Here is a 144179-nt window from a genome sequence, read left to right on the forward strand (position 1 = left end):
ATAACAAGTCGGCAATAGCATTGGCGAAGAATCCAGTCTTCCATGATCGGAGTAAGCACATCGATACTCGTTATCACTACATTAGAGAATGTGTTACCAAGATGGATGTGCAGTTAGAGTATGTGAAGACAAATGATCAAGTAGCTGATATCTTCACCAAGCCACTCAAGCGAGAAGACTTTATCAAGATGAGGAGCTTACTCGGAGTAACCAAATCAAGTTTAAGAGGGGGTGTTGAAAATTAAACTTGATTTGGGTCATATTATTGGGCTAACAACTCACTAATCATGTTTAGCCCAACCCAAATTCTAGAAAGTGTCTAGAAAAACTCCACCTCCAGAAGATAAAAAAATCTAGATATTTTGGTAGAATTATCTAGATGATTAGGATAAGATTATCTAGATATTTTAGTAGAATTCTCTAGATTTAAGATAAAAATATGTACCTTGGAGGCTATAAATACCTCCGTTCTCTTCTCATTTTGTATCACCAAAAAATAATCAAGTTTGTAACAAACTTTCAAGTAATAAAAATTCATCTTCTAAGTTATAAAATCTTTCTTCTTCACAAACTTATTTCTCTTCAAACAATTAAACACTTTCTCCATCTTTATAAAGTTTTTCATTCCAACAATGACTTTCCGAAAACTTCTTTATTTGCATATTAAACGTTTAAACAAATCAAACGTTTAAAAAATTACTTACCCTTTTTCTAATCTCAGCTCTCGTGGCATCTCTAAACCAGAAAAAAATCAATTTCCTTGCAACTGTGAGGGTGTTTCATAATAAAATGGAGGAAATTATAGGGTGACAATTGCATTGACAGATCGAGCGATCCTTATTGTTTACAATTAGATATAACTTAGACAAACAACATTTAAAAAGAGAGAGCATTTTCGGTTTTGCCGGTTTGGTTTAGGCTTGGTTCCTGAATCATTTGCATTGCTTGCTGCCAAAAAAAAAAAATCAATGCTTATAAATATCAGTGTCACTTGTTTGAGAAAGTTATAAGTACAGAGAAATATGATGAATATTCTTACTTGTAAGCAAGACAATGTGTAATGTACATCACTTATTGTTATGGTGGTGGTGTACAACCATTCTGATCCTGAAACCACATTCCAAAGTCAATATTTATATATCTAAAACATATAACTGTTGTAAATTAAACTTGATTTGGGTCATATTATTAGGCTAACAACTCACTAACGATGTTTAGCCCAACCCAAATTCTAGAAAGTGTCTAGAAAAATCTCTATAAGATAAAAAAAATCTAGATATTTTGGTAGAAGATTATTTACATAATTAGGATAAGATTATCAAGATATTTTAGTAGAATTTTATAGATTTAAGATTAAAATATATAAGATATTTTGTACTTTTGAGGCTATAAATACCTCCACTCTCTTCTCATTTTGTATCACCAAGAAATAATCAAATTTGTAACAAACTTTCAAGTAATAATAAATCTTCTTCTAAGTTATAAAATATTTCTTCTTCACAAAACGTCTTTCTCTTCAAACACTTAAACACTTTCTCCATCTTTATAAAGTTTTTCATTCCAACAAAGTGGTATCAGAGCTATAAGTTCCTTTTGAAGATGGCAAACAATGGTGTTCCCTTCCAAGTTCCATTGCTCACTAAGAGCAACTATGACAATTGGAGTATTAGGATGATGGCTATTTTAGGAGCACATGATGTGTGGGAAATAGTCGAGAAAGGCTTCAATGAACCGGAGAATGATGGTGGTCTATCTCAAACACAAAAGGATGGTTTGAGAGATTCAAGGAAGGGAGACAAGAAGGCTCTCTTTCTAATCTATCAAGGATTAGATGAAGATACATTTGAGAAGGTTGCTGGTGCAAGGACGTCCAAAGAAGCATGGGAGAAGCTTCAGACATCTTACAAAGGAGCGGAATAAGTTAAGAAGGTACGTCTTCAAATTCTAAGTGGAAAATTTGAAGCGTTACAAATGAAGGAAGGAGAACTCATCTCAGATTACTTCTCAAGAGTCTTGACGGTTACTAATAACCTAAAGAGAAATGGTGAGAAGTTAGATTATGTGAGAATCATGGAGAAAGTTCTTAGATCATTGAATTCAAAATTCGAACACATTGTTACCGTGATTGAAGAGACAAAAAACTTGGAGACTATGACAATGGAGCAACTTCTTGGATCACTACAAGCTTATGAAGAAAAGAAGAAGAAGAAAGAAGATATTGTGGAGTAAGTTCTCAAGATGAGAATTGATCACAAGGAATAAAAGCATGTTCGTGGAGCTCGATGAATCGGTGAAAACCAATGTAGCTTTGGGAGATGAATCGAAGATGGAGGTGAAAGGTAAAGGAAATATTCTCATCCGCTTGAAGAATGGAGATCATCAATTCATTTCCAATGTTTACTACATTCCAAGTATGAAGACCAACATCTTGAGCCTATGACAACTTTTAGAGAAAGGTTATGACATTCGACTAAAAGATAATAGCCTTTCTTTAAGAGACAGTGCAAATAATCTCATCACAAAGGTGCCAATGTCAAGCAATAGAATGTTTGTCCTAAACATTCAAAATGACATTGAACGATGTCTCAAGATGTGCCACAAGGAGGAATCTTGGCTTTGGCATCTTCGATTTGGGCATATCAACTTTGGAAGCTTAGAGCTACTTTCCAAGAAAGAAATGGTGAAAGGATTACCTTGCATAAATCATTCAAATCAAGTGTGTGAAGGTTGCTTACTTGGAAATCAATTCAAGATGAGTTTTCCAAAGGAGTCGGAGACAAGAGCAAGAAAGCCACTAAAACTCATACATACAGATGTATGTGGTCCTATCAAACCAAGTTCACTTGGTAAGAGTAACTATTTCCTTCTCTTTATCGATGACTTTTCAAGAAAAACATGGGTTTACTTTTTGAAACAAAAATCAGAAGTGTTTGAAAATTTTAAAAAATTCAAAGCCCATGTTGAGAAGGAAAGTTATCTTAAGATCAAGTCCATGAGATCGGATCGAGGAGGAGAATTTATGTCCAAAGAGTTTCTGAAATATTGTGAAGATAATGGCATCCGGAGACAGTTAACAGTGCCAAGAACCCCTCAACAAAATGGAGTAGCTGAAAGAAAGAATAGGACAATACTTGAGATGACAAGAAGCATGCTCAAGAGTAAGAAGCTACCAAATGAGTTTTGGGCGGAAGCAGTTGCTTGTGCGGTTTATATATCAAACCGCTCCAACAAAAAGTATTTTAGGAAAGACACCACAAGAAGCTTGGAGCGAAAGGAAGCCCGGTGTGTCGCACTTAAAAGTCTTTGAAAGCATTGCTTACGCTCATGTTCCAGACGAAAAGCAGAGCAAACTAGATGATAAAAGTGAGAAGTACATCTTCATTGGGTATGACGCTAACTCCAAAGGCTACAAGCTCTACAATCCTGAAACAAAGAAAACAATCATTATTAGGAATGTCATCTTTGATGAAGAAGGAGAATGGGATTGGAAATCAAATAATGAAGACTACAACTTCTTTCCATCCTTTGAAGAAGACAATGTGGAGCAACCGAGAGAAGAGCCAGCTACACCACCAACTTCACCACCAACAAGTTCTCAAGGAGATGAAAGCTCAAGTGAAAGGACTCCACGTTTTAGAAGTCTACAAGACATCTACGAGGTAACCAAAATCAAGACAATATTACTCTATTTTGTCTATTTGCGGATTGCGAGCCTATGAACTTTGAAGAAGCCCAAGAAAAGAAGTCATAGAGAAGTGCAATGGATGAGGAAATCAAGTCGATTCAAAATAATGATACATGGGAGTTAGCTTCACTTCCAAATGGACACAAGGCAATTGGTGTGAAGTGAAGGGGTGTACAAGGCAAAGAAGAACTCTAAAGGAGAAGTTGAAAGGTACAAGGCAAGATTGGTGGCAAAAGACTATAGTCAAAGAGCCGAGATCGACTATGATGAGGTATTTGCTCCAGTTGCTCGCTTAGAAACGGTTAGACTAATCATTTCATTGGCAGCCCAAAAGAGTTGGAGGATACATCAAATGGATGTAAAATCAGCCTTCTTAAATGGAGACCTTAAGGAAGAAGTCTACATTGAGCAACCACAAGGCTATATAGTCAAAGGAGAAGAAGACAAAGTCTTAAGGCTAAAGAAGGCGCTTTATGGATTAAAACAAGCACCAAGAGCATGGAACACTCGGATTGATAAGTACTTCAAGGAGAAAGGATTCATCAAGTGTCCATATGAGCATGCACTTTATATCAAAACTCAAAATAATGATCTATTGATTGCATGTTTATATGTTGATGACTTGATTTTCACTGGCAACAATCCGATTATGTTTGAAGATTTCAAGATGGAGATGACAAAGAAGTTCGAGATGACCGACATTGGATTGGTGTTACTACCTTGGCATTGAAGTAAAGCAAGAAGAAAATGGAATCTTCATTACTCAAGAAGGTTATGCTAAAGAGGTTCTTAAGAAGTTCAAGATGGATGACTCAAATCCAGTTGCACGCCAATGGGAATGTGGAGTCAAGTTATCAAAAGAAGAAGAAGGAGAGACCAACTGGATATCCATGGAGCTTGTAACAGCGATCAATGACAATGACCAATGTTTCCCAGTGAGCACAAAATGGTCCAGGTTTCCTTTGAAAAGCATGCACCACCGCGCCTTGTTGAGAAGCGTTTGAATCACCACCAAGTGAAGCAGACGGAGCAGAGTGAGAAGACATAGGTTTAGCACAGTAGGATGAGATGGTCCCATGACTAACTTGAAAGGCAGCGGGAGCGATGATAGAATTGAACTGGCGTTGCTATCATCTTGGTCTAAGATTTACAAATCTCCGCAAGATCAGGAAGAGGCTTTCTCATGAGAATCTGACTACGAATGATAGAATATTTCTCATTAAGACCAGCCAAGAACTTGATGGTTCTGCCTCGTTCAATCTTAGCTTTGGCTGTACGACGCTGGCTGAGACAACTCGTTGTATTGCAACAGAGACAGGTTTCAGGAGGTTCTGTGCCGTCCAAGTTGTTCCAAAGGTCTTGAGAGTAGTGTAATACCCAGAGAGGATCCATGGAGCCTTGGCGGAGATCCTGAAATCGTTGATCAACTGAAAAGTCTGTGGTAGATTCGTCTTATGGAAACAATTATGAGGTCAGTCCATATCTCAGTCGCATCATCAAACGACAAAAACTACCATAGATTTGAGAGGAACCGAGTTGAGAAGCCAAGATTTTACCGCTGGTACAACGAGACCAGATCCGAAACAGAGGAGTAGCGGAATTAGGACGAGGGAGAGACCATCAACAAAAGTGATCTTGTTCTTCGCATCGAGAGCGATCTTCATCGCAGAGCACCCTGGGTGTAGTTTGATCCATCCAAGTAAGGGAAGTGATCAACAACCCGGGATGATCGGCGTGATGAAGAAAAACGGCGAGTGAACACTGTCCTGGATTCATCACGACGGAAAGAGCGTACGGATCCGGAACAAGCGGGGCTGCAACGGCTTCAGAGTGTGAAGGGGAGCCTCCAGGGTTTGGATTCGAGCTACCGGCGCGTGTAGAACGACCAGAACGGCGAGAACGACGGAGAGCAACCACCATCGTATCGACGAAGCAACACGACAAAAGAAACAGAGATCGACGAAAGGTCACAAAACGGAGCTCAAAAGAAAGAGCAGAAAACGATGTTGAGCTTGTGCTCAACGCTCTGATACCATATTAGTGTTTCAGAGGTGAACAGAAAGGAAGTTTCTTCCTACGTCATTCATGGAGTCGCACAAGATGACAAAGGAGAGAGAGAGAGTTTTAAGGAATATTTCTGTTATTTAATAAAGTGTGAGCTACACACACTAAATACATGTTTGATAGCTTATCCGGAACAAACCTGGTTAAATAAGTAAAGCCAAAATGTACAACTAAACCATATACATTGTACCAATAATAAACCAATAGTAGCACCAGTCGACTGGCTCCCTCACGGACAGATTGCTATAGAGTTATACTGTCAACAGGGTAGAAAAACGTCCATCTCGAATGATAAACTCTTGCTTGGGGCAGCAAGAGAAGTAGTGAAAGCCGACTGGGAGCTCAACTTGCTAAAGAAGAATACAATAGATAACTCGAGGTGGAAAGAGTTTAGTGGAAAGGAGGGGATCTTGGCCAAAACACTAAAGGCACGCATTGACATGGAACGTACAAGAAGAGAGTTTCTGTGCAGCTCTTCGCTTGCGTTGAAGATGCATAGTAATTTCGATGCTACCAACGAGAGAGAGTGTTGTATATGCTTCTTTGATTTGCACCTCTCCGCTGCTGGTTGCCGTTGTTCCCCGGAGAAGTACTCATGTTTGACTCATGTGAAGCAGCTGTGTTCGTGTCCGTGGGTTGCTAAATATTATCTGTTTCGCTATGATATGGATGAACTGAATGTTCTTCTTGAGGCTGTGGAACGAAAACTTAGTTCTGTGTATAGATGGGCGCGTCAAGATTTGGGATTGGCTTTAAGTGAACACCTCTCAGGAAGCAAGATGGAGACTGGTGAGGAAGAACCACAAGCAGCTGCACTTTTAGGGAAAGATTTACAGTTGAAAGTAACATCGAGAGAAGATCTAAGTAGAGGGTTAGAAAAGAGGTTACTTCTGAAAGTCAAGGAGGAGCAATTAACACCAAGCCACTGTATGAAGCCAGTCAAAGAAGAAGAAGGCATCTCTATGACAGCTGCTAAGTCCACAAGTGGAAAAAAGAATTCACAGAGTGTACCTGATGATGTGATACTCCTAAGTGATGATGAGCATGACATACCTAGGAAACAAGGTTCTGAGAAAAGAGATGCAGTTTCGTCTGGAAAGCATTTGAAAATACAGGAGAGACCAACCCACGTTTTAGCGTTGGAAGCGCCTAGCAAAACTCCTGTTCCCATGATAGAAAAGCAAGCAATTTATTTGCTTGATAGACAAATCACTATGTCATTGCCTACTAATGACCAAAGAGCAGTGCAAGGGGATGTTACAAGTTCTGTATCGCATGGGGAAGTTAATGCCGTAGTTGATGGTGTTACGAGCAACCAAGATGGTGTTAAACCTACCAGCTGTAAATCCAAAACCTCTGGAGCTTTGGCTATACAGGAAGTGGTTGATGGGATAAGAAGTAACTCAGGGACACCGTCTTGTTCGCAGAACAATAGTCCAGATAGGATCATCCGCCAAAAGGGTCCACGTATAGCAAAAGTCGTGAGGAGAATCAATTGCAATGTAGAGCCTCTAAACTATGGTTCTGTGCTTTCTGGAAAATCATGGTGCAACCGCCGAGCAATTTTTCCTAAAGGTAACATGTTGTTTATGTAAACATATATGCATTGATGATATTTTGCAAAGTGCTTAATGTCTATTCTTCTTTGGTGCAGGGTTTCGTAGTCGGGTCAAGTACATAAACGTTTTGGATCCGACGAGGATGAGCTTCTACGTTTCAGAGATTCTTGATGCTGGACGCAACAGTCCATTGTTCATGGTAAATTAATATCTTTCTTGTCTGAAAAAAAGGTTTCATTGCCTTAGATTATCTTGGTCATTAACAAACTGTGTGGTATGATCTTCTTGTTAGGTTTACTTGGAGGGTGTTCCCAGTGAGGTGTTTGCTCACTTGTCTCCTACAAGATGCTGGGAGATGGTACGAGATAGAGTAAACCAAGAGATAAGTAAGCAGCACAAAGCCGGTAAGCCAGATCTTCCTCCTCTGCAGCCCTCTGGGAGTCCTGACGGTTTTGAAATGTTTGGATATACATCACCTGCAATCCTACAGGTAATAATAGTAAAACCAACTTTGCCTAGAAAATATAAGCTTCATTTGTAAATCTAGTTGACAGATAGATAATCTAATTTGTTAAAACAGGCCATTGAAGCATTAGACGTGAATAGAGTTTGCACAGAGTATTGGGAGTCCAGGCCTTACTCGCGGCCACAGGTTCAGTTCCCTGCAAATGCTCTTCTTCTCAGAGAAGCCAACACAAGCATTCAATCATCAGATGTGAGAAATCTCCAGAAAGCTCCCAGACAACGTCTATTACCTGCTGGAGCGAAGTCTAATCTCAAAGTTCTGCTCAAGAAAGCTAACATGGAGGAACTAAGCTCACTTCAAGAGGTTTTAAGTGAGTCTAACATAGATTTGGTGACCGAACTTGTGAAGGAAGAGATCCAGAAGCGGTGCTGATTTAGTTGGAAGGAGATTGATTTTTAGTGTGTACATACAGAGTTGATGAGGCTCCCTGCACGTTCTTTTTGGACACCCTTGCAGAGGAAACAGGGAAACATATAACCAGAAGCCTGTTTCTTCTTACGTCTCTTGAAACAACAACACAGAGGAGAAAGAAAGGAAGAAGACTTTAAAGGCTCTTGAAACCATTAGTTTTAGACTTTAGTCACTAGTGGGAACTACAACAAGATTCATGTGTGGATTGGTTTCCAGTTCAACATCACACACTAGTTTTGACATCTATTTTGAAAGTCCAAAGTACATTGAATTGAAAGAGATTATCAAAAAATTACTTACCCTTTTTCTAATCTCAGCTCTCGTGGCATCTCTAAACCAGAAAAAAATCAATTTCCTTGCAACTGTGAGGGTGTTTCATAATAAAATGGAGGAAATTATAGGGTGACAATTGCATTGACAGATCGAGCGATCCTTATTGTTTACAATTAGATATAACTTAGACAAACAACATTTAAAAAGAGAGAGCATTTTCGGTTTTGCCGGTTTGGTTTAGGCTTGGTTCCTGAATCATTTGCATTGCTTGCTGCCAAAAAAAAAAAATCAATGCTTATAAATATCAGTGTCACTTGTTTGAGAAAGTTATAAGTACAGAGAAATATGATGAATATTCTTACTTGTAAGCAAGACAATGTGTAATGTACATCACTTATTGTTATCTGGTGGTGTACAACCATTCTTATCCTGAAACCACATTCCAAAGTCAATATTTATATATTAAACGTTTAAACAAATCAAATTCTGTCCATGTGAGACATACCGAGGTGAGTTTCCTGGGAGGACGAGAATGCCACACTCCGTTAGACTCTTGCGCAGTTTCTCAGCAGTAAGTCTTGATCCATCCTCCATATCCATGAATATCTGAATTTTGAGACAAATAATTAATATAATTATTGATAACACAACAAGAGTGTTGACAATGCGCACCGCACCATGTTAGTCTCCGCGGCTGCAACGTTTATTCTAATCCCTTTCATTTGATTCAACCCTTCTGCACATATTTACGTTATTATCTGTTATATATTTCTTGTTGTGGTGAATTCTAATAGTGAATACGGTCAATGAGTGGTACGTACGTACCAGCTAACAACTTTGCCTTCTTGTGGTCAAATTGTAGCTTTGGGAGGTTCTCTTGGAGTGCGACCAAAGCGGCTGCACACAGAACACCTATTTGTCTCATTCCTCCACCTAATGTTTTCCTCAACGTTTTCGCCTTTTCTATGAAAGTATGTGAGCCAACGATTACAGTTCCCACCGGAGCTCTGTAAGCTCAAGAAAAGCAGCTTGTCGGATTGAGAAACAGAGGATGTGTTATGCACAATATAGGAAGTGTGACTTGCTGTTACAAATCGGTTATGAGATGATGACGTGTCAATATCTCATTGGTTCCAAGATGTTACTTTGGCGTGAAGCAAAGAAGATTTGGAAGATTTGGGCTTATCACAATATTTAGGCAACTAGGGTATTGTGTTAAGGGTATATAACCTGATTACTTTGTGGATATCGTCGTTAGCCGTTTATTGATTGAAAAGCTAGAGCAAGAGGTTTGTTCTTGAGAGCTTAAGAAAGACGAGTACTTGAAGGTGTAGCTCGTGCTTTCTGTTTTGATAGATTAGGAATTGGTCCGTCTCTAGTCGTGTGTGACTGAGAGTAATTCGGATTAAACAGATCTAGGAAGATTGTTTAACAGATTTCTAATATACAAGAAAGCGTTCTTGGTATCTTGTGTTTTAGTTCTTATATCTGGTAGTCCCTGAACTTTCATTTGGTATCAGAGCGGGAAACCTCTGTGGTATCATACACTACTAAGAGGTTGAGATCCTGCGGATTTCATGGACACCATGAAGGAACTATTCGGAATTCATAAACCCATTATGCTGGACAGCTGCAACTTTGGTCATTGGAAGGCAAGGATGCGACAGTTGATCAGAGGAATTGACGAGGATGCGTGGACTGCAGTAGAAGAAGGGTGGTCTGTGCCTACGATGATGACTGATGACAAAACTCTTGCTCCAAAACCAAAGAATCAGTGGACTGATCCTGAAAAGGCAGCATCCAAATTCAACTCCAAAGCTCTTACTGCAATCTTCTCTTCAGTAGATCTGGATCAGTTCAAAATAATCCAGGGATGTGAGTCTGCTAAGGAAGCTTGGGATATTTTGACCAACCACTTTGAAGGAAATACTAGCGTGCGAAGAACAAGGATCGATCACTTAGCTTCAAAGTTTGAAAATCTCCGCATGACTGATGATGAACCAATTGATGGATTCATATCCAAGATCAGTGAACTTGCCAGTGAAGCGTCGGTTCTTGGAAAGAAATATGATGAGAAGGTTTTGGTGAAAAAACTGTTAAGATGTCTGCCTCCACGGTTTGAAGCTTACAAGGCAGTACTGGATATAGCTGTCAATACAGATGAAATGAAATTTGATCAATTATCTGGTATCTTGAAGGTTCATGACCTGGAGAAATCCAATCGAATTTCAAATTCTCAAAAGAGCATCGCCTTTGTATCTGACTCAAACGAACAGGACCGAGTCACAAAGATAGAAGAAAACTTGGGACTTATGGCTCGAAACTTCAACAAATTCATTAAGCGAATGGATAAAGGAGGGAACAGATCAAACTCACGATTTCAGAGGAACGACTCAGATCGAAGCAACCCTCAAAACACCAGGCAAGACTCGAAGAACTCTAAGAAGAAGGAGTTACAATGTCATGAGTGTGAAGGGTATGGACACTTTCGCAATGAGTGTCCACTAGCTAAACGCAAAGAGCTCAAGTGTATTGACTGCAAGGGATTTGGACACACTCGAAGTGAATGTCCCAATAATCTGAAAAAGGACAAGTCACTTATGTGTTTCAGTGATATAGAGTCGGAGAGTGACAGCGACAGAGATGAGCTTCATCTAAACTTTATGGCACTTGTCAGCAAAGAAGAAGAACCAAAACTAGATTCAGGCGTGGAAGAGGATGAAGATGATCTCAACAACGATCTTGAATCAGAATACAAGTCTCTGTTCGACAAGTTTGCTGAACTCAGTCATGAGAATCTACAACTACTCAAAGATAAGGCAATGCTGAAAGCTCAGGTGAATATTCTGGAATTGGAGAAACCTTCTGAACAAGCTACTGAGTTGTCTATCCTCAAGAACTCAGACCAAGAACTGCTATCGTTGAAACGAGCGATGACTGAACAAGAGAGGGTTCAAAAGCAGATTGAGCTGAAGATGAATTGTCTGAATGAGCTACTAACCAAGGAGATGGACAAGAGCAAATTACTTGAGAATCAACTCGCTGACAATCTCAAGAAAGTAAGAATGCTCACGACTGGTACAACAACTCTAGATCAACTTCTCACCATTGGTCAGTGTCCTAGCAGTAACTGGGGATTAGGTTTTCAAGGAGGCACTTCCAAATCTGCGGAAGAAACAGTGTTCGTGAAAGGGAGTTCGAATGAAAAAGAAATTCATACCACGACGAAGGTGCAGATTAATAATCAGAAAGGAGAGAACCTAAAGAAGACTGCTACTACACGACGAGGAAACGGATGCCACTTCTGTGGAAAGCGTGGTCATAATGTCAGATTTTGTTTCTTTCGAAAAAGTCAGTATCAACGTGCATGGAGGATGAATCTTTGTTTTATGGAACCATCACTGTATGGTCATGTGTGGATAGCTAAGAAGGATCTGTACCCAAACTACAAGCAGAGAGCCTTGACTGTTGCACACAGTGAGAAGTCAGAAACACGCACCGATGCAAAGCAACCCATCATCTGCAACTTCGCAACACTATCCACTGAAACTAAGCTGGTAAGCAACGTTGCTTACACAAGTTCTGACTCTAACTCACAGTTTGATACCCCCTGGTACTTCGACAGTGGCTGCTCAAAACATATGACTGGAAATCAGGATTTCTTTGAGAAACTTGAGTTTATCAAAGGAGGCAAAGTGACCTTTGGTGATGGAGGACAAGGAAAGATACGAGGAGTTGGGGAACTGGACAGGTCTGTCTTACCTAAGCTTGTTAATGTCTTCTATGTGGATGGTCTTAAAGCAAATCTCATCAGCGTCAGTCAATTGTGTGATGAGGGGTTAGAAGTAATCTTCAACAGCAAAGAATGTCGAGCTGTTGATGCTAAAGGGAACGTTGTTCTATGTGGAGTAAGGTCAGGAAACAACTGTTACATGTGGAAGCCGTCACATTTATGCTACTCAGCTAAGGAGTCTAAATTGGATCTGTGGCACAGGCAGCTCGGACATATGAATACTAATGGACTGACCCGACTAATTAACGCTGAAGTTGTTAGGGGAATTCCAGAACTTGAAAAACAAACCGATACAGTGTGTGGAGGGTGCTGTCAAGGTAAACAAGTGAAGGTCCAGCACAAACAGATTTCAGAGATTAGATCCAAGGGAATACTCAAGCTAGTACACATGGATCTTATGGGACCTATTACTCCATACAGCATTGCAGGAAAAAATACATCTTTGTCCTAGTAGATGATTTTTCCAGATATACATGGGTGGACTTCCTGAGAAATAAGTCTGACGCGTTGGAGAGCTTCCGTATCTTGGCCTTGCAACTTAAACAAGAAAAGGGTGGCATCGTGCAGATCAAGAGTGATCACGGAGGTGAATTTCAGAATGAGGAGTTTGATAAATTCTGTCACAGTCAAGGAATCAAGCATCTATATGCAGCTCCTAGAACCCCACAGCAAAATGGAGTAGTTGAAAGGAAGAACAGAACTCTACAGGAGATGGCAAGAGCTATGCTATGTGGAAACAGTGTGCCATCCGGGTTTTGGGCAGAAGCTATAGCCACTGCATGCTATGTCATAAACCGAGTGTATGTCAAACCTAACACAAAGACTACTCCGTATGAAGTTTTCAGAGGGAAGACTCCGAACCTTAGTCATATGCATGTTTTCGGTTGCCTGGTCTACATACTCAATGATAAAGACCATCTTGGTAAGTTTGATGCAAAAAGTGATGTAGGTATGTTCCTCGGATATTCAACTAACAGCTCAGCATATAGAGTGTTCAATCAGCGTACCAAATTCATTGGAGACAAAGTAAATGTCGTGTTCGACGACAGTATTGGTTTCTATCAAGCTCGAGTCACTCATAAGATTGAGAGAGTTACACCACCAGCTGAAGCTTCCTCTGACGTAAGGGTCAAAGAAGAATCAGAAGAAGAGGATGAACAGTCTGAGGATCAGAAAGTGGATCTGAATCAAACTAAAGTGCATAAGAATCATTCTTCAGCTGATGTGATTGGTGAAGTGTTTGGTGAAAGAGTCACACGCAAGAAACATATTGATTTTCAGCAAATGGTCAAGCTTGCGTGTTTCACAGCTGAGATGAACGAACTGGAGTGTTTTGTCTCATTGATTGAACCAAAGACGCTTCAAGAAGCTCTGAACGATGAGTTTTGGACAGAATCTATGCACTTGGAGCTTGAACAGTTTGATCGATTACAAGTCTGGGAACTGGTACCACGACCTGATGGTGTGAATATCATTGGCACTAAGTGGATTCACAAGAATAAGACCGATGAGAAAGGAAACGTGATCAGAAACAAATCCAGACTTGTGGGACAAGGTTACACACAAATCGAAGGTGTGGATTTTGACGAGACTTTCGCGCCAGTTGCTCGACTTGAGTCAATCAGACTGCTGTTTGGAATGGCTTGCAATCTGAAGATCAAACTTTATCAGATGGATGTGAAAAGTGCATTTCTGAATGGTGTACTACAAGAAGAAGTCTACGTCACACAACCTAAAGGTTTCGAGGATCCTCACTTTCCAGATCATGTTTACAAACTCAAGAAGGCATTGTATGGACTGAAACAGGCCCCTCGAGCATGGTATGATCGTCTGACAGTGTTCCTTACTCAGGCTGGATTTCAAAGAGGAGGAGTTGATAAAACCCTGTTCATTGGAGAGAATGGGAGAGATATCCTCATCATTCAAGTATATGTCGATGATATAATATTTGGAGGAACATCTCAGTCAATGGTTGATGAGTTCGTTAAGACGATGACTTCTGAATTCGAAATGAGCATGGTGGGAGAACTGAGTTACTTTCTTGGACTACAAGTCAAGCAGTTAGACGATGGAATCACAGTCTCACAAAGCACATATGCAAAGAATCTCATCAAAAGATTCGGTATGCAGACGAGCAAGACAACCAATACTCCGATGAGCACAACTACAAAGCTGTCGCGAGATGAGGATGGGAAACCTGTTGATGAGAAACTGTATAGAGCCATGATAGGGAGCTTGCTGTATCTTACCGCGAGTCGACCTGACTTGTGTCTAAGTGTCGGCATTTGTGCTCGATACCAGGCTAATCCAAAAGAGTCACATATGAATGCAGTAAAACGGGTTATCAAATATGTGAAAGGTACATTGGATTTTGGTCTTCATTACACCTTTGAAACTAACGTGAATCTTGCAGGATTTTGTGATGCTGACTGGGCAGGTTGTCTGGATGATCGTCATAGTACTTCTGGCGGATGTTTTTTTCTTGGGAACAACTTGGTGGCATGGCACAGCAAGAAACAAAATTGCGTCTCTCTCTCAACTGCTGAAGCTGAGTATATTGCTCTAGGAAGCTGTTGCACTCAATTACTTTGGATACGCCAAATGCTCGTTGATTATGGTATCATCTCTAACCCTATGCTTGTTCACTGTGATAATATGAGTGCCATAAACTTGTCTAAAAATCCGGTTCAACATTCACGCACCAAACATGTCGACATTCGACATCACTTTGTGAGAGAGTTAGTTGAGATGAAAATCGTGATTTTGGAGCATGTATCTACTGAAAGACAACTGGCTGATCTATTCACCAAACCTCTGGACTACAACATGTTCCTCGGCCTTCGAAAGGCTTTGGGAATTGTGAATCTCTGAATAAGTCATGTCAGAAGAGGAGAGCATGACAGTTGTGTATATGTGTTACTGCTTGTCGATATGCCACCACAATCACAAAACTCTGAGTCAACAAGTTCGATTGTGCAGCTTATTTCACCTGTCTCCTTTACAGTAAAGTCATTTGATTCACTGGTGAAAGACACTCATCTTGGATCAAGATGCTACAACATTTTCGATCTGAGCATTGATCACTGTCTGGATTGAATGAGGAAACACAGCAGAGACTGAGTGAAATTTGGGTAAGAAGAGTGCCCTGGATTACTAAACAGAAAAGAAAAACAAAAGGCCCTGAATGATGGACACTCGTAATGGAGCTGGAGGACACAACTTTCAGACTCTAATTTCGATCACTGTCTGGATGGGGCAGGGTTGATGTCAACTCTGATTGGTAAAATAAAAAAAAAATGTTTTCTGTGACAGCTACTCGGCTGAGAAATAGCTACAGATCAAGGTTACAATAACTGTCGAGTTGGAGAGACAGACACACAAGAGGTCTACACTGTGTTTCCAGACCATACAAATGGCTATGCTGCAGAAGTTCAGGTGTGAGTGAGCTGCATGATAGGATCATGTCTGTGACAGCTACTCGGCTGAGAAACAGCTACAGATGTGGGTTGGTCTCACTGATTCTTTATCAAAAACTTCTTGGTGGCTGAGTACGAGTGGGAAGCAATCTGTGTCTCTCTCCTCTGGACGCTAAAAGACATTCTGGAGTATGTCTTCTGGCAAGGTGCTTTAGTTGCTGTTTCTTTTGTGTGCTGCATTGCGTGCAAGGACATGATTACCAATCTCACAAATTCTCTTTCTCACAAACTGAGGTGCTGTTGATATTGGGTCTAATGTCTTGGGCCTAGTGCTATTGTTTCTAACGGGCTTGGTGAGTGTGATTAGGGTTATTTTTGAGGATTGTATGATGCAGCTGTCTTCAAGTGTCACATCTCTCTCTATCTATCTCTCTCGCCGGCGCACTCGATCTCTCTCACTAGCAACATGCAACCAACAAGGAGAAGCTCGCGGCTCATGAAACTGAAGAATGTCGAGACTACTCCGATGAACCCACTTGACCTCTCTTCTGGGTCATCCTCGCGCAAGCGGAGCCGCCGTCGTGTCTCAGCTGGTGACACTGCGCCTCTACCCAAGAACGTTGAGCTTGAAGTCGAGTCTCTCTCAGATGGGGAATCCTCAGACGACCACTCCGACGAAGCTCCGATGGCATCAGACACTCCTCCGAATCGCTCCAAAGAACAGAGATTTGAGGAGAGTCGGAATGTGTATCAAACTAAAGCTCAGTTCTATCCAGAGCTTATGCGACCTAAAAGGATGCCAATGACTGAACGGTTCTTCTCAATCAAGGCGACTGAGCGCTTCAGAGAGCTCCGAGGGCGGAATTTCATTCCTCAGCAGTCTATCTCCCTCACGGACGAGAATCTCTCTAATGTCAGAAGAATTGTGATCGGGGCAGGCCTGATTCATACCCTCACTGATCTCGACCCTTATCAGCCCAATGTAATCCGCGAATTCCTTGCCAATCTTCCGGAAGCTGAGGAACGAGACGATGGTGGTGTAGCGGTGTATGTTAGAGGATCGCTTGTTGATTTCTCTCCGAGTCTGATTAATTCGATGTATTGCATTTCGGGGTTTGAAGAAGATCCTAACTGGATGGATGAACGTCTTGATGAAGTTTGTGGTTTTCTCACCGATGGACGAATAAGACGAGGTGAGAACATGAGTTCGAAGTATCTCACAGCTACGAATCAGGTTCTGTACAAGCTCGTCTGCTCGAATTGGATTCCCACCAGGAACTACACCTCAATGAACCAAAGGCGACTCAGGTTCATCTACATGCTTCATCATCATGATGGATTTGACTTCGGGAAACTCGTCTATGATCAGATAATTGCAATGGCAGCGAACACTCAGACAGAGAAGACTCGGTGTATCATGTTCCCTAACTTGATTCAGCAGGTCATCCATTTTCAGCGAACTATAACTCCTGACTTGCTTCATGATGAGTTCACTGGAACACCGAAGCTTGTTGTCAAGGATGTTAAAGCTGGTCGTGGGTCTGGAGCAGACTCAAGTGCTGCCAGCCTTGAGGACGACATCAATCGCGCCATTACGGGACTCAAAGCCATTCGAGTTCGCCTGAGGAGTAAGGGAGATGCACAGTGTTTTGTCTTATTTTCTACTCTATGTCTAACGAATGATTTTTCTCTAAATGTGCACCTATGCAGGGGGAGACTATGAGCAACATGTTGCTCATCCAGGGGTTGAAGAAAACGATGAGCAGGATGAAGATGAGGAAGACGCGTACGCGTAGGATGATCATGTCTTATTGCTTAATGATACTTTAAGTTTTAATCCAGCTTGTACTATTTAAGACTCAGACTATGTGTTTCGACTATGCTTTTATCAATTCCGTGTGCAACTTATTTAAAAAATATGTTCTCAGTTGATGATCACTGGTTGAGTAGTTTCTTTGTCTTGGATATGTGTGCTGCGTGGATGTTTACATTGCAGGTTGCATAGGTTGTCACATTCAGATAAAAAAGGGGGAGAATGTAAGCTCAAGAAAAGCAGCTTGTCGGATTGAGAAACAGAGGATGTGTTATGCACAATATAGGAAGTGTGACTTGCTGTTACAAGTCGGTTATGAGATGATGACGTGTCAATATCTCATTGGTTCCAAGATGTTACTTTGGCGTGAAGCAAAGAAGATTTGGAAGATTTGGGCTTATCACAATATTTAGACAACTAGGGTATTGTGTTAAGGGTATATAACCTGATTACTTTGTGGATATCGTCGTTAGCCGTTTATTGATTGAAAAGCTAGAGCAAGAGGTTTGTTCTTGAGAGCTTAAGAAAGACGAGTACTTGAAGGTGTAGCTCGTGCTTTCTGTTTTGATAGATTAGGAATTGGTCCGTCTCTAGTCGTGTGTGACTGAGAGTAATTCGGATTAAACAGATCTAGGAAGATTGTTTAACAGATTTCTAATATACAAGAAAGCGTTCTTGGTATCTTGTGTTTTAGTTCTTATATCTGGTAGTCCCTGAACTTTCAAGCTCCAAAACCTTTAGAGAGACACACCTGAAACATAGTATGTACATGTGTGAGCTAATGTCTCAGTTATCTTTTATCTAAACTTTTTTTTCAGATGTTAGAAAGAGAGAAGACGGTACCGAAACAGAGTCAGCAGCCTCTACAAGCCTATGGACTGGAACTCCAAGTGCCTACAGAAAAAAAATTGTTTCATAACATTTTAGTCTATGGTTTATAAAAAGTAGCAAATCTCATAAATAACAATTTTTAAGTTTTATCACAAAATAGCATTCAAAAAGAAAATTTCCCAAAATTACTTTTATTAATCGATAAAATCACTAAAACCATACATCCTATTTAACCATAACTCCACCTACTAAATACTAAGCCTTAAACATAAATTATTAAACCCAAGCCTATAGAAAAAAAAACAAAAACTATATTTAAAAATTTTAATGATATTTTAGTGAATTTTTTATTTGTATTAATTTTTTGATCAAAAATTCAATTTAGTGCTATCTAAAGATATTTCTCTTACATATAATAATTGCGTTTATATGTCACAATCCTAGTTCAAACGTGTTATACTGTGGATTGTTATAAAAAAGAGATAAATTTAACCAAAAAAAAAAGAGATAAATTAAGTAGATGACTGATATTACAATGGAAGCATTAAAGAGGCGAGCTCCATCGATATGAAGCTTCAGTCCATGTCTCTTCGCAATCTTTCCAACACTATCTGTGTATTCAGCGCTCAAACATCTCCCACCAGAGCTGCATCAAAACCTCATAAGAGACTACTAGCTAATATAGCATGCAAGTATGATTTACGTGTGCATGCGACACTTACTTGGCGTGTGTGTTCTCCAAGCAAATCAACATTGTAGATGGATAAAACGTGCTTCCTTTAGGGTCTCTAATAGCTGCTTCTATAGCCCCCAACTCCATCGTCCCGTCTTCTTCATTCTTGACTGTCTTGGGATGCACGCCTCCTATTGTTGATATCCCTCCATTCTCGTAAACATGGATGTGGGAGTTGTCTCCAAGAATCACCTCGCTGCCTCTCACTTCGCAGTGAACCATAACGCATATTAGATTCCCCATTGTGCCGGATGGCACGAAGAGAGCTGCCTCTTTACCCATCATCTTAGCCATCTCCTCTTCAAGATGTCGAGCTGTTGGGTCGTAGCCAAGGATGTCATCGTCCACTTCTGCACTAGCCATTGCTTCGCGCATAGCATCAGTGGGTCTTGTCACGGTGTCTGATCGTAGATCCACACTTCTTGTCACCATCTTAAAAGCCCTAACGTGTTATATAAGGCAAAGATTTAGAAAAGGATGAACAAAAGCATTAATAACTAAAAAAACATTAATAACTTTTAGAAAAAAATCAGTCCTTATCAAATTTAAAACCCTAACCTGTTATATAAGGTAAAGACTTCCTAATTGTTTATGATTTTTCTTAATAATATGTTTCAACAGTTTTGACTGTCATGATCAGAAGGAAAAACCCTTGACTTTCCAGTAATTGAACGTTTGAACTGGTCTTTGGGGACAGACCAATAAATCTCCTATTAAAATGTAAAACGTCAGTACGAATCTCACTAAGGCGATCATTAACCCTTCCTCTTAAGTGGGCTCTTAAGAGGTGGACCCCACCTTTTTTTTAAAAACCAGACTCCTTCTCCTCTTCTGCAAGAGGTTACTTTAGTTGGGTTTTTGTACTGTTCGTGGACCCCACTGACACGTGGCGGTCCGTGATTGGTTCGTTTTTAATTTTTTTTTAAATTAGACAAAAAAAAACCTAAGAACCCTAACGTTAATCATGCTCTAATTGTTGCTTTTAAATATTAGAGATTAGGATGAGAAGAATATTAAAATGTTCCCTTCCTTCTTAACATCATTTGAAGGAAAAGTCTTAGAATATCTTAGTATAATAAAATATTAGTCAGAACATTAAGAAGGAATGTATAAAAAATATAGGGTGAATATAATGCCATTTAGGCAAAGCCTTGGTCGAGCTTCTTTTCCTTTCTTTCAAGGAATGTCCAGTTGAGTTCAAGAGTATTTTATAACTGAGCCTGGATGGCAGAACATGTCGTGCCATTTGTCAAAGGCTTCTTTGAACTCTTTGGAAAAGTGAGTTGGGGTATTAATCCTCAATCATATTTATCTTGGCACAATAAAGACATATAGATATAGTTTCTTATCAAACAACAGTTTGAATAAGATAATGATGAACTCAAAGTAATTCATTTTATTGATGAAGTCGTGTATAAAGCAAAGTATCAAAACAATTCATGAAACATAAACTCAGAAAACATGAAAATGAGAATGTCAAAAGACAATTATATAATATGGCCTTCACAATGCATGTGTTGCCATATGGCGCTCAACTTCAGCTTCATTAGCTATAGGAGGCCTCATCTCATTATTCTTTAGCTCAATGTATCTTTTCTGAAGCTTGTCAAATATGTTGATGGTATCTTTGATTTTCTGCTTTCTTTGTTCAGAAGCCAAAATATGTGACAAAAGGTCATTATAAGTGGTGAACTTCTTAGCCGTGTGTAGCAACAGCACATCCTTTGGATGGAATGTGGAGTAGGTCTTATATAATAAAGAATAATGTGTTATCTTTTCACCACATAGTTCAAGACTATAAGCAATATCCATCAGAGCAGAATTATATTTGTCCACGGATTCAAAATCCTGGAATCTGAGGATCTCCCATTCATGGTTGGCCTTTTGCCATGATACCGGTTTGAACCTTTTCCTTAACTGTAACCAAAGGTCACAAGGATCCTCAACATGGAGATACAGGTCTCTTAATTCCACAGTGAGATGATAACGAATAATCGTTATAGCTCTATGCCTTTCACTGTCAATGATATCATTGTACTCATTGATGCATTGTCCGAGTCCTCTGGATCTCAGGGCAACAAGAGTATTCTTTACCCATTCTAGGTAATTATCTCCAGAGAGATTTAGGGCAGAGTAATCTGAGGGTTCAAATCTCGACATCTGAATATTTAATGAGTAATTCAAGCACTTAGAATTCTATGTAAGCAATAGAATAAATCAATGTATATGATTTCAATAAGGCTTTTCCCCAAATCATATAATCTATTTGCTTAAGCAATCTTAGTATGAGAATGATCAATTGATCATTGCATCTAGTAATCCTTTTAATTATAATTCAAATTGGATTGATTATATGTATAGGGTATTAAGGCCTTTTAGAATCTGAATAAGGATCAATCATCATTTTATTAAATGAGATCAAGCAAGATGGATGAAATCAAGCAAATGCATGGATCAAGAAATAGCTGAATGCATGTTCAGAACTAAGCATTGGACTTAAACAATCTATATGTGATTCCTAATGCATGAGGATATTTGGTTTTCAAATATCATAAAGCAAAAACCGATTCTTTCCCCCTTTTACAGGGTAAACCAAGACAAGAAAATTTTCTAATTTTCAGGATATGTCTAGAACAAATTCAATTAGATTTTCAATCAATCGGTTTCAAAGCTGGTTTATATTTTCAAATTAAACAAACATGCTTAACTTTAAAAATAATCGATTTAATCTAATTAGATGCAAGCAATATGAACCAATTTAGATTTATTTTAAATGCCCCATGATTAGAATGATCTATTATATGTATGCATGCTCAGTTTTAATAAAACTATATGACAAGCGGATGCATGGAAATGATCAGTTCATGATATGTGTATGATCTAACAATTTACTAATCCATGTTTGATCTAATAGATGCTATCAGGTATGTATATATGATCAATATATAATTCAATCATCACAAAATCAGTTTTCAAGGTTGGTTTTTAGATCAAGATAAATTTATATCATTTGTTGAAACTATAATGAACCGATTTCAAGGCCGGTTTAGATTTAGATAAATTTTGACAAACAACTATGTGATCAAATGATTTCAACTTAGTATTTATTTTAGCCTATGTCATAACTATTTAAATCAAGACTATATGTTATAATATTTTGATAAATACTACCTAGTCAAAGATATGCATTTAAAACAATCATAAAAGTTTTAAATTTTGATCAGTTACAATATAAAACATCAATGGTCAAAGATATGCATTGATTTAGGATTTAAGTTTTGATATCTTTGGGTTTGACTGAAAGATTATGGCTGAAAAGATTGTGGCCGGAAAAGGTCATGGCCGGAAAAAAAAATCATGGCCGGATTTGGATTTAGGGGTTCAGCCGATTATTGCTTAGAGTTCAGGGGATTGATAAAAATCAAGCAAAAAGGATTTAGGGAATTGATATGTATAATGGCCATCAAGATACATATCCGGTTATAAAACAAACAAGGGGATTTGAGATTTTGATGTGGATAAAGGCCGATTTGGATCGGTAAGCACATCGAATGGGATTAAGATTTTGATGGCCAGCTTATTCATCCGGCTATACAGCCGGTAATACGGCCAAACAAAGATTATGGGTTTCAATCCTTTAGTCAATCCGGATTTAAGGCCGGATCAAAATAGGAGAAAGGAGAACTGATTTTAAGGCTTGCTAGCTAAAAGGGGTTTATGATTTTCTCTAATATCTTTTATAATTTCAAATAGTTCTTAGAATCAAGATTCATATAGATCTTAGATTATTAATAAGTTTTATAAGTTTTTAGAGATTCTTAGATCTTTAGAGATTCAAATAATTTTAGAATCAAGATTCATATAGATCTTAGATTCAAGATTAATATATGTGATAATTTTAGATATATAGATTTTTATAAGTTTTATGATTCAAATAGATCTAATAATCAGGATTCAGATATGTGGTGTTCTTAGATTTTATGGATAGATTAGTTTACCTTTTAGAAAACACCAAATTGATCTGAATGGACCACCGTGAGAGAGAGCTAATCCGCGGATGAGCTGGTTGAGAGAGAGGTGGAGGAGCTGGCCGGAAAACCGTGAGAGGGACAGACTTGGCCGGCGGAGCAAGGCTGAGGGCCGGAAGAGATGGCCGGCGGATGGGATTGCTCAGGTGGAGAGAGTCTCGTGCTGATAACATGTTAAGATTTGAGAGAAGATTTGTGAGAATGTGTTGTATATTTCTTATTGCTTACACCACTATATATAGTGGTTCATACAAGGTGGAGTCAAAGGGAGAATTGATTACAAAGATACTTTACATAATGACATGGTCAAACTCATAAAGACTAAGTTTGAATGGGTCTTCCATGTGGGTGAATGTAAACCCCCAATGAACTCTAGTCTTGAACTTGTATGGTCTAGGTTATGGACCATCCACTTCATGATTCATGACAGAAAACGAGTACTAGTAGTAGTAGTAGTAGTAGTAAAAAAAGTATTTAGAATAATTATTGTGTTGAGCATGATGATCATGCAGCTTGAGATTTGAATCATATAGAACCGGAGGAGTACCTGTGTAAATGAAGAAGGATGTTCTTGTTTCTGATTCCAACTTGAGCTTGATTAAATAAGCTTGTTGCGGCCTAACACCAAAATAACACATCACAATAATTAAAACATTTTCTTTAAAAAAGCATCTGGAAGCTAAGGAAAGTTCCAGGTTTGCATGTTAAGAAAAAGGATAATATACAAACACAGAATCTGTTAGGCCAAAGCTATCATTTGGCTGCCAGGAACCCTTTAGAATTTAGGAACGTTTGGCACTGGAACTTAAAAGAAAACGACGAAGTTGGGTACCATATGGGAAGCACAAGTACATGTGTTTCCAAGGCAAAATGCTATTCACGAGATAGTTGTTGTCTTCTTATTATCCTCGACCGTATCGATGAACCAAAGTTTTATATTGTTCACTTTCAATTGATCTAAATTGTAAGGTCTTTTATTATATTTGTCAAAACTTATACTAGTTTTTTCATAATGACTATATCAATGATCTGTCATACCATAAGTTGGATAACTATTTCTCACCACGTATTTACGAAAGAAGACAAGTATGATGCAGAAAAAGACAAAACATGATTTTGTAATGACAATACACACATATGTAAATTTTATTCTGTTTCCTGTATAAATTTCCTTTATATTGGTATAGTCTCAAATATTCATAATATGCTATATATATATTACGAATTTAAGGAGAAACAATGATCTATGATGGAACGGATATCAAATATACATGGAGACATGCTATAACTAAAGCACCAATTAATTAAGGTGTATCATCTACAAATCTTCCTACCATTAGTTCTAAAACACCTAGATTTGTTTATTCATTTTTAGAAGGAAGAAGAAGATGGAAAAATGGAACGTACCACTTGATTAGTAAGAAAGACTTAAGTAGAGAAGATGTCTCTCACCCACTAGTCGTCAATACTTTTTCAAAGTCTCTAAACTTAGTGTGGAGCAGCTGTGACTCCATACCTTCATGCATGTCTCTCCTATTTATAGAAATGTGACTGTGATATAAATTGAGTCAGGTCCCACGTTTCACTTCTACTCTCATGGATCATGGCGTCTCCGTCTCTATCGGATTTTTCCAGATTTTATTCTTTTTTATTTTTCATTTTTCTTCTCTACAATAAACTAAAATTATACAATCGTTATAAGCGTGACACCAAATTTTGAGACTTTGCTATATGTTTATTTCATTCATATGGGACTTTCTTCTTCTTTCTTTCTTTCTTTCTTTCTTTCTTTCTTTCTTTCTTTCTTTCTTCAATAATTGTGAAAGCATACGCTATACGTATATACAATTGTTTTGTAGTGGCCCTACACCAAATAGTTAAGAAAAAATCTGAGTGGAAATTGAACTTTCGATGACGATCGAACTCAGTTTACCCGCCAGACACTTTTACTGGTCGAACCAATAAGACATATTTCATAAATCATAACGAAAACTTTCCAGCAACGAGAGCGATCTGTAATGATAATAAGTTTGTATATTTCATTTTTGGAGTGGTGACGCTGCAGTAAACGTTCAACGAACTTTAGAATATGAAATATGAGATTATGCATGGATTGGTGAAACATTAACTCTTCAAATGTTGCATGAAAGTTTTCGATACGTACTTTTTCTTTTAAAATTGTTTTAGCTTGCAATAAAACATCTCACTCAGCCAGGTAACTTTTAATTATTAAAATATATATGGTTGATGAGGCCATGAGGGTTGACGAAGTTTCTTATTAGAATTTTTCTCCCACCAATTAATAGTTTGGAGTTTAAAACAAGAACGTTTATGTAACCCGTTTTAAAATGGCATTATACTAATGTGAACTCAATAACATGTTATCAGTTGACCCTCCAAAAAATAATTACAACATGCTATTATCGTATAACTTACACGGCATGTGTTTCCTTAACACGCTATTTTTTCTAATAGATTATAGATCAAATCATTCTCAACAAATGATTTGTAATTTTGAACAAATTATGTGTATACTATATGCTACATAATTTATTTAGGAAACGCACTACAAGAAAACATCAAGGATTCTGAGGGAAAAAATCGTCGGAATTTCGTCGGAATATCGTTATTCCGACGCAATTCCGACGAAATACGTCGTCAGAAATAATTCCTCGGAATTTCTTTTTTCCTCTGAAATCCCTCGGAATTTTCCGACGGAATTCCGAGGAAATAAATTTCCGAGGAAATTCCGAGGATCCCTTGTTTGTCGGAAAAGTCCTCGGAATATACCGAGGTAGAACTTCGTCGGGATAATTCCTCGGAAGTTCATCAATCGATGCGTGTTTGGACATATATACATCGATCGATAGGAGTATACCGACGGACTTTTTCCTCGGTTTATTCCGAGGAACTATTCCCTCGGTATATTCCGAGGGATCCGTTCCTCGGAATTTTCCGAGGGAGTTGTCCCTCGGAAAATTCCGAGGGAAATGTCCCTCGCTATATTTTTAAAAAAAAACGGATCGATCGATGCGTTTTTGAACAAAAACGCATCGATCGATGTAGTGAAAAATATAATTAATTTCCTCGAAATGTAAAAAATATTAATTTTTTTGAAAAAATAAAATTTCTGAAATTTAAATTCGAAAATATGAAATTAAAAGTAAAATTGAAATCATACTAATTAATATTCAAAGTTTCACAAATAAAAATAAAACATTCAGAGATTGGGGAAAAAAAACTACGGGTCTGGCACGTCCGGGAACACCTCGTTCGGGTACATCCTCTGCATCATCTCCATCATTTGCTGGTTCAGCCTCCTCTGTGCCTCATAGCCCGCCTGTTGAGCCGCCATCTGGGTCTCCAACAAAGATATTCGATCATCTTTGTCCTTCAACTGAGCCGTAAGTACTTCTGGATCAACAAAGGGCGGTGGTGCAGAAGAAGGAGGAACCGACCGGGTGCGACGACCCAAACCGAACAAACGTCCCTTCTTCTTTGGAACCGACTGAATAGAAAAAAGCCAAATTTAGAAATTTAAACCAAGAAATAAATGAATTGAACTTTAAAAAAAAAGAACATACGGATTCAACGATTTCGTTGATTCGACACCGGGACAAGTTGGTCGAAGCCGTCGAAGCGTCATCCTCGGTTTGAAGCTGAGACACTTCGTCTACCACCTGAGTTTGGACCAGGTCGACCACGTCCCTCACAAGACCGTCATCAATCTGGCCGGTCTTCTTGTTGGTATACGCCCTCCTCATTAGGGCGAGATCATCGACCGGCTCGCCATCATTTTCTTCCGCCTTGAAAAAAAACATAAAATTAAAGAAACATTAGAAATTAGAAGAAATGCACAATAAATTTAAATTCTGAAACTCAAATAATTGAAGAAAAAGCGGTTGAACTTACCATGCGATCTCCGAGAGTGGCAATAGATTGAGCACCCAAGTTATGCTTGTAGATGCCCTTCCCTTTACGGTCGCTCCTGCGGTTGGTGGAGTTGGTGGAAGAAGTTTCTTTCGTCTCCTCCTTATCCCAATGCGCACACAACTCCTTCCAGACCGTATCGTTCATCGACTTTGGGACCTTTTAATTAAAAAAAAAAGAAAAAGTTTAATAAATTAAAAAATAGTTTAATAAATTAAAAAATTGTTTAATAAATTAAATCGAACCTTATTGATTTCCCACTTCTTCTTCCACTCGTGGATCTGCTTCCCATAGTTGTCCATTACTTTATGGACGAAGTGGTGATAGATAAAGAGCGTCTCATCGGAATTCCAGTTGAACTCTTGCTGAAAAAAAAACACAATTAGTAGAAAATTTATATTAAAGATTAAAAATATAAGTAAAAAATTAGAATACTTACCGCAAACTGACGAAACCACAGAACCTGCTTGTCGGTTGGGAAGTGAGTGAAAGTCGGATGTCCACTGTCGAGGGCCGAGTACATCATACGGTTGATCCATGCGCTGATCCCGTTCCCGGATCGGTTGAACCTTATTAAAAGAACAAACGGTTAATAATGAATCCAAATTTAAAGAAAAAAAATGTTTAATTACCATGTTTGACCCCGTCCATGTGGATACGGAGTGAGATACGGAAGATGGTCACGACCGGGCTGTTGAACCAACTCCGCAACCCTCATCACTCCCGGAGGACCCGGAGGAACAGGAGCGGATGCAGCAGCGGGAGCGAGAGGAGCATGAGCGGGTGCAGCAGAGGGAGATGTATGGTTGGAGCTGTGGGGCGAAGGGGAATCCTGAAAATGGCTGGAATCCCGAGACTGGCTCCCCGTACCACCACGACCACGACGCTGTCGAGGCCGGGTCTGATCATCATGAGACCTGTAAATTAAAAAATATATATTTAATAAATACAGAAATATATAAATTAATTTTTTTTATTAAAAAAAATCCCAAATAATTTAATCACAGAAAAAGATTTATATATATTAAATTTTTTTAATAAATATATAAAAATAGTTCTAATAAACAAAAATAGTTTTAATAAATAAAAATTGTTTAATAATTAAAATGTTTTGTAAAATCCAAAAAATCGAATTTATATAGAAATTTTTTTTTGTAAAATCCAAAAAATCGAATTTATATAGAAAAATCGTTTTGTAAAATACAAAAATCGATTTTATATACAAAAATTGATTTTATAAATACAAAAAAAAAAAAATTATAAAAAATTCTAAATCAATTCAACAAAACAAATTATTCAACCAAATCACAATTCTAAACCTATTATACAACCAAATCACAATTCTAACCAATCACCCTAACAAAAATCTATCAAAACTACACAAAAACCTAACAAATAGAACCTAAGAGAGTGGGATAGGGTCCTTACATGATTTGTGTAAGAGAAGAGGGAGATCGCCGGAGATATCGTCGGATTTCAGGGGGAAATCGCCGGAGAGAAAGAGAGGAGTCGCGCAGAGGAAGAATAGAGAAATGGGGAAGAAGAAGGGGCTCGTGGTTATAAAACCTAGGGTCCGACGGACATTATCCGTCGGAATTCCGTCGGAATTATAATTTCAATTTTCGCGAAATATTTGCCCGGTAAAATGAAAATATTCCGAGGAAATTCCGACAGATAGTAAAATATCCGTCGGAATTTCCTCGGAATATTCCGAGGAAATACCGAGGAACTAGTGTTTGGGGTTTCAAAACATCAATTTTTTTTGCCGTATTTCATTTCTTATACAATTGTAATGCATACCATTGAGGATTCTTTGTATACATGAGCATAAACCATGAAATAACAAATTTCAAAACTAATGGAAAGTATTCCCTTTACCGTTCGTTAAAAGGTATAAGTGTTTCTCTTATGTTGCGAGATTTCGTTCATACAATCGGAAAAGTGTTAATTATACGGTAAGGAACAAATTTTTGACTTCATAATGAACGTAAGACACTTAATAAGGGTTATATAGGTGTTATTCAAACGGCAAAACGTTGTTTTCGGTTTAAAAACCCTATTTCCTCGGAATTTCCTCGGATTATTCCGAGGGAACTCCGACGAAACCCTCTTCTTCCTCGAAATTTCCTCGGAATATTCCGAGGAAATTCCGACGAACTAGTGTTTGGGGTTTCAAAACGTAATTTTTTTTTAAAAAATGCATCGATCGATGCGTTTTTGAACAAAAACAAATCGATCGATTACTAAGATGGCCCGGGCCGTAAGATTGTGATCGATCGATGAGAGTATTCCATCGATCTATCGACAATCTGAATTGTTCCTCGGAATTTCCTCGGAAAATCTTGTATGTTTTTTAAAAAATGCATCGATCGATGCGTTATAGAACAAAAACGCATCGATCGATTACTAGGATGGACCGGGCCGTAAGATTGTGATCGATCGATGAGATTAACCCATCGATCTATCGACAATCTGAATTGTTCCTCGGAATTTCATCGGAAAATCTTGTATGTTTTTTTAAAAATGCATCGATCGATGCGTTATAGAACAAAAACGCATCGATCGATTACTAGGATTTACGGGGCCGTAAGATTGTGATCGATCGATGAGAGTAACCCATCGATCTATCGACAATCTGAATTGTTCCTCGGAATTTCGTCGGAAAATCTTGTATGTTTTTTTAAAAATGCATCGATCGATGCGTTATAGAACACAAACGCATCGATCGATTACTAGTTTGGTCCAACGACCATCTCACGTATCCAATCGTCAAATGTTTCACCTCTGGCCAAACCAGCAGACACCTATTAATAGCACATATATATATATTATATCAATAAATGTGAATTAGTATAAATATGTGATAAAATATATTTTAATTTGTTTAAAGCACTCACATAAGTAAACATTCATCCAGTAAATTCTCTCTGCTTCATTTCTTCTAGTTCGTCCTCTGTGGCGTATCTATACTCGAACCGCTTTTCTGCCATGAAAATCCTGTATATGATGACAATAATGTAATTAATTAAGATTTAAATTTCAACTTGTTAAAATAAAAATTTGTAAGCTCATTTATTTACCTCTCATATTGAAGAACGTCTTCGCAGTTGGTGAGCAAATATGTTTGCAAATGACTGCGCTCCTGCTCAGTAAGTCGACGGTCCTTTGGTTTTCCGCTAAGTCGTCCAACGTCTGTGAAAATGTCTGGAACCGTAAAATGATATGTTGCCCGTTCGCCTCTATCATCATGCCGAGCAGGTCTTCTGTTTTTGGTCTGAACTTCTGCTGGAAAGTAGTACTCGGCAAAGTTTGAAGTTTCTTCATTGATCATCTGTGCGACTATAGAACCTTCCACCCTACTTAAATTTTTCACCATCTTCTTCAAATGGAACATATACCGCTCATACAGATACATCCATCTATACTGCACAGGACCACCAAGTTCCAATTCTCTTGCCAGGTGAATAACAAGATGCTCCATAACATCAAAAAATGAGGGAGGAAATATCTTCTCAAGGTTGCACTGAATCACGGCTATGTTAGTCTTCAAATTTTCAATACCTTCAAGAGTCACTGATCTCGTGCATAAATCGCGGAAGAAACCACTTATCCCTGCAATTGCTTCATGAACATTTCGTGGTAATATTTCCTTGAAGGCGAACGGAAGGAGGCGCTGCATCATTACATGGCAATCGTGGCTTTTCAAGCCAGTAAACTTTCCTTCCTTTCTGTCGATACAGTTACGCAAATTTGATGCGTAACCGTCTGGAAATTCCACATCGTTTGAAATCCAATCAAAGAACGCATCTTTTCCCGCTGCATCAAGTCGGTATATGGGAAAAGGAGCCCTACCATTCTCATCAACATGAAGTTCTGAACGAGCACATATATCGACTAAATCCAGTCTTGACTTCAAATTATCCTTTGTTTTACCTTGAACATTAAGGATCGTGTTCATGAGATTGTCAAAAAAGTTCTTCTCAATATGCATGACATCTAAATTATGCCTTAGCAGATGATCCTCCCAGTATGGCAGATCCCAGAAAATACTTTTTTTGTGCCAGTTATGTAGTTCTCCAACAGCATCTACCGGAAAACGCTCATGTCCACCGACTTCTGGCGTCCTTTCTGCACCAAAATCTCTTAGTTGTATCTTCAAATCTTTCCCACAAATTTCCGGAGGTGGACTGTCAAACACCCTCTTGTTCTTCGTAAACAAATTCCTACTCCTACGATATGGATGATCAGGTGGTAGGAATCTCCTGTGACAGTCAAACCAACACGTTTTCCTTCCGTGCTTTAGTTGGAAAGCATCAGTGTTATCTTGACAATATGGACATGATAGCCTTCCATGCGTTGTCCATCCAGACAACATACCATATGCTGGAAAATCACTTATTGTCCACATTAGTACTGCCCGCATTTGAAAGTTTTCTTTACACGAAACATCGTATGTTTCAGCACCTTGAGCCCATAGTTGTTGCAACTCATATATTAGTGGCTGAAGAAACACATCAAGTGATCTCTTAGGATGCTCTGGTCCGGGAACGAGAATCGAGAGAAACAAAAACTCTCGTCGCAAGCACAAGTTTGGGGGGAGGTTGTATGGTGTAAGAATGACGGGCCATAGAGAATACTGTCTTCCACTCTTGCCAAACGGACTGAAACCATCAGTACATAATCCAAGGTAGACATTTCTTCTCTCATACGCAAAGTCGGGATACTTTGATTGGAAATGCTTCCACGCTTTTGCATCTGAAGGATGTCTGATCTCACCATCTGTTGAGTGCTCCGCATGCCATCTCATTGGTTGCGCTGTGCGTTCAGACAGATACAACCTCTGCAACCTTTCCGTCAAAGGTAAATACCACATCCTTTTATATGGCACTGGAACTCTTCCAATTGTATCTTTATAACGAGGCTTTCCACAAAATTTGCATGTAACCCGCTGTTCATCCACCCTCCAATAAATCATGCAGTTGTCGCTGCATACATCTATTACCTGATACGATAAACCAAGACCAGCTACGAGTTTCTGAACCTCGTAGTATGAACCAGGAGCTACATTATCCTCGGGTAGAATACCTTTTACAAAATCAGCAATCGCATCCACACAGTCTTCAGCCAAATTATAATCTGTTTTAATGCCCATCAATCTTGTAGCAGATGATAAAGCTGAATGACCATCTCTGCAACCTTCGTACAATGGTTGCTTTCCAGCATCCAACATATCATAAAATCTCCTAGCTTCTGCATTGGGTAAATCTTCCCCTCTAAAATAATCATTTACCATCTGCTCAGTACCTACACCATAATCTACATCCGTTCTAATTGGTTCTTCTAATCTAACCGCTGGCTGAGGTTCACTAGTACTACCATGTTCATAATCAGTTTCCCCATGATGATACCAAATTTTGTAACTTCGTGTAAACCCACTCAAATATAGATGAGTCCAAACATCCCACTCTTTAATAACCTTTCTATTTTTACAATTAGAGCAAGGACATCTTAACATACCTGTTTTTGCTTCCGGTTGTCGGTGAACTAACCCCATGAATTCAGTTATACCTCGTTGGTATTCTTCCGTAAGCAATCTCGTGTTCGGATCCAAATGAGGTCGATCGATCCAAGAACGAAAATAATTTGAAGAAGACATATTTTTTATGAATCAAATTCGTGTGTAAATAGAGTAAGAGGGAGGATGAAGATATGAAGTGAATGAAGAGGAAGAGGAGTGCTTGTATTTATAGTTTAAATCCTGCCGACATACCGAGGAAATTCCGACGGAATTCCGACGGACAAAACTAGTTCGTCGGAATTTCCTCGGAATTTTGTAAAATCCCCCAACGGCTCTCCAACGGCTATAATATTTCCTCGGAATTCATCAGTTTTTTCCGAGGAACAGAGTTTTCCTCGGAATTTCCTCGGAATATTCCGACGGACTGTAGTTTCCTCGGAATTCCGTCGGTATATTCCGAGGAAATTCCGAGGAAACCCAATTTTGTGTTTCCTCGGAATTTCCTCGGAAATTCCTCGGTATATTTCGAGGATTTCATTTTCCGTCGGAATGTCCGTCAGAATATCGCTGTTTTCTTGTAGTGACGTTTAAATTATACTAAATATAATATAACTAAAATATAGCCAATCTATTACAAAGGCAAAAAGAAAACTAAATTAAGCAAACATAAAGCTTAATTTGGAGTACCAAGATTAATTGCGAATACATTATTTATTTTTGAAACACATCTCTCCCAAGAAAAGAACATCTCAATGGACAATGGTTGACATCTAACGGCCACATGGCATAGAGCATCAAAACTGATGAAGCCGTCGCTATAAGTTCCTGCAACAAGGTATCAACGTTAGCACTCTTGATTTATTTCTTATTACAATATCAAAAGCCTAGTTTACAGTTACTACTGTTGGAACTATTAGGGGGACCAGAGCCTTCTATCTATGTTAACTGTGTTGGTTTGAAGATTATTGCAAAATTCAATGTAGGAGTTCTCATTTTATGGCTAAACTTGTGCATCTGATTTTCATTCAAGTAAGAGTACATATATTGAAATACCTATTACAAGTCAGTCATCTACAACCTAACAAAACTAGTGCTGTTTGTTGACGTTTAAGCCAACACTTGCCTGATGATCTAAAAGACTAAAACCCAATTTTTACAGGGAAGGTTTTGAGTGAAGAGAGATGTGGGCGTAGGCAAGAACATTAACCTGGTTATTGTAAAGAGCAATGGCTATAGAGCTTCCCATGTACTCGATCACATTTAAGATCCCGGTATAGGCCTGAAAAGCATGATTCACAAAGAGTTTAACATAGAATATAATCAAGTAAAAGATCTACGAGTTATCTAATAACTAAATCTAACAAATATGATAATCCAAAAGTATAAAACTTTGACACTGTGAGCTGTATTGATATCACATAAGCAGCTTTCTTTGAATTAAAGTAAAACAAATACCAGCTAGTGCCAACACAAAACAAATTCTTTAAAACAGCAGAGTGTTTAAAAAAGCAGAGTGTTGATATATTGACATACCAAAGATGCAAAAAGAATAGAGCCAAAAACTAATGAAAGAGACAGAAGAAGCCTCTTTCCCATTCTCAATCCCCGTCCATTTTCTGCCCCTTCCTCCTGTAGCCAGTCTCAACATCAATGTTAGTCAACACTGCCACCAGGTGCATTGACACTAAACATAAGGCATCAAATTTTATCAAAACTCACGTTAATGTTGGAGATGAAAGTGCTTCAAAGGATTTTAATTTCTCAAAAATTATGTACATAAATACAAAAGACATGAACTGCAGTGGTTTGTATTCAACGCTACGTTGGATGGCAATCCATGCACTCTGCAAAAAAAAAAGAGAGAAACAGAAACAGAGAGAGATTCATATATGACTGAGATATTAACATTTCAAATGTCATATATGCATAGATATGGAGAAACAAGAAACTTTTACAGCATGAATACACAAAATCCACATTCCTAAAAAGTTTCAACATTATTCTTCTGAAGTACTTACAAACACAGTTGCTATTACTAGGTTAATCAACATATCATTTCTGGAAGACTTGGAATACCTGTAACAAGATGAGTCAACAAATCATGATTATAATATGCTTTTAAACGATGAACATAAAAAAATTTGAGTGGACAGTGGACTCATAAGGAATCTCTTACCTTGGACCCCATGGTATTATAGGCTGCTTATCAGCATATTTAATGTCCTTGGAAACCTGAATTATGAGAAATTCATCCAGGTTTAAGAAAGGAAGTCCATAAAGTCCAAAGATGAACAACTTGGACAATTTGAACAAATACAATTACAATTATGAAATAAATAAGTAAAAATTGAGCAAATATATAAATATTAAAAGCACAAAAATCATATAAAATTGGACAACTTGAGATGAAAACCAATAATTACATAACAAACTAAATCAAATACAAGAACATTCATAGAGTGAAACGATGAATAATTGAATATTCCTTTATATAAGCACAATCAACTATCTAAAATAGTCATGCAAATCATTTTTTTGGTTTACATAGACTGCACAACAAATTCACAATTTCAAAATTAAAATAATTACTTATTTATGATAAAGCACCAAACAAAAAGTATCAAAATTAAGATAAAAATGGCCAATAATAGTAATAATATAAATAATATTTGTTGCTGCAGAGTGATCCCTCCAACTTTGAGTTGGAGATTGTCCACGTGGCCATAGAATCTGTCGATGATAGCTTCAAAGAGTTTCGTTTGTTTCTATCTGTTGTAGAGGACAAACTTTGAGCTAGATAGCTTAATGAAATTCAACATGCGTAGTGCTGCATCTCCTTACTACATAACTTTGGTTGCACGCCTTCCATCTAGCGGTTTGCAGTAGATCTTTCAGGTTCTCGTAGAGGAAGAATGTCTTGGCATTTTAGATTTGACATGCCCCATCTCTAGACCTGAAGGTAAAGACTGCTTTGTTGATACATTAATCAATTTCACTACTTTTGATGACTATATTTGACATATCACATAGAGACCAATAGTTCGAAGAAGGAGTCAACTCCTTTTTACGTCCACATACCGAACCATTGTGTGCTACCTACCAAGACAGATTGCTTGGCTGGATCAAGTCAGTAATTCCATGGCCTTCCTCTGAGATTGGTTTCAGTGACACAAAGCGTTTTTACATGGTAATATACTCTTATTTTGGTCACTTGCATGCATCAGTTTTGCTTTTGACGTAGTACTAAATTACTAATATATGTTTTTTTTTTGGTAGTTGAATGAATCTGAGTTGCAATTTGATTGGATTTCTTTGTACGTGGAACTTGCAATTTGTGATTCCCATAGGTGGTTTACAACTGTAAGGTTTATGTTCTCCACTTTGCATATCAATAACATACTTGGTGATGTATCAATAACATACTTGGTGATGATACAAAGTCTTGTTGTTGCAGAAGGATCTCTCCAACTTTGAGTTGGAGATTGTCCAAGTGGCCATAGAATCTCTCGATGATAAGGAGCCCCCAAGTATCAAGTCTAAAGCTGCTGTCATTTACATAGCATACAAGGACTTAGCCAAGGCTAGGACTGGAGAGCCTTATCACTGCCAAGCTGTTGTGAGACGAGTAATCAACGAGGCTACAGGAACATTGAGCATCCAAGGTGATTGCTAGATTGAAGATGAAACGGCTTCAGCTTTGGCGGCTTCTAAGAAGAGATCCTGAATGCTTAGGAGTTCATAAGCTATGGAGTTGTCTAGTCCTAGGTGGTACGTACAAAAACTTTGGACTCTGCTCTTCCCCCACCTAGTTGATTAGCTATTTAGTAATTTAAGACATTTGAAGATGTGTATCAGATGGTAATATTTAACTATTAATTAGTGATGCTTATGTATTGTGTGCTTTTGGTCTCTATTTAAGACATTTGAAGATGTGTATCGGATGTAGTAGTACTTAACTGATATTACTTATTACTTTGTGCTTTTGGTCTCTCTATATATGCTTTTGGTCTCTCTATTTAAGATATTTGAAGATGTATATCAGATGATAGTATTTAACTATTAATTAGTGATGCTTATGTAATTTTGTGTTTTTTGGTCTCTTTCTTTTTTTTAAGCATGTCCCTAATGCAATTAAGTTAATTTACTATTTTTATTTGCATCATTTATAGATTAAGTTGACTTTGGTATGCATTAACCAATTTTGTGATAGTATGTAATGCCCAATCTAGTCCTAAATCTAAGATTGAGCACTACAGTACGAGAGACATTGATAAGAGCATTATTTCATTAGTTTTCTAACCGTACCTTCATTTCTTAACACCATTTGGCAAAACAACCCCTAATTAAAACAGCATTTATGTAGACTGATCCTTCCAACCATCGTGCCGTTTTTTGCTTTATAGACTCCACTACACACCGTTTCATATACGGGAGACTAGTAAAGCACACAAAACCCCGTGTCTTAGAGAGAGAATGTCCAATCAATCAATCCATCACTAACTATCGTCTTTCTCCAACAAACACCGCCTTAGACTCCGAGGAAGAGGACGACTTGTCATCCATTGAAAGCATAACTCCTCTCAATCAAAGATCGATTCCGTTCACCAGTCTCCTCTCTCATTGAAAAGGTTCTTTCCTTCTTTCTCTTTGTTTTGCTACATTTAGTAACTTGTTTTTTCCTCTGAATCATTTGCTTCCGCTTTGAGATAGTTCTCTCACTTGGATCCTTTCGAATCTTACTCATTGATCAAAAAGCTTATACAATTCAAATCGGTTCAAACTGTTCTTACTCGGTTAAAATCAATTTAAATTAATCTATTTAGTCTAAATATGTTAAATTAAGCAATAATGTTAGTATAAATCTATAAATTTGTTTAATTTATTTTATTTTGTATATCTAATTTTGATAATTCATCACAAAATTTTTTATAACTAAACTCAAAAACTAAAGTATGTCATATAAATGTAAAATATATATATAATAGATTAATTATTCGTTAACGCCTAGGCCTCGCCTAAGCCTCGCTTAGGCCCCGAATAACCCGGTTAGTCGCTAGTCCTCTAAAAAGCACCTAGTTACAGCCTATTGATTTTCTGAACATTAATCCAGATCATAAAAATACACAAGCAAGAGATATACAAGCAAAAAAATGATTATGAATTAAACTGAAGACAAAATAAACCAAAGAATAATTATTGAAAACGTAAAACAATATCTAACTATAGAATAACAAACACATAATTATTATTATTAAAAGAGAAATATATGAATACTAGGGTGGAAGATCACCACTTGTATTCGATGATAAAACGTCCATCTCGCATGATAAACTCTTGCTTGGGGCAGCAAGAGAAGTAGTGAAAGCCGACTGGGAGCTCAACTTGCTAAAGAAGAATACAATAGATAACTCGAGGTGGAAAGAGTTTAGTGGAAAGGAGGGGATCTTGGCCAAAACACTAAAGGCACGCATTGACATGGAACGTACAAGAAGAGAGTTTCTGTGCAGCTCTTCGCTTGCGTTGAAGATGCATAGTAATTTCGATGCTACCAACGAGAGAGAGTGTTGTATATGCTTCTTTGATTTGCACCTCTCCGCTGCTGGTTGCCGTTGTTCCCCGGAGAAGTACTCATGTTTGACTCATGTGAAGCAGCTGTGTTCGTGTCCGTGGGTTGCTAAATATTATCTGTTTCGCTATGATATGGATGAACTGAATGTTCTTCTTGAGGCTGTGGAAGGAAAACTTATTTCTGTGTATAGATGGGCGCGTCAAGATTTGGGATTGGCTTTAAGTGAACACCTCTCAGGAAGCAAGATGGAGACTGGTGAGGAAGAACCACAAGCAGCTGCACTTTTAGGGAAAGATTTACAGTTGAAAGTAACATCGAGAGAAGATCTAAGTAGAGGGTTAGAAAAGAGGTTACTTCTGAAAGTCAAGGAGGAGCAATTAACACCAAGCCACTGTATGAAGCCAGTCAAAGAAGAAGAAGGCATCTCTATGACAGCTGCTAAGTCCACAAGTGGAAAAAAGAATTCACAGAGTGTACCTGATGATGTGATACTCCTAAGTGATGATGAGCATGACATACCTAGGAAACAAGGTTCTGAGAAAAGAGATGCAGTTTCGTCTGGAAAGCATTTGAAAATACAGGAGAGACCAACCCACGTTTTAGCGTTGGAAGCGCCTAGCAAAACTCCTGTTCCCATGATAGAAAAGCAAGCAATTTATTTGCCTGATAGACAATTCACTATGTCATTGCCTACTAATGACCAAAGAGCAGTGCAAGGGGATGTTACAAGTTCTGTATCGCATGGGGAAGTTAATGCCGTAGTTGATGGTGTTACGAGCAACCAAGATGGTGTTAAACCTACCAGCTGTAAATCCAAAACCTCTGGAGCTTTGGCTATACAGGAAGTGGTTGATGGGATAAGAAGTAACTCAGGGACACCGTCTTGTTCGCAGAACAATAGTCCAGATAGGATCATCCGCCAAAAGGGTCCACGTATAGCAAAAGTCGTGAGGAGAATCAATTGCAATGTAGAGCCTCTAAACTATGGTTCTGTGCTTTCTGGAAAATCATGGTGCAACCGCCGAGCAATTTTTCCTAAAGGTAACATGTTGTTTATGTAAACATATATGCATTGATGATATTTTGCAAAGTGCTTAATGTCTATTCTTCTTTGGTGCAGGGTTTCGTAGTCGGGTCAAGTACATAAACGTTTTGGATCCGACGAGGATGAGCTTCTACGTTTCAGAGATTCTTGATGCTGGACGCAACAGTCCATTGTTCATGGTAAATTAATATCTTTCTTGTCTGAAAAAAAGGTTTCATTGCCTTAGATTATCTTGGTCATTAACAAACTGTGTGGTATGATCTTCTTGTTAGGTTTACTTGGAGGGTGTTCCCAGTGAGGTGTTTGCTCACTTGTCTCCTACAAGATGCTGGGAGATGGTACGAGATAGAGTAAACCAAGAGATAAGTAAGCAGCACAAAGCCGGTAAGCCAGATCTTCCTCCTCTGCAGCCCTCTGGGAGTCCTGACGGTTTTGAAATGTTTGGATATACATCACCTGCAATCCTACAGGTAATAATAGTAAAACCAACTTTGCCTAGAAAATATAAGCTTCATTTGTAAATCTAGTTGACAGATAGATAATCTAATTTGTTAAAACAGGCCATTGAAGCATTAGACGTGAATAGAGTTTGCACAGAGTATTGGGAGTCCAGGCCTTACTCGCGGCCACAGGTTCAGTTCCCTGCAAATGCTCTTCTTCTCAGAGAAGCCAACACAAGCATTCAATCATCAGATGTGAGAAATCTCCAGAAAGCTCCCAGACAACGTCTATTACCTGCTGGAGCGAAGTCTAATCTCAAAGTTCTGCTCAAGAAAGCTAACATGGAGGAACTAAGCTCACTTCAAGAGGTTTTAAGTGAGTCTAACATAGATTTGGTGACCGAACTTGTGAAGGAAGAGATCCAGAAGCGGTGCTGATTTAGTTGGAAGGAGATTGATTTTTAGTGTGTACATACAGAGTTGATGAGGCTCCCTGCACGTTCTTTTTGGACACCCTTGCAGAGGAAACAGGGAAACATATAACCAGAAGCCTGTTTCTTCTTACGTCTCTTGAAACAACAACACAGAGGAGAAAGAAAGGAAGAAGACTTTAAAGGCTCTTGAAACCATTAGTTTTAGACTTTAGTCACTAGTGGGAACTACAACAAGATTCATGTGTGGATTGGTTTCCAGTTCAACATCACACACTAGTTTTGACATCTATTTTGAAAGTCCAAAGTACATTGAATTGAAAGAGATTATCAAAAAATTACTTACCCTTTTTCTAATCTCAGCTCTCGTGGCATCTCTAAACCAGAAAAAAAATCAATTTCCTTGCAACTGTGAGGGTGTTTCATAATAAAATGGAGGAAATTATAGGGTGACAATTGCATTGACAGATCGAGCGATCCTTATTGTTTACAATTAGATATAACTTAGACAAACAACATTTAAAAAGAGAGAGCATTTTCGGTTTTGCCGGTTTGGTTTAGGCTTGGTTCCTGAATCATTTGCATTGCTTGCTGCCAAAAAAAAAAAAAAATCAATGCTTATAAATATCAGTGTCACTTGTTTGAGAAAGTTATAAGTACAGAGAAATATGATGAATATTCTTACTTGTAAGCAAGACAATGTGTAATGTACATCACTTATTGTTATCTGGTGGTGTACAACCATTCTTATCCTGAAACCACATTCCAAAGTCAATATTTATATATCTAAAACATATAACTGTTGTAAATTAAACTTGATTTGGGTCATATTATTAGGCTAACAACTCACTAATGATGTTTAGCCCAACCCAAATTCTAGAAAGTGTCTAGAAAAATTTCTATAAGATAAAAAAAATCTAGATATTTTGGTAGAATTATCTACATAATTAGGATAAGATTATCAAGATATTTTAGTAGAATTTTCTAGATTTAAGATTAAAATATGTAAGATATTTTGTACCTTTGAGGCTATAAATACATCCACTCTCTTCTCATTTTGTATCACCAAGAAATAATCAAGTTTGTAACAAACTTTCAAGTAATAATAAATCTTCTTCTAAGTTATAAAATATTTCTTCTTCACAAAACGTTTTTCTCTTCAAACACTTAAACACTTTCTCCATCTTTATAAAGTTTTTCATTCCAACAAAGTGGTATCAGAGCTATAAGTTCCTTTTGAAGATGGCAAACAATGGTGTTCCCTTCCAAGTTCCATTGCTCACTAAGAGCAACTATGACAATTGGAGTATTAGGATGATGGCTATTTTAGGAGCACATGATGTGTGGGAAATAGTCGAGAAAGGCTTCAATGAACCGGAGAATGATGGTGGTCTATCTCAAACACAAAAGGATGGTTTGAGAGATTCAAGGAAGGGAGACAAGAAGGCTCTCTTTCTAATCTATCAAGGATTAGATGAAGATACATTTGAGAAGGTTGCTGGTGCAAGGACGTCCAAAGAAGCATGGGAGAAGCTTCAGACATCTTACAAAGGAGCGGAATAAGTTAAGAAGGTACGTCTTCAAATTCTAAGTGGAAAATTTGAAGCGTTACAAATGAAGGAAGGAGAACTCATCTCAGATTACTTCTCAAGAGTCTTGACGGTTACTAATAACCTAAAGAGAAATGGTGAGAAGTTAGATTATGTGAGAATCATGGAGAAAGTTCTTAGATCATTGAATTCAAAATTCGAACACATTGTTACCGTGATTGAAGAGACAAAAGACTTGGAGACTATGACAATGGAGCAACTTCTTGGATCACTACAAGCTTATGAAGAAAAGAAGAAGAAGAAAGAAGATATTGTGGAGTAAGTTCTCAAAATGAGAATTGATCACAAGGAATAAAAGCATGTTCGTGGAGCTCGATGAATCGGTGAAAACCAATGTGGCTTTGGGAGATGAATCGAAGATGGAGGTGAAAGGTAAAGGAAATATTCTCATCCGCTTGAAGAATGGAGATCATCAATTCATTTCCAATGTTTACTACATTCCAAGCATGAAGACCAACATCTTGAGCCTATGACAACTTTTAGAGAAAGGTTATGACATTCGACTAAAAGATAATAGCCTTTCTTTAAGAGACAGTGCAAATAATCTCATCACAAAGGTGCCAATGTCAAGCAATAGAATGTTTGTCCTAAACATTCAAAATGACATTGAACGATGTCTCAAGATGTGCCACAAGGAGGAATCTTGGCTTTGGCATCTTCGATTTGGGCATATCAACTTTGGAAGCTTAGAGCTACTTTCCAAGAAAGAAATGGTGAAAGGATTACCTTGCATAAATCATTCAAATCAAGTGTGTGAAGGTTGCTTACTTGGAAATCAATTCAAGATGAGTTTTCCAAAGGAGTCGGAGACAAGAGCAAGAAAGCCACTAAAACTCATACATACAGATGTATGTGGTCCTATCAAACCAAGTTCACTTGGTAAGAGTAACTATTTCCTTCTCTTTATCGATGACTTTTCAAGAAAAACATGGGTTTACTTTTTGAAACAAAAATCAGAAGTGTTTGAAAATTTTAAAAAGTTCAAAGCCCATGTTGAGAAGGAAAGTTATCTTAAGATCAAGTCCATGAGATCGGATCGAGGAGGAGAATTTATGTCCAAAGAGTTTCTGAAATATTGTGAAGATAATGGCATCCGGAGACAGTTAACAGTGCCAAGAACCCCTCAACAAAATGGAGTAGCTGAAAGAAAGAATAGGACAATACTTGAGATGACAAGAAGCATGCTCAAGAGTAAGAAGCTACCAAATGAGTTTTGGGCGGAAGCAGTTGCTTGTGCGGTTTATATATCAAACCGCTCCAACAAAAAGTATTTTAGGAAAGACACCACAAGAAGCTTGGAGCGAAAGGAAGCCCGGTGTGTCGCACTTAAAAGTCTTTGAAAGCATTGCTTACGCTCATGTTCCAGACGAAAAGCAGAGCAAACTAGATGATAAAAGTGAGAAGTACATCTTCATTGGGTATGACGCTAACTCCAAAGGCTACAAGCTCTACAATCCTGAAACAAAGAAAACAATCATTATTAGGAATGTCATCTTTGATGAAGAAGGAGAATGGGATTGGAGATCAAATAATGAAGACTACAACTTCTTTCCATCCTTTGAAGAAGACAATGTGGAGCAACCGAGAGAAGAGCCAGCTACACCACCAACTTCACCACCAACACGTTCTCAAGGAGATGAAAGCTCAAGTGAAAGGACTCCACGTTTTAGAAGTCTACAAGACATCTACGAGGTAACCGAAAATCAAGACAATATTACTCTATTTTGTCTATTTGCAGATTGCGAGCCTATGAACTTTGAAGAAGCCCAAGAAAAGAAGTCATAGAGAAGTGCAATGGATGAGGAAATCAAGTCGATTCAAAATAATGATACATGGGAGTTAGCTTCACTTCCAAATGGACACAAGGCAATTGGTGTGAAGTGGGTGTACAAGGCAAAGAAGAACTCTAAAGGAGAAGTTGAAAGGTACAAGGCAAGATTGGTGGCAAAAGGCTATAGTCAAAGAGCCGAGATCGACTATGATGAGGTATTTGCTCCAGTTGCTCGCTTAGAAACGGTTAGACTAATCATTTCATTGGCAGCCCAAAAGAGTTGGAGGATACATCAAATGGATGTAAAATCAGCCTTCTTAAATGGAGACCTTAAGGAAGAAGTCTACATTGAGCAACCACAAGGCTATATAGTCAAAGGAGAAGAAGACAAAGTCTTAAGGCTAAAGAAGGCGCTTTATGGATTAAAACAAGCACCAAGAGCATGGAACACTCGGATTGATAAGTACTTCAAGGAGAAAGGATTCATCAAGTGTCCATATGAGCATGCACTTTATATCAAAACTCAAAATAATGATCTATTGATTGCATGTTTATATGTTGATGACTTGATTTTCACTGGCAACAATCCGATTATGTTTGAAGATTTCAAGATGGAGATGACAAAGAAGTTCGAGATGACCGACATTGGATTGGTGTCATACTACCTTGGCATTGAAGTAAAGCAAGAAGAAAATGGAATCTTCATTACTCAAGAAGGTTATGCTAAAGAGGTTCTTAAGAAGTTCAAAATGGATGACTCAAATCCAGTTTGCACGCCAATGGAATGTGGAGTCAAGTTATCAAAAGAAGAAGAAGGAGAGAGTGTGGATCCAACACTCTTTAAGAGTTTGGTTGGAAGCTTACGATATCTAACGTGCACAAGGCCCGACATCCTACACGCAGTTGGAGTTGTGAGTCGATACATGGAGCATCCAACAACAACTCATTTCAAGGCAGCCAAGAGGATCCTACGCTATATCAAAGGTATAATCAACTTTGGCTTGTATTACTCTATTTCTGGCGATTACAAGCTTGTTGGATATAGCGATAGCGATTGGGGTGGAGATGTAGATGACCGGAAAAGCACAAGTGGCTTCGTGTTTTTCATTGGAGAAACCGCTTTCACATGGATGTCAAAGAAGCAACCAATTGTCACTCTTTCTACTTGTGAAGCGGAGTATGTGGCAGCTACTTCATGTGTTTGCCATGCTATTTGGTTACGAAACTTGTTAAAGGAGTTGAACCTATCACAAGAGGAGCCAACGAAGATCTGTGTGGATAACAAGTCGGCAATAGCATTGGCGAAGAATCCAGTCTTCCATGATCGGAGTAAGCACATCGATACTCGTTATCACTACATTAGAGAATGTGTTACCAAGATGGATGTGCAGTTAGAGTATGTGAAGACAAATGATCAAGTAGCTGATATCTTCACCAAGCCACTCAAGCGAGAAGACTTTATCAAGATGAGGAGCTTACTCGGAGTAACCAAATCAAGTTTAAGAGAGGGTGTTGAAAATTAAACATGATTTGGGTCATATTATTGGGCTAACAACTCACTAATCATGTTTAGCCCAACCCAAATTCTAGAAAGTGTCTAGAAAAATCTCCACCTCCATAAGATAAAAAAATCTAGATATTTTGGTAGAATTATCTAGATGATTAGGATAAAATTATCTAGATATTTTAGTAGAATTCTCTAGATTTAAGATAAAAATATGTACCTTGGAGGCTATAAATACCTCCGCTCTCTTCTCATTTTGTATCACCAAAAAATAATCAAGTTTGTAACAAACTTTCAAGTAATAAAAATTCATCTTCTAAGTTATAAAATCTTTCTTCTTCACAAACTTCTTTCTCTTCAAACAATTAAACACTTTCTCCATCTTTATAAAGTTTTTCATTCCAACAATGACTTTCGGAAAACTTCTTTATTTGCATATTAAACGTTTAAACAAATCAAATTCTGTCCATGTGAGACATACCGAGATGAGTTTCCTGGGAGGACGAGAATGCCACACTCCGTTAGACTCTTGCGCAGTTTCTCAGCAGTAAGTCTTGATCCATCCTCCATATCCATGAATATCTGAATTTTGAGACAAATAATTAATATAATTATTGATAACACAACAAGAGTGTTGACAATGCGCACCGCACCATGTTAGTCTCCACGGCTGCAGCGTTTATTCTAATCCCTTTCATTTGATTCAACCCTTCTGCAAATATTTACGTTATTATCTGTTATATATTTCTTGTTGTGGTGAATTCTAATAGTGAATACGGTCAATGAGTGGTACGTACGTACCAGCTAACAACTTTGCCTTCTTGTGGTCAAATTGTAGCTTTGGGAGGTTCTCTTGGAGTGCGACCAAAGCGGCTGCACACAGAACACCTATTTGTCTCATTCCTCCACCTAATGTTTTCCTCAACGTTTTCGCCTTTTCTATGAAAGTATGTGAGCCAACGATTACAGTTCCCACCGGAGCTCCAAGACCTTTAGAGAGACACACCTGAAACATAGTATGTACATGTGTGAGCTAATGTCTCAGTTATCTTTTATCTAAACTTTTTTTTCAGATGTTAGAAAGAGAGAAGACGGTACCGAAACAGAGTCAGCAGCCTATGGACTGGAACTCCAAGTGCCTACAGAAAAAAAATTGTTTCATAACATTTTAGTCTATGATTTATAAAAAGTAGCAAATCTCATAAATAACAATTTTTAAGTTTTATCACAAAATAGCATTCAAAAAGAAAATTTCCCACAATTACGTTTATAAATCAATAAAATCACTAAAACCATACATCCTATCTAACCATAACTCCACATACTAAATACTAAGCCTTAAACTTTAATCATTAAACCCAAACCTATAGAAAAAAAAACAAAAACTATATTTAAAAATTTTAATGCTATTTTAGTGAATTTTTTATTTGTGTTAATTTTTTGATCAAAAATTTAATTTAGTGCTATCTAAAGATATTTCTCTTACATATAATAATTGCGTTTATATGTCACAATCCTAGTTCAAACGTGTTATACTGTGGATTGTTATAAAAAAAGAGATAAATTTAACCAAAAAAAAAGAGATAAATTAAGTAGATGACTGATATTACAATGGAAGCATTAAAGAGGCGAGCTCCATCGATATGAAGCTTCAGTCCATGTCTCTTCGCAATCTTTCCAACACTATCTGTGTATTCAGCGCTCAAACATCTCCCACCAGAGCTGCATCAAAACCTCATAAGAGACTACTAGCTAATATAGCATGCAAGTATGATTTACGTGTGCATGCGACACTTACTTGGCGTGTGTGTTCTCCAAGCAAATCAACATTGTAGATGGATAAAACGTGCTTCCTTTAGGGTCTCTAATAGCTGCTTCTATAGCCCCCAACTCCATCGTCCCGTCTTCTTCATTCTTGACTGTCTTGGGATGCACGCCTCCTATTGTTGATATCCCTCCATTCTCGTAAACATGGATGTGGGAGTTGTCTCCAAGAATCACCTCGCTGCCTCTCATTTCGCAGTGAACCATAACGCATATTAGATTCCCCATTGTGCCGGATGGCACGAAGAGAGCTGCCTCTTTACCCATCATCTTAGCCATCTCCTCTTCAAGATGTCGAGCTGTTGGGTCGTAGCCAAGGATGTCATCGTCCACTTCTGCACTAGCCATTGCTTCGCGCATAGCATCAGTGGGTCTTGTCACGGTGTCTGATCGTAGATCCACACTTCTTGTCACCATCTTAAAAGCCCTAACGTGTTATATAAGGCAAAGATTTAGAAAAGGATGAACAAAAGCATTAATAACTAAAAAAAACATTAATAACTTTTAGAAAAAAATCAATCCTTATCAAATTTAAAACCCTAGCGTGTTATATAATGTAAAGACTTCCTAATTGTTTATGATTTTTCTTAATAATATGTTTCAACAGTTTTGACTGTCATGATCAGAAGGAAAAACCTTGACATTTCACTTTCCAGTAATTGAACGTTTGAACTGGTCTTTGGGGACAAACCAATAAATCTCCTATTAAAATGTAAAACGTCCGTAGGAATCTCACTAATTGCTGCTTTTAAATATTAGAGATTAGGATGAGAAGAATATTAAAATGTCCCCGTCCTTCTTAGCATCATTAGAAGGAAAAGTCTTAGAATATCTTAGTATAATAAAATATTAGTCAGAACATTAAGAAGGAATGTATAAAAAATATAGAAAACGAGTACTAGTACTAGTAGTAGTAATAAAAGTATTTAGAATAATTATTGTGTTGAGCATGATGATCATGCAGCTTGAGATTTGAATCATATAGAACCGGAGGAGTACCTGTGTAAACGAAGAAGGATGTTCTTGTTTCTGATTCCAACTTGAGCTTGATTAAATAAGCTTGTTGCGGCCTAACACCAAAATAACACATCACAATAATTAAAACATTTTCTTTAAAAAAGCATCTGGAAGCTAAGGAAAGTTCCAGGTTTGCATGTTAAGAAAAAGGATAATATACAAACACAGAATCTGTTAGGCCAAAGCTATCATTTGGCTGCCAGGAAACCTTTGGAATTTAGGAACGTTTGGCACTGGAACTTAAAAGAAAACGACGAAGTTGGGTACCATATGGAAACAAGTACATGTGTTTCCAAGGCAAAATGCTATTCACTAGATAGTCGTTGTCTTCTTATTATCCTCGACCGTACCGATGAACCAAAGTTTTATATTGTTCACTTTCAATTGATCTAAATTGTAAGGTCTTTTATTATATTTGTCAAAACTTATACTAGTTTTTTCATAATGACTATATCAATGATCTGTCATACCATAAGTTGGATAACTATTTATCACCACGTATTTACGAAAGAAGACAAGTATGATGCAGAAAAAGACAAAACATGATTTTGTAATGACAATACACATATGTAAATTTTATTCTGTTTCCTGTATAAATTTCCTTTATATTGGTACAATCTCAAATATTCATAATATGCTATATATATATATTACGAATTTAAGGAGAAACAATGATCTATGATGGAACGGATATCAAATATACATGGAGACATGCTATAACTAAAGCACCAATTAATTAAGGTGTATCATCTACAAATCTTCTTACCATTAGTTCTAAAACACCTAGATTTGTTTATTCATTTTTAGAAGGAAGAAGAAGATGGAAAAATGGAACGTACCACTTGATTAGTAAGAAAGACTTAAGATACCGGTATAGAGCTGCTCATGTACTCGATCACATTTAAGATACCGGTATAGGCCTGAAAAGCATGATTCACAAAGAGTTTAACGTAGAATATAATCCAGTAAAAGAGCTATGAGTTATCTAATAACTAAATCTAACAAATATGATAATCCAAAAGTATAAGGCTTTGACACTGTGAGCTGTATTGATATCACATAAGCAGCTTTCTTTGAATTAAAGTAAAACAAATACCAGCTAGTGCCAACACAAAACAGATTCTTTAAAACAGCAGAGTGTTGATATATTGACATACCAAAGATGCAAAAAAGAATAGAACCAAAAACTAATAAAAGAGACCGAAGAAGCCTCTTTCCCATTCTCAATCCCCGCCCATTTTCTGCCCCTTCCTCCTGCAGCCAGTCTCAACATCAATGTTAGTCAACACTGCCACCAGGTGCATTGACACTAAACATAAGGCATCAGATTTTATCAAATCTCACGTTAATGTTGGAGATGAAGGTGCTTCAAAGGATTTTAATTTCTCAAAAATTCTGTACATAAATACAAAAGACATGAACAGCAGTGGTTTGTATTCAACGCTACGTTGGATGGCAATCCATGCACTCTGCAAAAAAAAAGAGAGTGAGAAACAGAAACAGAGAGAGATTCATATATGACTGAGATATTAACATTTCAAATGTCATATATGCATAGATATGGAGAAACAAGAAACTTTTACAGCATGAATACAAAAAATCCACATTCCTAAAAAGTTTCAACATTATTCTTCTGAAGTACTTACAAACACAGTTGCTATTGATAGGTTGATTAACATCTCATTTCTAGAAGACTTGGAATACCTGTAACAAGATGGGTCAACAAATCATGATTATAATATGCTTTTGAACGATGAACATAAAAAAATTTGAGCGGACAGTGGACTCATAAGGAATCTCTTACCTTGGACCCCATGGTATTATAGGCTGCTTATCAGCGTATTTAATGTCCTTGGAAACCTGAATTATGAGAAATTCACCTAGGTTTAAGAAAGGAAGTCCATAGAGTCCAAAGAGGAACAACTTGGACAACTTGAACAAATACAATTACAATTATGAAATAAATAAGTAAAAACTGAGCAAATATATAAATATTAAAAGCACAAAAATCATATGAAATTGGACAACTTGAGATGAAAACCAATAATTACATAACAAACTAAATCAAATACAAGAACATTCATAGAGTGAAACGATGAATAACTGAATATTCCTTTATATAAGCACAATCAACTTTCTAAAATAGTCATGCAAATCATTTTTTTTGGTTTACATAGACTGCACAACAAATTCACAATTTCAAAATTAAAATAATTACTTATTTATGATAAAGCACCAAACAAAAAGTATCAAAATTAAGATAAAAATGGCCAATAATAGAAATAATATAAATAATATTTGTTGCTGGAGAGTGATCTCTCCAACTTTGAGTTGGAGATTGTCCACGTGGCCATAGAATCTCTCGATGATAGCTTCAAAGAGTTTCGTTTGTTTCAATCTTTTGCAGGGGACAAACTTTGAGCTAGATAGCTTAATGAAATTCAACATGCGTAGTGCTGCATCTCCTTACTACATAACTTTGGTTGCATGCCTTCCATCTAGCGGTTTGCAGTAGATCTTTCAGGTTCTCGTAGAGGAAGAACGTCTTGGCATTTTAGATTTGACATGCCCCATCTCTAGACCTGAAGGTAAAGATTGCTTTGTTGATACATTAATCAATTTCACTACTTTTGATGACTATATTTGACATATCACATAGGGACCAATAGTTCGAAGAAGGAGTCAACTCCGTCAACTCCTTTTTATGTCCACATACCGAACCATTGTCTGCTACCTACCAAGACAGATTGCTTGGCTGGATCAAGTCAGTAATTCCATGGCCTTCCTCTGAGATTGGTTTCAGTGACACAAAGCGTTTTTACATGGTAATATACTCTTATTGTGGTCACTTGCATGCATCAGTTTTGCTTTTGACGTAGTACTAAATTACTAATATATGTTTTTTTTTGGTAGTTGAATGAATCTGAGTTGCAATTTGATTGGATTTCTTTATACGTGGAACTTGCAATTTGTGATTCTCATAGGTGGTTTACAGCTGTAAGGTTTATGCTCTCCACTTTGCATATCAATAAGATGTATCAATAACATACTTGGTGATGATACAAAGTCTTGTTGTTGCAGAAGGATCTCTCCAACTTTGAGTTAGAGATTGTCCAAGTGGCCATAGAATCTCTCGATGATAAGGAACCCCCAAGTCTCAAGTCTAAAGCTGCTGTCATTTACATAACATACAAGGACTTAGCCAAGGCTAGGACTGGTGAGCCTTATCACTGGTGAGCCTTATCACTGCCAAGCTGTTGTGAGACGAGTAATCAACGAGGCTACAAGAACATTGAGCATCCAAGGTGATTGCTAGATTGAAGATGAAACGGCTTCGGCTTTGGCGGCTTCTAAGAAGAGATCCTGAATGCTTAGGAGTTCATAAGCTATGTAGTTGTCTAGTCCTAGGTGGTACGTACAAAAACTGTGGACTCTGTTCTTCCCCCACTAGTTGATTAGCTATTTAGTAATTTAAGACATTTGAAGATGTGTATCGGATGGTAATATTTAACTATTAATTAGTGATGCTTATGTATTGTGTGCTTTTGGTCTCTATTTAAGACATTTGAAGATGTGTATCGGATGTAGTAGTACTTAACTGTTATTACTTATTACTTTGTGCTTTTGGTGTCTCTATATATGCTTTTGGTCTCTCTATTTAAGACATTCGAAGATGTATATCAGATGGTAGTATTTAACTATTAATTAGTGATGCTTATGTAATTTTGTGTTTTTGGTCTCTTTCTTTTTTTTAAGCATGTCCCTAATGCAATTAAGTTAATTTACTATTTTCATTTGCATCATTTATAGATTAAGTTGACTTTGGTATGCATTAACCAATTTTGTGATAGTATGTAATGCCCAATCTAGTCCTAAATCTAAGATTGAGCACTACAGTACGAGAAACATTGATAAAAGCATTATTTCATAAGTTTTCTAACCGTACCTTCATTTCTTAACACCATTTGGCAAAACAACCCCTAATTAAAACATAATTTATGTAGACTGATCCTTCCAACCATCGTGTCGTTTTTTGCTCTATAGACTCCACTACACACCGTTTCATATACAGGAGACTAGTAAAACACACAAAAACCCGTGTCTTAGAGAGAGAATGTCCAATCAATCAATCCATCACTAACTATCGTCTTTCTCCAACAAACACCGCCTTAGACTCTGAGAAAGAGGATGACTTGTCATCCATTGAAAGCATAACTCCTCTCAATCGAAGATCGATTCCGTTCACCAGTCTCCTCTCTCATTGAAAAGGTTCCTTCCTTCTTTCTCTTTGTTTTGCTACATTTAGTAACTTGTTTTTTCCTCTGAATCATTTGCTTCCGCTTTGAGATAGTTCTCTCACTTGGATCCTTTCGAATCTTACTCATTGATCAAAAAGCTTATACAATTCAAATCGGTTCAAACTGTTCTTACTCGGTTAAAATCAATTTAAATTAATCTATTTAGTCTAAATATGTTAAATTAAGCAATAATGTTAGTATAAATCTATAAATTTGTTTAATTTATTTTATTTTGTGTATTTAATTTTGATAATTCATCACAAAAAATTTATAATTAAACCCAAAAACTAAAGTATGTTGTATAAATGTAAAATATATATATAATAGATTAATTATTCGTTAACGCCTAGGCCTCGCCTAAGCCTCGTCTAGGCCTCGAATAACCCGGTTAATCGCTAGTTCTCTAAAAAACACCTAGTTACCGCCTATCGATTTTTTGAACATTAATCCAGATCATAAAAATGCACAAGCAAGAGATACACAAGTAAAAAAAATGATTATGAATTAAATTGAAGACAAAATAAACCAAAGAATAATTATTGAAAAATGTAAAACAATATCTAACTATATAATAACAAACACGTCATTATTATTATTAAAAGAGAAATATATGAATACTAGAAACACAAAATCATAAAATATTGAACAACTTGAGATCAAAACCGATAATTACATAACAAACTAAGGAAAATATAAAAACATTCATAGATTAAAACAATGAATAATTAAATGTAGACCCCAAAAAATAAATAAAATAAAAATCATAATTACTCTCCGACCCAAAGCAAATCCAATATATCATTTCATATCTATTAACTCTAACGGCATATCCATTATCCAATGGGACTGGGAGAAAAAACATAAAAGCATCAAATGGAGTATACCTTTTAAGAATTTGTCAAGTCTATAAAGATAAAGACACCTCACTCAAGACACCTCTTTTACTAAACACAACACAACACAACAACAACAAAACTCAAAACATACTATGACTTGCAGCCAAAACAACAACAGCAACGACAACAAGTACCAGATCTGCGAAGAGATCGGTCGGGGACGCTTCGGCACCGTCACTCGCGTCTACGCTCCTTCCACCGGCGACTTCTACGCCTGCAAAACCATCGACAAGACCTCCCTCACCGACGCGCTCGACCGCGCGTGCATCGACACAGAGCCCAAACTCATGGCTCTCTTGTCTTACCACCCGAACATCATCCAAATCCACGACCTCGTCGAAACGGACTCGACTCTCTCCATCTACATGGAGCTAGTGGACCCCTCCGTCTCCATCTACGACCGCCTCGTCTCCTCCGGGACCTTCTCCGAGTCCCAAACGGCGTCGTTCGCGAAACAGATTCTTCTAGGGCTCTCGCATTGCCACCGGTACGGCGTCGTTCACAGGGACATTAAGCCGGAGAATATTCTGTTGGATCTTAGGAACGATACTGTAAAAATCTGTGACTTCGGGTCTGGGGTTTGGTTGGGTGAGGGAGAGACCACGGAAGGCGTGGTGGGGACGCCGTATTACGTGGCGCCGGAGGTTCTGATGGGTTGTTCGTACGGAGAGAAGGTTGATCTCTGGAGCGCGGGTGTTGTTTTGTACACGATGCTCGCCGGAGCTCCGCCGTTTTACGGGGAGACGGCGGAGGAGATTTTCGAGGCGGTGCTGAGGGGAAACTTGAGGTTTCCGCCGAGTGTGTTCAGAGGTGTCTCGTCGATGGCTAAAGACTTCTTGAGGAAGTTGATGTGTAAGGATGCTTCTAGAAGACTCTCAGCTGAACAAGCTCTCAGTAAGTTTTAGTTCTTGCATGATCTTTGTTTTTTAACCATTCATTAGATAGATCTGTCTAAAAGTTAAATCCAAAAGGTCAAATTTGTTAAACGTAAATAGTTTTGTAATTTTTAAAATGAATATTTTGCAGGGCACCCCTGGATTCAACGAGCAGGGGAAGCAGATGAAAGATTCATCTAGAAAGATTTGGATATATAAGTGAAGAGGGGAGAATAAGTTAAAGTACTATTAATAAGTAATGAGTAGTGCTTATCGCTTTTCTTGGTCTTGGTCTAGGTCTGACAGTAACATGTGTGTGGGAGTGTGTCGGCATGTAAATGGGTGGGTTTGCTTTGTATATTACGCCTACTCAGTCACATGGTAAAGGCTCTTTTGAAAGAACGCATAAAAAAGGAGCTAAATAAATAAAAAAAGAGGTTGCTGCCAAGTTCCAAGCTGGCTGACTAGGCTTCTTCTGAGTGATGTTTGGCAATGAGTTTTTTTGTCTTTCGTTTTGTGAAATGTTGGCTTTTGCTGTTTAAGTCCTTTAGGGTAGTGTGGTGTAGAGGATAACTATCTTTTTCCACCTTTTACTGTTTTATTTTATGCCTTTGAGGTGTGTAAAAGGATGAGAGGAAGCAGAGTTGTATTCTTCTTTTCCTTGCTTTATCAATAAAATAAGTTATGTATATGTCTTTGTTTTTTCTTATTCCATCCAAAATGGTACATATGATAATTTATTTGATAATTATCCAGTCTTGTATAATTTTATTTTAGAGAAATTTTGGAGATGGGTTTAGATTAAAACAACACCTAACGAAGACATTTTGATATATTTCTTATGTTTGTTTTCTTATTGACATGGCAAATTTTCTCTAGATTGTGTAACTTGCTTTAGAGCCCCAAAACGTTCTTTAGTAAGACTCCACCGATTAGTATGTGCCCACTTTTCGTTATCTATCAGCTTTTTTATTAGAAAACACACAAATCTATCAACCTTTTCACTTTTTCACCACTTTGATTGATGCACCTAAGGTGTACACGCCTGTACGGTAACACCAAATAATTCTAGTGTCATATGACTCGTATCTAAAACTACTTTTGTCCTAACATATGTAACGTTTAGATTCAAAAGATACGTCCAAGTGTTCCTATCATCTCTTTACCTTATTCTTTCTCCGGATAAAATATATTGGAAGCTTAAAATTCAAAACACACAAGGTAACACATGATTTTTGATTTGTGCGAGCATATTATTAAAGCATATTCTTTCAAAGAAATAACCATAATGAAAATTCCAATCTCCATAAAATATTCCAACCTAAGTATATGCCTTGGATTATACCCATCTGCCATCTCTATTCCTTTTTAGAAGGGGACTCTAGACATGACTTATCACTTATGAATCTTCCCGGTGAGTGGAAAATACTATACAGTTTTTAATTTATTCTTATTTTCTCCTTTATTATGTTCTTTGTTCTCACATTCATGAAATAAATGTGAACGTATCAAATTCCACATTCTATAAGACAAACAACGCACGAAGAAAACTAGTATAACTAATCGAAATTTGGCGGTGCATTGCATGCATATTGCGTGTTACTTCGCATGCCCAATGACATGGTATTATATTAGCACGCAGTATCAAACCAAAACACTCTAATTTATAAATCACTAACTCCAATTTAAATAACTAATGGAATAAAGCTCACTTCCGGCGACTGTGGCATTGTCATTGTACACCTTATGTCACGTAAATGCGTGGCATTTTCTAGTTGGAGTTACATATAGTGGAGTCTAGCAATGAACCCACTAAACCGGATTATTTATTTTTGTTAAAGCTTGCGTAAGAAGCGGAATCTTTCGATCACTCTTTTGAATTTTGCATTAATAATGAAATAAAACAAATCAAAAATATATAAAAATAATAAAAAAAAACAAAGTTGGAGCTGGAAAGAAAACAAAACTTGATAGAAACTAACGAGTGGAGAAGACAACACAACACTCTGGTCCTACCCATGTGGTACGGTTAGTTTGAGTGGATATCTCATCTGCCACATCCCGGTTATTCCAAACCGGAGTGGTTTTGTTTTTCTTGATTATTAACTTGATTTAGACCAAAATCCATTAGCTTTTATCCTTCTTTTTTTGCCCGTGTAGTAAACCCTAAAATTTCTTCTTCTTTTCCTCTAAAAAGGAGCCTCCGCCTTCTCTTCTCTCCCATTAGAAATCAGAGCGAAGCCTTGCAGAGTTCCAGAGAGATCTGAAAACCCTAGCCGTCAAGGTTTCTCTTTTCTTCTCTCTCGTTCTCTCTCGCATGCGTCTCTCTCTCTCTCTCTCTCTCTCTCTCTCTCTCTCTCTCTCTCTCTCTCTCTCTCTCCTTGGTGTTCGCCGCTTGCTGAAGGCTAGAGCCAAACCGTTGGAGATCCCCGATGAACCGATCCAATTCTATGTCCAGATCTCTCTTTGTCTTCTTTCTAGATCTTGTCGCTAGATCTTGTCGCTGGTGAGGTAAGGAACCCTAGTTCTCGTTTCCTCCATCTCTTTGTTCTCTTTTATCTTGGATCTCTCATCCCAGATTCTTTGGTGGTAGCACCAATCCTTTTTGTTGTAGATCTGGTTCGTGGAAAGCTATAAGCTTCAGATCTGGTTCTACTCTCTTTTCCATTCTCAGATCTAAGGCCAAGGTGAGAGCTTGTTGCAATCTCTATCTCCTTCTATTATTATCTCATCATGGTAGAAGTGTCTAGGTTGATCATTCATCCTTATTTGTTACTTTCTATAGATCTACTAATATAAATAACTATACATATGATATATATAAATATCTTGATGCTTGATGTGTGAAAAACATAGATCTATTGCTAAGGTTGTTAAAATATGGTTGAATGATGTTTGAGGATTGAATGTGATGATTGTATTGATTGGGGTTATTATTATAAGAGGATGATATCTTTATAATTGGGAGATGTAAATGAGTAAGAAAAAGGCTTTAAGGCCTATGTGTGCCGGTGTAACGTGGTGGAATGACATATATGTATGTCTCGGGCGTTACATCGTTTCTTGTTGGGTTATGTGGCAATCATTTGAGTTGGCATGATTCATCGCCGAAGCGGGCATGCGGCGTGCCTGTAAATGAAGTAACGTAGAAGCGTGATGTCGTGGAGACAACGTGGAACGTATGAACATGGTGGCGGATCAAGCGAGAACCAATGTCGGTAACTTGATTGCGTGAAGGCGTGAGACAGCGTGATGTCGTAGAGACAACGCAACATGAAAGTTCTCGTGCGACAACATGAGGAATGTGGGTACCGATTTAGGTGGCGTGGTCTCATTGTTGGCACCGCCGGGGTTTATCCTCATTTCTTGTTGATTGCTTTCGATTTACTGAATGTTAAAGTTAGATGCTTATGCTATGTTGTGTGATGATTGTTGGTGATTGATTTCGGGGCTCCTGGAGCTTCCCTCACTGAGCTTTTGTCGAAATGCTCACCCCTCCTTCTTCCCTTTTCATTTCAGGTTCGGCTCATATTGGTGGGTTTTTGTCAAAGACGTCCTGGGATCCTAAAGACACATTGTTTCGACCTTGTGGCTGGAGACAAGTGTCATGATATCGCCGACCATTTCAGCTATGCTGGATCGGGGTGTCACAAGTGGTATCAGAGCCCAGGAAAGACTCTCTAGTCCTAACCTAGAGGGTCAGTCTCGACTCAAACCAATATGAATTGAACAAGTTCCTAATCTCTTACTTAATGGTTGAGTTTTCCCCTTGCTCCGTTCGGAATTCGGGGCGAATTCCCAGTTAAGTAGGGTAGAGTTGTCACATCCCGGTTCTTCCAAACCGGAATGGTTTTGTTTTTCTTGATTATTAACTTGATTTAGACCAAAGCCCATTAGCTTTTATCCTTCTTTTCTTGTCCATGTAGTAAACCCTAAGGTTTCCTCTTCTTTTCCTATAAAAAGGAGTCTCCTCCTTCTCTTCTCTCCCATTAGAAATCATAGCGAAGCCTTGCAGAGTTCCAGAGAGATCTGAAAACCCTAGCCGTCAAGGTTTCTCTTTTCTTCTCTCTCGTTCTCTATCGCCTGCGTCTCTCTCTCTCCCTCTCTCCTTGGTGTTCGCCGTTTGCTGAAGGCTGGAACCAAGCCGTTGGAGATCCCCGATGAACCGATCCAATTCTATGTCCAGATCTCTCCTTGTCTTCTTTCTAGATCTTGTCGCTGGTGAGGTAAGGAACCATAGATTTCGTTTCCTCCATCTATTTGTTCTCTTTTATCTTGGATCTCTCATCCCAGATTCTTTGGTGGTAGCACCAATCCTTTTTGTTGTAGATCTGGTTCGTGGAAAGCCATAAGCTTCAGATCTGGTTCTACTCTCTTTTCCATTCTCAGATCTAAGGCCAAAGTGAGGGCTTGTTGCAATCTCTATCTCCTTCTATTATTATCTCATCATGGTAGAAGTGTCTAGGTTGATCATTCATCCCTACTTGTTACTTTCTATAGATCTATTAATATAAATAAATATTCATATGATATATATATATATATATATATATATATATATAAATATCTTGATGCTTTATGTGTGAAGGACATAGATCTATTGCTAAGGTTGTTAAAATATGGTTGGATGATGTTTGAGGATTAAATGTGTTGATTGTATTGATTGGGGTTATTGTATATGAGGTTGATATTTATATATTTGGGAGATGTATTGAGTTAGGGAAAAGCTTAAGGCCTATGTGTGCCGGTGTACCGTGGTGGAATGACATATATGTATGTCTCGGGCGTTACATCGTTTCTTGTTGGGTCATGTGGCAATCGTTTGAGTTGGCATGATCCATCGCCGGAGCGGGCATGCGGTGTGCCTGTAAATGAAGTAACGTAGAAGCGTGATGTCGTGCAGACAACATGGAACGTATGAACATGGTGGCGGATCAAGCATGAACCGGTGTCGGTAACTTGATTGCGTGAAGGCGTGAGACAGCGTGATGTCGTGGAAACAACACAACATGAAAGTTCTCGTGCGACAACATGAGGAACGCGGGTACCGATTTAGGTGGCGTTGTCTCATTGTTGGTACCGCCGGGGTTTATTCTCGTTTCTTGTTGATTGCTTTTGCCTTACTGGATGTTTAAGTTAGATACTTATGCTATGTTGTGTGATGATTATTGGTGATTGATTTTGGGGCTCCTAGAGCTTCGCTCACTGAGTTTTTGTTGAAATGCTCACTCCTCCTTCTTTCCTTTTCATTTCAGGTTCGGCTCATATTGGTGGGTTTTTGTCAAAGACGTCCTGGGATCCTAAAGACACATTGTTTCGGTCTTGTGGCTGGAGACAAGTGTCATGATATCGCCGACCATTTCAGCTATGTTGGGTCGGGGTGTCACATCATCGATGACGCTTGAGGCGTTATTATGGGTATTGAATGGACCCATAATTTGTGACAACTTGTCATTTAGATACAATATAAATACGACTACCTTGGCCGATTACAATAATGGTCTTTTTGGGTAAAATCACAATGGAGTTGTTTTAATATTGTTAGACCCAAAAGTTAAGAAGTCAACGACAATATAATTGAATTAGATATGAAAAAACGCTAACACATCTCAAGTTAAATAACAGTGGAATATATGTATATAACATACTACTATCAAATATAGGGAGGGCAATTATTAATTAAATGCTTTTAATTCCGTTTGAATGCAAATAAATGAGAATGCGATTAAAGAAGGAGAAATAATTCTGAAAGAAACATGCAAGAAGAGACAATCGAACTTATAATTATTGAAACCAAACCTAACTTCTCTTGAAACCTGTCAGATTCTCATAAGAAACCCAACTGCGACATATTTCGAGAAACAAATATTATCATTAAAAACGAAAATGATAGACGAGTCCCACAAATAATTTTGTACCGTTGTATAATTGTCTTTTGACATCGCGTCAAAGCCAAATGCTTAGAAGCGGGACCCGTAAAGACTGGTGATCAGCAGTTTGACAGATCGAGTCATGTGGTCGGCAGAAGAATCAACTACGTGGTGGTTGATAAGCTATCTTTTTATAAGAATCTTCTTTTGGATAGTAGCGATTACGTATAATAATACCATTATTTTCTGTCAGTAATTGCTGAGAGATGTTGGTACAATATAAGACCATGCGCATCAGGAAATCATAAGAGGAGATCATAAGAAGAGTTCACACGCGTTCCGAAAAAAAAAAATTATAATATGCTACATTTATGACTCTGTTTCACCACGTTCCTTCCGGATGAACCCGGATCATTGCTGTTCAGCAGGCTCCACGCCACGTAGCGTCCGCTATTGGTCAATTTTTTTTTTTTTTTTAAAACAAAAAAATCAAACGAAAAAATAAAAATAAAATAATAAAAAAATCAAATTATGAACCCAAACCCGGAAGTCAGAACTTGAAAAAGCAATCACGTGGTGCATGAATCATCACGCAGTAACCAATGCACTCAAGAAAAAATATACCGAGAAATAACTAACTTGTTTTGTCGGTTTTAACGTACGTCGCATGATTCATTTGTCTTTTTTTTTTTTTTCACTGAATTTTATCAACTAACATAAACAACAACAAAACATATAACAATATTTTGATCCAAAACAAAAAAAAAACATATAACAATATTAGATTGTCCAGTAAAAATCGCCGGAGGCTTCATTGAACAATATTTAACTTTAGGTTTTGTCTAAATGAATTTGGCATCATGCCGTTTGCTAAAAGATACACTAAGAAAATGTTTAATGGGGGTTTTTTATATGGGGTTCTTAGCGTAATATAACAATCCGTGTTTTAACTTTTAACTAAAAAATTTAAGTACCGGTTTTTAGCTTTTTTAGTTAAAAGTTAAGAGACGGGTTCTTATATTCCGCTAAGAACTCCACCTTCCCATTAAACATGCTCTAAGTAATATTATTCTGGAAACCATATTGGGTCCGTTTCTTATTCTTAACTAGTGGTTTTCCGGCGCTACGCGCCGGGTTCGTATGTTTTATTCTTAAATTAATTTACAATTTATTGTATAGTCTTAGTAAAGAAAATATGTTCAACAATATGAAGATGAGAAAATATGTTGAAAAAATGATATATGTATGATCCATTTGATAGTAGTTAGCGACCATAGTGTATAACTTTTTTCTAAAGTTGTTTAGTTCAAAGTGAAATAGCATAAGTGGTTGTGACTGATAGATTCAATAAAAGTAGAATTAAAAATCGATAGTCGTAACAAAGTTAATTAAGTTGAAATTTAAACATAAAGTACAATTGATATTTTAGAAGGAAAAACGTAAATTTGTTTTTGTGATTATCCTGTTTGAAGGAAGAAAAAAATTTGTTTCATCCTAATAAATAGTAACAATCCTTACATACTTTGTTTATGCCAAAGATGTGGCAATTTTTTGGGGGCTCCATTGTGGCATTATCGGTTAAATATTTTGTTTTCAAAGGGATCATGAATCTATTAAGTGAATTATTAATCATACTTCAGCATTGATTGGACTTAAATTGACTATTTTTCTAGTATAGCTTATCCAAATATTATTTTCCTTCTTCAAAATTTCCTCTTTAATTTCGACATTTTGTTTAATATTTGTCTTTTAATTTTGATTATGTATTATGTGTAAATTTACTTAGCTGTTTTTTTAATTATTTTCGGGTACTATTGTTGGATGTTATGATATATAACTTCAGTCTCTGTTAACTAAGTTTTTCTAATACAATTATTATGCTAGAAGTTATGTTCTATTTTTATTTTGACGGTGTACATAGTTTCGTTTGTTTATATTCTTAGGTTGTTTAATATTGTATCTTTTTCTGACTTTGCAAATATAGAATTTTATTTTTGCATCAACAATAAATTTATATTTTGGAGAGTTTTTAGAATTTATGATGTGACCTTTTCTAATTTCATTTTTACACATTTATTTGAATACAATACCGTTGGATCTCGTGTTTATATCATAAAATATTTTATTTACTTTGTTAAATCTTCATCCAATCACAGAGAAAAAAGGGCAAAAGAGCAAGATGTTTTATGTTATTTTTAATTATATTTTATAATTTTTCTTGAATATATTGGTATTTTTATTTACTATATAAATATTCTCATAAATTTGATATGTACAGTCATTAAGATTTTTGAAATAGTTTTTGGAAAAAACCTAATTATATATATATAAATATATAATAATTTATAAGTTTTTATCTATGATAGTTTTGTACATCTAATGAAAATAATATGCCCTAATATCTATTATTATCTTGTTTATAAATATCATCTCTCTTGCAAGAAGAATTTCATAAACAAAAAAACACATTGTGTATTCTATTTTCACTTTCTACTTTGTTATGAGATGTATAAATGTTTATTATTTTGTTATTAACATTAATTGTAATTCATTCATTAGTTGTTTACCGTTTCTAATTTTAATGGTTGTCATTTTCTTCAGAGAAGGTGGATCTGAATTGTTTAGTACTGTTGAGCATATGGACATAAACATTAAAATTATAACATTATGAGAATATTTATTTTAAAATAAATTTTAGTTTTTTTTGTTTCTTTTTGTGCACTACATATAATATTAGGGTAGGTCCACGCTTCGCGCAGGATGTCTATATTTATTTAGTTTAACATTTGATAAATATTTATTTACTATTATGTATTCTAATTTTTATTTGATGTATGACATGTTGTGAGACCATACTATTTTAATTATTATTTATATTTTTTGTTGTGGGTTGTTAGTTTGATGATAACATAATTTTATTACGATTGAACAATTTTCCTATACAATATAATTTTATTTTAGAAATGAGAATATCCAAAAATGTTTTATTTGTTTATTTATATTTGATCTAACCTGTATTTTCAATGGTTTTCCTTTTATATCATGTATATCATTCACAATGTGTAATTATAAAGATTTATACATCACATAAGTTTTTGTTTTCAACTTCATCTATTTCTATTCTTTGAAGAAATAAAATTAATCTTTTATCAGTCATTCAATTGGATTTTGTAAGTTATTCTATAACACTGATTTATATTTATATTAAAGTTTATTAATAGGTTTAAAAGCACCATAACATAAAGAACTTACATAAATTTCATGCTTGTGAAAGCATAGTTAAAATATAATATATATTTTTAAATTACTTTTGTTTATATTTAAAATCATACATTTGAATGTTAAACTATAACTATAAAATAATTAATTATATTCCAAGAACAAAATATGAGCATCACAAAATTTGGAGTATTTTAAAGTTCAGAAAGAACAAAATTTGGAGTATTTATATATCTGGACGCCGGTTTTTAATACATGCATATCCTTGAAATTAACATGATACCTTTCCCTGTCTTTTCTTATAGAACTGAAATGCTATTGAACTTTAAAGAAATAAAAAGATACATCTATTTTTTGTGAGACATGATATCTTTCCCTGTCTTTTTTTATAGAGCTGAAATGCTATCAAACTTTAAAGAAATAAAAAGATACATCTCTTTTTAGTGGGATGTCTTTGATCCGTTGAAAATACAAATATGCCAAAGAAGAGGAACCCTAACTAATGAAACCAAATGAAAACCCATATTTAGTAGGGAAAAAAAAAGAAATCAGATGAACCCGAGATCTACCGAGAGCAGCAAATTTGTCGGCATGCAAAGAATCTGCAGTGGAATTGGTCTTGAAGATCAGACAGATGTGACTTTCCATGTCTTCATGCATCTGTTCAGCCTCATAACACCTGAAAGGGAGGATAACATTTTATTAATCAATAATATTCTTATGTGAAAGTGCAATACAACAACAAAAAAACTAAACAAAAAATTTTAAACATCAAAGAACATAAGAAAAAGGAAAATTCTTACTTATCACAAATCTGAAAATGTTTGCACTGACTACTGACCCAACGATTCCAGATACCATCACCATAAGCAATGTGTGTAAGAAGGCTGCAAGTGGACCATGAGAAAGTCCTCATTCGAATGGTCTCACCGAGCTGGAAACAAAGGCAAAAGGAGAACAAACTAATAAAGAGATAGTATAATTCATAGAAAGTACAGATTACTTTAAGCATTAGCAACTGATTTTTGAATGCCTTCCCAGAAAGATCAGTCTGCCCAGAAAGATCAGTCCTTACTTAATGTCCTTTCTACCATCTTCTTTTGCTGTGCCTGGCCAGTAATCACCATCAAATATGGGAGCCTAGCTGCTAACCATAGCTCTACATTTATCAGTTTGCACAAAAAGTGGTCATTAGATTTGGAGTTTCTGCAACAAAGCTCTCTTTTGAAGCCTTTTCAACATTTCCAAGTGCTGACAAAGAACGACATGTACAATTGGATTAGGTTAGTGATTTTTCTTACAGAAACTTATGAAGTTTATCCTAAAAAGTAAAGGAACTGACCACACTTGTAGTTTATCAGATATTGGCAACGCTATTCTAGATAACCGATGTAAACACATGATCAAATCATACCCTTAATCCTCCATAGAGATTAGAATGAAAAAAAAATAGATCGATCTAAACACATGATCAAATCATACCCTCAATCCTCCATAGAGATTAGAATGGAAAAAAAATTGATATCCAAAGTTTGAGAATACCCAGAAGCGTATGGACATTGTATAGTCAGAAAGCTTGAAGTTGTGGTTGCTCCGGGTAATGCCAATGGTCGCTGGCCTCACCTACTTGCCGACGGACAGCTTGTTAACCCCACAAGACGCTGCCTTTTTCAGAGAGATGAAGAGATCGCGATCTCCAGAGGAGAAATACTAACCTATTTATACATAGATTAGAGATTTCGCCGACGGAAACGACGCATTGAAGGGGTCTTAGTGGGCGTTTGTATTAATGTGAATAAAGTCGTAGAATTCATAAAGCGTTCCATTACAGAAACATCCAGGACAATCGTTCGTCATCCTCGCCGCCGAACTCAGAGTAACGAAGAACAGAGGTTAGGATTGATGCCGTTTGAGAGGTTCGTTGGGTCGTAATCAAAATATGAACTTAAGCCCATTATCATTGGACATACACATAATAAACGTAAGCCCATACGGTGTCCAAATAAATGAAGCTCTGCGTTTAATTAAGCTGGACAGGTGTCGGCACGACATTGAACGAATTGATGACGTGGATGGCGACGTGGACACCCTGGGAGGAAAGGAATCTGTATTTTATATATATAGATAGATAGATATAAAAAGTACATGTCCTTTTTAAAAAAAAATCGAATCCTTATTTATTAAAAAAAATAGGGAGCAACGAATTGGGCCTGGGACGGTGGCACAACTTGCCCCCTATCTAAGCCGGCCCTGGATACTATTAAGCTCACTATATTACGATTCCCTTCTTTTCTGATTGGAAGGATGGTATACGCAACCAATTAAACCTAAAAGTATTGGATGCACTGTATATAATATATCTATATGAGCATATATACAAAACACTGACACTAATCATCTATATATAGAGATAGAGTGGTAATATTATTCAATAAGGACGGAATTGTAATCAAGCTCAGAACAGCTTATCATAGATAAACTAAAAAACGTGTTAATTAAGAAAACGAGATTAGTAGCTGGTCATGATCTCAAGAGTTAAAAGCCTTTGTGCTAGCCATGTTCGTCGCGTTGGTGTTCACGTCAAAAGCTAACATCAATATAGGTTTGTTGTTCATTGTACAGAATCTAAGACATCGTTTAGAACTTCAGACACTGCATTAAAAAAACGTTGGTTTACCAACAAATTGAAGCATCTTCTACAGTTTTAGTCTTTTACATATACAAAGTGTATATTTTAGTCTTTTCCAAATACAAATATCTCAGTTTCACAGTTTCACAGTTTACTTTACAAAAAAGGCAGATTATATATGTAAAGTTGCGTGGACCAATCATCATTGCTCAAAAAATAAATGTTCTATATATTTCCTATTCCCACGAATAAATACATTTAACTCATACTTTTCAGTTTCCGCAGCTAGCCGCATTGTAAGCACCAACCTTCCGACTTGAGGAAGACGAATGGAGGAGCTGGATGTAAGTATTACTTCCTTCTTAATCAAAAAATTAGTAGTTGATGTTTTTCAAATTGTTATCTATGATTGTGATTTTTTCTTTTCTGGAGATGACTTTATGAAACTTAAACCCCTTTGTCACTGATTGATTGTTTTCTGATGTGGCTATTGTTAGTTTTTCAAGTCCCCCGATGAGTTTCCACCAAGACGTGGTGGCTATGGCCTGATACATGTGGAATGTGGTGGAGGGCGTGCATACCCTAACAGTGCCTTGGTGAAGCTTTATGCCAAGCTCGGCCTTCATCGCTACAACTGGTTAGAGGTATAAACAAACAAACTAAACTAAACTAGTATGTTGCTTTTAATGTCGAGCTTCAAAGAGTTTCATTTGTTTCTATCTGTTGCAGGGGACAAACTTTGAGCTAGATAGCATAATGAAATTCAACATGCGTGGTGCTGCATCTCCTTACTACATAACCTTGGTTGCGCGCCTTCCATCTAGCGGTTTGCAGCAGATCTTTCAGGTTCTCGTAGAGGAAGAACGTCTTGGCATTTTAGATTTGACATGCTCCATCTCTAGATCTCAAGGTAAAGGTTGCTTTGTTGATACATTAATCAATTTCAATACTTTTGCTGACTATAGTTGACATATTGCATAGGGACCGAGAGTTCAAAGAAGGAGTCAACTCCTTTCTTACGTCCACATTCCGAGCCGGTGTCTGCTACCTACCAAGACAGATTGCTTGGCTGGACCAAGTCAGTAATTCCATGGCCCTCCTCTGAGATTGGTTTCAGTGACACAAAGCGTTTTTACATGGTAATATACTCTTATTGTGGTCGCTTGCATGCATCTGTTTTGCTTTTAGCGTAGTACTAAATTACTAATATATGTTTTTTTTGGCAGTTGATTGAATCTGAGTTGCAATGTGATTGGATTTCTTTGTATGTAGAACTTGCAATTTGTGATTCCCATAGGTGGATTACAGCTGTAAGTTTTATGTTCTCCCACTTTGCGTATTAATAACATACTTGGTAATGTATCAATAACATACTTGGTGATAATACAAAGTCTTGTTGCTGCAGAAGGATCTCTCCAACTTTGAGTTGCAGATTGTCCAAGTGGCCATAGAATCTCTCGATGATAAGGATCCCCCAAGTCTCAAGTCTAAAGCTGCTGTCATTTACATAGCATACAAGGACTTGGCCAAGGCTAAGACTGGTGAGCCTTATCACTGCCAAGCTGTTGTGAGACGAGTCATCAACAAGGCAACCGGAACATTGAGCATCCAAGGTGATTGCTGGATTGAAGAAGCAGCAACGGCTTCAGCGGCTTCTAAAAAGAGATCCCGAATGCTTAGGCGTCGCTTAGGAGCTCATAAGCTATGGAGGTTGTCTAGTCCTAGGTGGTATCAGACGTACAAAAACTGTGGCCTTCGCTCTTCCCTCACGAATTGATTACCTATTTAGTAATTTAAGACATTTGAAGATGTGTATCGGATGGTAGTACTTAACTATTAATTAGTGATGCTTATGTATTGTGTGCTTTTGATCTCTATTTAAGACATTTGAAGATGCGTATCAGATGTAGTAGTTTTTAACTATTATTATTAGTGATGACTATGTACTTTGTGCTTTTGGTCTCTTTTTTCAAGCGTGTACTTGTCCCTAATGCAATCAGGTTAATTTACTATTTTTTATTAGCAACATTTATAGAGTAAGTTGACTTTGGTATGCATTAACCAATTTTATGATAGTATGTACGTGTGCATTATAACCAGAGAGGAGACTATGAAGAGAGACAAGACTTTATTCTTGGTTTTAGTTTCTCTATCTAGTCCTAAATCTAACATTGGGCACTACAGTAATAGTCTTGCTGCTTCTTCCAAATATGATAGTATGAGAGATAAGAGACATGATTCGATGGGCTCATGAGTCACCCATGGAGATGATTTTCTCTGCACATATGACTTAATTTGAACGAGTTGGCAGGAGATGCTGGAATGTTTGAAGGGGGCTACAGATCACACCAAAATACCAAATCATGAGTCATATGGTACATTAATCTATAGTTTTTTCTCATTGTTTAGGCAGTACATCCACATGTGTTTGTTTGAAGAGCACTTTTACTAATTAAAATTAAATAGGTAAGAACTCTAATTTTACAAACTTGATAGCAATTTCCAAATTTACTTTTAAATGAGGGAAATTTTCATAAATACCCTAATAAAGTCCACAAAACATTCTCCTAACAAACCTAAATTAATCGTCAGCATCCGCAGAGAGTAGTCGGTGGAGAATACATCAAGGAGATGAGTTAGAGTGGTCTACGAACGGAAGATCTCGAGGTAACTATTACTTCTTAATCAAAATTAGTTGTTGTTTCGTTGGCTCTGACTGGTAAAGACTGTGAATTTAAATTTTTTGCGATAAAAAGAAATCTTTAGATTTTTTGCTGTGGCTTTAGATTTTATTGCTGTAGAATTTTATAGAAAGCACTTAAAAATTGCTTTTGATATTTGGCTCTGCAGAGCAATTGTACAGCTGTAGGTTATTTCAAGAGATGTGGGGTCTGATTGGTAATGGCTGTAGCTTTAAAAATTTTGTTGTAGAAAAAAATCTGTAAACTTTTTGATGTGGCTTTAGATTTTATTGCTGTAGAATTTTATGGAAAGCATTAAAAAATTGCTTTGGATATTTGGCTCTGCAGAGCACTTATACAGCTGTAGGTTATTTCAAGAGCTGTAGTTTCAAAAAAAAATTTAAAGCTTGATTGCTCTGAATTTGGTGCTTTAGAAATAAATAGGGATGTTGACAGTACCTACAGCAACTACCAATCACCCCCGTGGTTTCAAAAAAAAAATTAAAGCTTGATTGCTTTGAATTTGGTGCTTTAGAAATAAATAGGGCTGTGGACAGCACATACAACAACTACCAATCACCCCCATTGTTTGTCACAAAACTAAGCCCTTATATTGTTTGTCACAAAACTAAGCCCTTACGATTATATCCCCTATATATTAAAAAAGAAGCATTACAACATTTGAGGTAGCCACGTGTAATCACCACAATGGTTCTTATAATCATTAGAAAAATAGGTTAGTCCCACTACAAGAAAACGTGCCCATAACAACGAACATTTACGACGAAAATATTTCGTCGTAAATTTACATGGTGTTTACAACGCAGTTACGAGGAATCCAACTTTCGTCGTAAACGCCATGTAAATTTACGACGAATAGTTTTCGTCGTAAAATCCATGTAAGTTTACGACGAATGTACGTGGAATGAGAAATACGTCGTAATCATTACATCGACATTACAACGAAACATGTTACCGTTATATTTAGGTGAAAACGTGTATTCAATGTGCTTTAGCTTACCTAATTTCGTCGTAAAGTCGTTGTAAATATTATGTTAAAACAATGTAAAATCGATGTAAAATATTCCTTGTAAAATCGTTGTTATATTTCAACTATCCAACTCGAAAATTTCTCTATATATATGTCATTTCCCACAACTCTCTTCCTCACAACACACAAACGGGAGAAAAAAAAATCAGAAAAAATCAGAAAAAAAAAGATTTCAAAAAAAAATCTAAGAAAAAAATGGCCGGTGGCGGTAGTATTTACGAGTTACGGAGTTGGATGTATTTGCACAAAGATTCCGATGGGAGGGTGACGAACGCATTTCTGAGCGGGCTAGAGACATTCATGCACCAGGCGGGCTGTACACCGATCACACAGGAAAGCGGTAAGAAGTTCTGCCCATGTCGAAAATGCAAGAATTCAAAATTTGCACGTAGTGAAACTATATGGAAGCATTTAGTAAACAGAGGATTTACACTACAGTACTACATTTGGTATCAACATAGAGAGGGTTATGGGGGAAATGAAGCTAGTAGTAGTAATAATAATTTTGAGGATGGTCATCATAGTGAAGAACCGAATCATTTGCATAATGAATATAATTATCATCAAGATCATGAGCAGATGGTAGATCATGATAGGGTTCAAGATATGATTAGTGATGCATTTTTAGAAACAACTACAACAATAGCTGATGGAACTGGAAATGTAGAAGAACCTAATTTGGATGCAAAAAGGTTTTATGAAATGCTAGATGCTGCAAATCAACCAATCTACACTGGTTGTAGAGAAGGTCTCTCTAAATTGTCTCTAGCAGCTAGGATGATGAATATTAAAACGGATCATAATTTACCTGAGAATTGCATGGATGCATGGGCGGAGTTGTTTAAAGAGTATTTGCCAGAAGACAACGTGTCTGCTGAATCTTATTATGAGATTCAGAAATTGGTTTATAGTCTTGGGTTGCCTTCGGAGATGATTGATGTTTGCATCGACAACTGCATGATCTACTGGAAAGAAGATGACAAGTTAGAAGAGTGTCGATTCTGCAAAAAACCACGATTCAAACCGCAAGGCCGTGGGAGGAATAGGGTACCGTACCAAAGGATGTGGTACCTACCAATTACAGACAGATTGAAAAGATTATATCAATCTGAGAGGACTGCTGCGTCGATGAGGTGGCATGCGGAACATGTCCAGAGAGATGGTGAGGTTGCACATCCATCAGACGCAAGAGCGTGGAAACATTTCAACAAGGTACACGCAGATTTTGCTACAAATATTCGGAATGTCTATCTTGGGTTATGCACCGATGGATTTAGTCCATTTGGAATGTCTGGTAGACAATATTCTTTGTGGCCAGTCATTCTTACGCCGTACAATTTACCGCCGGATATGTGCATGGAACAAGAATTTCTATTTTTGACCATATTAATCCCTGGGCCGAAGCATCCAAAACGGTCTCTTGATGTTTTTCTTCAACCGTTGATAGAAGAGCTAAAGCAATTGTGGTCAGAAGGGGTGAGGACGTACGATTGTTCCTTGAAAAACAATTTTACGATGCGAGCAGTTCTGCTGTGGACGATAAGTGATTTCCCTGCTTATGGGATGTTGTCTGGCTGGACAACACATGGAAGATTATCTTGTCCATATTGTCTTGGATCGACGGATGCTTTTCAACTGAAGAATGGTAGGAAGAGTTGTTGGTTTGATTGTCATCGTCGCTTTCTTCCACTTGCCCATCCGTACAGAAGAAATAAGACATTGTTTCGGCACAAAAAAATTGTCAGAGACGGTCCTCCTCCATATCTCACCGGCCAGCAGATCGAAGCAGACATTGATTATTACGGAGCTCAGGAAACAGTTAAAGTTGGAGGAAATTGGCATGTTCCTGGAAATATGCCTGATGGGTATGGTGTGTCTCACAATTGGCATAAGAAGAGTATATTTTGGGAGCTACCCTATTGGAAGGATCTTCTCTTACGCCACAATCTGGATGTCATGCATATTGAGAAGAACTTTTTTGAGAACATCATGAATACATTACTTAACGTCCCTGGGAAGACAAAAGATAACAAAAAGTCAAGGATGGACTTACCTGATATTTGCTCAAGAAGTGAGTTACATATCAAGAGCAATGGAAACGTTCCTGTTCCCATCTTCCGGTTGTCATCAGAAGCCAAAACAACCTTGTTTGACTGGGTTGCATCAGAAGTTAAGTTTCCTGATGGTTATGTTTCAAATCTGTCAAGATGTGTTGAACGAGGTCAAAAGTTCTCCGGAATGAAGAGTCATGATTGTCATGTGTTTATGCAACGACTACTTCCATTTGCTTTTGCCGAGCTCCTTCCAGCAAATGTCCATGAAGCACTTGCAGGTAATTATAATTTTATAATATATATACATATGTTATGAAATGTTATTAATTTGATTACTTTTGCAATATACAGCCATCAGCGCTTTTTTCAGAGATCTTAGCACACGTACGTTCAAGGAAGAAGTCATCGAACAACTTCATCATAACATTCCGATCATATTGTGCAACCTGGAGAAGATATTTCCTCCTTCATTTTTTGACGTCATGGAGCATCTAGTTGTCCACCTACCGTATGAAGCATTGCTTCGTGGACCTGTTCACAACGGATGGATGTATCCGTATGAGCGACAGATGAAACATTTGAAGGGGAAAGCAAGAAATCTTGCAAAGGTGGAAGGTTCAATAGTTGCGGGGAGTTTGACAGCCGAAACATCTAACTTCACATCATACTACTTTGCTCCAACTGTTCGTACGAGGAAAAGAGTTCCTAGAAGATATGATGATGGTGGAGTACCGACATCATATCCAATTGATGGTGTTCCTGACATTTTCTGCGAAATTGCACGGTTTGGTGGTAAAACGAAAGAAGTATGGTGGTCATGTGAAGAGGATAAACATAGTGCCCACACTTATATTCTGCTCAACTGCGAGGATGCAGTGACCCGTTACTTTGAAAGGTAAATATTTTTGTGAATGTTAATTATATGAATTGAAGTTAATTATGTATGACTTGATTATTTGTTTAATTTGCAGCATGTTTGTATCTCAAGTTGAAGAAGCAATACCAGGAATATCTGCAACTGATGTGGACACACGTAAAGATAAGCACTTTGTCAAGTGGTTAAAATCACAGGTACGTAATATATCTCATACATTGATTAATTAAGTAAGTGTTTTGATACTTCAATATTAATTAAGAATAACTGCTTTTTGCAGGTTGATTATGACGATCCTTATTATCCCGTATGGTTTCACGAATTGGTTCAAGGTCCAGTTGCAAAGGTCACCACATCACCTATGTATTTCACACGAGGATTTACCTTTCACACATACGAGTATGGGAGACATCGGGCAACGAGTAACTACGGAATATGTGTGAAAGGTGAAACAGACTTTTACGGGATCTTGCAGGAGATTATTGAAGTGGAATTTCCGGGGTTATTGAAGCTAAAATGCGTCCTCTTCAAATGTGAATGGTTCGATCCTGTTGTGAACCGAGGGATTCGGTATAACAAATTTGGTGTTGTGGATGTCAATTTTGGGAGAAGATACAACAAATTTGAGCCTTTCATTTTAGCTTCACAAGCCGAGCAAGTTAGCTTCCTTCCTTATCCTCGGCTTCGAACTTCCGGGATAAACTGGTTAGCTGCTATCAAAATTACACCTCGTGGACGCATTGTCGCTGGAGAAGAACCGCCCTTGCAAGAAGAAGACGCTATCAATGAAGTTGAGGTACCAGAACAACCAACTGATGAAATCCTTTTGATCGACCCGCAAAACTTTCAATATGAAGATATTCCCAAAGATGCGACAGATGAAGCACGTGAAGACGAGTTCGAGAGAAGCGACGATGATGATTGTAATGATAGTGATGAGAACGAAAACGATTTAGAGTGATGTAATATTGATGAGAACGAAAACGATTTAGAGTGATGTAATATATGTAACAAATGTTGTATTTCTCTATTGTAACGTATGTTTAACGAAATATTGTTTTTTTACCATCCTAATGTATGTGTAACAAATGTTGTTTTATATAATATGTATTTCTTTAGCTTTTAAAAAATTATTTGGAGTTTTAGGGTTTTAGAGTTTAAGTTGGAGAAAGAGCACAAAGTAGTAGAGAAGAGATATGATGTTAGATGATATGTGACTTTGGGGTTTAGGGATTTCATTCTCGGTGTTTAGGGTTAAGCGTTGTAAAATCGTCGTAAATGGTTAACTATTCCACGTAATTTCGTCGTAAATGAAAAAACGCGGGCCTGGTAAATTCGTCGTAAACGTGGGCCTGGTACATTCGTCGTAAACCGACGTTTCGACGTAATTTTGTCGTAAACCGAAAAATGCGGGCCTGGTAACTTCGTCGTAAATGAAAAAACGCGGGCCTGGTAACTTCGTCGTAATATTACGTCGTGTTTACGACGAATCCTTTTCTATATATTGAGACGCCGAGACGAGGCTGCCTCGTCCATTCGTCCCAAACTCCTCTCCTCTCTCTCTAAGGTACATTCTCTCTCCTCCTTTTTTTTTAAGTTAGTTTAGGTTATTAATTAGTTAGGTAATTATTTTAGGTGATTAGTTAGATAATTAGTTTAGGTGATTAGTTAGATGACGGAATACTATAGTTTAGGTGATTAGTTAAGTAACGGAATAATTTTTTAATTATGTCGTCATAATTGATTAAATTTATTTAAATTTTTTTTAGATGGCTCATAGAAGGAAACCAGCAGCACCTACTTATGCCCAGTTGTTTGGCGATGGTTCCGGTACATCTTCTTCCGGTCCATCGTCTTCCGATGCAGTTCCAGACTCTCAGACTTCTCAGAGAGTTTTTTCGAGTCCTCCTCTTCCACCGCAGATGCCTCCACCTCCTCCTCCAGCGGCTGCACCTGAGCCTGTCCCAGAAGGTGCAGTTCATCCGGATTTGCGTGTGCCTTCATATGCTCCCTTCGCGAGATATACGGTGGAGGATTTGCTTGCCCAGCCTGGACGGGAGGGTTTGGATGTTCTAGACCCCGATAGACCCCGAGGAACTTATTGGTAAGTTATTAATTTTTATTACATTAAAATTAAATTAATTTTTATTTTCTAACGGTTAAATTGTTTTTTTTCAGGTTTGGGGCTAACAACCGTGTTAGCCGGAGCGTTTCGGCGACGATTAAGGGTTACTACGACGGGGCATACCCGAACTGGAGCAAGACACCAAATCACGTTAAGATCACGTGGTTTAAATGTTTTGCGGTAAGATTTTTACATTTAATTAAATTTTCACTTTTAAATATATATATATATATATATATATATATATATATATTTTTAATATCTATTATTAATTGTAATTTTTTTTAAATTTTTATGTTTCAGCAAAAGTGGCATTGGTCTTTGGGAATCACTGAGAGGGTGAAGGCGGAATTCGTTGCAAAGGCAAAGATACGCCTCTGCAACACAGTCTCTGATTGGAAGGACAAGTGGGAGATCTACGGGTATGAGGGAAAGCCCACTGAGCTCACGACGGATGTGTGGGATGGCCTCATCGCCTATTGGGAGCACCCCTCTTCGATCAAAAAGGCCAATTCGTGCTCGGCTTCTCGAAGGACGAAGGATAAAGATGATCATTTGCCCATGCTTCACAGAACCGGACAAAAACCTCATGCATGAGTCCGTCTAGAAGCTGTAAGTTTTGTTTTAAATATATATTTTAAAATATTCAATTAATATAATTTATAATATTTAATTTAAATTTTTTTTTGTAGTTCGAGAAGACGGGAGTCTTACCTTCTCTGTCTGACCTATTCAAGATGACTCACGCCACATCCGACGGAGTTTTTGTGGATCCTGCATCTGAGAAACTCTTCCAAACAGTGGCTGGTCGGATTGAAGAACGGGAGACGCAACTAACCCAGGAGTCTCCCGATGGATTACCAGTCACATTGTCCACCGAAGAGGTCGACAGAATCTTCGAAGAGGTACAACTTAAAATTTTTGTTTACATTATTTTAAATATTTTAACATAATTAACTATATTAATATATGTTTTGATTTTATAGGTGGCTCCTAAAAAGAAGGGACGGATAGTCGGTATAGGCTCTGTTAACGAAGTTGCAAGGGCAACTTCGTCATACACTTCGAGACGGGATGAAGAGACTGCTCAGATGAAGGCTCGAATGGATAGCCAACAGGTTCGTTTAGACTCTCTTGAGGATTTGCTAGACGTGATGGCCGTGGAAAACCCGGTTATGCAGAGAATGTTGAGTGAGAGACGAGCCGCTCTTGGAATGCCACCACGAGATCCCCAAGAGTCCGATCCAACCCGTCAACAGCCGAGCAACCCCACCAACTACTTCGAGAATATGTAGTTTTTTTTTCTGTTTGTATTATGAATTTAAATATTATTGTATGACTTTTTAAAATATGTTTTCCAATTTCATATTTCGTTTTAAAACTTAAATTATTTTAAATTCTGAATATTAAATATAAATTAAAATTTATTATATACTAATTAATAATAATATAATAAGAAACGATGTAAACTCCTCGTAAACATTACATGGAGTTTACATCGAATGTTTACGAGTGATTAACATCGAAATATTTACGAGGGTTTTACATCGAAATATTTACGAGTGATTTACAACGAAAGTATTTATGTGTGCTTTACATCGAAATAATTACGTGAGCTTTACGACGAACAATTACGTGTCGTTTACGACGAATCCTTTCTCTGCGCTTTACGAGGAATATATTTCGTCGTAAACGTAACGAGTCGTTTACGACGAAACCTCCGTTACGACGGACGTTTAATAACGAAACGTCTTTCGACGTTAATTCGTCGTAACACCCCGTTTACGACGAATTTACAACGAATGCTGCCCTAGTAAAAATATGTTTTCTTGTAGTGTCCATCTAAATATATAATAAACTTTTTATTAAATTAACCATAAATTAATATATTAATGTTCTCAATTCTTTCCTTAAATAAAAATTACGGAATTGCCTAATATGACTAAAGTATATATGACAATTAATGATTTTGAATAATAAAAATTTGATACAAATTAGTATATTCTCTATTATTATTTTTTAACTTTAAGTTACTAAAATAAATTAAAAAATCACATTAACCATATAATAAAAATTTAGATTTTTCTGTATATGTTATATTTTGAACTTTTAAAAAAAAATCTCACATTAAATTTTTTATGATCCATGATTTATTTTTTTTATAACAAGATACAAATTATTACAAAATCATGTAAGTAGAAAGTCTCATATATATTAATATCTTTTAATTAAATTATATATGATAGAAAATACATAAATATTTTAATTTTAAAATTTGCTTTGAACAATTTTTTTTTTGATAAAATCTCTGAACAAATACTAACAACTTTATATTTAAATATTAAAATTTGCATTGAATGTTTATATAAATTATATATTACTAAAACTTTCAAAAACATTGCACAATGGAAATTTGTTATCAGCGTTTTAAATTTTTATTATAAAAATACAAATAAGTAGAACGCATCATTTAACAATATATCAATATTAAAAATATACTTTTTATCTATGTATATATTATGTAAATTTAATTATATAAAATAGAAAATAAAAAACTGATTTTTTAGATTAATAAAATTTATTTACGTATTTAAAACAGTTTAATTATATGTGTAATAGTTATTGACTTTTTCATTATCCAATATATATATTATTTTATAATATATAAAAGAACATACTATTCGTAAAATAATTTATATATACGATGTTCATCCCACGCAAGGCCGCGCAAGACGCGGATCTTAATCTAGTAGTCAAGTAAATATAAAACCTTAAACCTAACTGATTGATTGTGGCTATTAGCGTTTCAACTTCCCCGAGGGGTTTCCACCAAGACGTGGTGGCTATGCCCTAGCACACTTCGAGTGTGAAGGCAAGTTGGGGAAGATGTATGGTGGATATCCTAACTGTGCTTTGGTGAAGCTTTATGCCAAGCTCGGCCTTCATCGTTACAATTGGTTAGAGGTAAAGAAAAACTAGTTTGATGCTTTTAATGTAACTCATAGTTTAAGAGTTTCATCTGTTTCTTTGTTCATTTGTGTTTAGGGGACAAACTTCCAGTTAGATAGATTAAAGAGATTCAACATGGGTAGCGCTGCAACTGCTTACTACATAACTTTGGTTGCACGCCTTCCAACCAGCGACTTGCAGCAAATCTTTCAGGTTGTAGTCGAGGAAGAACGTCTTGGAATTTTAGATTTGACGTGCCGTCATTCTAGACCTCAAGGTAAAGATTTGATGTATTAATCAATTAATTTACATCTCACACTTGCTGACTATATAACATTTTTCATAGTGACCGAGAGTTCAAAGAAGGAGACGCCTTTCTTACGTTCACATCGCCAGCGAGTGTCTATTACCTACAAAAACAGATTGCTTGATTGGCCCTCCTCAGAGATTGCATGGCCCTCCTCAGATATTGCTTTCAGTGACACAAAACGTTTTTACGTGGTAACATATTTTTATTAAGACACTCATTTGTGGTCACTTGCATGCATCAGTTTTTTTTGCCTAGTACTAATATATGTTTTATTTGCCTTTACAGTTGAATGAATCTGAGTTGCGATGCAGTGATTGGATTTCTTTGTACGTGGAACTTGCAATTTGTACTTCCCATTGACGTATTAGAGCTGTAAGTTTTCTTGCTTATCTGGTATTATTGGTGATAATATAATTAACATGAGACTCTTGTTGTTGCAGAGGGATCTCTCCAAGTGTGAGTTAGAGATTGTTCAAGTAGCCATAAAATCTCTCGATGATAAGGAGCCCCCAAGTCTCAAGTCTAAAGCTGTTGTTATTTACATAACTTATAAAGACTTGGTCAAGTCTCTTCGGATTGGTGAGCCTTGTCTTTGCAAAGCTTTTGTTAGGCGAGTCGTCAATGAGACTAAGGAATATTGAGTATCCAAGGTGATTGCTGGAATGATCTTCTAAAAAGTATTCTAAGAAAGGATCTCGAATCTTTAGGCGTCGCTTAGGAGTCCATAAACTATGGCGGTTATCTAATCCTAGGTGGCATCAGACGCACAAAAACCGCAGCCTCCGCTCTTTGCCCGCGAGTTGATGAACTATTTAATAATTTATTAAGACATTTTGAAGATGTGTAGGATATATTTAACTATTAATTAGTGATGACTATGTATTTTGTGCTTTTTGGTCGCTTTTTACGCTTGTACTTAATGCAATTAAGTTAATTTACTAGTATTATATTTGCATCATATATAGAGTAAGTTGACTTTGGTATGCATTAATAACCAATTTTGTGATAGTATGTGTGCATTATAAATAGAAAGGATTTATCTAAACGAATTTGACATCATGCCATGATGAGATACACTAAGTAATACTATTATTCTTCAAAACATTTGGAAAAGTGAGGTTAGTTTATTTTGTGAAAGAGAGATTGATTAACTTGGTATATCAGAAAGGGAGAAAATAATCTCGTTTGTGAAAACTAGAACACGTGAAAGATTTTTCCCCCCATATCTTTCATGCGAAGGGAAAATGCTACGAATTGTAATTATGGAATGAATGATCTCACATCGACCGTTTGCCTATAAGACCGCAAACTGAGCCACGTCCGAAAATTCAATCCTCGTATTTTGGATACTATTATAAACTCACTAAATTGTGATTCATTTCTTTTAATTATTGTTAGACGGATGGTCACGTAACCAATTAGGCCTATAAGGTTTTCTATGAAAAATTACGTAGACCAGTTCTCCTTTGACCTTTCTCAATAAAATATGTTAATGTTCCCTATTTTATTTTTTTAGCACCGTTTTCTATGTTTCCTATTCCAGTTAATGAACAAATACCTATAATCCAAACTTTCCGGTTTACACAGATAATCCGATCAAAAAGCACCAGCCGCTTTTTCTTTTTTCTTTTTTTTTTGAACAAAAAGCACCAGCCGCTAAAGTTCGTCAAAACTTCGAACCAAAATTTTTTGACGATAAGCTAAGAGGAATAGGAGTCGTTGGCAGGGAATATACGAAGGAGATGAGTCGTCCGCAGAGTGGTCGACGAACTGAGGAGCTTGATGTAATAATTCAATCTTCTTAAAAAAAAAAACGTGGATGAGCACCTAATTAAGGAAGAGAGATTAATAGCTGGCCTTGGATCTCAAGAATTAAAAAGCCTTTGTGCTAGTCATGTTAGTCTCGTTGGTGTTAATGTCAAAAGCTAACATCAATATAGATTCGTTGTACATAATCTAAGACATCATTTTGAAATTCAGACACTGTATCAAAAAAACGTTGGTTTAACGCCAAAGTGTATTGATTAATATGTCGTACAATCAGTTTCACAGTTTACGTTACAAAAAAGGCAGACTACATATGAAAAGTTGCATTGACCAGTTTTCTCTAAAAAAAATTAACATTTTCTAAATTTCCTATTCACACAATCTTTCGACTTGACGAGTAGTCCATGGGAAATATACGAAGGAGATGAGTCTCGTCCACTGAGGGGCCGAAGAACGGAGGAATTCGATGTAACAATTCGATCTTCTTAAATAATATTAGTCTTTGATGTATTGAATTTTTTATCCATGATTGTGATTTTGTTTTGTTAGAAATGACTAGTGTTTGTTACAAAACTAAACCCTACGCTTATAATAAAAGTCAAAGAAATTGCAAACCTTAAGCCTAACTGATTGATTGTTTTCTAATTGCTACTTGTGTTTCAAGAGGAGTTTCCACGAAGACATGGTACACTTCGACTGTGAAAGCAAGATTGAGTACGATAAATATCCTAATTGTGCCTTGGTGAAGTTTTATGCCAAGCTTGGTTTTCATCATTACAATTGGTTAGAGGTAAACAACTACTTTGAATCTTTGATATCTTTAATCAACATGTTGCATGATAAACCACCTTCTCAATTTCTTCTTCTTCTCCTTTCCTTCTCTTTCTCTTTTCTTTCTTTTCTTCATTTTATGTAGAGTTGTGATCTTATAATCATCTAGATTAGATTGCAGTGAAGAATTACCAAGTTCATATATGAAACAAAAGAGAGGAGGAATTACCCAATATTGTTAAAAAGATGTGACATCGATTAACTCATTATTTACCAAGGCTACAAATTAGTTTTTTCTTGATTCACGAACTTCTTCTATGGAAAATTTATATTGCTTCATGTGTAAGAAAGTTTTTTTGGGAAGATCTGGTATACCAAGAGGTCTTAATGGTGAATCATATTCATATCATCATCCATGTTATACATATCTTCGAAAACAAAAACAAAAAGATTGACTTAGAAACACACATGACAAACAACTAGTAAGTATAAGTGTATTATGATCAGAAATTGAAACACATGTCAACTAATGTTATGATTTCTTAGTAAGTCAAGCTAAACTAAGAAAGTAAATCCAATCTTACAAAAAACTTAAACAGTCAAATTTCCTTATTAGTATTAAAGGGAAAGTATAGGCCAAATTGATGTTTTTCAGCGTTTAGAAACAATGAAATCGTCTTATTTAAAAACTTCCAAACATGTGACATAAATGTTTTATATTGTTTGAGAAATATCCCCCATTTTTTTGTCAATAAGTAGAAAAAATCTAACTTCTGCTTTTATATCCATTACACATACATTACCTATGTCCTATTTTTGTAAATATTTGTCTAACATCTATGATACAAATGTGAGCTAAAGTATCAATGAATGAAATCATCCTCCAACAAACATATACGTTTTAAGGCAATGACAAGATCAAAAACTCAACGCATGATGTATTTATGTTGCTTCTACGTTTTTCTGGAATCCCAATTCATCCAATTTAATATGTTTTGTTGTATTTTGAACAATGTTTTTGGTTTCAGAATCTCTTAGACCAACATGTCTTGGTGGTGAATCCAAATCATCATCCATATTAATGGAAAAAGAAAGGGGAAAAAAAAACTCAATTTAGCAAATAACATGTGGTAAAAAACGAATAAATCTAATTGCACTATAAAAATAAAAATAAAAAAAATCACATGCCAACAAAGACAAAACAAAACGAGAGCAAATGCTCAAACTTTTTTAGTAAATGCGAACCAAACTAGGAAACTAAATTCGGTCACATATTCGTGATGAGAAACAGCATCAAGGTTGCCAATCAATGATATGTTCGAGTATCTTTGGGAGTTATGTACATACCCATCTTTTGTGATTATGATGAGCCTCAAAATTTTGTTAAATATATGTTACATATCCATCTATTGATATTTACGCATGACGAAGCCTTTTTGTTGTTTCTGAGTCGTGATCTCGATTCAGTTTCCGCTTGAGGTTTCCTCTTTGAGCCTCATCCATATGTCGCAACAAAATCAGAAAGGAGATGTTGTGACCTGAGTGTAGGATGAACAGCCTGAGCATAATCACAAAATAATGACATGTAACTCCCAGAGATACTCGAACATATCCTTGATTGGCAATCTTAGCGCCGTTGCTCATCTTGCAAGGTGCTACAAGTTGTCCCTTAAATACCTCTATGGCAACAATATTTACTGAATGATACCCCCACGAAAACTGATTTTTCTGATAGGGGGTCATAGTAAATATCCTGCAAACAAGTAAAATATGTTTATATAAAAGGTTCCAACAATCAATGCATACTGATGACTAGTAGAATGTTTTATGTAACTTTAACTTAGTAGGTTCCGAAAAATCAGAGAAAACGATCATAGATGCACCAATGGGATGTATGTGCAAGTGTGCTAAAGCCTTCTCTAATCGGTTGAAGATGAGAAAATAATTGATTTTGGTCTCTGTTTCTGAAGTTGGAGGATTCTTACAACAGTCAAAGACACAATCTTGTGGGCACTCATCTGGGATTCCCACTTTAGCAATATGTGCTAAAGCCCTAGCTATCGTACTTTCATAGCAATATAATGCACTGATTTCGTCGTTTTACAAGTGTCAAACATCTCTAGATAAACATTGGAGGATTGATACCAAGGGGATAATGGAGTGTATTGATTTTCCCACTTGCGGATAACTCTTATGGCGCTGACCAAAACAGAGGAGGCATATGCCCAATAGATAATGTTCGGTGAATTCCTAAACAAATCATATAGCAAAAACAAACGAGAACAATGAGTATCCAAGGTGATTGATGGATTGAAGAAGGCTTGGCTTCTAAAAAGAAATCTTTAATGCTTAATTAGGCGTCTTTTAGATGTTTATAAACTGTGGTGCTTATCTAATACTAGTGGCATCTTACCTATAAAAACTGTGGCCTATTTTTGTTGGCGAGCTGATTAATACAATCATTACTTATGTCCAACTTTTGTACTTGGTAACATCTATGATCCAAACGTGAGCTAAAATATCAAGGAATGAAATCATTCTCCAGCAAATATATACGTTAAAGGCAGTGATAAGATCAACAACTTAAGACATGATGTATTTACATCTTAAAGCCTCTACGGTTTTTGGAATCCTAAATCATCCAATTTTTTGGAGAATATCTTTGGTTTCAGGTGTATTAGAGCACCCACATCAATGAACTCTCTTTTGGGTTCATCTTTTCAACTTCTTATTATTAAATTTTTTTTTCTTTTTCTTTTTGATTTAAAAAAAAAAAAAAATAGACCAATCGCGGGCCGCCACGACACGTGGGGCCCGCACTACAGTGATGAACTTTAGGAGAGAGGGGTTCAGCCAAGAGAGCTTTAGGAAAGAGGGGTTCATGTGATTTTATTATTTTATTATTTTTTTTCTTAATTTCTGTGTGAACTCCTCTCGTAACCCCTTAATGCGGATGCTCTTAGTGTTTGTATGAAAATCTCACCCTTAATGCGGATGCTCTTAGTGTTTGTATGAAAATCTCTTAGACCAACATGTATTAGTGGTGAATCCAAATCATCATCCATATCAATGGAAAACAAGAAAAGAAACTCAATTTAGCAAATAACATGTGGAAAAAACGAATAAATTTATTTAAAAGAAATAAAACAAAAAAGGCGTTCTCTTTCATGCTGTGAAATTCAAACTGGAGTTCCAAAATCGTTGATTAGCAGCAGGCCACGAAACTGAAGGCATTCTTTTGGCCCAGTATGTGATTGAGCTGTGAAGGCCCAATATAAGCCCAATAATAATGAAATAATATTAAACAGAATATTTATTTATTCTATGAGTGCCTATATTGATCAAAAGCATCCGCAGGTTGCATGCAGGAGAGGAAGAGCCGGTGAATATATATGAAAAGATGAGTTGTCTGACGGAGGAATCCGATGTAACGATTTTTGTTTATTTAATATTTTTTGAGCTTGTCAACAAGTGAAATCTGAACCTTACAACTACTGTTTTGTAATGTGTCTTAGGGTTTTGATTATCCTGGAGGTATTGAAGTGACATACAGTCTCCATAGACTGATGCACTTTAACTGTGAAGGAAAAAATCCTCGTTATGCTTATCCTCAGTTGGTCAAGCTTTATGCTAAATTAGGAGTTCACAGATCTCTTGGAGGTAAAATCTCTATATATATTTTACTTGGATACAAACACACAAGCTTAATTGGTTGTCTCTTCTGTTTTTATTTATTTTTTATTTTAGGGAAAGAACCTAAAGTTCTGTAAGCTAAAGAGTTTTAACATGAGGATTAATTGCGGTGCTTCCTCTTACTACATCACTTTGGATGCACGTTGCGGTTTTCCGAAATTCCCTTTTCAGGTTCTCGTTAATGAAAGGATGATTGGCTGTTTAGATTTGGCTGTGTCTATCGCTAGACCTCGAACTCACGGTAAATAAAATATCGGGCTGTGTGATAGTATTAGTCTCTAGAGTACATGTCACTTCCTGATTAATATTATTATAACTTTGATTAGTGATTCCAAAGCCGTACCTGCGTAGACATTGTGAACCAGCGCGTCTTGATACAGAATTCAACCCATTACCTGATTGGCCTCCAGAGATTGCTTTTAGTGATGCTAAACGGTTTTACATGGTAAACATTTAAAAAATAAAAAATAAATACACACTCACATCAGTTTTGTTTTTGGTTATTCATATATGTTTTGTTTGCCATTTGCAGGTGAATAAGTATGAGTTGCAAAACAATGGTTGGATTTCACTTTATTTGGAACTTGCACTCGTTAGTCACGTAAGGGATCTTACTGATGTAAGTTTTTCATTTACTTTTTGAATATCAATTGACGGTGATAATAATGTAATGAACATGTGGTTTAACTTGTACAAACTATTGCTGCAGCATTATCTGGCCCAGTTGGAGATTGTGCAGGTAGCTGTAGAGACTGTTGATGATGTGAAGCCCCCGACACTTGACTCCAAAAACGTGGTTATTTACATAGTGTATAGAGACTTTGCCGCTGGCGAGCCATGTGATAGCAAAGCTATCGTCAGACGCAGTTTCAATGAAGTTACTGAAGGTTTGAAATTTGTGGGTGACTATTGGAGTGAAGAGAAAAAAGCTTTGAGTACTACTGAGACGGCTTCTGTTGTTAAAGTAACTGAAAAACGTTCTATGCATCTCTCGGGTGGTGAGAAAACTGAGAAACGTTGTAAGAAGAAGAAACGTTTAGGTGTCCACCACAGGCTATGGCGTTTATCTGATCCCAGGTGTCATCAGGCATACAAAAGCCGTGCTTCCGCTCGTCGTCGTCAGTGATGATTTGCGATTTATCAAGTAGGGCTGTGATATAATGAAAATGTAGATCAAATGGATTTAACTATTTATTAATGTCAACTATGTTATTTTGTGCTAAGACCATGATTAATGGGTTTTTTTAGGGGTGGGGTTCTTAGGGTAATTTAATAACCGGTTCTTAGCTTTAACAAAGAAAAAGTTTAAGAACCGGTTCTTATTTAATAATCGGTTTTTAGCTTTTTTTTTTTGTTAAAGTTAAGAATCAATTATTAAATTATGCTAATAATCCCACCCCTAAAAAACCCATTAATCATGCTTTAAGACCATCATTAACCTCATTCTCTTAACTGGGATTTTTAGTTTCGGCTAAGAGACGGTTCTTAGCTTTTCTTAGTTTTTTAATTAAGAAAAACTAAGAACTGTCTCTTAAATAAGAGATATAAGAGTCGTCTTTTAACCAAAAATTGTAAAAAAAAACAAAAATATGTTAAATCATGAGTTAAGAACCCAGCTAAAAGACAGGAGTTAATCATGCAAGTGTTTGCCTCTTTGTACGCTTATTTAAGTGTTGTACTGTTTTCTTTGATGACTTGACTTACTAAAATATCAGTGCATTATTATATAGATACGGTGCTTCATTTTCTTTCACAGTATTTTGATTACTAATATATTAATCTTAATAAACAGTTTCTTTTCATGATTCTACCTGGTAATAAAAAGAAACTGTTACACTGAATGACAGTTGGCTGAACTTTGAGAGAGCCAGAACTTTGAGATCGAATTGTAGTTATATTAGTGTTTGTTCTTTCTTTTCGGACTAGATTTTTAGTAAGTAGATCGAAATCTTGTTACATAAGCGAATGTTTATTGGAGTTTGTAGCTTTGGTTGTTGTGTAGATATCTCAATAATGGACAATAGTCTTTGATCTCTAAAGAATGAGTGTAAAAATATAACTGATGAAACAATGTACTATATATATAAAAGATTCGAACCAGTTTAGTAATTAACAATTGATTTCGAGTTGGAAATACATGATACATCTCAATTTAATTTCTTGGTACTTTAGCATTGCAGTATCTGGGTCAATCGCTTCTATCAAATACTTACTGGCTTCTTTGTAAAAAAATTTAGAACTTTTGCTAAAAAAAAACTTAGCAGCGTAAAAGAATCCCGCCTGTGGGGCCGTTGGTGACGTGTCACATTTTCCCTTTCTCTTCATCTTCATTAAACAAAAGTCAAATGGTCAACACAGTGGCATAGTCGTAAATGCAGCAACCTTAGTACCTCCCGTTTTCGTCCTCGCCGGCAAAGTTTCCGTCGTTGTTTCTCTTCAATCTCCCACCACGAAGAATCTAAGGGGGGCGATGAAGCATATCTTCAGAAGCAACCCCTTCTTCCGTCGCCGAGAGCACCTCTTCGATGACCTCTCCCGCTCCAATTTCTGTTACGAATCGTTCGGATTACATATCCTCCTCAGACGAGGAATACCAAAAGTGCAGTTAGCCCTAGCGGAAGATTCCAGTATAGTATTGACAAGGTGGACTGTAAAAAAGAAATGAGTTCAAGGCAGCACTGAACACTTGTATATGCCCTCTTGGCTCTTGGATTTGTAAATATCGGTCTCTCCAGGCATCGTGCTCTGCTTTTCAAGGTAATTTCTTGAACCCTCTTACTGGATTTAGTGTCTTTTCTTTTAATCCCATTTCCTTTCCCTGTGGAAAATATGTTTACTTGTGTCTGGCTAGTTATGAACTTCTTTACTGATGGACTGATTTTAAATGAAATCATTATGTGAGCGAAAGCCTTTTGCTGTGAAACGAATACCCCGAGATTCGTGAGTATGTCTCCTTTTCTGATGACAAGGATTTTTTTTTGAATTTTGTTAGCCCGAGTGGATGGCTCCAGAAGTTTTACGCAATGAGCCTTCAAATGGAAAGTGAGTAGCTTACACCTTCACCTCTACTACAAAAGTTTTACTCTTTACTAAGGAGAACAAAATAAGAGTTTGTGGCTGCTTTTCCGCACTTTCGGGGTGATTCTATTGGAACTAGCAACATTGAGATTGCCTTGGCGAGGAATGAACCCGATGCAAGTAGTAGGAGCAGTTGGTTTCCAGAATCGCCCGTCTTGAGATCCCAAAGGAACTTGATCCTGTGGTGTGGTGGGAAGGATCATCTTGGAATGTTGGCTAACGTAAGTCATGAAAAGATACTCAAAAACATCTGCAAAGAGGTGACAAATATACTCTTATTAGTGTTTTGTGTTTGGACAGAGATTCGAATCTGTGGCCCTCCTTTGCTCACTGACGGAAGTCCTGAAGCCTTTGCTTCCTTCACCACAAGAGTTTCCAACTGCGAATATATGAAACACGGTTAATCATACTACCATGCTTCATAAGTCTAAGATTTGAGGAATGTAGATGAAATCAATCTCTATATGTTTTGGTGTATTTGTTATAGGAAAAGCCGCAATGCTGTGCTTAATATTATTGGGTTATAAACTTTGTTTCCCGCAATGGACGCTTATCGCTCAGAGGCCAAAGCTTTTCCATCAATATCATCAATTCTAATATACTGTTCGATTACAAAATTTAATAATATTGTTTGTTAACTTTTCTTATCCATATCAACTTGTGTTCCTAATCAAACCCATCATACTGTCTATTTTAATCCAGACTGAAAACTGATATACAGTAAACTATGGTGTTAATTGGATATTGGTTTGTATTGTTCTTCTAATTTTGGATCATATAAATCACAATTAGTGATTCTGGGACGAAAATGATATCTTGAGAGACTTGGGGGGGGGGGGGTAGATAGAGTAAATAGATACTCTTGAAGGGGAGAGTGTACGTGGAGTGCGAGAGACAGTGAGTGATTAGGGTCCACGAATTGGCGCGAATTCCATGGGGATGAAAGAAGAAACCCACCGAAGTCGAAGGATGAACAACAATGTCACTCTCTCTCTCTCTCTCTTATTTTGTTTGTTTACTCATTCCTACAGTCCCTCCTTCACTTCTTTTCTTCTTCTCTCCTTGTTTTTTTCCGATCTTGCTTCCTCCCAGTTTCATTGTTCTATTTCAGTTTCTGGTGATCCCATCATTTTTTTTGTTCTGTGTGGTGATCTTATTCCTCTGAACGTCTTTAGATTGTGGTAATATATCGGTGATTTGATTTTGTTTTGTCGGAAACTGTAATCGTTTTGTCCGAATCCCTCTCCTGTGTGTCTGTTTGTCTAGAAATCTACAGATTTTTAGGTTTCTTGCGTAACAAGTCACTATACTGCTGGGAATGTCCCGAGAAATGGATCTCCTTCCCTTGTAATCATTGTGAAGAAGAAAAGACTGACCAATATTGAACAATGGTACGTGAACGTCTTACTTTCCTGTAGATCTCTCTCCCTTACATAGCTCACTGTATACAGTTTATTAGTATTGATAGCTTTTTGGCTATTCATATTTACATTGTTGTTGTCCCTTTAGTTATTGTGATGTTTTTGGTAAATTGCAGGGAACTCCAGTAAACATTATTGTCGGTTCTCATGTTTGGGTTGAAGACTCAGACGTGGCTTGGATTGATGGTGAGGTTGAAAAGCTCACTAGAGAAGAAGTTGTGATCCAAGCCACAACTGGAAAGAAGGCAAGCCAATCACACTAACTGTTAACATTTCAACTTGTCACCTGTAATTAATATCCCATAACTGTTTTATATTATATAGATCACTGCAAAGTTGTCAAAGATATACCCAAAGGATGTGGAAGCTCCTGCAGGTGGTGTTGATGACATGACAAAGCTGTCTTACCTGCACGAACCTGGTGTCCTTCAGAACTTAAAGATCAGATATGAACTTAATGAGATCTATGTTAGTACCTATAACAAATATGTTTAGACCTTTTGATTGTTTAATGTCTTGACTAGAATCTATTTGTTCATGACAGACATACACAGGAAACATCCTTATAGCGATTAATCCTTTTCAACGGTTGCCTCACATCTACGATGCCCATATGATGCAACAATACAAAGGAGCACCATTTGGAGAACTTAATCCTCATGTTTTTGCTGTCGCTGATGTTGCATACAGGTGATTCTAAAAACTTGTCTATATATTATGATCCACGTATATGTTGTCAGCCTAAGAAGCCCTTTATCAATGTACACTCAGGGCCATGATTAATGAAGGGAAAAGCAATTCGATTCTTGTAAGTGGTGAGAGCGGAGCTGGAAAAACTGAAACCACTAAGATGCTTATGAGATACCTTGCGTATTTAGGAGGTCGTGCAGTTACTGAAGGAAGGACTGTTGAACAACAAGTTCTTGAGGTAAATGACCTTTCTATCTCTATGAGCTTCTTTACAATGAGCTTAATTCACTAACTTGTTTGTTATATCTGCGTCCAGTCAAATCCTGTTCTTGAAGCCTTTGGTAATGCAAAAACTGTGAGGAATAACAACTCAAGGTGAGCCAAAATCCACTCATAATAGTGGGCACTCTTATCTATATTCATTGTTGGTGATTCAGCTGATTGTTTGATATGCTTTGTGCTCAGTCGCTTTGGTAAATTTGTTGAAATCCAATTTGATAAGCAAGGAAGAATATCTGGAGCTGCCATAAGGACCTATCTTCTGGAGAGGTCTCGTGTGTGTCAAATCTCTGATCCGGAGCGCAATTACCACTGCTTCTATCTTCTTTGTGCAGCACCGCAGGAGGTAACCTCACCTGCAGCTCTTTTCTATGTATATCTTGTTTTTAAGAACTCGCCCCATAACTTAAGTGAACTAAGCAGGAAATTGAAAAGTACAAGCTGGGCCATCCAAAGACCTTTCATTATCTGAACCAGTCCAAGTGCTACGAGCTTGTCGGTATAAGCGATGCTCATGATTATCTTGCGACAAGGAGAGCTATGGATATTGTCGGAATTAGCGAAAAGGAACAGGTCTGTTTGTGCAAGCAGCTACTAAATTTAATATAGTTTTTTTTTTTTTTTGCAGTTTTATATTGACGGTTAGCTTCTCTCTTTGTCTATATCAACAGGAAGCAATTTTCAGGGTGGTTGCTGCAATTCTTCATATTGGAAACATCGAGTTTACTAAGGGAAAGGAAGTGGATTCATCTGTTCCTAAGGATGATAAGGCCAAGTTTCATCTTAAGACAGCAGCGGAACTTCTCATGTACGTAAATTTTTTTGCCTCTGTATGTTTACATGTGTTATCAATTATTCTAGCTAATTGGAAGTCTCTTTTTTAGGTGTGATTTAAAAGCTCTTGAAGATGCATTATGTAAACGTGTTATGGTCACACCCGAGGAAGTTATCAAGAGAAGTCTCGATCCAGAGAGTGCTGTTACGAGCAGGGATGGTCTCGCTAAGACAGTCTACTCTCGATTGTTCGATTGGTAGGTGGCTGGTTCTAAGTGTCAAAATAGTGGATCTTTACATATTTGATACTAAGTGAATATCTCTAGTTATGTGCAGGTTGGTAAATAAGATTAATAACTCGATTGGACAAGATGCGAATTCAAAATGTCTAATTGGAGTTTTGGACATTTACGGATTTGAGAGCTTCAAAACTAACAGGTAATGAAACCTTTTACGTGATTTTAGGCTCACAGATAGCAGTCGCCATTGTCTGCTAATACCTTTCTGGTGCAGTTTTGAACAGTTCTGTATCAATTTCACTAATGAGAAGTTGCAGCAACATTTCAATCAGGTAGGTTCTTGATTGTACTGGAAACGATGTACGTTTTCCAGCTGTGATCTCTGAGTTTATTAGTTCCTTTTGTTGTTCTCAGCACGTTTTCAAGATGGAACAGGAAGAGTACACAAAAGAGGCAATAGATTGGAGCTACATTGAATTTGTGGACAACAAAGATGTTCTTGATCTTATAGAAAAGGTTTGCTTAACTGAGAAAGGACAGTGTTATCAGATTGGATGTTTTAACCTCACTTTCTCCTTTCTTTTCCATCTGCAGAAGCCTGGTGGAATCATTGCTCTCCTCGATGAAGCTTGGTAATATTAAAGACTACTTCCGTAGATCTTTTATCCTGACTGTTATTTTGTAAACTAATGAGACGCAATTTTCCAGTATGTTTCCAAAATCAACCCACGAAACATTTGCAAACAAGTTATATCAGACTTTTAAGGCTCACAAGAGATTCATCAAACCAAAACTCTCTCGAACAGATTTTACCGTTGCTCATTATGCCGGAGAAGTACGTTGTATATTTCTTTTTACCAAGAAAAATTTGACACAAGGGGACTGTTTCACAAGTTTCTCGTGTCTTTTAAATTTCTTTCAGGTTCTATATCAGTCTGATCTATTTCTGGATAAAAACAAGGATTATGTGATCCCTGAACACCAAGATTTGTTGGGAGCTTCCAAATGCCCTTTTGTCGTGGGTCTTTTCCCTCCACTCCCTGAAGAAACATCTAAATCTTCAAAGTTTTCATCTATTGGTTCTCGTTTCAAGGTAGGAAGCTTATTCAATTGAAAATATCCAGGTGGTTTCTAAGGAAGAGTGTCTTACTAATATTCTCTTAGTAAGTAAACGTAAGAACTAAAATACGGTTGGCCTGATTGATGCAGCTGCAACTCCAGCAACTGATGGAAACATTAAATTCTACCGAGCCTCATTACATCAGATGTGTGAAGCCTAACAATCTCTTAAAACCTGCCGTATTTGAGAATGTGAACATCATGCAGCAGCTGCGTTGTGGTGTAAGTATACATAAGATAATATTTTCCACAGTTATGTTTTTCTAGACTAGACATATGGGTTATGAGCATGGTTCCACAAAGCCTCTTTATGTTTTTAGTATCCTGCGAGTAATGGCAGGAAAGTGTGTGCTAATAACTCTAAAACTTTTACGGTTTCTGTATAGGGTGTTTTAGAGGCGATCAGAATTAGTTGCGCAGGGTATCCAACACGTAAACCTTTCTTTGAGTTTGTCAACCGCTTCGGACTTCTATGTCCTTCGGCTTTAGAAGGGAGGTAAGTAAACAGCAATTTTACTAGCCCGTAAAAATTATAATGTTTAGTGAGAGTTGGAATCAATATTTACAGATTTTGACTTTTCCCTGAACAGCTACGATGAGAAAGTCGTGTGTAAAAAGATATTGGACAGCATGGGACTTAAAGGATACCAGGTAACTGTTCCTTGAGTATTATTTAGTTAATGGAACCAATTGTCTAGTATGAATGATGCAATGGAATATGATTCAGTGATGGAAAATTTGAAAGAAATCAAATGCAAACTCGTATCTTTTGTTAATGCAGATTGGTAAAACAAAGATCTTCTTGAGGGCTGGTCAGATGGCTGAACTCGACGCTAGGAGGACAGAAGTGCTTAGTGGTGCTGCAAAAAAAATTCAGAGACGAACAAGAACTCATCAAGCTCAGAAACGGTTTACTGTTCTCAGAAAGGCCACAATATCTCTACAAGCTCTATGTAGAGGTGAGCCATCTGATTTCAATCGCGCTCTTTGGGAAAGGCTGAAGCATTGGAGTGCCATGTGGGCGCTGCTGGTAAGTCGCACTATTAAGGTTCAGAGGAGGAGCAGAAGGCATAGATGAACCAGGAATGAGGTGTGGTTGTGCCATCATCCGTGGGGGCCCAGAGAAAGAGGAAGGGGTCACCAGATCTGTATGAACATTGGAGTTGCTACTGATACGATCAGGATTGTTGTCAAAAAGAGGCATTAGAGGAGAGGAGGATGGTATAGGCGGTGGTGATAATATTTGTGGAGGTGCAGCTTCCGCAGGGGCAGTGGTGGGTTGATGAGGTTGTAGATGATTTGCTGATGACATGTATGGTGGTCCAGTTGCCGATCCAGCCAAAGTGTTCCCAAGAGACATCGCCTACGTAAACCAGCCTATGCTTCCTACTGAGGATCTAAACCAATTTGAAGGTCATTGTTAGTTGTTACAGATCACTACTTACAGATAAAACTATGTACTAAACTACTTATATAACTCAAAATTCAAACGCTAAGAAGAGAATCCTAACCTGTATTCCGACGATTCATCACAATAAACTGAAACCGAGGCTGCTGCCTATTTCTGAAACAACAAGAAACTGGATTCCATCAACGATTCAAGAAAACAATCACATATAAGTTAAAAACTTACCTCTTGACGACGAACAAAGTTAACTCTGCAACCAATTAATAGTTTGTAGTTTAAATCAAGAACGTTCATGTATCCCGTTTCAAAATGGCATAAAATTTATAAACTGCTATGAGTTGATCCTCCAAAAAATAATTACAACATATAAGTCAAACATGACATGTGTTCGCTTAACACACCTCATTGGCTGCAGTGAGTGAGAGTTACAGAGAGGGTCACATCACAAGGGCAAAGCTACAATGAGTGAGTGCTCACAGGAAAATGAATCACAAGATGCAGATTATATCTCTGTCAAAGATGAGTACTGACTTGAGAAGCTTAACCATGATACAAGCCGCACCAAGAACAACTAGACGGAAATCCCTTTTCACTACAGCATACTTGTGCAATACAGTGACTTGAATATAATGTTAAACAAACTACTACCCCCTAACTGAAAAGAGGCGGATCACATTATAATGTTCAGCACGTTTTCAAGATGGAGCAGGAAGAGTACACAAAAGAAGCAATAGATTGGAGCTACATTGTATTTATGGACAACAAAGATGTTCTTGATCTTATAGAAAAGGTCTGCTTAACTGAGAAAGGACAGTGTTATCAAATTGGATGTTTTAACCTCACTTTCTCCTTTCTTTTCCATCTGCAGAAGCCTGGTGGAATCATTGCTCTCCTCGATGAAGCTTGGTAATATTAAAGACTAATTCCATAGATCTTTTATCCTGACTGTTATTTTGTAAACTAATGAGACGTAATTTTTCCAGTATTTTGACCACAATATATGCAAACTTCACTTTTTAATTGACCACCATAGCTGACCATCATATCTGACCACCACGTTTAATATGCTTCACCATTTAGTTTTTAGCAAAAATTATTAGCTTAACGTAGTTGACCACTATATTTGTATAGTTCTATAAAATATTAATGAAATATTAATTACAAGAGAGCGTGAGGGTCATCGACGCGTGGACCGATGGTGAAAACGGCGGGGATGACAAAAGGGAGCTTCTCGGAACTCATGGCCTGGACCTCGAACGTGTAGTTGACCGGAGAAACGTCGAAGACGGTGCAAGACTGCCATGGAAACACCCAAGACTTCTTGGCAAGCTTGATGTCTTGGATACCACCACCGGTGATGGCAAGATACTCCGATGCTCTAGCAACTTTGTAACCCATTCTTTTCTTCTCTTTGGAACGTTTGGTCTTTTTTTTGTTTCTTGAGATGTACGCTTTGACTTATATAACTCCTCAAAACGCGTATTTAGGAAAATCAGAGGAAAATTAACAAATATAATTTTCAACTTCCTTTATGAGAATCTTGCCTGTTCGATTTGGTGATCTACACGATTTTTCAAAAAACAATTGTCAACGTCTACTAAATCAATTCTTGTATATCAAATTAATGGTATATATTTATATAAATGATTTTTAACGTTAAAACTCCTCAACTAAGTTTGTTTCGGGTAAAAACCTCCAAACTAAGTTTGTTTTGGGTAAAAACCCTCAAACTAAGTATTTAATGAAAAAACCCCCTAAACTAATTTTATTTAATGAATTAAACCATAGCATGTCATAGTTACCATTACTACCTGTAAATCTTTGGTTTAGGGGTTTCTACATTAAGTAAACATAATTGAGGGGTTTAACCTTTAAAAATAAAAAAAATTAAAAAAAAATCAAAATCTTATAATATTATCTAAAAATTAGTAACTTAAAATTTCAAAATTAGCATTTTTAATTTTTTTTGTAAATATATGAGTTTGATGTGTTTTTAACATCAACATATATTATGTATAAATTAAAAATGTAAAAACCCAGAAAATATAAAAATTATCTAAAGATTTATTATTACATTTTTAATAGATAATATTTTCTCTTTTTTTTTTTTACATTTTTAATCTTTTAGTAATTTTATTATAGGCAAATCTTTAGATAATTTTTATTATATTTTATGGGTTTTTACATTTTTAATTTATACATATATAATGTTGATTTTAAAAACACATCAAACTCTTATATTTACAAAAAAAAAAATGCTGATTTTGAAAATTTAAGTTACTAATTTTTAGATAATATTATAAAATTTTGAACTTTTTTTTATTTTTTAGATTTTTAATGGAAAACCCTTCAACTATGTTTACCTGATGTAGAAATACCTAAACTAAAGATTTACCGGTAGTAATGGTAATTATGACCTGCTAGGGTTTAATTCATTAAATAAAGTTAGTTTGTAGGTTTTTACCCAAAAGAAAGTTAGTTGAGGGGTTTTAACGTTAAAAATCTTTATATAAAGAGTATTATTCGATTTTCAATTGGTACCTTCTTCGAAATTGCTTTAATTTTATTTAGTTGACGATGGCAAAAAAAAAATCATGTTAATATATACATACAGTTACTTTGGATATTAATTAGCAACTATGTTTTATATGATAGATTTGTAATGGGGTTTAATGCTTATCTTTCACTTATCTGTACAAAACTAAGTAATATGTAAGATATGTTATGGTGGATGGATATAACACATAGATTTTGAGAAAAATTCAAAAATATGAAAATACTATTTTAAAGCATAGTTGCATCCTTGACTAACATATGATGAAAGTCAAAGATGTTTCAAACTTTTGTTTTCTCTGTTTCTCTAGAAAGTATCGATTTTATAGTGGTTTGTCCACCAATTTAAGGAGTATTATGAAGTTTTACTAAATTAATTGACAAAAAAATTAAAACGATGCCCATTTACCATGAAAGAGAGTTTAATATACACTGGGGGGGTGTCCGCGCTTCGCGCGGAATATTGTTTTATTGTTAATAAGTATGAGTTTTCTGGATGATATAATTATGTAGCCGTTTTTATTTGTTAAAAGTATTATTTGTAATTTTATTGTATTATGTAGTAGTAAGTGATATGTTAATATATTTTGTGTTTGTTTTTTCAATAATGTGTTGTCGTGTATATAGTAGTATTTGTTAGTGGTGACGTGAGCCTCTCATATAAAGCATATTTAATTTCAATAACTTTGCATTTATATATTTGTTGATTCTAAGATTAACGATTTCAGAGTCAAAATTATATTTTATTGTATTTTCAAAATTTTGAACATTATTTTTTTGAGATGTTTTTTGCCATATCTCTATATTTTGACCTTACCTATCACCATCTTTGTATTTCATTTACCTCACCGGTGCTTCTCCCAGGAATGATTGTTATGTGTTGGAGTAGAGTTCTTATTGTCCGTCTTGTCCTGTGAGATTATCTCATATTTGTTGTAGGTCGGGTCTATGAGTTCCAAGTTGTGCGGTTGTTTCTCACTGCATTGTAGGTTGTTTCGGTCAATATTGATTGCTCCTCTTCTTCCTTAAATTTTGGCTGATGTCGGAGACTGCATATTCTTGGGTTGGGTCAGAGTTTAGGCGTCGTTGATGTTTTTTTCCTTGTCGTTGGCTTGACGTCGATGGTCCATGCTCGTCTTGGTTTTAAATTTTTTTTTTTTTCGTGATCTAATTTCTTTTATCTCTTTCATAGCTTGAGTACGGCTCTACGGTTTGCTAATTTCATTTTGTTTTCCATTCACTCGCTGTTCTCTCATCTCGTTGCAGTTTTCATTGCTGCTCGCATCTCTAGTAGCTCTCATTTCTGCCAAGTTTGCCACTCTAGGTTTGGATAGTGTTTTCCTCCGTGTATGCTCGGTGGGCTTGGAAGGTTTTTTATGGTATCAAGCTTGAGCTCTTGTTTCTCGGTGGTTGGCTTCCATTCTCGCTCCCTCAGGTTGTTTCTTTTCTTTCCATGTTTCCCTTGGTATTGGCGTACGGAGTGAATCTCATGGAGATTTGGTCCTTTTTATCTAGAGTTTTGTGGTTCTTCGCTGGCATATGCGTCTTGCTTTAATTTGTGAGATGCTTCTTACCTCTTAGCTGGTGGCTGGGCTTTTGGGGCTTTAGGCATGTGCCTTCCTACTTCGTGCTGACTTTGGCATTTTGGTCATTATTTTTCTTCTGACTTGCTTTTTTGGTTCTTTGCGTTGGTACTCTATCACACACATTTGTGTTCGGAGGATTGCTTTGTCTCAGATTTTATCTTTTTGCTTTTTTTCTGACTTCTGATTATTTTAGCTAAAACACTATGTAGTAAGATGAGATAATTTATTCTTCATTCTTAATCTCTTTTCAGTTTCGGACCTTTATTGAGTTAGTATTATTATGGAATTTTACCTTTTTTTTGTGGTTGTGGAGGTTTTAGGTTTAGACCATATGTTGTGCTCTAGTTTCTTCTTCTTAGTTTAGTTATTTTATGATTTTTAGTAGTGAAATAAATATTTAATTTGTAAATTAAAAAAATAGAAAATAGTAAAAAATAATAAATAGTGAAAGTTAATATTATTTTTAGTTGTTCATAAATTAAATATTTAAAATTATTTATATTATTTTACTTATTTTTTATTCATCTTGAATTTTACTGACCAATAAAATAATTATCAAATTTCATATAAAGATTCTTTGTGCGAGAACGATTAGATAACTAAAATTCTTAGAAATTCTATCAGACTCGAAAATTTCGTTTTCTTTTGTTATTTTTTTATTTATTCTAATTTTCTGAGTTTTTGCATTATTCAAGTTCCATCGGTAATTTTTTAATATAACAAACATGTGAATTTTGATAATAAATAAAAGAAGACACGTGGCAACAAACCCCCCTGCCACGTGTCAGAAGAAGGGAAAATGTCTACTTTATATATAAAGATTGGTAATATTTATACACACGTTAGAAAATAATAATATAAAACTATTAATTTGTAACAAAACAATTATTATGTTACTCTCTAAACATTTTGAAAACCAAACCAAGATCGACTCAGTATATATATTGGTTGATTGGTCTGGCCAGTTTAACCCGTTTAACGGGTTTTTAAAATTTTATTGTATATTATATATGTATATATACCATATGCTTTAAGCAAAAAAAGGAATTCTATATGAACTTAAATGATTGACATACATAAGATTAACATTCAAATCACAATGTATATTTTTTCTTACAACAAAATTTCAAATCTTATAGTAATGGAAAAATTTGAAACATATAATATTTAGATGAGAAGTGAGAATAAGACTAATAATTTTTTCGTATATAGAAAAAACTATGAAATAATATGTGAAAACTGAAAAGAAAAAAACTATTAATCACTAATAGCTTCATAACAAAATTCTTAGAACAGTTAAAAGACTATAAACTATGTTTTAGTTTTGCAGAATCAGGAGTTTCTTTTATCCGGACTATCGTTTTACTGAGTTTTCTGGTTTTTTTCAAATACAGATTTTATTGTTCCAAGTCATCGGTTTTACTGGTTTTACTGAATTTTCCAGTTTTTTCTCAAATCCAGGTTGACTGGCCTGACCAGTTTAACGGGGTTTTAAAATCTCACACACATTAGTATCCAATCCTAATTTGCTAATATGGAACAAATTAATTAATTAGGTAATTATTTGTCCTAATTCACATTTTCAGTTATCTACCATTTTGGTCTATCTTACCCTATATTAGTTATTAAAATATTATAAAGAAATAGTTTTAGATTTTTTAAAAAATAATAAAATAATAAAATACAAAAGTTATTATCTGATTAGTTTGAATTTTTTTCGAAAAGTAGATAAATTTTCATATTTTTTCTAATACATTTTCTACTTATTTTAGAAAAATATGTTTTACTTCTACGTTAGAGCAGAATAGAGCCACGCCTACCCTTATGAAAATAAGGCAACAGCCTAGGCCCATGTTTTTAAATCAAAATTAGAGCCCAGCATAGATAGACAATGTTTATAAGCTGTTGCATATATATTTACATATAGAGTGATTATTTATATATATACTTTACATTTTAGTTTAAGCTCTCATTCTGAGATTGTTAATCATAAATATATTCACGATATCATGAAGTTTATTATTGTATGACATGTTGATAACTTGATATGTATGTTTTATGTATTTTATGCGCTACAAATAACCGCACAGTTCATAGGTTCCTTTCTCTAGTATTAGCATTGGAGAGTCGGTGAGTTTTAATTGAATGACTGCACTTTAAAAGTTCCACTAGTACAACTACCAGTAGAACTCATTTAATAATTTGGGTATCAAGAGAACATGACGTAAGGTGCACAAAGTTGCGAATTTACCATTTCAATTGTTTGTAAATAAATTCACACTAGCATAAATCCCTACACGGTTCGCAGAGCAGAACATATATTCTGATCTTTGATTTATTTCTACCGAAGATTGAAAATGAATTCTGGTAAATATTCGATGATCTAACGTAGCTAAATTACATATCTTATAATACAAAGAAGAAGATTATTCTTTTCTCTTCTTGCCACCTCATCAAATAGGGCAAACTATCCCATTATTTTGTTTTGTTGAGAAGGCATTGATTCAAATTTGAGCTTTTGGTTTCGTTGGAGAGTTTTGCTACCCTTAAAAGTGTTCACGTCGACAGGTATTCATTTAGCAGGCCCTATTTAGATAATAAATATTTCTGCTTTCGACGTTACTTTTGACCAATGTATTATTTGCGTATGCTTTGAACATAATGTTTGCCTTTTCAGATTCTAGATCTCCAATCGTTAGGTTAAAAGCTAACAGTTCTGGCTCAGCGGAGTAATGGATAACCGAAGCACCCGACGGTGGATACCTCAGTCACGCACTATCTCCGCTCCTGTCCTTATTTGATCAAAACACAAAACTCTTTCGCTGGAGATCATCTCCTCTCTACTGCCGGCAATCGGCAAGGACTCGCAAAATATCTCAAGAGCTTCATCTTCGCCGCTCATCTCCACATTGACAACCACATCACCGTTTTCTACTTCGACACGGGGGAACCGATCCCCTCTGACTTGCTTCTCCACCTGTTCATCAACGGCGACGACTTCTCCATCTTTTCCATGGATTTCTTCAAATCAAAGTAAGGATCTTCTAAAATCCAAGGAGAAGAGCACGAAGCCTTCTTCTTCCTGATGAGTTTCTTCTTCGTCTCTCTTAGTAAGTTCTTCAGTATATATTTTGATTTTCATCTACGTTCAAAGACGAGGCTTTGTGATGATTTAACTCTTCTAATCATATTCTCTATACACTATCTTGGGTGGATTTTCCATGAAATCATCTGTGCTTAAAGAGGAGGATGAGACACTGCGTGGAGGTGGCTAAGGGTGGTTGGCATTTTTACTTTTACGTTTGTTAACGGTGGTGGAAGCTCCAGAAGATAATGTTTTAGGGGTTTGTTGATACGATGAGATGTAACTCTTTATTCTAGAGCCTTTAATCTGTTTTTCCAATCAGTATGAAGAAGGAGGCTGCAAATCGTTAGAAAAGTACATCCTCTTTTCAATCATTTTTGCTCTTTGTTTGGCAAATAACATTTGGATTATGCAGAGGATATTTTATAGAGGAACGCTGAGAAAAGTGTTGAGATCATCTCAGTTCAAAAACACTTGGCTTCCTCAACATACTAAGGTAGCAAAACAACCAGCTACCCTCAACGTAATTTGCATTTAGATCCATCAGTCACTGACACATAATATAATAGGATGACTTCATCATGGACGTGTTTTTTTTCTTTTTTTTTTGGGTGTGTAGATGTAAACAAAGAAGGTGTGAATCAGAGGATGATTGTCTCCCTTTTCTATAGAGGAAGACGAATCCTATCAAAATGTAAGACATTGAGAAAGATGATGTCAAAAGGGAGTGAAGACAGCGGATAATCTTTGGAAGTTTCCATCTTTATGTTAATTCAAATCCAGTATTTCTAATATAGATGAGCAGTCACAGAGGTGTCCAAATCAACATCAACTCTGTAAGTGAGGTATTCTAAATGGATTCATCGTATGAGATAGTAGGTAAAAAGAACACACAGTCCCTACTAATTAATACACCCACACACCTCCACTTCTCTTTCAACTTCTGGTATACAGGAAAATCAGATAAGCTAACTATGTTGTATAGAAAAATATGCTTCAGCGCTCATCTTACTACTGCCATAAAATATTTAACCTTCTTAGTTTTCCATTTTTTCAACCTATCTCTAAACTTTATGAAAAATATTATTTTTGGTATTTATTTGCTTGGATTCCACTGACTATGTGTATTTTTTTTCCCAGATTCATGTTAAAGTTAAGGGCAACAACAAGGTCATGGTTTACGAGATTCAATTTATTCATCAGACTTTTACATCAATGGACCCAATGTTGGTAGCACCAACAGCAGCAAGTGCCATAAAACCTTGTTCCCATATCTCTTCAAGCACGACCTGTTCTCAATCAGATTAACAGCTGATGATCAATGTTTGGAGATCAAAAGAAAAGGCTACGCATATTTGGTACGTTTACAATGAAACAAAGAAATAATTACTCTTTCATTTTCAACATAGAGATTTTTTATCGTTCTCATAGCATGCTCATTCACAGGAAACAAACGGCCTGTAAAATTTCTTGTTTATAGAAATTAGAGAGATACCAATCGTTACTAAGATGCATTCACACATAGGTTGTCTACTTAAATGAGAGATTAGAGAGTAACCAAACCTGCAAAGTGTCGATGAACAAATGCATTCCAGTCAGCCGGAGAGTATATCCGATGGTAGTCCCCTGGCCTTAGGTATATCACACAATAACAGAGCCCTTTCATCAGACTGCAACAAAAACTCGATTATAAGTCACAATTTTCTTGACATTTAACTCACTGCTTAGATGTTTTAAATTTTATTTTCTTACTGGCCTAGCTGAGATGCTCTCCCGTAATTTTCGAGATGCCAAAGAGACTCTCAACCAAGACTTGTCGCCTTTCTCTCCAACAACTTCCTCTTCGGACTCGAGCTTTACGACTGGACCTTGTGGATCATACACCCGCTCCTCTGGTGGCTCTGTAGGAAAACGAAACTATGCTTTCTTCCACACAATCAAGGAGAGGAATCTCCCCTATATTTATACTGAACCCACACGCCTCTTAGATCTAAAGAACGCTTTGAAAACACATCGCAGGGGGAGTGAATCAACAGGATTAAAGACGAAGCCATAAATCCGACGGTTTCAGATCGTGAGAGGAAACGCAAAAGTCACTGCATCGCCGCAGCACGAAGAGGAGAGAAGAATTCACTTCAGCCGTATTAAGTCTAGAGGCAGCATACATTTCAGCGGCCCGGATGAATTTTCCAATTTCAGAGCCCAGTACCACAATACGCGAACGAAGCCCATCAGAAGAATAAATGAAACGGTGTGTTTTATTCGGCTGGACACGTGTCACGCCCTCAAGACTCGACTTTGTGACCTGGAATCCTAGGTGGCATCACCAGGAGGGAGTAAACCATTTTTTATATATAAAGATTACCTAATTATAAAACTATTAATATCTAAAAAAAAATTAAAACAGAACAATGATATCTATTTGTTTGACTAAAATAACAAATTATAGTTACAGTCTTTTGTTAATATTTAATTATATAGATAATTAAAATTGAATTAGCTAATTTGACTTCACAAAAAATGATTTAAAAATAACAATATCTATACTATTAAAACAGATGGACCTTTTTTGAGGTGTCCTTCTTTTTTAAAAGTATTTACATGCTACTGCCACTGGTTTATTTAAAAATATGCTTTTAATTAAATTATGTATTTTTCGAATTTTCTTTAAATTAAACAGCAGAAAATCCTTTTATTTAAAAAATCCTTCATAAAACGTTTAAACAAACTTCAATTGCAATAATTTAGTTATTGAAATGGATACATGATATATGCAGAAATCACGATACCCAAATTGTATGTTTAATAAACAATATTTCTCAACTTCCATATTAAAAGGAATTAATGTTGTTATTTTGCAAAATTAATAGCTTAATGTAGTTGACCACAATATATGCAAACTTCACGTTTTTACTGACCACCATAGCTGACCATCATATCTGACCACCACGGTTAATATGCTTCACCATTTAGTTGTTAGCAAAAATTATTAGCTTAACGTAGTTGACCACTATAATTGTATAGTTCTATAAAATATTAATGAAATATTAATTATTGGTAATATTTATACACACGTAAGAAAATAATAATATAAAACTATTAATTTGTAACAAAACAATTATTATGTTACTCTCTAAACAATTTGAAAACCAAACCAAGATCGATTCAGTATATATATTGGTTGACTGGTCTGACCAGTTTAACTCGTTTAACGGGTTTTTAAAATTTTATTGTATATATGATATATGTATATATACCATATGCTTTAAGAAAAAAAAAAGGAATTCTATATGAACTTAAATTATTGACATACATAAGATTAACATTCAAATCACAATGTATATTTTTTCTTACAACAAAATTTCAAATCTTATAGTAATGGAAAATTTTGAAACATATATATTTAGATGAGAAGTGGGAATACTACTTATAATTTTTTCGTATATAGCAAAAATATGAAATAATATGTGAAAACTGAAAACAAAAAAAAACTATTAATCACTAATAGCTTCATAACAAAATTCTTAGAACAGTTAAAAGACTATAAACTATGTTTTAGTTTTGCAGAATCCGAACTTTTTTTTATCAGGACTATCGTTTTACTGAGTTCTCCGGTTTTTTTCAAATATAGTTTTTATTGTTCCAAGTCATCGGTTTCACTGGATTTTCCAGTTTTTTCTCAAATCCAGGTTGACTGGCCTGACCAATTTAACGGGTTTTTAAAATTTTATTGTATATTATATATGTATATATACCATGTTTTAAGGAAAAAAAATGAATTTTATGTGAACTTAAATTGTTGACATACATAAGATTAACATTCAAATCACCATATATTTTTTTTTTCTTACAACAAAATTTCAAGTCATCGGTTATACTGGATTTTCCAGTTTTTTTTCAAATCCCAAATTTTAAACTGAATCGAACTCAACTTATTAGACAATTCATGGTCAGACTGTTTTCGACTGGTTGGTACAGTCTGGTTTCCAAGACATTGCAATATTTATAACATAAAAAATCATGCGCTTTCAAAGCGCGGATCAAAATCTAGTATACTATTAAAACACAAGACCTTTTTTTGAGGTTCCCTTGATTTTCAAACTATATTACAGGAGGTGTTCCATTTGCTATTTAATTTTAATATATTGATATTATTTTTGAATTAAGAAAACAAATATTCTCAAAATCGTGTTTTTCAAGTGTCTAACAATACTAACCAATGACATTCATATGTTGTTCTCTTAATTAATTATTATTGAATGTATATTTCAGTTAAAATAGTAATACCGTAACTACATTTAATTTGTGGAAGCCCCCTTGATCCAGTGGTTTGACCAAGGGTTCATTAATACTTCTACACCAGGAGGTGTGGGTTTCAATTCCCGAAGAAGGCAAAATTATGCGAATTAAGGGAGGAAAAGGCTTACAAGAGATCTGCAGCATGGCGCAAGGAGTACCGTCAAGCGTGGATCCCATAGGACGGCTCAGGTGATGCAGTCAAGCGTGAATTCTCATACGGCAGGTAGAATTGTCGGCTGTAAAATCGTCTGTACTATTTCTCATAGTTATAATAGTATAATTATCCAGCGTTAAAAAAAACTACATTTAATTCATTTGACATAACTAATTCTTAGTAGTTTAGTGTTAAGTCACGACATATAACCAGCCAATAGTCTGATAACATTTAAGCAAGGACTCCTTTGGATTTAATATTATTTGGGCTTTACAGAGAAAAAATGTACATGGCCCTCTTTGATTTAAGCTCGAATCAAAACTAAAAAGGGATTAAAATTTAACAAAGACTGGGAAATAACCGTGTCATTTTATATGATTAAAGCTTAACGGACCCACATAATCTACGATCCTTTAGGAAATAAAAAGCCCAATTAGTTTGAGTTACCAAATTAAGTTTAGCAATTATTTTTTTTTCACTTTCACGGTTACCCACAGTTACTTTTATATGATTAGTCTTTTTTACTTGTAATCTGTTAGACCACATAAAATGTTAAGTGCATTCACTAATATTTTAAAAATGGACCATAGAAACTGAACCAAATCAATTATTTGAGTTCAGTGCCGGTTCGGACTTATCAGGTGCCTAAAGCTAATAAAAATATTATTAAATATTATTTAAATAATTAATAAAAAAATTATTAAATATTGATTTTATTTTTTGAAAAATCATTTATCAACCTCGAATGTAGAAATATTATAATAATTTATGTTTGTTAGAATGTCATTTTTAAAAAGCTACAGAAACCTACAAAGAAAATGAGAAAAAAAGTTTATATGACATATGCAGCTATTCATATGAATATCAATTAAAAACAGACTTGGAATATGAAGAATTGATCATTTGAGTTTTTAATTGTTATAGTTTATGTAGCTATTATAACAAATATCGGAAGAAATACACAAAAGGATGTAAAGAAAATTCGTTTTCCAAAAAAAAAGGACGTAAAGAAAATAAATGTGTGTTAGTTGTTATTAATACAGCAAAATAAATAATTAAGTTTTGTTTAATTAAATTATTTATTTATTCTCACACTACTTAATATAACGTATAAATAATGAAACTATAGTTGTTAGATTAAGTACTAACTATTCCTATCTGTATTAATGAATAAATCAAAATTTTTGTATTATCTTCAAAAAGGACAAAAAAATCTATTATTAAAAAGTGATATAAGAAGTCAGTTTTGAAATATATATAATATTTGGCGCCTAAAATCCTTGCTTTATGGACTTTACCTCAGGGCCGGGCCTGAATATAATTGTTCTATTGTTAAACTTGATTTAACAATCTAGTTAAATATGTTTTTAATATATAAAATTTAATAGTTCTATTTACATGCATACTTAATGTATAAATAAATATCAGATATAAAACATTGTAAGTAAATTAGTTTTTAGATTTTTGATAGTTTAAATTGTTTTTATTGAGATCAATAGTTTTGAGGCTCAATCTGATTACGTGATCGTTTTATGACTGAATCAATTATTAGATCCAACCTGAACACATGATCGGTTTTTGGTCAAACCTAGTCCAACCATCGTGTCGTCTATCCGATTTTTAAAACATTGTTTTTTTTGTGTATACAATATTATACAATATTTGATTCCCAAATAATCTTAATTAGACATATTGAGACGTGTTATGAAATTAACTTATGTTGGTCTAACTTTTCTTTTTATACACAATTAAAACCATATATATTTAACCCTTTTTCTGCACACTGGCGTTTAATTTACAGAACATATAATGAAATACAGCCATATCTTCTATTTTTTTTAAAGAGTTAGAGTTTAAAAAAAAAGTCTTAAATTTTCATAACGCAAGCTTGAAATAAAAAGTTTCCCCTAAAATCTATAAAAATATTATTGAGAATTAACCGGGTGTACATTGTTTGATGCACCTTATATACAAATATACAGTGATTGCACTCTTCAGGCAAAACGTATCGAAGTACACATGACTTGAAATTTTACATAGTGTATCTTTCGTCAAGGCAAATGACTTTAGTTTTCTCTACGACACACCCATAATGATTTGCCTTTAGCACACACTAGTATGATCCATATAGATTTTCTATAATAAATTGTATTATGGGTGTGTGAGCCATAGCCCGTAGATTTAAACACACATTAGGATCCAATCCTAATGTGCTAATATGGAACAAATTAATTAATTAGGTAATTATTTGTCCTGATTCACATTTTCAGTTATCTACCATTTTGGTCTATCTTACCCCATATTAGTTATTAAAATATTATAAAGAAATAGTTTTAGATTTTTTTAAAAATAATAAAATAATAAAATACAAAAGTTATTATCTGATTAGTTTGAATTTTTTTCGAAATGTAGATAAATTTTCATATATTCTCTAATACATTTTCAACTTATTTTAGAATAATACTTTTTACTTCTACGTTAGAGCAGAATAGAGCCATGCCTACCCATATGAAAATAAAGCAACAGCCTAGGCCCATGTTTTAAATCAAAATTAGAGCCTCGCATAGATAGACAATGTTTATAAGCTGTTGCATATATATTTACATATAGAGTGATTATTTATATATATACTTTACATTTTAGTTTAAGCTCTCATTCTGAGATTGTTAATCATAAATATATTCCCGATATCATGAAGTTTATTATTGTATGACATGTTGATAACTTGATATGTATGTATTTATGTATTTTATGCGCTACAAATAACCGCACAGTTCATAGGTTCCTTTCTCTAGTATTAGCATTGGAGAGTCTATGAGTTTTAATTGAATGCATGCACTTTAAAAGTTCCACTAGTACAACTACCAGTAGAACTCATTTAATAATTTGGGTATCAAGAGAACATGACGTAAGGTGCACAAAGTTGTGAATTTACCATTTCAATTGTTTGTAAATAAATCCACACTAGCATAAATCCCTACACGGTTCGCAGAGCAGAACATGTATTCTGATCTTTGATTTATTTCTACCGAAGATTGAAAATGAATTCTGGTAAATATTCGATGATCTAACGTAGCTAAATTACATATCTTATAATACAAAGAAGAAGATTATTTTTTTCTATTCTTGCCACCTCATCAAATAGGGCAAAGGGTGGTGACATCTGTCCCATTATTTTGTTTTGTTGAGAAGGCATTGATTCACATTTGAGCTTTTGGTTTCGTTGGAGAATTTTGCTACCCTTAAGAGTGTCCACGGCGACAGGTATTCATTTAGCGGGCCCCATTTAGAGAATAAATATTTCTGCTTTCGATGTTACTTTTGACCAATGTATTATTTGTGTATGCTTTGAACATAATGTTTGCCTTTTTAGATTCTAGATCTCCAATCGTTAATTAGGTTAAAAGCTAACAGTTCCGGCTCAGCGGAGTAATGGATAGCCGAAGCACCCTACGGTGGATACCTCAGTCACACACTCTCTCCGCTCCTGTCCTTATTTGATCAAAACACAAAACTCTTTCGCCGGAGATCATCTCCTCTCTACTGCCGGCAATCGGCAAGGACTCTCAAAATCTCTCAAGAGCTTCATCTTCGCCGCTCATCTCCACATTGACAACCACATCACTGTGTTCTACTTCGACACGGGGGAACCGATCCCCTCCGAATTGCTTCTCCACCGATTCACCAACGGCGACGACTTCTCCATCTTTTCCATGGATTTCTTCAAATCAAAGTAAGGATCTTCTGATTCCAAGGAGAAGAGCACGAAGCCTTCTTCTTCCTGATGAGTTTCTTCTTCGTCTCTCTTAGTACGTTCTTCAGTATATATTTTGATTTTCATCTACGTTCAAAGACGAGGCTTTGTGATGATTTAACTCTTCTAATCATATTCTCTATACATTATCTTGGGTGGATTTTCCATGAAATCATCTGTGGTTAAAGAGGAGGATGAGACACTGCGTGGAGGTGGCTAAGGGCCGTTGGCATTTTTACTTTTACGTTTGTTAACGGTGGTGGAAGCTCCAGAAAATAATGTTTTAGGGGTTTGTTGATACGATGAGATGTAACTCTTTATTCTAGAGCCTTTAATCTGTTTTTCCAATCAGTATGAAGAAGGAGGCTGCAAATCGTTAGAAAAGTATATCCTCTTTTCAATCATTTTTGCTCTTTGTTTGGCAAATAATATTTGGATTATGCAGAGGATATTTTATAGAGGAACGCTGAGAAAAGTGTTGAGATCATCTCAGTTCAAAAACACTTGGCTTCCTCAACATACTAAGGTAGCAAAACAACCAGCGACCCTCAACGTAATTTGCATTTAGATCCATCAGTCACTGACACATAATATAATAGGATGACTTCATCATGGACGTGTTTTTTTTTCTTTTTTTTTTTGGGTGTGTAGATGTAAACAAAGAAGGTGTGAATCAGAGGATGATTGTCTCCCTTTTCTATAGAGGAAGACGAATCCTATCAAAATGTAAGACATTGAGAAAGATGATGTCAAAAGGGAGTGAAGACAGCGGATAATCTTTGGAAGTTTCCATCTTTATGTTAATTCAAATCCAGTATTTCTAATATAGATGAGCAGTCACAGAGGTGTCCAAATCAACATCAACTCTGTAAGTGAGGTATTCTAAATGGATTCATCGTATGAGATAGTAGGTAAAAAGAACACACAGTCCCTACTAATTAATACACCCACACACCTCCACTTCTCTTTCAACTTCTGGTATACAGGAAAATCAGATAAGCTAACTATGTTGTATAGAAAAATATGCTTCAGCGCTCATCTTACTACTGCCATAAAATATTTAACCTTCTTAGTTTTCCATTTTTTCACCCTATCTCTAAACTTTATGAAAAATATTATTTTTGGTATTTATTTGCTTGGATTCCACTGACTATGTGTATTTTTTTTCCCAGATTCATGTTAAAGTTAAGGGCAACAACAAGGTCATGGTTTACGAGATTCAATTTATTCATCAGACTTTTACATCAATGGACCCAATGTTGGTAGCACCAACAGCAGCAAGTGCCATAAAACCTTGTTCCCATATCTCTTCAAGCACGACCTGTTCTCAATCAGATTAACAGCTGATGATCAATGTTTGGAGATCAAAAGAAAAGGCTACGCATATTTGGTACGTTTACAATGAAACAAAGAAATAATTACTCTTTGAGGCTCAATCTGAATACGTGATCGGTTTATGACTGAATCAGTTATTAGATCCAGCCTGATCACATGATCGGTTTATGGTCAAACCTAGTCCAACCATCGCGTCTATCCGATTTTTAAAACATTGTTTTTTTTGTGTATACAATATTATACAATATTTGATTCTTGTTATCAACCAGATTGTGGATGACTCATAACCAAGAGATTATACCATCAGCGGCCCAAGAAAGAGAGAGTCAGACAGCTTTTCCTTTTCTTTTTCCTTATGTCTTTATGTTTTTCTTATTCCTAGTTGGAATATGATTTGTACACTTTCCATTTATCTATGACGGTGTAATCTTCTATATAAGGAACCTCTATGTTATGAATAAAGATAGACTTTTCCATTACTTTCACAACAATTCCCAAATAATCTTAATTAGACATCTTGAGACGTGTTATGAAATTAACTTATGTTGGTCTTAACTTTTCTTTTTATACATAATTAAAACCATATATATTTAACCATTTTTTTTTGCACACTGGCGTTTAATTTACATAACATATATTGAAATACGGCCATATCTTCTATTTTTTTAAAAGAGTTAGAGTTTAAAAAGAAAAGTCTTAAATTTTCATAACGCAAGCTTGAAATAAAAAGTTTCACCTAAAATCTATAAAAATATTATTGAGAATTAACCGGATGTACATTGTTTGATGCACCTTATATACAAATATACAGTGATTGCACCCTTCAGGCAAAACATATCGAAGTACACATGACTTGAAATTTTACGTAGTGTATCTTTCGTCAAGGCAAATGACTTTAGTTTTCTCTACGACACACCCATAATGATTTGCCTTTAGCACACACTAGTATGAACCATATAGATTTTCTATAATAAATTGTATTATGATTGTATTATGGGTGTGTGGGCCATAGCCCGTAGATTTAAAGACCCATTGTTGAAATTGTGGGAGCCCATGTCCAACACTATATTATCCGATTAGTATGATATTGTCCACTTTGGGTCTAATTGGCTGGTCCGCATGGATTTACTTTTGGGCTCCTTCCTAATATATTAGATACTCCTTGTCTAATTCTCCAATATGGGATTTAGTTTGATATCTCACATTCTCCCCCTCAAACTAAGGACCAATTCATCTCGTGTCCCACAACTGACTTTCAGGATCTTCTTGACTTGATCTCTGCCACACACCTCTCATTCCTAACTCATAGGATGCCATTCATCTCTCAAAAGGTATTTTGGTCTTCTTGCAGATTTCTCGTCAATAGCTCTGATACCAATTGTTGAAAATTGTGTGAGCCCATGTCCAACTCTATATTATCTGATTAGTATGATATTGCACACTTTGGATCTAATTGGCTGGCCCGCATGGATTTATTTTTGGGCTCCTTCCCAAAAGGTCTCGTACTAATTAGAGTTGGACATCTCTTAATATATTAGACACTTCTTGTCTAATTCTCCAATGTGGGACTTAGTTTGATATCTCACACACATTAGTACCCAATCCTAATTTGCTAATATGGAACAAATTAATTAATTAGGTAATTATTTGTCCTAATTCACATTTTCAGTTATCTACCATTTTGGTCTATTTTACCCCATATTAGTTATTAAAATATTATAAAGAAACAGTTTTAGAATTTTTTAGAAATAATAAAATAATAAAATACAAAATTTATTATCTGATTAGTTTGATTTTTTTTTTGAAAAGTAGATAAATTTTCATATATTTTCTAATACATTTTCTACTTATTTTTTTAAAAAAATACTTTTTACTTCTAAGTTAGAGCATAACAAAGCCATGCCTACCCTTATGAAAATAAGGCAACAGCCTAGGCCTATGTTTTTAAATCAAAATTAGAGCCCCGCATAGATAGACAATGTTTATAAGCTGCATGCATATATATTTACATATAGAGTGATTATTTATATATATACTTTACATTTTAGTTTAAGCTCTCATTCTGAGATTGTTAATCATAAATATATTCACGATATCATAAAGTTTATTATTGTATGACATGTTGATAACTTGATATGTATGTTTTTATGTATTTTATGCGCTACAAATAACCGCACAGTTCATAGGTTCCTTTCTCTAGTATTAGCATTGGAGAGTCTGTGAGTTTTAATTGAATGGATGCACTTTAAAAGTTCCACTAGTACAACTACCAGTAGAACTCATTTAATAATTTGGGTATCAAGAGAACATGACGTAAGGTGCACAAAGTTGCGAATTTACCATTTCAATTGTTTGTAAATAAATCCACACTAGCATAAATCCCTACACAGTTCGCAGAGCAGAACATGTATTCTGATGTTTGATTTATTTCTACCGAAGATTGGAAATGAATTCTGGTAAATATTTGATGATCTAACGTAGCTAAATTACATATCTTATAATGCAAAGAATAAGATTATTTTCTTCTCCTCTTGCCACCTCATCAAATAGGGCAAGGAGGTGGTGACAACTGTCCCATTATTTTGTTTTGTTGAGAAGGCATTGATTCACATTTGAGCTTTTGGTTTCGTTGGAGAGTTTTGCTATCCTTAAGTGTGTCCACGTCGATAGGTATTCATTTAGCGGGGGCCACTTAGATAATAAATATATCTGCTTTCGACGTTACTTTTGACCAATGTATTATTTGAGTATGCTTTGGACATAATGTTTGCCTTTTCAGATTCTAGATCTCCAATCATTAGGTTAAAAGCTAACAGTTCTGGCTCAGCGGAGTAATGGATAACCGAAGCACCCTACGGTGGATACCTCAGTCACGCACTCTCTCCGCTCCTGTCCTTATTTGATCAAAACACAAAACTCTTTCGCCGGAGATCATCTCCTCCCTACTGCCGGCAATCGGCAAGGACTCGCAAAATCTCTCAAGAGCTTCATCTTCGCCGCTCATCTCCACGTTGACAACCACATCACCGTTTTCTACTTCGACAAGGGGGAACCGATCCCCTCCGACTTGCTTCTCCACCGGTTCATCAACGGCGACGACTTCTCCATCTTTTCAATGGATTTCTTCAAATCAAAGTAAGGATCTTCTGATTCCAAGGAGAAAAGCACGAAGCCTTCTTCTTCCTGATGAGCTTCTTCTTCCTGATGAGCTTCTTCTTCGTCTCTCTTAGTAAGTTCTTCAGTATATATTTTGATTTTCATCTACGTTCAAAGACGAGGCTTTGTGATGATTTAACTCTTCTAATCATATTCTCTTTACACTTTATCTTGGGTGGATTTTCCATGAAATCATCTGTGGTTAAAGAGGAGGATGAGACACTGCGTGGAGGTGGCTAAGGGTCGTTGGCATTTTTACTTTTACGTTTGTTAACGGTGGTGGAACCTCCAGAAGATAATGTTTTAGGGGTTTGTTGATACGATGAGATGTAACTCTTTATTCTAGAGCCTTTAATCTGTTTTTCCAATCAGTATGAAGAAGGAGGCTGCAAATCGTTAGAAAAGTATATCCTCTTTTCAATCATTTTTGCTCTTTGTTTGGCAAATAACATTTGGATTATGCAGAGGATATTTTATAGAGGAACGCTGAGAAAAGTGTTGAGATCATCTCAGTTCAAAAACACTTGGCTTCCTCAGCATACTAAGGTAGCAAAACAACCAGCTACCCTCAACGTAATTTGCATTTAGATCCATCAGTCACTGACACATAATATAATAGGATGACTTCATCATGGACGTGTTTTTTTTTCTCTTTTTTTTTGGGTGTGTAGATGTAAACAAAGAAGGTGTGAATCAGAGGATGATTGTCTCCCTATTCTATAGAGGAAGACGAATCCTATCAAAATGTAAGACATTGAGAAAGATGATGTCAAAAGGGAGAGAAGACAGCGGATAATCTTTGGAAGGTTCCATCTTTATGTTAATTCAAATCCAGTATTTCTAATATAGATGAGCAGTCACAGAGGTGTCCAAATCAACATCAACTCTGTAAGTGAGGTATTCTAAATGGATTCATCGTATGAGATAGTAGGTAAAAAGAACACACAGTCCCTACTAATTAATACACCCACACACCTCCATTTCTCTTTCAACTTCTGGTATACAGGAAAATCATATAAGCTAACTATGTTGTGTAGAAAAATATGCTTCAGCGCTCATCTTACTACTGCCATAAAATATTTATCCTTCTTAGTTTTCCATTTTTTTCAACCTATCTCTAAACTTTATGAAAAATATTATTTTTGGTATTTATTTGCTTGGATTCCACTGACTATGTGTATTTTTTTTTCCCAGATTCAGGTTAAAGTTAAGGGCAACAACATGGTCATGGTTTACGAGATCTACACATTTGCACCATTTGGAGACTATAATGCTTCTGCTACTAATGCTTAATATACAGGGCTACAAAAAGCTTTTCCTGTATACCTGAGTGATTCACCCGATTTTGGTTCATCTCAACCAGTCAATCACGTTTCTTTTGTCAATGGCTCTGGCCCTGGAGGTGGTTCAAAGAAGCCTGCTGAGAAAGGATTTGCGACAAAAGGTGGCTGTAATAGCTTCAGCAGCAGAGCATGGAGACTATCCCTGAGTTTCCATTAGTGAGCATGTTTTGAGGCTATCCATGAATGTTATCTAAAGGATGGGATCTTCCATTCTGGTAGTATTGCTGGTTCCTCATAGAAGCAGCTTCATCGTCATCCTGAGGAAGGCGATCAAACACAGCGTTCATGAAAGATGCAGCCATCAGAAAAAACATGACCAGATGCTATTAGCCCACCACCAACCTGTCGTTGATGGTCAAACCAGTGATCCCAAGCGGTGCTGGTGGGAGGCACAATTGATCGTAGCAATGACAGGATCTTGAAACGTCCATGTTACGTCACTTTAGCTCCTGATGATGCTGGCTGCCTTAGTGTCACATTGGTGACGCAACCATTAGCATTTAGTATGCAGAGACTTCTCTGCTTCTTTCCAGAGAAATCTGATATAGCTAGTCTCACAGGCAGAGATGATCACAACGGCATGAACTCTGAGGAAACTTGGACTATCGTGAGTCACAGTGATTGGTGATTTGGGTTTGTTCTTGGAGGCATATAGTCTACCTCTTTGCCTCTTAGTCATATCTCTTATGATGAAACCGATTGTACCTCTTTGAGTATTGCTTTCATGTTGTTTTTATTTTTATTGCCTCTCTTTGCTGCTTCTTGGTTCCTCATTGGAAATGCTAACTTAGATTCTACAGAGGTTGTAGTTAGAGTTGTACCTACATTGATATCAAAATGTTAGAACTCAACTGAGATTTTGTGAGGAATTTATGGCTTTAAGTAAGAAGATTATGTGAATTATTATACATAGAAACACTAAAAGAATGATTGTGAAGAGTAGGAGATGGTTGAGTTTTCATCAAAACTTTTTTTTTCTTTTTTCTTTTTGGTCGAAAGTTTTCATCAAAACTGTAATTAATAATTAACAAATCATTTTGCCCAAAAAGGTATTTGGCAGCCTACTTCTTTTATGACAATTGTCTTCTTTTGTAAAGACATAGATTAATATTTAATAATAATGTTTTAAACATGAAATAACTGCCAAAATTGAACTGTACACAGTTTTATATGGGCATATAATATGACTATTTTGCAGGCGTGTTACAAAGTGTGTTCTTACCCTGCAACGAGATTTCAGTTAATAATAGTAATATATATCTTCCAAGTGCATGTTAGTATTATATGCCCTGCAAAATTTGTCTTTTTACGATGAACGTATATGTACGGTTCAATTTTTTATAAAGAATACTGATTTTTAGGACTAATTAAATAATGCCACAACTTCTGGTTCCTCATTTGCATATGCAAATATATAGAAATTAAAGGAGAATATGCATAACAAAAAGATTTTGCAACTGCAATCTTTTTCAATATTGTGCCAGAAATTTAAAACCAATCAATATTGTGCACACATATCATTAATCTATTAATATAAAGAAAACCATTCCCTCATTCTCCTTCAACGACGTCACATAATAGTGTTACCAGAGGTCGACACGTGTCCAAAACACAAATCGATGAGTTTCATAAAACTTTCAGTTACGTGGTTTTTAATTTGATCTGGGCCTTACATTTGTTCAATTCGGCGAGCCCATCAATGAGTTTCTCCAGTTGTAAACGCAGCTTTGACCTTCGTTTTCGTATTAGGTTTAGCTTTCGTCTCAACACAGAACTAGAGTTCTTAGAGAGTTGATTCAGCTTCTTGCTAACGCTCTATACCAGTTACAAAATCCCCATCTTTAAAGTCATTCTTAAATAATCACCCACTATCTATTTTGAATGTGATTTTCTTCCTGTGAGTCGGTGGAACTTCAATTATAAAAGGGTAAGCTTTCCTACTATCACAACCATCTTCTCATTTTCTCTAAACAAGACATTAAACTTATATCAAGAAAATGGCTAACGCATCAATCTTCCTTTCTGTTCTGAAGACCGGACGATGCTCCTCCACCGTTCAAGTCCGGTCCTCCGCTTCTCGGAAGCAATGAACGTCCGACGCGGCGGCGAACTCATGTGAGTCGACATGTTGCTGCTTGAGGTTTATTCTGTCCCTCTGCTGGAGTTCATAACTAGATTGGTTTTTTACATTACCGGTTCACGTTCTACAGCAGAAGACACCATTCCAAGAGATGTGTACTCTATCTATTATCTCTATCTATTATCTCCGTTTGGTGATTTTAATCTTATAAGTTCTGTTTCAGATTGATGATTGATATATTCAGTAAAAACTTTTGTTTTAGTTTGAGTAGTTTCTATTCAAGTTAATTAGTGCTTTCAACTATTGTTTACGGTTTAAGATCAAGGGAGTCTCTAAACTTTTTTATTCATATGCTTTCTGCAGCAAAAGTTCATGCGGCGTCGACCATCCAGATATGTATTTTATATTTTTCGGTCATGGGCTTACTGCAAGTACTCCTTTACACAACAGCATCATGAATTGAGGGTTAGTCTCCTTCTTTAGGTGTGCCTGAGAAATTAGAGAACCGACCGGTTAGTGAAGAAGCTTAAAGTCTAACACAAAACAATAAATTTGATTTATGCAGTGGAATCTCTAGACGAGGTTTATGATTCTGAATTGATTTTTTTTCATGAGTATCTTATATTTCGCACACGGCATGAAAGTTTATGTTTTCATGAACATCTTACTTACTCAGCTTTATATAAGATGTTTAAAACTTGACCTGTAATTTGGTCCTTTATGATTCGTTGAACCAACCTATTGGTTTTCTTTCAACCTTTGCCTTTTCCTGAGCTAAAATCTTATTTTGGCATTTTTCAGATTTATACGAAATTCTGCCCGGAATATGGAAGACCTTGACAGTACACCGAGGCTGAAAGCTAGCTTTAATTTGTAGAAAGAACGCTGAGGTAGGCATATCTGCCTCCCATTGCACCAACTACACTCTGTGAGAATACTTTGTGAGAATACACTTTCCCCTGCAAAATTTTCCTTTTCCCTTTGTGAACTAAGCCCTCAAGAAAAAGAGTAGGAGATGGTTGAGTTTTTATCAAAACTTTTTTTTTTCTTTTTTCTTTTTGGTAGAAAGTTTTCATCAAAACTGTATTTAATAATTAACAAATAACCAGGTTAGATTGGATTAAAAGGAACAGCAAGTCAGCCATCTTCACCATCTTTCCATCCGGTCTACATCCTTACCGATAAGATCGCCCCATCGCCCATCCATCTCATCGACCCAGCTTCCCAGCCTGCAACATTTGGTATCAGAGCTTAAAGCTCCTATATCAGGTGATATCAATCCATATTTATCTCTGTTCTTGTTTCATTCCTTGCTAGTTTTCACTTGTAAAACCAAAAAGCCATAAAAATTAAGTTTGAATTTCTGCATTTTGTTTTCTTGAGAAAATAAAATGAAAAAGAGAAAGAGTTTAGTTAGTTTGATCCACGAAATTCCTTTGACATATTAGTCTAGTTGTTTGCATTCATTTCCCCCATCTCCCCTTTCCATATTGAATTTTGCATACCATAAAATCTGTTATTTTGAATTTTTCTCATTTATGTTGCATCCTTAAAATTAAAAAAAAAAAATGAGAACCTCATATTTGTTTCATACCCATTTCGTGCATGCCATATAGTAGTTATATTGTGCATTTAAATAAAAAAACCCATTTAGTCTTATTTGCATTAGTTTTATAGAATTTTTTCCCTTTTCGGTTTTTTTGCATTCCAAACCAAGAAACTTAAAAAAAAAATTTGCATTTGTCATTTTTTATTGCATATTTCATATCAGTCTGCCTTAGTTCATGCATATCATCTTTCATTCAAAATTTTTTTTTATAAGAATCATATTTCAATTATTTTCGAATTTTACATACCATATTTGCATATTTTGTTTCTGCACCTTCCATTTTAAGAAAAGTCAAAAAAAAAAACATTTCATTGCATTTGCTTCTTATCATTATTGTTCATATTTGCTTGAATAATTTCATCTCATTATAGTGTATTTCGTGCATATCATTGTGCATTAAAAAAAAATCCATTTAGGTTTTTGTTTGCATTCATTTCAAAGAGCTGTTTCCATTTTAGGTTGTTTGCATTTCCTACAAAAAAAAATCAGTGTTATTTCTTGCTTCCATATTTATCATGACTTTTGTTTTATTATTACTCCATATTTTATTTATCACGAGCCTGCATTCAAAAAAAAAAATATTCAACTTAGTTTAGTTCACTTGGTCCATTATTTGCATATTTATTGGTTTTGCATAAGTTTCATTACTTATTTTGTTCATTTGCTCTATCAGCTATCTAAGCCACTAGTTTGATATATTTATCTTGCAAGGTACATCAATTCTAAGGCTATGGAGTATGAAGAAGATGATCTAAGTGAGATCAATACCTCAGAAATAGATTGGGGAGAAGAACCAGATGACTTAAGTGATGATGGAGAAGACCAAGAACACCAGTCTTGTTATGAAACTGATTCTGAAATCAGTTATGGACGCCATCATGAGGAGGTTGGAGATGAACCAGAGTCTCTTGAGCAAAGTTTCTCCAGGTCCATTAGTAGATGGAATGAAGAATACACACCAATCAAATACTCTTGGTCAAGACCAAGCAGTCCATGGACAGATTATGGTGGGGAAAAGGAGGACGAGTTGTATGAGGATTACAACCTTAGAGAGCAGAGAAGGCAGTAGGCTATGGACGTGCCCCATATAGTGTATCAGCTCAACCTAAACCCACCAGCACAAAGAGAGCTCAACAAACACCAACCGGCCAAAAGAAGGGAGTAAGCAAAGATTCTGCTTATACATCCAACACTCTAGTGTTTTCAGGTTCCAGCAAGAACCCTGAGGTGTATTTGAGTTGGGAAATTAACATGGAGAAGTTTCTGCGGTCCAACAACATTCCCAAAGAAAAGAAGCTATCACAAGCTGTCCAAGCCTTCACGGGGAATGCTTACAAATGGTGGCTAAAGGAGAGCAGTCCTAGCATCTACAACCAGCCCGTGGTAGATTGGAGAGACCTTAAAGTCAGGATGTATAAAGAGTTTGCAGAGAAGTATCAAGACAAAGTAGATGCCACATCAAAGTTCCATTGTCAAGCAACGAGGAAAGTGATGTCTACACCAAAACCGCATACTGTTCCTAAACCAAAGAAGGCTCACGACCATGAACCCAAGGAGATATCATCTAGTGTACTTACACACCAAGCAGGGTTTAAGAGGTCGGCTCAATTAAACAAGGTCCAGCCACAGCCAATCACTACACCCTTACCTGAACTGCAAAAGTTACAAGAGATGTGTCAAAGGCTCAAGGAGACTCTAGAACCCAAGGAGGAGAACACATCAAACCAAGGTAAGTCTTCTGACCTTATGAAACCCAAGAACCCAACTTGCTATAGATGCCATAAACGTGGGCACTTTGCTGCTGTTTGTCCATTTAAGAAAACCTTGAAAGAAACATCACTAGGAGAGCAAACTGAAATATCAAAAATAAGTGATAGTTTAATTCAATCTGATTTGTTGGTTTCCAATGCTTGTATAATGCTCTTGTCTATGTCAAAAGGTTTTTATACAGGTACTAAGGGGCATGATGAGTCCATTAAAGAAGAACCAACCAAAGGAAGTGATATTCTTGTTCCTTTAGAGCTTTCAAATTCTGTAATTATGCACCTCTTGCCAAAAGATTTTGATCCAGGAATGAGAAAAGTTGATGGACGACCAGACAATGATGAGAAGTTTAAGGAGAACCAGGGACAGCACCTGACTTGTCCACAAAACGTTGAAGAAGTACAAGAAACAGCAAGAGTACACAAGCTGTCAAAGAGCAAATCATACTTCAACTTGCTGAAACAATTTGGGTAAATCTAAACTTTACTTTTCCTATTTATAAATTTTCAAACCCTGATATAATTCAATTGTTTCCTGCCAAAAGTGTTGAATTTGTTTCAGGAACAGAGACTAAAGATCATATGTATGATCCACCCAAGGAGAGCACAAGGTGTTTATATGCCAAGAGAAAACAAGAAATTGTCCACAGCCACACCTTGATTCCATACGACCCAGGAGATCAAGCACCACCCATCAGAGTGCCAGACCAAAACAGAGGAGTAGTGTTGTCGTTCCTACCCAAAGGAGAACCACCAGATGTGCCATCAAAGATCAAACCGATCAAATACAAAGGTAAGCTAAGGTCCTAGAATCTCAAAGGAAGATGAAACCTGACTTGCTCTATCTTGGTGCAGATTATCCAGTTTCGAGGTCAAAACTTTTTCAAGGGAGAGGGTATGATGCGGCCATCAAATCAGTACCTGAACCAAGAGCCAACCAGTTGCACCAATCAGCTAAACAAGAGACTAACCAGGATATGTGTTCAGTAAAAACGGAGTGTCTTACCAACCATGAAGAGTTTTGCCATGAAACCAATTTTCATGCATTATACACTCAACAAGGAGTTAAGAAAAATTGGAAGTATCTTCAAATCTACTCGGACCAGGAAGATATGAATTTTACAAACAAGATGTTCTCCAGCCCGTCCATCTGCGAGAATCCGAGTTTAGAAGTTATTTCAAGTCCAACCAAGAAGCGTTAACCAAAGCATGGACTTAAATATGGATCTATTAGCTTTCCAACAAGCCAAGAATGAGGAGAACATTCCACCTAAATATGGAGTTATGGCCCAATTCCCTAAACCAGTCAAACCAGTTCTGCAATTGCCTAATTTGGAGTCTCACCGGTTCAATCTTAGTCAAACCAAAAAATGGCGACCAGGAGAGGTTTCTAAGCATCTGAGAAGTATATCCAGTGATTCAGGAGTAGTTGAAGAGTTCTTACCATGCACCAGAGTCCACATGATCAGGAGGTCTTATTGTTTGGGAACTTTCCTAAATTGGATGCATCCCCACTTTAGAGAATAAGTGACCAACGACCAAGCCATCAAAGCTGCAGCGTTTTGGAAGCATTCCTTACTTGTCTAAGAGTCTTAAGATGCACCAGCACTCACCAGAACACACGGATTCAAGCAAGACCAGACTTGCCATCTTTGGAGCTATTTTTGGAATTATTGCCCATCAATTCCCAACAGCTCTTTTCAAGCCAAGACTACAAAGATTTCGGCCAGGTCTTCAGCATTCAAGATGTTCCCAAGAAGATTAACTACACCATCAAACCGTCCAGATACAAAACCAGAATCAAATCCCTTGAAGAAAGCTTTTGGATCCAAGATATCTTCCAACGGCTAGTTTTATCGGTTTTCCTTATTTGTTTGCTTCTTTCTTTGTTTTAGTTTTCTAGCTAAGTTAAGGCAAGAACCTATATAAGCTCTGTCTAGTCTTCATTGTAAGTCACCTTTCAATCCTTAAGAAATAATATTCAGTTTGTTTATTTTTATCAAAGAGAGTCTTTGAATAGAAATCTGTCTTTAGGATACTTGAGTGATTCTTGTGTTCTATTGATTCGTCTGGCATAGGTTGTTTGTGAGTATCTTATATTTTGCACACGGCATGAAAGTTTATGTTTTCATGAACATCTTACTTACTCAGCTTTATATAAGATGTTTAAAACTTGACCTGTAATTTGGTCCTTTATGATTCGTTGAACCAACCTATTGGTTTTCTTTCAACCTTTGCTTTTTCCTGAGCTAAAATCTTATTTTGGCATTTTTCAGATTTATACGAAATTCTGCCCGGAATATGGAAGACCTTGACAGTACACCAAGGCTGAAAGCTAGCTTTAATTTGTAGAAAGAACGCTGAGGTAGGCATATCTGCCTCCCAATGCACCAACTACACTCTGTGAGAATACTTTGTGAGAATACACTTTCCCCTGCAAAATTTTCCTTTTCCCTTTGTGAACTAAGCCCTCAAGAAAAAGAAAAAAAATACACAATGGAATCCATTGGTTTGATTCACTTTCGTACAGAATTTTTCTATTCCCTGTGGATTTGAAGGTTCTTTTTTTTTGGTTTAACGAGCACTTGATCGTATCTTTGTCTACGAAACTGGTGCCAGAAAACATGTTCCCAGTGCTCTATTTATTGATCTCGAGCCCACTGTTATCAATGAAGTCCGTAGGGGAACTTACCGTCAGCTTTTCCATCCTGAGCAGCTAACCTCTGGGAACAACTTGGCCGAAGACAATTATACTGGTGAGGAAACTTTACATGGAGAATTTTTAGATTCATGTATTATAATTTTTACATGCACCATTTTCAGATTTAAAAATCCATGCGGACATAATCACTAGGTGTTTCGTGCAGACATAATTATATTCAAATTATTTACTAATACATATATTTTAAATTTTAAATAGAACATCAAATTATTTATATATGTTAAATTTTCTAATAAAATAAATCATTGAAAACACTGAATATTCTATTTTATAATATGAAATCAAACCACATCTAGAATTCAAGTAACCTTTTAAAACCTCATTTTAACATAAATACCAAAACCAACAACTGTTTATAATAGTAATTACTAAGATTGTCCAAAACAACTATAATAACTTTGCCAGAGAGTTTCTCTAAATTAAAACCTCATTATCTACTATTTATAAACACTCACAAAAAAATAGTATTAGAAAACTCGATATCATTTTCTTTTGATCGAATCCGATTGATTTATGCATTTTATAGTGTTATAAAACTGAAAACACTATAAAAGCTTAAATTTAAGATTAAAACAGCAAAAATATTAAAAATTTGATTTCAATTGAAATTTGGTGTATACAATGTAATAATACTTACACCCAACTTAACATAAAAGGAAATTGACACAAAATTATATATTTTATAAAATCCGAAAATTTGATTAAAATTGAAATTTGTTGTATACAACGTAATAATACTTACACCCAACTTAACATAAAAGGAAATTGACACAAAATTATATATTTTATAAAATCCGATCCATCAAATCCCGTCCGTAGGGCTGGCCTATCCTAGTTCTAAATGATGTTATGTCTTCTACGTTCTCCTGAACATACATTCTACCAAAAGACGAGTGTGCTGAGACGAAATAGATAACGATGTAATGCTGGTTCACTGAGAAAAACTTTAGATGGGGCCCTTCTCCGCCCGGATAGTAATTAATGGCTTAAAATGTAACAAAGACCCATTTCATTTAAGCCTACCGTAACATCTCTACAGGTGAACATTGTTTTGGTGCACCTTCAGGCAAAACATATCGAATGTGTAGACTCTTGAAACTTTACATAGTGTACCTTCTTTTGTTACACCCATCTCATGATTTCCCCCCCCCCCCCCCCCCCCCCCCCCCCCCCCGCCCCCCTTTTTTTTAAGGCAAATTGCTGATCCATTGGTCCAAAAATATACAAATATGCATTCGTTATAGCTTATAACCAGTACAGGGCCGGCTCAAATATAATGTATTGTAAGCCCTAGGGCGTGATTCATTGGTCCAAACTAAACCACTCAATTTTCATTTATTTGACGAAAATTTTAAAACAGAACAATGATATTTATTTGTATTACCTAAGTATAAAACTATTAATATCTTAAAAAAATTAAACAGAACATTGATATCTATTTGTTTGACGAAAATAACAAATTATAGTTACAGTCTTTTGTTAATATTTAATTATATAGATAATTAAAATTGAATTAGCTAATTCGACGTTGCAAAAATTGATTTAAAAATAACAATATCTATACTATTAAAACAGAAGGTCATTTTTTGAGGTGACATTCTTTTTTAAAAGTATTTACATGCTACTGCCACTGGTTTATTTAAAACATATGCTTTTAATTAAATTATGTATTTTTCAAATTTTCTTTTAATTAAACAGCAGAAAATCATTTTATTTAAAAAATCCTTCATAAAACGTTTAAACAAACTTCAATTGCTATAATTTAGTTATTGAAATGGATACATGATATACGCAGAAACCACGATACCCAAATTGTATGTTTAATCAACAATATCTCTCAACTTCCATATTAAAAGGAATGTTGTTATTTTGCAAAATTAATAGCTTAATGTAGTTGACCACAATATATGCAAACTTCACATTTTAATTGACCACCATAGCTGACCATCATATCTGACCACCACGGTTAATATGCTTCACCATTTAGTTTTTAGCAAAAATTATTAGCTTAACGTAGTTGACCACTATAATTGTATAGTTCTATAAAATACTAAAGAAATATTAATTATTGGTAATATTTATACACACGTAAGAAAATAATAATATAAAACTATTAATTTGTAACAAAACAATTATTACGTTACTCTCTAAACATTTTAAAAACCAAACCAAGATCGACTCCGTGTATATATTGGTTGACTGGTCTGACCAGTTTAACTCGTTTAACTGGTTTTTAAAACTTTATTGTATATTATGTATGTATATATACCATATGCTTTTAGAAAAAAAGGAATTCTATATGAACTTAAATTATTGACATACATAAGATTAACATTCAAATCACAATGTAATTTTTTTCTTACAACAAAATTTCAAATCTTATAGTAATGGAAAAATTTGAAACATATAATATTTAGATGAGAAGTGGGAATAAGACTTATAATTTTTTCATATATAGAAAAAACTGTGAAATAATATGTGAAAACTGAAAAGAAAATAACTAGTAATCACTAATAGCTTCATAACAAAATTCTTAGAACATTTAAAAGACTATAAACTATGTTTTAGTTTTGCAGAATCCGAAATTTTTTTTATCCAGACTATCGTTTTACTGATTTTTCCAGTTTTTTTCAAATACAGTTTTTATTGTCCCAAGTCATCGGTTTTACTGAATTTTCCAGTTTTTCCCCAAATCCAGGTTGACTGGCCTGGCCCATTTAACGAGTTTTTAAAATTTTATTGTATATTATATATGTATATATACCATGTTTTAAGAAAAAAATTGAATTCTATGTGAACTTAAATTGTTGACATACATAAGATTAACATTCAAATCACCATATATATTTTTTCTTACAACAAAATTTCAAGTCATCGGTTATACTGGATTTTCCAGTTTTTTTCCTAATCCCAAATTTTAAACTGAATCGAACTCAACTTATTAGACAATACATGGTCAGACTGTTTTCGACTGGTTGGTACGGTCTGGTTTCCAAAACATTACAATATTTATAACATAAAATATCATGCGCTTTCAAAGCGCGGATCAAAATCTAGTATATAATATTAAAAGACAAGACTTTTTTTTGAGGTTCCCTTGATTTTCAAACTATATTACAGGAGATGTGCCATTTGCTATTTAATTTTAATATATTGATATTATTTTTGAATTAAGAAAACAAATATTCTCAAAATCGTGTTTTTCAAGTGTCTAACAATACTAACCAATGACATTCATATGTTGTTCTCTTAATTAATTATTATTGAATGTATATCTTATCTTTTTTTTTTTGAAACACAATGTATATCTTATCTATTAAGATAGAAGTCATGACTTAGTTCATGTGTGATTTTTAATTTGGACCACCCCTTAGAAAGTTGTTTAAATTATATTTTTTATAAATATATGAATTATTTTTAATTATTATAAAACAAAAAAAATCAAATAGATATTCCTATATTTTCTCTGAAATTGTATATGAATAAAATCTTTTCATATCTTTTTTATTTACAATATAAATATATTATTCATTTTCATTAAAAGTAACCCTTTTAAATATTTAATTAATTTCGTATTTATTTATATAAATGTATATTTCAGTTTTCACCAAATACTTTTGTTATAAAATATTTGTTAATTTCGTGTTTATTTAAAACTTAAATGTATATTTAAATTTATATATAAAAAATCTAAATATCTAATTAGTTTTGTAATTATAACTAAATTTGTGATATTAATTTAATATAATAATTTCAATTAAATTTTTTTATCCTTAACCATATATTTCAATTCAGAATTTTGTATCACATAATATAAAATATGCTATCACTGAAAATTAAAAAAAATTATTGTATGTGAACTATAAAATTGTTATATTTTAAAATATTATGTTAATCAATTAGTAATATTGTATTAGTAATATTGTAAATATTACAATTAGTCACGTAAAGAAAATAATTATGTGTCAACAAATAAAAATAATCACCCGCACGGTTGTGCGGGTCAAGATCTAATTTCAATTAAAATAGTAATACCGTAACTACATTTAATTCATTTGACATAACTAATTCTTCGTAGTTTAGTGTTAAGCCACGACATATAACCAGCCAACAGTCTGATAACATTTAAGCAAGGACTCCTTTGGATTTAATATTAATAGTGTCGATGATGTAAGAAGTTCTAAAGGTACTTTGTATGTTTGTTCAATTCTTTACTAACACTAATCTAAAGCTTGGTTTCTATAGTATGCACTTTACTTTCGAACCGATGGTGCTACAATCTGAGCACTCTCCTAGACAGGTGAAAGATAAAATCCTGAACTATATGTTTTTTTTTTAATTTGTGAGCAAGATTGTATTTTTTTTTATAACTCATGTTGGATTTGGACCGGAGAGAAACAAACAAAGAAGATGGTGATTAAAAATACATGTATCTCCACTATTTTGATTACCGCAAATATAAAGTGATTCTTTTATCTGCAAAATAAAATTTATAGATTTTCAAAATTTAACAATTTTGAGAATGGATTTCCGCTTTCTCATTATTTACTTGACATTTATTTTAAGAATTTTTTTTTTGCCATCTATTTTTATTAAAAGGCCAAAGTCCATAACCGAAAAAGATACAAAGTCCGAAGGCCCAACCAAACACCAACCCCTACAAACGGCCTAAAGCTCACCAAGCTTAAACCGGCCCAAAAAACCCGACTAAACACATGTTGGTTTATGTATAAAAGAGAAAGACACGTGTAATCCCTCAACAGCGAGGGTTCTACGCGTCACCTAACCTTCTACCTTCACCGAACCGAACTGATCACCGGAAACTGACTGGCGCCAAAGTCGGAATCAAGAGCTGCTTTCCGTACCTCCACATCAGAGATTCTTCCCACGGAGAGCGTCCATCGGCCAAGCCGAGATCTACTCCGGATCACCACATCACCCACACCGGATTTAATCCCGACATTTATTTTAATAACTTACAATGAATCACTATATATAAAATAAAATTTAACAAATGTTAGAATATAGAAAATATGATTGATCATAAAAGAAGAGATAAGATGCTTTGTCGATCACATATCTGGACAAGATTGTAGTTGTCAGCCCAAAATGATTTGAAACTACCTGATAATTTTATGGTTAACTATAGTAACTGAGTTACACAATTTTAACGTAGGCAGTCCAATTATTTAATTCAATTAAAATGGGTTATGATAATCTAATCCACATATAGTTAAAATGATTTATTGTATAGTATAAAAACTCAAATAATAGTTTGCTATAAGTTGACAAAAAAAAAATAGTTGCTATAGATACAAGAAAGTACAGATTATCAAAAGTTATAATATTTACAGTAATAGATATTTATAAAAATAAATCAAATTAGGTTTCAAAACTGAAAAGTCCTACTCTTTCAAAGCAAAATCTAATTATAGTGAGATTAGTCAAATATCAAGAACCTGTTAGCCCAAATTTAGTATAAGCAAACCCAAATAACAATAATCTATGTATATTTTATTATCAAAAACAATTCATCTATAATTTTCCCTGTTTGACATAGTGTTACATTTTACACACCGCTGTATCAATTATATATATATATATATATATATATATAAATAAATAAATATATATATATATATATAAATATTCTAAATTAACAAATTATTATATTTTCACTTCCGTGCGGATTTTATTCTTTCTATACTAAAATATTTTTATTTATATAACATAATAATTATTATGTACCAATACTATTTTACTTAATTTTTTGTATTTTGTAAAAAAAAAAATTTTGTAAACATTATTATGTAACAATACTATTTTACATAATTTTATGTTTCATTTCTAAAATTTAAAATTAATATGGAAATTAAATTAAATTAAACTGAACATATATAATAGAGAATAAATTTTTGGGGATACTATTAGAAACAACAAAATTTATCTTACAAATTAAACTATAATATTTTGCAATTGCAAAATAATTTTTTAGAAACGATCTTATTTGAGAAATTGCTTAAAATACACTAACTTGGATAGAATTAAAAAAAAACTCAATAAAAGATATCATAACATTTGAGCTTAGGTTTAACGATTATTGTTTAGGATTTATTACTTAGGTGGTGAAGTTGAGTTTATAAATTTCTGTAAATAAGTTTTATATATTTATAAATGTTTTGGGATACTTAATTTTGTCTTTTACTAATAAATTTAAGATATTTATGAAAAATGATAATAATTGTAAGGTAAATTTTAAAATAGTATCAAATATAATGTAAATTTAAAATTTGTTGAAATTGTGTTATATACTGTAACATTAAACCAGTTTGAAAATTATGTGTTATTTTCATATAGAATAGTGTTGTAATATTAATCTTTTGACATATATAGGTCATTCATGTTATAACATTAGTATGTATATGTTTATATAAGTCTAGTTTACAGTTTCCACTGGTGGAACTATTTAGAGACCAGACTCTTCTCTCTGTTAAGTTGGTTCGGAGACTATTGCAATATCATATGGGACTTTCTTCCTTCAATAATTGTGAAATCATATGCTATACGTAAATACAATTGTTTTTGTAGTGGCCCCATACCACAGAGTAGTACTTAAGAAAGAGAGAAAATCTGAGTGAAAACTGAACTTGGATGATCATCACATTAAATTTAACCGCCTGACACTTTTTCTAGTCGACCCAATAAGACATCTTTCATAACGAAAACTTTTTCAGCAACGAACTATATATCTGTAATGATATAATAAGTTTGTATATTTCATTTTTTAAGTGGTGACGCTGCAGTAAACGTTTAAAAAACTTTAGAATATGAAATACGCGATTATGAATGGATTGCTCAATTTTAACTCTTCAAGCGTTGCATGAAAAAACTATACTTACTTTCTTTCAAAACTGTTTTAGCTTGCGACAAAACATCTCACTCAGCCAGGTAACTTTTATTTATTAAAATATATATGGCTGATGAGGGTTGACCAATATTCTTATTAGAATTTTTATTCCACTAAATAATAGTTTGTAATTTAAATCAAGAACGTTTATGTAACCCGTTTTTAAATGACATCTATATTTTATTAAAACAGAAGTACAAATAAGAAATAATCCTAGTACAACTTAATTACAATACAATGCCAATGAAATAATTAATAAACTTAAATCTAAATTATTTTTTTCCTAAATATATTCCACAACAAATTCATGATATGCACATTAATACTATAAACCTTAATATGTAAAGTAGAAAACCTCTTTCCATAAATTTGTGGGTATTATCCTCTATTAAATAATGTTTATTACATTTTTCAAAATTTTATTTTTAATGAAATCAATTAACAATATTTAAAAAATTTAAAAGAAATGTCGTATTTGGGAATAAAAACTTAATAATGAGAACATATTTAAAAAGATCCATTTACTTGATAATTCTAAATTTTGTACCTAATTAAAAATTTTAAATAACCAATTTGACTAATCTTGATGATATTGTTTTAGATATATATAACTAAAATGCTATTAGAAAATTATTTTTAAATTATATATGATATTACATATGTTCAACTGAATTTTACCTTAAATTATTTTTCTTTAGTAAGGATTTGAAATATTAGCTTTGGTAATAACATGTACATTTAAGTATTAGTATTAAAAAAATTAAAAAGACCTAAGATTTTTCTTATGAGAAAATTGTAATAGGGAAAGTTTCAAAAGAATATTCTTCAAGTTTTGTATGTAAAGAAAAACATTTAGACAAGATAACAATGTTCTAAAAAAAGTTCATTTAAAATAAAAATCCTACATATAATAAAATGTTAAAGTCAATAAGTTAAAATAAAATTAATTTGATAATATTAGAAATATAAGTAATGCAATTACTCATTCTAACAAATTACTCATTTTAATAAGTATAGTATAAATATTTTACTTAAAATACATGACGAATATTTATATATAAGTTGAGTAATTAAAAATTAAGACTACTTATATAACATGTTGGAAATTTAAATATAGTTATCATTTATGATCAAAAACCTATCAAAACATCTCAAATATTATTTTCGCATATATATTTTAGTTTATGGAAAACACACACATAAACTAAATATATATATATATATATATATATTAATTATTATGCCTACTGTCATAATAAAAAATACATAATGCATGAAAAATACATATATATATTCTTTATAGAAAACAAAAGTATATGTCTAAAAAATGAAAAAGTGGTTTCTCTTTTTTTACTAGGACCCAAATGTTGTAAATAATTATTTCCAACGCGTATCAAAACCGACCAATGAAAGGCTAATAGCATTTTCTTTACCACTAACCAACTCGATATCTAGTAAATAAAAATGATATCGATTAAATAAAAATAAATATTCGCGTGATATTTATATTTACAGTTATATAAATCATTTTACATTTACTATTAGTGGAATTATGTAAAAGCAATATATGTATTATGTGATGTATTTTTGTCACTATTTTATTATAATTTTTATAGATTATATAATGATGTAAAAAATATTTAGTTACATTACGTACACAAAAAATACCCGCCCGGTCGGACGGGTCCAGCACTAGTTATACTTATGTGAACTCAATAACTAGGATTGGCCCTGGAGTAAAGCACATGAAGCAATGGCTTTAGCGCCAAATAATATGATTTTTTTTTTTGGGGGGGGGGGGGGGGGGGGCATCAATTACAATGAAATTTTGCTTTAGGGGTTCAGTTGTTCTGGACCAGCACTGTCAATAACATACTTTCTCAAAAAAATGACATGCTATCAGTTGACCCTCCAAAAAGGTAATTACAACATGTTATTACACGGCATGTGTTCGATTAACACGCTGTCTTTTGTTTAATAAATTATAGATCATATTATTCTCAACAAATGATTTGTAAATTTTGAACGAATTATAGGTATACATTATATGCTACATAATATTTTTTAGGAGACGTTCAAATTATACTAAACATAATTGAATGAAAACATCCTCTATATATTAATTGAAAATCATTTAAAAAATTGTTACCTTAAGTTTGTAATAATTAAAATGAGACCTGCTTAGATGTCCCTTAATTAGGATGACAATCTATATTACGTGGCAGCTTAAAAATCAATTAGAAAAATGTTAATGCAAAATCAAAGTACTATAGAACATTATATTAACCCAAAATATAAGAAACATGTATTCTTTTTTCTTAAATAAAAACTACAGAGTTACCTAATATGATTAACATATATATGACAATTAATAATTATGAATAATAAATGTTTGATAACAATTTTTGCATCATTCCTCATTTTGTTTAATTTTATATTATTAAAAGAAATTAAACAATCACACTAACCATATAATAAAAAAATTATATATTTTTCTTATATATTCTATTTTGAATTTTTTAAAACGACTTTAAATTACAAAAATGTTAAAAATTCTTTTGAAAATTTTGTGATCAATGGCTTAATTGTTTTGTCATAACAAGATACAAATGATCATATAATCGTATTCATATGAATTTTTATTTAATAGATATTCATATTAGATTATATATATATATATACCATTTAAATTAAATTATGTACCATTTAAAATACATAAATATGTTAATTTTGAAATTTGCATTGAAAGAGTATTGAGACTTTAATATTTTAATTTTTAAATTTTCATCGAAAAATATCACATCAAAAAATTTGGGATTAATGGTTTAAATTTTTGTTACATCAAATCTACAAATGTTAATAAACCATATGAGTAGGAAGGCTCAATGATAAATATTTATATTAAAATATACTATATATTTATGTCAATTTTTTGAAATATAATTATATACCATATAAATTAAATTGATTATATTGATTTATTTACCATAAATATATTATACATAAATAAGAGGTATTGTTTTGATTTATGTGATTACTAAAATATCTTATATATTAATTGAGAAACAATTGATTACTCTAAGAAGTGTAAGATTTTATTAATTAATATTGTTCGAAAATCGTACAAGAGACCGATACAACTAAGATTTATTTAAAAGTTATTGAAATCACCTAGCGAGAACATGTAATTCACAATAAATTTGCTTTTCTAACCCTAACCCCTTTTCTATTCGTCACAACACAAACATAGAATATTTGAAAGTGTTGATTGACAATCTGAAACGGTAACATTTTTTTTAAATTCACCCCATTGTTTTCTTAAATGGACCTAGAACAGTTTTTAATGATTAACTAAATGAGCCACGTACATAGTAAAATGTGATTTGTTTAAAAATTGTTGCATACCCAAAATCAATATGAACCATCATTATTTTCGTTTAAAATTTTGTCACAATAAAAATATAGGGTTGGACAAAAAATCCGAATCCAAAAACTGAACAAAGGCCGATCCCAAAAATAGTACTGAACTTTAACCAAAATTGGCCAGAAATCCAAATGGGTTCAAAATTGGTATCTAGAGAACCAGAACCGAACCCGATCCAAACCGTAATATTTTAGGTATCCAAATATATCCAAACAAGATTTATATACTTAAATATATTAATTATTTTTAAATTTAATAGCTAAAAGAATATAAAAAATATATAGGATGTTTTTAAGTTGTCCAAAATACTTAGAAATATATATATAAATAGGTATAAGTACATGTTTAAAATAGCTAAGCGATACTTATAATACCTAAAATACTTAAAATACCTATTGATGTCCTATCTAAATATTTAAGCTAAACCAATTTTTATGTTAAGTTTAAGTATTTTGGCATACATTATTCAAATTTATATGTAATATGTTATTTTTATTTTTAGATTTTGAATAATTTAAAGTATATACGAACTTTAAACTTTGAAAAAAAAAATAGGTTATCCAAACCCAAACCCGAACGAAATCCGCAAAGATACGAACCGAACCAAACCCTCAAGGATCTGGAATCGAACCAAATGGTATTCGAATGTCCACCTCTGTTCAAATGTAAAAAAAAAAATATTGTTTATAATATTTTAGTACAATTTATTTTTAAAGAAAAATGAAAAACTAAATAAGGCAAACATAATATATCAATAACATATATTAGTTATTGGACAATGTAGTGTGCTATTTTGTCTAAGAAAAAAAAGAAGAGCACATAACTTTTGGTAGATCAAGTTCGTTGTGGGCTCTCTCGCATTATCTATAATACAACCCCTAATAGAAAACGGCATTTATGTAGACTGATCTTTCCAGCCATCATGCCGTCTTTTGCTTAATAGACTCCACACTACACGCCGTTTTTGTGCTTTAAAGACTCCACTACACGCCGTTTCATAAGCAGACAAAATCCCGTGTAGGGAGAGAGTCCAATCGATCAAACTTGTCACTAATCTTTCTCCGACAAACCCTGCCTGAGACTCCGAGGAATAAGACGACTTTGCCATCCACTGAAAGCATAACTCCTCTCGATAAAAGATCGATTCGGTTCACCGGTCTCGTCTCTCACCGAAAAGGTTCCTCCTTTCTTCCTCTGAATCAATCCCTTCCACTTTGAGATAGATAGGTCCGTTCGAATCTTACTCATTGATCAAAAGCCCATAGATCATGAGAAAGTAGTAAGATTTGGTCATGATTACTTTCTTCTCTTGTGTTGATTTGGTAAACTAATCGACAGAATCCGCAGCTTCTGACAACCTTCCAACTTGAGGAAGACGAGTCGTCGCTGGAGAATATACTAGACGAATGGAGGAGCTGGATGTAAGTATTACTTCCTTCTTAATCAAAAAATTAGTTGTTGATGTTTTTCAAATTGTTATCTATGATTGTAAATTTTTTTCTTTTCTGGAGATGATTTACGAAACTTAAAAGCCCTTTGTCACTGATTGATTGTTTTATGATGTGGCTATTGTTAGTTTTTCAAGTCCCCCGACGAGTTTCCACCAAGACGTGGTGGCTATGGCCTGGTACATGTAGATTGTGTTGGAAAGCGTGGATACACTAACAGTGCCTTGGTGAATCTTTATGCCAAGCTCGGCCTTCATCGCTACAACTGGTTAGAGGTATAAACAAACAAACAAACTAAACTAGTATGTTGTTTTTTAATGTCAAGTTTCAAAGAGTTTCATTTGTTTCTATCTGTTGCAGGGGACAAACTTTGAGCTAGATAGCATAATGAAATTCAACATGCGTGGTGCTGCATCTCCTTACTACATAACCTTGGTTGCGTGCCTTCCATCCAGCGGTTTGCAGCAGATCTTTCAGGTTCTCGTAGAGGAAGAACGTCTTGGCATTTTAGATTTGACATGCCCCATCTCTAGACCTCAAGGTAAAAGTTGCTTTGTTGATACATTAATCAATTTCACTATTTTTGCTGACTATATTTGACATATCACATAGGGACCGAGAGTTCAAAGAAGGAGTCAACTCCTTTCTTACGTCCACATTCCGAGCCAGTGTCTGCTACCCACCAAGACAGATTGCTTGGCTGGACCAAGTCAGTAATTCCATGGCCCTCCTCCGAGATTGGTTTCAGTGACACAAAGCGTTTTTACATGGTAATATATTCTTGTTGTGGTCTCTTACATGCATCTGTTTTACTTTTGGCATAGTACTAAATTACTAATATATTTTTTTTTTTTGGCAGTTGAATGAATCTGAGTTGCAATGTGATTGGATTTCTTTGTATGTGGAACTTGCAATCTGTACTTCCCATAGGTGGTTTAAAGCTGTAAGTTTTATGTTCTCCCACTTTGCCTATCAATAACATACTTGTTGATGTATCAATAATCTATTTGGTGTTAATATAAAATCTTGTTGCTGCAGAGGGATCTCTCTAACTTTGAGTTGGAGATTGTCCAAGTGGCCATAGAATCTCTTCATGATAAGGAGCCACCAAGTCTCAAGTCTAAAGCTGCGGTCATCTACATAGCATACAAGGATTTGGCCAAGGCTAGGACTGGTGAGCCTTATCACTACCAAGTTGTGGTGAGACGAGTCATCAACGAAGCTACAGGAACATTGAGCATCCAAGGTGATTGCTGGATTGCAGCAGCAGCAACGGCTTCGGGCCTCCGCTCTTCCCCCACGAGTTGATTACCAAACTCTATTTAAGACATTTGAAGATGCCTATCGGATAGTAGTAATTAGTGATGCTTATGTGTTGTGTGCTTTTGGTCTCTATTTAAGACATCGGATGACTATGTACTTTGTGCTTTTGGTCTCTCTGTTTTAAGACATTTGAAGGTAGGATCGGATGGTAGTATTGAACTAATATTAATTAGTGATGCTTATGTAGATTTGTTATATTGTGGCTGGCCTTTAATGTGTTTTCTTCATTTCATGCGCTACACACTGTCAAGATATTTGTCTTTTGGGGACAAAGATGATGTGAATGTGGGAGTATTATACCATTCTTACTAGAGCCAGAGACAGATTCGGAACCGCTTGCTCTTCTTGGAGTTGCGTTAACAATGCTAGATGAACTTTTACCAAGATCACTTGTTAAAAGACTGGAACCTCAAGATTGAAAACGGTGGAGGATGGTGGTGATAGTAGTAATCACTAGCTCTGCATCGGAGCTGAAAGAGTGGAAACGCCACATGGTTCATTCACGGTTAGATGCACCAGATGACTTGCATCTTCCCTTATTACCGCTTCAGGTCTCACCGTCCTCTGCTTCTTAAGCCTAGTTTTACAGTTCTTGGTTGAAAAACTTTGTCTCTCTTCATATGCAGGCACTGTTTTCAAAGCTACAACAGTTGGCCACCATTGCTGGCTGACAGAGAGTGATAATCTGGCTGTCAAACGAGGAGGAGTTTTGGAGTGCGTTTGAGGACGAGTCAGCCATCTGGTTTGCAACCGGTAAACACACTCTCTTCTACTACCACTCTTATGTACATCATCAGCTCTGAAAGATGAAGTCATTGATACTGGACATGAACTTCACAGTGGAGATAGCCAGGTTCGCGGGTATCCATTTAAAGTGGTACAGAACCATGCATCAGTGGTGATCAATAGAGCCATCAACATATTCTCCTCAAGAGGCATCAACCCACAAAGGTTATAATACAAGTAACCCTCTTTTGAAGATCTCTCCACGTGGAATTAACTAAAAGTATATGTGTTCTTTCAACCAGCTCGCTCCCGAAGGCGGAGTGGTTCACGGAAGCAGCCAAGTCAGCTATCAACTGTTGTGAATGAGCCTTCTTTACCTCCTCCTAATACAGACCCAAGTCCAGAAAGCCTTGGCGCTGCTGCTTCACGTCCTCTTCGGCAGGGTAACGGTTCTGGTGGTCCCTATTTATAACCAGCAGCAAAGGAGTAATGTTGCTGGTCCGCCTCCACCTAATCGACAAAACGGAAATAATGCTCCGGGGAATTTTGCATAACTGAAAGTATGTTCATGTTCTTCAAATGCTTTAGTGTCCTCATTTGGAGAAGGCCATTCACTCACTTCACCTTACTTTAGAACTGAGTGAAGTTATTTGGCAGTGGTGGTGTTTAGAGTTGCGTGGGTTTTCAAGAGAGGGACTGTACAAGAGAAGACTTTCTGGCTTGTTTGATAGTGGGTGTGCTGATTGGGTTGTGGTTAAGAGCAAGAGAACTGGATCTTCTTGATAAAGATGTTAGAAAAAAGAGGAGAAATGAATGACCGATTTTACATGAAGTTATGAATCTTCATTGGCTGAAGGAAAGAGACAATGTATTGGTACATATGAAGAGTCATCTGCTACTAGGTTGGGTACAACGAAAGCTTTGAAGACTTGGCTACAGTCAATGGAGTTGGACCATCGGTTTTGAAAGGATAACCTTGTGGGCAAGAGAAAAATACAATGGACAACTTGGGGTGGAAAGAGTTTAGTGGAAAGGATGGGGTTTTGACAAAAACACTCAAGGTACGTATGTATTTTCTCTTCTTTCTTTAAGTTTAGATGCCTATCAAATGTGAATGACTTTAAAATCCTGTAGTCTACGAGGTATCTTGGTGATGATGGATGTTGTTATGGTTTTATATAGGCACGCATTGGTATGGAACATACACCAAGAGAGTTTCTGTGCAGCTCCTCACTTGCATTGAAGATGCATAGTAGTGTCGATGCTACCAACGAGGGAGATAGTGTTGTATATGAGGAAGAGAAAGTGCAGCCTGAGTCCAGGAGTAACTTCACTTTTAAAGAAAGATTTACAGCTGAAAGTAACGTCAAGAGAAGATCTAACTAGAGGGTTAGAAAAGACGAGTAGATTACTTCTTAAGGAGGAGCAGTTAACACTGCAACCAATTAATAGTTTGTAGTTTAAATCAAGAACGTTCATGTAACCCGTTTCAAAATGGCATAAAATTTATAACTGCTATGAGTTGATCCTCCAAAAAATAATTACAACATATAAGTCAAACATAACATGTGTTCGCTTAACACACCTCATTGGCTGCATTGAGTGAGAGTTACAGAAAGGGTCACATCACAAGGGAAAAACTACAATGAGTGAGTGCTCACAGGAAAATGAATCACAAGATGCAGATTATATCTCTGTCAAAGATGAGTACTGACTTGAGAAGCTTAACCATGATACGAGCCGCACCAAGAACAACTAGACGAAAATCCCTTTTCACTACAGCATACTTGTGCAATACAGTGACTTGAATATAAGCAATGGCAGCAGCCAAAAATCAGAATTCAAGACCATGCATAGAGACTAAACTCAGTGAAACCACAAGATTATAATGTTAAACAAACTACTACCCCCTAACTGAAAAGAGGCGAATCACATTATAATGTTCAGCACGTTTTCAAGATAGAGCAGGAAGAGTACACAAAAGAAGCAATAGATTGGAGCTACATTGAATTTGTGGTCAACAAAGATGTTCTTGATCTTATAGAAAAGGTCTGCTTAACTGAGAAAGGACACTGTTATCAAATTCGATGTTTTAACCTCACTTTCTCCTTTCTTTTCCATCTGCAGAAGCCTGGTGGAATCATTGCTCTCCTCGATGAAGCTTGGTAATATTAAAGACTACTTCCAAAGATCTTTTATCCTGACTGTTATTTTGTAAACTAATGAGACTCAATTTTTCCAGAATTTTGACCACAATATATGCAAACTTCACGTCTTAATTGACCACCATAGCTGACCATCATATCTGACCACCACGGTTAATATGCTTCACCATTTAGTTTTTAGCAAAAAATATTAGCTTAACGTAGTTGACCACTATAATTATATAGTTCTATAAAATATTAATGAAATATTAATTATTGGTAATATTTATACACACGTTAGAAAATAATAATATAAAACTATTAATTTGTAACAAAACAATTATTATGTTACTCTCTAAACATTTTGAAAACCAAACCAAGATCGACTCAGTATATATATTGGTTGACTGGTCTGACCAGTTTAACCCGTTTAACGGGTTTTTAAAATTTTATTGTATATTATATATGTATATATACCATATGCTTTAAGAAAAAAAAAAGGAATTCTATATGAACTTCAATTATTGACATACATAATATTAATATTCAAATCACAATGTATATTCTTTCTTACAACAAAATTTCAAATCTTATAGTAATGGAAAAATTCAAAACATATAATATTTAGATGAGAAGTTGGAATAAGACTAATAATTTTTTCGTATATAGAAAAAAACTATGAAATAATATGTGAAAACTGAAAAGAAAAAAACTATTAATCACTAATAGCTTCATAACAAAATTCTTAGAACAGTTAAAAGACTATAAACTATGTTTTACTGGATTTTTCCAGTTTTTTCTCAAATCCAGGTTGATTGGCCTGACCTATTTAACGGGTTTTTAAAATTTTATTGCATATTATATATGTATATATACCATGTTTTAAGGAAAAAATGAATTCTATGTGAACTTAAATTGTTGACATACATAAGATTAACATTCAAATCACCATATATATGTTTTCTTACAACAAAATTTCAAGTCATCGGTTATACTGGATTTTCCAGTTTTTTTTTCAAATCCCAAATTTTAAACTGAATCGAACTCAACTTATTAGACGATTCATGGTCAGACTGTTTTCGACTGGTTGGTACGGTCTGGTTTCCAAAACATTGCAATATTTATAACATAAAATATCATGCGCTTTCAAAGAGCGGGTCAAAATCTAGTATACTATTCAAACATAAGACTTTTTTTTGAGGTTCCCTTGATTTTCAAACTATATTACAGGAGGTGTGCCATTTGCTATTTAATTTTAATATATTGATATTATTTTTGAATTAAGAAAACAAATATTCTCAAAATCGTGTTTTTCAAGTGTCTAACAATACTAACCAATGACATTTATATGTTGTTCTCTTAATTAATTATTATTGAATGTATATTTCAGTTAAAATAATAATACCATAACTACATTTAATTTGTGGAAGCCCCTTTGGTCAAGTGATTTGACCAATGGTTCATTAATGTTTCTACACCAGGAGGTATGAGTTTCAATTCCCAGAGAAAGCAGAATTATGCGAATTAAGGGAGGAAAAGGCTTACAAAAGATCTACAGCATGGCGCAAGGAGTACCGTCAAGCGTGGAACCCATAGGACGGCTCAGGCGATTCAGTCAGGTGTGAATCCTCGTACGGCACGTAGAATTGTCGGCTATAGAGTCGTCTGTAATATTTCTAATAGTTGTAATAGCATAATTATCCACCGTTAAAAAAACTACATTTAATTCATTTGACATAACTAATTCTTAGTAGTTTAGTGTTAAGCCACGACGTATAACCAGCCAACAGTCTGATAACATTTAAGCAAGGACTCCTTTGGATTTAATATTATTTGGGCTTTACAGAGAAAAAAAATGTACACGGCCCTCTTTGATTTAAGCCCAAATCAAAACTAAAAAGGGATTAAAATTTAACAAAGATTGGGAAATAACCGTGTCATTTTATATGATTAAAGCTTAACGGACCCACATAATCTACGATCCTTTTGGAAATAAAAAGCCCAATTAGTTTGAGTTGCCGAATTAAGTTTAGCAATTATTTTTTTTCACTTTCACGGTTACCTACAATTACTTTTATATGATTATTCTTTTTTACTTGTAATCTGTTAGACCACATAAAATGTTAAGTGCATTCACTCCTATTTTAAAAATGGACCAGAGAAACATAACTAAATCAATTATTTGAGTTCAGTGCCGGTTCGGACTTATCAGGTGCCTAAAGCTGAAAAAGATATTATTAAATACTATTTAAATAGTTAATAAAAATATTATTAAATATTAATTTTATTTTTTAAAAAATCATTTATCAGCCTCGAATGTAGAAATTTTATAATAATTTATGTTTTTTAAAATGTTACACATTAAAAGCTACAGAAACCTACAAAGAAAAAGAGAAAAAAAGTTTATATGACATATGCAGCTATTCATATGAATATCAATTAAAACAAACTTGGAATATGAAGAATTGATCATTTGAGTTTTTAATTGTTATAGTTTCTGTAGTTATTATAACAAATATCGGAAGAAATACACAAAAGGATGTAAACAAAATCCATTTTCCAAAAGAAGGATGTAAAGAAAATAAATGTTTGTTAGTTGTTATTAATACAGCAAAATAAATAATTAGGTTTTGTTTAATTAAATTATTTATTTATTCTCACACTACTTAATATAACGTATAAATAATGAAACTATAGTTGTTAGATTAAGTACTAACTGTTCCTATCTGTATTAATGAATAAATCAATTTTTTTGTATTATCTTAAAAAAGGACAAAAATATCTATTATTAAAAAGTGGAATAAGAAGTCATTTTCGAAATATATATAATATTTGGCGCCTAAAATCCTTGCTTTATGGGTTTTAGCTCAGGGTCGGGCCTGAAGAAAATTGTTCTATTATTAAACCTGATTTAACAATCTAGTTAAATATGTTTTTAATATATAAAATTTAATAGTTCTATTTACATGCATACTTAATGTATAAATAAATATCAGATTTAAAACATTGTAAATAAATTAGTTTTTAGATTTTTGATAGTTTAAATTGTTTTTATTGAGTTCAATAGCTTTGAGGCTCAATCTGAATACGTGATCGGTTTATGATTGAATCAGTTATTAGATCCAACCTGATCACATGATCGATTTATGGTCAAACCTAGTCCAACCATCGCGTCGTCTATCCGATTTTTAAAACATTGTTTTTTGTGTATACAATATTATACAATATTTGATTCCCAAATAATCTTAATTAGACATCTTGAGACGTGTTATGAAATTAACTTATGTTAGTCTAACTTTTCTTTTTATACATAATTAAAACCATATATATTTAACCCTTTTTCTGCACACTGGCGTTTAATTTACAGAACATATAATGAAATACGGCCATATCTTCTATTTTTTTTTTAAAGAGTTAGAGTTTAAAAAGACAAGTCTTAAATTTTCATAACGCAAGCTTGAAATAAAAAGTTCCCCCTAAAATCTATAAAAATATTATTGAGAATTAACCGGGTGTACATTGTTTGATGCACCTTATATACAAATATACAGTGATTGCACCCTTCAGGCAAAACGTATCGAAGTACACATGACTTGAAATTTTACGTAGTGTATCTTTCGTCAAGGCAAATGACTTTAGTTTTCTCCACGACACACCCATAAAGATTTGCCTTTAGCACACACTAGTATGATCCATATAGATTTTCTATAATAAATTGTATTATGGGTGTGTGGGCCATAGTCCTTAGATTTAAACACACATTAGTATCCAATCCTAATTTGCTAATATGGAACAAATTAATTAATTAGGTAATTATTTGTCCTAATTCACATTTTCAGTTATCTACCATTTTGGTCTATCTTACCCCATATTAGTTTTCAAAAAATAATAAAATAATAAAATACAAAAGTTATTATCTGTTTAGTTTGATTTTTTTTCGAAAAGTAGATAAATTTTCATATATTTTCTAATACATTTTCTACTTATTTTAGAAAAATACTTTTTACTTCTACGTTAGAGCAGAACAGAGCCATGCATACCCTTATGAAAATAAGGCAACAGCCTCAGCCCATGTTTTTAAATCAAAATTAGAGCCCCGCATAGGTAGACAATGTTTATAAGCTGTTGCATATATATTTACATATAGAGTGATTATTTATATATATACTTTACATTTTAGTTTAAACTCTCATTTTGAGATTGTTAATCATAAATATATTCACGATATCATGAAGTTTATTATTGTATGACATGTTGATAACTTGATATGTATGTTTTTATGTATTTTATGCGCTACAAATAACCGCACAGTTCATAGGTTCCTTTCTCTAGTATTAGCATCGGAGAGTCTGTGAGTTTTAATTGAATGGATGCACTTTAAAAGTTCCACTAGTACAACTACCAGTAGAACTCATTTAATAATTTGTGTATCAAGAGAACATGACGTAAGGTGCACAAAGTTGCCAATTTACCATTTCAGTTGTTTGTAAATAAAACCACACTAGCATAAATCCCTACACCATTTCAGTTGTTTGTAAATAAAACCACACTAGCATAAATCCCTACACGGTTCGCAGAGCAAAACATGTATTTTGATCTTTGATTTATTTCTACCGAAGATTGGAAATGAATTCTGGTAATTATTTGATGATCTAACGTAGCTAAATTACATATCTTATAATACAAAGAAGAAGATTATTCTTTTCTCTTCTAGCCACCTCATCAAATAGGGCAAAGAGGTGGTGACATCTATCCCATTATTTTGTTTTGTTGAGAAGACATTGATTCACATTTGAGCTTTTGGTTTCGTTGGAGAGTTTTGCTACCCTTAAGAATGTCCACGTCGACAAGTATTCATTTAGTGGGCCCCCTTTAGATAATAAATATTTCTTCTTTCGACGTTACTTTTGACCAATGTATTATTTGCGTATGCTTTGAACATAATGTTTGCCTTTTCAGATTCTAGATCTCCAATCGTTAGGTTATCGTCTCCATGTATTTTAATAGCGGACCTATTGGAATAGGTTCTACCAGGGTCTAGGTAGTCTTGCAAAGGCAATCTTATCTCTTCACCTTTTATCAAGGTAGGATTTATCTTAATAGGGATTTCAGTCCCCTGTTTAGTTTGGCTAGTCTCATTGCTCAATTGACCTATTGGTTCAGTTTGGACTACTTCCTCATTAATAAGCTCGGTAAGAGAAGACTTACCTGCTTCCGGCTGGGCGGTGTCGATCGATGTCGGGAGCTCCGTGTCAGTCGATTCTTTGGTCTCCACGTCGCTCGATAACATTACATCTTCGTCGATCGATGCTCGGCTGAGTTCTGTGTTCTCCATTCTCAGTGTCTGCGTAGACAGGGAAAGAAAGAAAACTTACCAAGTTTTTCGTAAAAAGTCTATACTAAATTCTAAATTAAATTTGATATCACTCAAATTACCCTAAGGAGTGAATTACTCTCTCAAATAAGAGGTTCAGATGCAGTACTTAGGGATCAAATCCACAAGGACTCTAGGATTACTCAACAGATCTAAGGGATTAGAAATAAAGATAGACTAAGAGGTTTAATTGTTTAAAAGCAGTAAATGATAAGTCGAACAAGACAATTGTTCGGTGGTTTAAGTTGAAGTTGTTTTAAGGATGGGAAAACAGCTAGACTTAGGCAAATTCTCAGGTATGAAAAGCATGCAACTTAGTTCAGACTTAAAGGGTTTGATGGTTTTTGAACTCAAACAATGGCAAAACCAGATAGGTTTTCATTACTAGATCTCGGATCTCAACTGTCGTCTTTTGATTTCGAGAAAGAGTCGATCGATGTGACTTGATGCACATCGTTTGATACACGTTTCAAACAATCGATCGACACAACGATAATCGCATCGATCGACGGTTCTTCTAGCAAGCTTTGCGA

General features: G+C 35.3%; 10 protein-coding genes, 2 long non-coding RNA genes and 3 pseudogenes across 22 annotated transcripts; 11 read left to right on the forward strand and 4 right to left on the reverse strand.

Moving 5' to 3' along the window:
• The first annotated feature begins 4488 nt into the window (after positions 1-4488).
• On the forward strand, positions 4489-8549 carry LOC125591919 (putative lysine-specific demethylase JMJ16). Its single transcript, XM_048766849.1, has 6 exons — positions 4489-4640; positions 4831-5003; positions 5957-7324; positions 7404-7507; positions 7601-7798; positions 7889-8549. The coding sequence occupies exons 1-6, from the start codon at positions 4489-4491 to the stop codon at positions 8204-8206; spliced, it is 2313 nt and encodes a 770-aa protein (XP_048622806.1). The 3' UTR covers positions 8207-8549.
• A 91-nt stretch (positions 8550-8640) lies between these two features.
• LOC125591670 lies at positions 8641-8976 on the reverse strand. Its single transcript, XR_007327770.1, has 2 exons — positions 8881-8976; positions 8641-8789 (listed from the first exon to the last, which is right to left on the reverse strand). It is a non-coding gene; the product is annotated as an uncharacterized LOC125591670 (long non-coding RNA).
• A 7217-nt stretch (positions 8977-16193) lies between these two features.
• Positions 16194-17523, forward strand: LOC125591920. The gene is made up of 2 exons (XM_048766850.1): positions 16194-17355; positions 17438-17523. The coding sequence occupies exons 1-2, from the start codon at positions 16194-16196 to the stop codon at positions 17521-17523; spliced, it is 1248 nt and encodes a 415-aa protein (XP_048622807.1).
• Positions 17524-18045: 522 nt separating this feature from the next.
• On the reverse strand, positions 18046-25708 carry LOC106355240 (low-specificity L-threonine aldolase 1-like). Of its 4 annotated transcripts, none has more exons than XM_048766262.1 (6): positions 23680-23838; positions 23103-23295; positions 19094-19546; positions 18906-19017; positions 18384-18434; positions 18046-18291 (listed from the first exon to the last, which is right to left on the reverse strand). In XM_048766262.1, exons 1-6 carry the CDS (start codon positions 23768-23770, stop codon positions 18262-18264), a joined length of 930 nt encoding a protein of 309 aa, XP_048622219.1. In that variant the 5' UTR covers positions 23771-23838; the 3' UTR covers positions 18046-18261. The 4 variants fall into 4 exon arrangements, with proteins under 4 accessions (XP_048622219.1, XP_048622220.1, XP_048622221.1 ...); XM_048766263.1 differs by lacking the exon at positions 18046-18291 and adding an exon at positions 24540-25708 and having other exon boundaries at positions 18327-18434; positions 23103-23572; positions 23680-23750; XM_048766264.1 differs by lacking the exon at positions 18046-18291 and adding an exon at positions 23862-24533 and having other exon boundaries at positions 18327-18434; positions 23103-23572; positions 23680-23750.
• Positions 25709-33806: 8098 nt separating this feature from the next.
• LOC106383288 (putative lysine-specific demethylase JMJ16) lies at positions 33807-40415 on the forward strand. Its single transcript, XM_013823407.2, has 6 exons — positions 33807-33851; positions 36035-36205; positions 37858-39190; positions 39270-39373; positions 39467-39664; positions 39755-40415. The coding sequence occupies exons 1-6, from the start codon at positions 33807-33809 to the stop codon at positions 40070-40072; spliced, it is 2169 nt and encodes a 722-aa protein (XP_013678861.2). The 3' UTR covers positions 40073-40415.
• Positions 40416-40463: 48 nt separating this feature from the next.
• LOC106383229 lies at positions 40464-47260 on the reverse strand (annotated as a pseudogene).
• A 524-nt stretch (positions 47261-47784) lies between these two features.
• On the forward strand, positions 47785-51158 carry LOC125591921 (annotated as a pseudogene).
• A 1457-nt stretch (positions 51159-52615) lies between these two features.
• Positions 52616-54549, forward strand: LOC106416559 (phosphoenolpyruvate carboxylase kinase 1-like). Its single transcript, XM_013857488.3, has 2 exons — positions 52616-53879; positions 54012-54549. Exons 1-2 carry the CDS (start codon positions 53078-53080, stop codon positions 54059-54061), a joined length of 852 nt encoding a protein of 283 aa, XP_013712942.2. The 5' UTR covers positions 52616-53077; the 3' UTR covers positions 54062-54549.
• An 8731-nt stretch (positions 54550-63280) lies between these two features.
• LOC106420791 lies at positions 63281-65268 on the reverse strand. 2 transcript variants are annotated; one of them, XR_007327772.1, is made up of 3 exons: positions 64492-65065; positions 63753-64200; positions 63281-63628 (listed from the first exon to the last, which is right to left on the reverse strand). It is a non-coding gene; the product is annotated as an uncharacterized LOC106420791 (long non-coding RNA). The 2 variants fall into 2 exon arrangements; XR_007327771.1 differs by having other exon boundaries at positions 63753-65268.
• A 639-nt stretch (positions 65269-65907) lies between these two features.
• On the forward strand, positions 65908-67355 carry LOC125591922 (UPF0725 protein EMB2204-like). The gene is made up of 6 exons (XM_048766851.1): positions 65908-65922; positions 66076-66222; positions 66308-66488; positions 66560-66717; positions 66805-66888; positions 66984-67355. Exons 1-6 carry the CDS (start codon positions 65908-65910, stop codon positions 67353-67355), a joined length of 957 nt encoding a protein of 318 aa, XP_048622808.1.
• A 9712-nt stretch (positions 67356-77067) lies between these two features.
• LOC125591924 lies at positions 77068-79261 on the forward strand (annotated as a pseudogene).
• Positions 79262-83560: 4299 nt separating this feature from the next.
• Positions 83561-87574, forward strand: LOC106417069 (UPF0725 protein EMB2204). Its single transcript, XM_048766852.1, is given in 8 exon segments — positions 83561-83587; positions 83676-83810; positions 83893-84094; positions 84180-84298; positions 84386-84472; positions 84563-86610; positions 86846-87152; positions 87232-87574. Coding segments are annotated over 6 exon segments (987 nt in total). The 3' UTR covers positions 84980-86610; positions 86846-87152; positions 87232-87574.
• A 426-nt stretch (positions 87575-88000) lies between these two features.
• Positions 88001-93551, forward strand: LOC106359406 (myosin-9). Its single transcript, XM_048766267.1, has 20 exons — positions 88001-88322; positions 88469-88597; positions 88677-88820; positions 88897-89042; positions 89124-89280; positions 89359-89417; positions 89508-89667; positions 89745-89894; positions 89993-90129; positions 90206-90352; positions 90432-90533; positions 90609-90666; positions 90749-90850; positions 90929-90966; positions 91043-91169; positions 91257-91427; positions 91544-91675; positions 91840-91949; positions 92044-92104; positions 92235-93551. Exons 1-20 carry the CDS (start codon positions 88320-88322, stop codon positions 92529-92531), a joined length of 2430 nt encoding a protein of 809 aa, XP_048622224.1. The 5' UTR covers positions 88001-88319; the 3' UTR covers positions 92532-93551.
• Positions 93552-111877: 18326 nt separating this feature from the next.
• On the forward strand, positions 111878-121617 carry LOC106418018. 2 transcript variants are annotated; one of them, XR_007327773.1, is made up of 5 exons: positions 111878-116361; positions 116570-116671; positions 117008-117096; positions 117316-120371; positions 120434-121617. XR_007327773.1 is itself a non-coding variant. In XM_048766268.1 (4 exons), exon 4 carries the CDS (start codon positions 119067-119069, stop codon positions 120051-120053), a length of 987 nt encoding a protein of 328 aa, XP_048622225.1. In that variant the 5' UTR covers positions 111878-116361; positions 116570-116671; positions 117008-117096; positions 117316-119066; the 3' UTR covers positions 120054-121617. The 2 variants fall into 2 exon arrangements, 1 of the variants encoding a protein (XP_048622225.1); XM_048766268.1 differs by having other exon boundaries at positions 117316-121617.
• Positions 121618-133558: 11941 nt separating this feature from the next.
• On the forward strand, positions 133559-137646 carry LOC106429665 (UPF0725 protein EMB2204-like). Of its 6 annotated transcripts, XR_007327775.1 has the most exons (13): positions 133559-133808; positions 133979-134052; positions 134208-134354; positions 134440-134620; positions 134692-134849; positions 134939-135022; positions 135118-135537; positions 135654-135953; positions 136029-136155; positions 136243-136353; positions 136431-136688; positions 136786-137189; positions 137311-137646. XR_007327775.1 is itself a non-coding variant. In XM_048766270.1 (7 exons), the coding sequence occupies exons 2-7, from the start codon at positions 134038-134040 to the stop codon at positions 135385-135387; spliced, it is 855 nt and encodes a 284-aa protein (XP_048622227.1). In that variant the 5' UTR covers positions 133559-133808; positions 133979-134037; the 3' UTR covers positions 135388-135634. The 6 variants fall into 6 exon arrangements, 2 of the variants coding, with proteins under 2 accessions (XP_048622227.1, XP_048622228.1); XR_007327774.1 differs by having other exon boundaries at positions 136431-137189; XR_007327777.1 differs by lacking the exon at positions 133559-133808 and adding an exon at positions 133837-133858 and having other exon boundaries at positions 136431-137189.
• Positions 137647-144179: the final 6533 nt, after the last annotated feature.

Source organism: Brassica napus, chromosome C8, assembly GCF_020379485.1.
Source record: "Brassica napus cultivar Da-Ae chromosome C8, Da-Ae, whole genome shotgun sequence".
NCBI classification, from domain to species: Eukaryota; Viridiplantae; Streptophyta; class Magnoliopsida; order Brassicales; family Brassicaceae; genus Brassica; species Brassica napus.

Excerpts from the sequence above, each read along its gene's own strand:
- LOC106416559 (XM_013857488.3), top strand. The coding sequence starts at position 53,078 with ATGACTTGCAGCCAAAACAACAACAGCAACGACAACAAGTACCAGATC. Across the intron at positions 53,880-54,011 it reads CTCAGCTGAACAAGCTCTCA|GGCACCCCTGGATTCAACGA; the intron begins GTAAGTTTTAGT and ends AATATTTTGCAG.
- LOC106429665 (XM_048766270.1), top strand. Across the intron at positions 134,355-134,439 it reads ATCGCTACAACTGGTTAGAG|GGGACAAACTTTGAGCTAGA; the intron begins GTATAAACAAAC and ends TATCTGTTGCAG. Across the intron at positions 134,850-134,938 it reads ACACAAAGCGTTTTTACATG|TTGAATGAATCTGAGTTGCA; the intron begins GTAATATATTCT and ends TTTTTTTGGCAG.
- LOC125591922 (XM_048766851.1), top strand. Across the intron at positions 66,718-66,804 it reads ACACAAAGCGTTTTTACATG|TTGATTGAATCTGAGTTGCA; the intron begins GTAATATACTCT and ends TTTTTTTGGCAG. Across the intron at positions 66,889-66,983 it reads CCCATAGGTGGATTACAGCT|AAGGATCTCTCCAACTTTGA; the intron begins GTAAGTTTTATG and ends TTGTTGCTGCAG.
- LOC106355240 (XM_048766261.1), bottom strand. The coding sequence starts at position 23,770 with ATGTGTTATTTTGGTGTTAGGCCGCAACAAGCTTATTTAATCAAGCTC. Across the intron at positions 23,296-23,679 it reads ATCCTTCTTCATTTACACAG|CACGAGACTCTCTCCACCTG; the intron begins GTACTCCTCCGG and ends ACATGTTATCAG. Across the intron at positions 19,018-19,093 it reads TTGGAGAACACACACGCCAA|CTCTGGTGGGAGATGTTTGA; the intron begins GTAAGTGTCGCA and ends GTTTTGATGCAG.
- LOC106383288 (XM_013823407.2), top strand. The coding sequence starts at position 33,807 with ATGGCTATAGAGCTTCCCATGTACTCGATCACATTTAAGATCCCG. Across the intron at positions 39,191-39,269 it reads CCGAGCAATTTTTCCTAAAG|GGTTTCGTAGTCGGGTCAAG; the intron begins GTAACATGTTGT and ends TCTTTGGTGCAG. Across the intron at positions 39,665-39,754 it reads CATCACCTGCAATCCTACAG|GCCATTGAAGCATTAGACGT; the intron begins GTAATAATAGTA and ends TTGTTAAAACAG.
- LOC106359406 (XM_048766267.1), top strand. Across the intron at positions 90,353-90,431 it reads TACTCTCGATTGTTCGATTG|GTTGGTAAATAAGATTAATA; the intron begins GTAGGTGGCTGG and ends AGTTATGTGCAG. Across the intron at positions 91,676-91,839 it reads TGCAGCAGCTGCGTTGTGGT|GGTGTTTTAGAGGCGATCAG; the intron begins GTAAGTATACAT and ends GTTTCTGTATAG.
- LOC125591920 (XM_048766850.1), top strand. The coding sequence starts at position 16,194 with ATGCAACCAACAAGGAGAAGCTCGCGGCTCATGAAACTGAAGAATGTC. Across the intron at positions 17,356-17,437 it reads CATTCGAGTTCGCCTGAGGA|GGGGAGACTATGAGCAACAT; the intron begins GTAAGGGAGATG and ends GCACCTATGCAG.
- LOC125591919 (XM_048766849.1), top strand. The coding sequence starts at position 4,489 with ATGGATGACTCAAATCCAGTTGCACGCCAATGGGAATGTGGAGTCAAG. Across the intron at positions 4,641-4,830 it reads GTGAGCACAAAATGGTCCAG|ATTTACAAATCTCCGCAAGA; the intron begins GTTTCCTTTGAA and ends TCTTGGTCTAAG. Across the intron at positions 7,325-7,403 it reads CCGAGCAATTTTTCCTAAAG|GGTTTCGTAGTCGGGTCAAG; the intron begins GTAACATGTTGT and ends TCTTTGGTGCAG.
- LOC106418018 (XM_048766268.1), top strand. The coding sequence starts at position 119,067 with ATGGAGAAGTTTCTGCGGTCCAACAACATTCCCAAAGAAAAGAAGCTA.